Here is a 103,787-nt window from a genome sequence, read left to right as displayed (position 1 = left end):
ACCTGTACCTGTATTCTCTTTATACAAAATAATGAACTTAAGAAGTTACCATTAGATAATTTACTTAGAATAAAGCTTGTGTCGTTTAGCTCAGAAATCATGAGATCAAAGAAATGGTGCATTTTTATCAAATGTAATACTCACAGCCTGTGTTCCAAGAGATCATAGTACAGAAAACTAGCCTACCTTAATTGAACAACACAATGTACATCACAACTAACATAGTATTGATGGGGGTTATCTGTTTTGTCACAAGGTTTATAGTCAGAGAAAAGGCATCGAGAGATTGATGACAAAGCCACTTTGTAAAATTAAAATTGTACTTGTAACAAGTATAATGTGCTATTGTAGTTTGGCCTATACTGTACAGTACTGTAATACTTGCTGACAAGTTTACAGATACTGTTCATTGTAAGTGTTTGCAGTTAGGTAAACATGTGAAGATTCTCTTACTGTCAGAGTGAAGTCTCATGACTTTATAAACCATGTGTGACATAACCATGCTATGATGCTCATGTACATATTATGTTTTGTATATAATGTAATGTGAATATTCCATGTTATAATAAAAGAACTTTCAAACTTTTTTCTTTATTTGCACCTTTCATATATCCTGCACAGTATAATGTACACTCCATAATCCTCAGAAACTTTCACAATTTTCCATTCATGTGTCCTTTGTCTCAAACAAATCTTATATTGTACAGTACCCGTATTCATTCCCAGTCTTCTTTTCCAAACATTTGCACTGCACATTACCGAGTCAAATATCTATAATTTTGCAAAATCAAAATTAAGGACATGTGTAGGTGTATCAGATCTTGAGACTAGAAGATGGTAGTTATCGGTATGTTGACTCAGAACTTGGACTAAGCAGAAGCATTAAATAATACTTTTCGTCAGTGTTTTACAAGATTCAGATAACCAATAGTATCTACTTTTGAGGAAACTATGTGATACTGTACTGAGATATGAGAAAATTATATAGAAATAAATTATGTAAATACAAGGCTCATAAAAGCCCTGGCCTTGAAGTGTGCACCTTGGAGAGTGAAGACGGCAGTGTAAGTTGTGTAACGAGCTCTCAAAATGTTCCCCAATGACTGGAAATTAGCATAAAGCATGTGAGATATACATTAAAAAAAATGGTAATTGCCCCTGCAGAAAAGAAAAAAGAATACATGCCATTGAGTTTAACCTGCATTATGTAAAGGGTTAGATCCAAAATTGGACAAACTACAAAACCACTTAATAAACGAATGCTAACAGGTTTATGCCAGCATAATCCTGCTTGATATATCTACTGAAGATACTGGTTGTATCGTTTTCCCAAAGAAAAATTTTTCAGTTAATATTAACTAAATTAACCACATTCAATGCTGGGTTATTATTAATTTCAGTACATGGGCCTTAAAATGAAGGTTTGAATCCAACAAAACACAATGAAATACACCAGAAAAGCCAGCATTAATGCCCTAGTCCATGTTATGTTCTAAACGAATAATTACCCAAGTGCTGTGCTGTGTAGCCAGTGCACCAGAGGACATACTGTACGGTACCTGTTGCGTCCTTATGAGATAGTGTGACTTATTGATGGAATGCTCTGGTAACCTACTACTTGTATTACCACAACACTGATATCCCACGAGTTGTATTGCCAAGACCTGATATCCCTCTAGTTGTATGTTACCACAAAACACTGATATCCCACTAGTCTTAATACCACTTTCTTTCTTCATGTGTGTCGGGGTGAGTTTTGAGGTGATGTGGAGGTGAATAATTTTATTGTGGTGGTGGTGTGTTGGGGATAATTATCTCAAACTAAATAAGGTAATCCCTACCTCACCGTGACATATATACTGAGAGTATCGACATATTACCCTAATAACTTACAATTTTTTTATCCTTCGTACTGTTTAGTATTGGAATACTTCTCATTTGACATGCAGCAAAAAATTCAGTCTGATCAGCGCAATCTGCTGAAAGTAAAACACATTTAGTGGGACATACTCCAAGGCATCTGCACCAGTGATATGCGGGAGTAGTTCCTTTATATTTCTTGGCGTCAATAATGTCCGATACTGAAGTGCCAAAGATTCTCAAGAGATTCATTAACGGCCTGGAATTTGAAAGGTTCCTTGTTGAGAAATTTCATCTAAGCGATTCAAAAGGTGGATTCATAAATGTTCGCATGAGATAATTTTTCCTTAAGTGTTTAAATTTAAGCCGTATTGTTATAATTAACCATTTGCCTGAGTGACACAGTGAAGGAAGGTAGCGTGACGACTGACTCCTCTGTGGTGAGTAAAATGTTAGTATTTTTAGTAATGTATGAGTACACATCTACCACCAGAAGGAGTTGATCGATTTTGTTCACTTTTTCCACAGATGTTTTCACTATAGCAAGTATTTTAATAGAGGACATTTACTAGGACCTAATCGAACCTGACCTAAGAAACCTACCTAACCTTACCACCCGCCATATTAAACAGAATGTACTTATTTTGATATCTGGTATTAATGAAAGTATGGTGTAATTTAGTTTTGTTTTTGTGGACGTGACTACACAGACCAGACGACACAGTGACTTAGCAGATTTTCGAAGGAGTGTTTACGGTGAATATTTAATTCCTTCATAGAAATGTAATTTTAGTGTCATGATTAGTTTTCCACCGTGTTTTACCCTACAATTTCCCTCGTCCTTCAGGTGATTTATGATCGTAGATAGAGAAAAAAAATACCTATGATTAAAAAAAAAATTGTCGCCTCTTAAAAAACAACATGAAAAAACATCCGTGGAAAATATAAAAGAAATGGAACAACTTCTGGTGGTAGCGGTTCATCATAAATTGCCGTATTTTTATTGTTATATTCAATTATTTTAATGCATGTTGATTAAATTACACCAAGTTATTATGATATTAGAGAGTTGGTCAACCACCGTCAGGGTATTTTGTCTACCCAGCAAGTAGTTATTGAGATATTTATTCCGTCATCAAATGGAAATTTAAGTTACGTTGATGTTGTATGGAAAAATAAATACCTGCAAGGAGATAAACTCCGTCATTTTATACGTTATTATGTTGTCTGTTAAAATTATTTAAATGAATAAAATAATTAATAACTGAATTTTGGGGGTAATGTATGAGAACAGCACTACCCCACATATGTTCTTATCATTATAGTAAGTATTTTAAGAGGCAACATTTACTAAAACCTATAACCTGATCTAACCAAAGACACCTACAGTACGTAACTTTACCTAACATCCTGCCCCCGAGACACCACCATATTAATGAGAAGTACTGATTTTTTTATATCTGGTACCAATGAAACGAACTTCCTTGAGGTCATGGTGAATGGAAGCTCGAATTGAGTAGGTCGGTTGTAAACAGAGCAGACGACAACGGCAGATTTTTCGGAGGAGTATTTATTTACATTATATAATTAATTTCTTGACGTACAAAGTGTGTAGAGACACCATTTTAGTGTCATATAATCAGTTTTTCACCGTGTTTTACCCCTCAATTTCCCTCATCCTTCAAGCCTTGCCCACTACAGCCGATTTATGATCATAGAGAAACTAAAAAATAATAATATATTTTAAAGTTGAAATATAAAGTTGTTTCCTTCTAAACTACTTACAATGACCAAAACAACGAGAAAAACAAAGAATTCTATTAACGTTCCCTGGTGGTGATAATTTCCTCACAAATTACCATTTTTTATATTAGTTATAGTGTAGGACTCTTAATGAACCCGAAAAATTACCTATTCAAAGCAAAATTCACAATAATGGAAGCAGTATGTAACTTAGACTGGAAGAATTTGTATACTCCCTGTACATAATATTTAGGCTGTGGATGTTTATCCGGTTGTCGGTTAGGTATTTTTTTTGTCGGTTCTGGGTAAACATAAGAAATACACTCTGCAACGTTCGTAGAGTGATAAAGTATATATAATCTGGGATTACCCGAAGAATCATCGCCCCAGCTTATTTCACCTAAAGATTAAACCACCCTATAACTATTTTGGGAGGATGAGGTTAGGTTAGGATGTTAGGTTAGATTTAGGTTAGGATAGAATAGGTTTAGGTTAGGTTAAGTTAGCATTAAGGTAGTTAATCTTCAGGTGAAATAAGCTGGGGCGATGATTCTTGAGGTGATCCATAATTTGTAATAAAAGTTTAAAGTCCTGTTGTAATAGTCGAGATACGTTTATTTCTCTAGAAACAGGGCCGCCATTTTCAGTGACGTCACCACCTATCCCGTAGACGACGCTCTTTAACAAACTCGCCCCTGCAGTTGGAGCCTAACAAAGGATGGCCTCTTCAGACCCTAAATGCCACGTTCAGGTAAGTTTTAAGGGTGTTTTTTATGGTTTAAATCATGGACATTTCGTAAGTCAAGAAATGTGCCGTGAAGAGCACAGTTGGATGGATATATGAGCGATAGGGGTTGGGTATAAATGGGACTGCCCAGTGTGGGCCAATAGGCCCGCTGCAGTTTCCTCCATTCTTATGTTCTTATGGACATAAAAAACTCCAATGTTCACACCAACTCAGCTGTCATGTATTCTTACCTGGTAGACTTTCTTTTTTTTTTCTAAGTCCATATAGCACGCGGACTTCTATATACAGTCACGTTCAAGATTCTTCGAACACTGCTGGAGACAGCCGGCAACGCAAGGTAAAAAATACGAATGAATGTAAAAGTGATCGGTTACTTAGTTCCCCGTTGCTTAATTTAATGATTGGGCTTTGTTGTTTCGTATTATATTATACTACGTACCACAGTAAACAAAAGACTTTGAGTTGCCAGCTGTCTCCAGCAGTGTTCAAAGAATCTTGAACGGGACTGTGCAAACAATACCACACAAGTCGGGAATCGAAACCTGGACGCTACCACCGCGCCACAAGGACAACGAGAATCTTTAGGCTTTGTTTTATTTCACACAAAACCTGTTCATTCATCTTTTTTAAGCAACGTGAACCTCCATCGGGGATTGCCTGTACCAACTATGTGGTCAGAGCATTTTACCGAGTCCAGCTAGGAAACAAGAGACTACATATACTGTATATCGCATCAGTCCATATAGCACGACGTGGACTTCCATATAAAAACAAAACCTCACTGTGGGTATGGAGGCGTGAAGGAGGGGCGTGGGTATGGAGGGCGTGGAGGAGGGGTGTGGGTATGGAGGGTGTGGAGGAGGAGGATGGGCGTGGAGAGCGGTGGGTATGGGAGGGCGTGGAGGAGGGGTGTGGGGTATGGAGGGTGAAGGGAGGGGTGGGCATGGATGGCGTGGAGGGAGGTGTGGGTATGGATGGTGGGAGGAGGGGTGGGGTATGGAGGAGGGGGTGGGTGTGGATGAGGGGTGGGGTATGGAGGGCGTGGAGGAGGGGTGGGTATGGATGGCGTGGAGGAGGGGAGGAGGGGTGGGGGTGTGGAGGAGGGGGTGGGAATGGAGGCGTGGAGGAGGGAGGGTATGGAGGCGGGAGGAGGGGTGTGGGTATGGAGGGCGGGGAGAGGTGGTGGGTATGGAGGAGGGGTGAGGGTATGGGGACATGGAGGAGGGGTGGGGTATGGTGGACATGGAGGGGTGGGGTATGGAGACGTGGAGGGGTGTGGGGTATGGGAGGGTGGAGGAGGGGTATGGAGGTGGAGGAGAGGTGGGTATGGATGGCATGGAGGAGGGGTGTGGGTATGGATGGCGGGGAGGTGGGGTATGGATGGCATGGAGGAGGGGTGGGTATGGAGGGCGTGGAGGAGGGGTATGGATGGCATGGAGGAGGGGGTGGGTATGGAGGGCGGGAGGAGGGGTATGGAGGACATGGAGGAGGGGGGTGTGGAGAGGTGGGGTGGGGAGGAGGGCGGGGAGGGTGTGTGGGGTATGGAGGGCGTGAGGAGAGGTGTGGGTATGGAGGGGAGGTGTGGGTATGGAGCGTGAGCAGGGTGTGGGGTATGGAGGGCGGGAGAAGGGGTGTGGGGTATGGGAGGGCGTGGGAGGAGGGGTGGGGTATGGAGGGCGGAGGAGAGGGGGGTATGGAGAGGGTGAAGGTATGGGTGGACATGGGAGGGTGTGGGGTATGGGAGGAGGGGTGTGTGGGTGGAGGGCGGAGGGAGTGGGGTATGGAGGGCGTGGGAGGAGGGGTGGGGTATGGAGGGCGTGGAGGAGAGGTGTGGGTATGGGAGGAGGGGTGGGAAGCGTGGAGTACGGGTGTGGGGTATGGAGGGCGTGGAGAAGGGTGTGGGTATGGAGGGCGTGGAGGAGGGGTGTGGGTATGGAGGGCGTGGAGGAGAGGTGTGGGGTATGGGAGGAGGGATGGGAGGACATGGAGAGGGGTGGGTATGGGAGACGTGGGAGGAGGGGTGTGGGTATGGAGGGGGGAGGAGGAGTGGGGTATGGAGGGCGTGGAGGAGGGGTGTGGGTATGGATGGTCATGGAGGAGGGGTGTGGGTATGGAGGGCGTGGAGGAGGTGTGGGTTTTCAGGGCGTGGAGGAAGGGTGTGGGTTGGAAGGCATGGAGGAGGGGTGTGGGTTTTCAGGGCGTGGAGGAAGGGTGTGGGTATGGAAGGCATGGAGTGGTGTGGGTTCGGAGGGCGTGGCCTATGGGATGTGGTTCCCTGTTTTTCCGGCATTTTTCCATCGTTTTAGGCGACCCACGAATCGCGTAGATCCGTTGAGAAAAGTTGGCGGGTGGGGGGTGTTATGACCATAACGAGAGAAAAGTTTGACAATAAATAACACATTATTGACCCTTCAGGGTCGATGGGTCAGTTTACTGACTGCCGCGTGAGGACGATGTTGTAAGTCGAAAGTTGTGAATTCGTATTCAGAGAAAGTTGTTGGAGCTTCCAATAACTTGATGAGATAAACCTCTGACTCTTCAGGCTTCTACGCCCTTGATTCTTCAGGCTTCTACGCCCTTAACTCGTGAGACATGAAGGCAAACATGAACTTAGCATGCTTCCCTGTTGGGCGCTGTAAACGCCTGCTTCACCTTATACATGAGCCAGTATACTGAGTATAGTGGCCGCACTCTACATGTTCATGCATTTCATCATATTCTCCATTTCTCATTTGCTGAGTATTGTTTGTTTTGCATTGCATTCTTTGATTCTTTAGTATTTCATTGACCAAAGATTACTGACATCATACAATGCCACGATTAGAAGTATTATAGTATGCCCCTCCACCCTCCCCACTGCCACTGGTGGGGGAGGGGCTAAGCATTTTTTCTATATGACTAAGTTTCTATAATTATTTTACAGTTTCTGATCACGATTTATTCTGTAACCTATGTCATATTTCATAGTTGTATAGGCAACTCAGTGTGTGTGTGTCCCCCAGGAGGTCTGGGCTGTAGGGCATGTGTGTGTGTCCCCCAGGTCAGGGCTGTAGGGCATGTGTGTGTGTTCCCCAGGTCAGGGCTGTAGGGCATGTGTGTGTGTTCCCCAGGTCAGGGCTGTAGGGCATGTGTGTGTGTTCCCAGGTCTGGGCTGTAGGGCATGTGTGTGTGTCCCCAGGAGGTCTGGGCTGTAGGGCATGTGTGTGTGTGTTCCCCAGGTCTGGGCTGTAGGGCATGTGTGTGTGTTTCCCAGGTCTGGGCTGTCAGGGCATGTGTGTGTGTTTCCCCCAGGTGGGCTGTAGGGCATGTGTGTGTTTCCCCAGGTCAGGGCTGTAGGGCATGTGTGTGTGTCCCCAGGAGGTCTGGGCTGTAGGGCATGTGTGTGTGTTCCCCAGGTCAGGGCTGTAGGGCATGTGTGTGTGTTCTAGGTCAGGGCTGTAGGGCGTGTGTGTGTGTTCCCCAGGTCAGGCTGTAGGGCATGTGTGTGTGTCCCCAGGTCAGGGCTGTAGGGCATGTGTGTGTGTTCCCCAGGTCAGGGCTGTGGGTGTGTGTGTGTGTTCGGTCAGGCATGTGGGGCATGTGTGTGTTCCCCAGGTCAGGGCTGTAGGGCATGTGTGTGTGTTCCCCAGGTCAGGCTGTAGGGCATGTGTGTGTGTTCCCAGGTCAGGGCTGTGGGGCATGTGTGTGTGTTTCCCCAGGTCAGGGCTGTAGGGCATGTGTGTGTGTTCCCCAGGTCAGGGCCTTGGGGCATGTGTGTGTGTTCCCCAGGTCAGGGCTGTAGGGCATGTGTGTGTGTTCCCCAGGTCAGGGCTGTACGGCATGTGTGTGTGTGTGTCCCCAGGAGGTCTGGGCTGTAGGGCATGTGTGTGTTTACCAGGTCAGGGCTGTGGGGCATGTGTGTGTGCCCCCCAGGTCAGGGCTGTAGGGCATGTGTGTGTCCCCAGGTCAGGGCTGTAGGCCACGTGTGTGTGTCCCCAAGGAGGTCTGGGCTGTAGGGCATGTGTGTGTGTTTACCAGGTCAGGGCTGTAGGGCATGTGTGTGTGTCCCCAGGTCTGGGCTGTGGGCCACTGTGTGTCCCCCAGGTCAGGGCTGTAGGCCACGTGTGTGTGTCCCCCAGGAGGTCTGGGCTGTAGGGCATGTGTGTGTGTTTACCAGGTCAGGGCTGTGGGCATGTGTGTGTGTCCCCCAGTCTGGGCCACGTGTGTGTGTGTCCCCAGGTCAGGGCTGTGGGCCACGTGTGTGTCCCCAGGAGTCTGGGCTGTAGGCCACGTGTGTGTCTCCCCAGGTCAGGGCTGTAGGGCATGTGCCCCAGGTCAGGGCTGTAGGCCACGTGTGTGTGTCCCCCAGAAGGTCTGGCTGTAGGGCATGTGTGTTCCCCAGGTCAGGCTGTGGGCATGTGTGTGTGTTCCCCAGGTCAGGGCTGTAGGGCATGTGTGTGTGTTCCCCAGGTCTGGGCTGTGGGGCATGTGTGTGTGTTCCCAGGTCTGGGCTGTAGGTCATGTGTGTGTGTTCCCAGGTCGGGCTGTAGGGCATATGTGTGTGTGTCCTCCAGGGGTCCAGGCTGTAGATGTCTGTGTGTCCCCCAGGGGGTCAGGGCTGTGGGTATTTGTGTGTGCCCCAGGTCAGGGCTGGGGCATGTGTGTGTGTTTCCCAGGTCAGGGCTGTAGGGCATATGTGTGTGTGTCCTCAGGGGTCAGGGCTGGGGCATGTGTGTGTGTTCCCCAGGTCAGGGCTGTAGGGCATGTGTGTGTGTCCCCAGGAGGTCTGGGCTGTAGGGCATGTGTGTGTGTTTACCAGGTCAGGGCTGTAGGGCATGTGTGTGTGTTCCCCAGGTCAGGGCTGTAGGGCATGTGTGTGTGTTCCCAGGTCAGGGCTGTAGGGCATGTGTGTGTGTCCCCAGGCAGGTCTGTGGGCATGTGTGTGTGTTCCCCAGGTCAGGGCTGTTGGGCATGTGTGTGTTTCCCCAGGAGTCTGGGCTGTGGGACATGTGTGTGTGTTCCCCAGGTCAGGGCTGTGGGGCATGTGTGTGTGTCCCCAGGAGGTCTGGGCTGTAGGGCATGTGTGTGTGTTCCCCAGGTCAGGGCCTGTAGGGCATGTGTGTGTTCCCCAGGTCTGGGCTGTAGGGCATGTGTGTGTGCTCCCAGTCAGGCTGGCTGGGGCATATGTGTGTGTGTCCTCCAGGGGTTAGGGCTGTAGGGCATGTCTGGGTGTACCCCAGGGGTCAGGGCTGTAGGGTATTTGTGTGTGCCCCAGGTCAGGGGCTGTAGGGCATGTCTGTGTGTAGGGGATTGTATCATAGAAAATGGGAAAATATCTACTTTCCGAAAGTTGGTTATCTACTTCCCGAAAAAGTAGATTATCTACTAATAAAGTAGATTATCGACTTTTGGAAGTAGATTATCGACTTTTGGGGAAACATTACCTAACTTTGAAGTAGAAAACGGAAATTTGTATCAGAAAATGGCAAATATTTATTTCCGAAAGTTGGTTATCTATTTCCGAAAGTAGATTATCTACTTTTCAATAAAGTAGATTATTGACTTTCGGGGAAGTAGATCGACTTTTGGGGAAATATTACCTGATTTTCTGAAGTAGATATCATAGAAAACGACATTTGTAATATAGAAAATGGGAATATTCACTTCTGGGAAAGTTGGTTATCTACTTATCATAGAAAACGGAAATTTAGAATATAATGGGAAAAATATCTACTTTCCGGGAAAGTTGGTTATCTACTTTCCCAGTGATATCTACTTTCAGAAAGTAGATTATCGACTTTGGGAAATATCGACTTTGAAATTTTTTTTCAGATTATCATAGAAAAATGGGAAATTTGTATTACAGAAAATGGAAATGTCAACTTTCTGGGAAAGTTGTTATCTATTTTATCATAGAAAATGGGAATATCTACTTTCCGGAAAGGTTATCTACTTTCCGAAAGATTATCTACTTTTCAGGAAAGTAGATTATTGACTGAGGAAGTAGATATTTTCCATTTTCTGATACAAATTTCCCGTTTTCTATGAGAAGTAGATAACCAACTTTCCCAGAAAGTAGATATTTCCCATTTTCTGTGATACAAATTTCCCGTTTCTCTGATAATCTACTTCGAAAAATAGGTAATATTTCAAAGTTGATAACTTCCCGAAAAAGTGAAGTCGATAATCTACTTCCTTTTAAAGTAGATATTCTGCTTTTTCGGGAAAGTAGATATTAACTTGGAAAGTATAGATATTTTCCCGGCCCCTATGACCTAAATTTCGTTTTCTGTGATAAATGAATAACCAACTTTCCCAGAAAGTAGATATTTCCTGTTTTTCTATGATAAGTAGATATAACTTTCCCAGAAAGTTGACATTTCCCATTTTCTGTAATACAAATTTCCCATTTTCTATGATAATCTACTTCAGAAAATTAGGTATTTCCCCAAAGTCGATAACCTACTTCCCCGAAAAGTCGATAATCTACTTTCTGAAAAGTAGATAATGTACTTTCGGGAAAAGTAACCAACTTTCCTGGAAAGTAGATATTTCCCATTTTCTATGATACAAATTTCCGTTTTCTTGTGATAAGTAGATAACCAACTTTCCCCGAAATGGACTTATTTCCCATTTTCTGTAATACAAATTTCCGTTTTCTATGATAATCTACTTCAGAAAATTAGGTAAGATTTCACAAAGTCGATAATCTACTTCCCCGAAATTCGATAATCTACTTTCCCGAAAAGTAGATTATCTACTTTTCAGGAAAGTAGATTATTGACTTCGAGGAAGTAGATATTTTCCCATTTTCTGATACAAATTTCCCGTTTTCTATGAGAAGTAGATAACCAACTTTCCCAGAAAGTAGATATTTCCCATTTTCTGTGATACAAATTTCCCGTTTTCTCTGATAATCTACTTCGGAAAAATAGGTAATATTTCCCCAAAAGTTGATAACTTCCCGAAAAGTCGATAATCTACTTTCCTTTAAAGTAGATATTCTACTTTTCGGGAAAGTAGATAACCAACTTTCCCGGAAAGTAGATATTTCCCATTTTCTATGATACAAATTTCCCGTTTTCTGTGATAAGTAGATAACCAACTTTCCCAGAAAGTAGATATTTCCCATTTTCTGTAATACAAATTTCCCGTTTTCTATGATAATCTACTTCAGAAAATTGGGTAATATTTCCCCAAAAGTCGATAATCTACTTCCCCGAAAAGTCGATAATCTACTTTATTGAAAAGTAGATAATCTACTTTTCGGGAAAGTAGATAACCAACTTTCCCAGAAAGTAGATATTTCCCATTTTCTATGATGCAAATTTCCCGTTTTCTGTGATAAGTAGATAACCAACTTTCCCAGAAAGTAGATATTTCCCATTTACTGTAATACACATTTCCCGTTTTCTATGATAATCTACTTCAGAAAATTGGGTAATATTTCCCCAAAAGTCGATAATCTACTTCCCCGAAAAGTCGATAAAATACTTTATTGAAAAGTAGATAATCTACTTTATGGGAAAGTAGATAACCAACTTTCCCGGAAAGTAGATATTTCCCATTTTCTATGATACAATTTTCCCGTTTTCTATGATAAGTAGGTAACCGACTTTCCCAGAAAGTAGATATTTCCCATTTTCTGTAATACAAATTTCCCGTTTTCTATGATAATCTACTTCAGAAAATTAGGTAATATTTCCCCAAAAGTCGATAGTCTACTTCCCGGAAAAGTCGATAATCTACTTTCCTGAAAAGTAGATAATCTACTTTTCGGGAAAGTAGATAACCAACTTTCCCATTAAGTAGATATTTCCCATTTTCTATGATGCAAATTTCCCGTTTTCTGTGATAAATAGATAACCAACTTTCCCAGAAAGTAGATATTTCCCATTTTCTGTAATACACATTTCCCGTTTTCTATGATAATCTACTTCAGAAAATTGGGTAATATTTCCCCAAAAGTCGATAATCTACTTCCCCGAAAAGTCGATAAAATACTTTATTGAAAAGTAGATAATCTACTTTATGGGAAAGTAGATAACCAACTTTCCCGGAAAGTAGATATTTCCCATTTTCTATGATACAAATTTCCCGTTTTCTGTGATAAGTAGATAACCGACTTTCCCAGAAAGTAGATATTTCCCATTTTCTGTAATACAAATTTCCCGTTTTCTATGATAATCTACTTCAGAAAATTAGGTAATATTTCCCCAAAAGTCGATAATCTACTTTATTGAAAAGTAGATAATCTACTTTTCGGGAAAGTAGATAACCAACTTGACCGGAAAGTAGATATTTCCCATTTTCTATGATACAAATTTCCCGTTTTCTGTGATAAGTAGATAACCAACTTTCCCAGAAAGTAGATATTTCCCATTTTCTGTAATACAAATTTCCCTTTTTCTATGATAATCTACTTCAGAAAATTAGGTAAGATTTCCCCAAAAGTCGATAATCTACTTCCCCGAAAATTCGATAATCTACTTTATTGAAAAGTAGATAATCTACATTTTGGGAAAGTAGATAACCAACTTTCCCAGAAAGTAGATATTTCCCATTTTCTTTGATACAAATTTCCCGTTTTCTGTGATAAGTAGATAACCAACTTTCCCAGAAAGTAGATATTTCCCATTTTCTATAATACAAATTTCCCGTTTTCTATGATAATCTACTTCAGAAAATTAGGTAATATTTCCCCAAAAGTCGATAGTCTACTTCCCGGAAAAGTCGATAATCTACTTTCCTGAAAAGTAGATAATCTACTTTTCGGGAAAGTAGATAACCAACTTTCCCGGAAAGTAGATATTTCCCATTTTCTATGATGCAAATTTCCCGTTTTCTGTGATAAGTAGATAACCAACTTTCCCAGAAAGTAGATATTTCCCATTTTCTGTAATACAAATTTCCCGTTTTCTATGATAATCTACTTCAGAAAATTAGGTAAGATTTCCCCAAAAGTCGATAATCTTTTTCCCCGAAAAGTCGATAATCTACTTTATTGAAAAGTAGATAATCTACATTTTGGGAAAGTAGATAACCAACTTTCCCAGAAAGTAGATATTTCCCATTTTCTTTGATACAAATTTCCCATTTTCTGTGATAAGTAGATAACCAACTTTCCCAGAAAGTAGATATTTCCCATTTTCTGTGATACTAATTTCCCGTTTTCTATGATAATCTTCTTCGGAAAATTAGGTAATATTTCCCCAAAAGTCGATAATCTACTTTTGGGGAAATATTACCTAATTTTTCAAAGTAGATTATCATAGAAAACAGGAAATTTGTATCACAGAAAATGGGAAGTATCTACTTTCTGGGAAAGTTGGTTATCTACTTATCATAGAAAATGGGAAATATCTACTTTCCGGGAAAGTTGGTTATCTACTTTCCCTAAATGTGGATTGTGAAGATTAGTAGGGTCATTACCTATACCTGACCACTGTGGACTTGATCTTACCGTCCTTTGTATATATATATATATATATATATATATATATATATATATATATATATATATATATATATATATATATATATATATATATATATATATATATATATATATATATATATATAAAACTGGTTTGGTATCATAATCTGTATCACCCCTGAAGATGTGAATTACATTTAAAGTTTTGGGAACTCAGTTTTCCTTCAGGTTACTAAAAGATATAATAATATATATATATATATATTGTATATATTATATATATATACTGTATATATTATATATATATACTGTATATATACTGTATATATATATACTGTATATATATATATATATATATATATATATATATATATATAGTTAAAGGATTAAATGAAAATATCATCAAAATAACCAATTTATTCATGGAAGTACAATGCTTTCAAAATATGGAACCTGAAGGTGATAGATGGATTAAACTAAAATATCAATTTAAATAACAAGTGAACTAATGGCAAGAAGCGTTACAGTTGATCTGAAAACTAAACCATGTAAAAATTTAAGAGGTACTAGAGGAGGTGATATTCCACGGCATAAGGCATATGTGATTGTTCTTTTTTGGGTAAAAAAAAAAAGAAAAGAAAAAAGCAATATGTTGGAGGCTCTTGTAATAGATGCAGTAAATTAAAATAAAAATTACCAAGAAAGAAATACAAAGATGAAAAATTATTATGACAGTAATAACAATATAAAAATAATTCATAGCCTTGCAGATCAACAGCTAATGCAAAATTTTTATTTTGAAATGCTTAATACAGTATATATAAATAATAACAAAAATGTTAAAAATGAAGTTCATTATCAACTATATTCATCAGAGTAATGACCAAATGTGTTTATTTATCCTAAGAAGCATTAGCAGAACTGTACCACTAATTAGATAACCAGGCTAGTGTATATGTTTAAAACTCAATTCTTCTGAGTGAAATAGCTGACATAAAGCTCTACATCATCAATCACTAAATACTGAACTGATATATAACAGTATTAATTCTATGACCCACCACCTCCTCCATGTTTCTCAAATGAAATAACTACAGTATTGAAATAATTTCACAAAAATAAATGAAGATGAGTAATTTACTTGATATTACAAATATTTATCTATGGAAACACCTTTATCATAATAAACATAAAAATACTGTACTGAGTGACTGGGATATAAAAGTTTTGACTACAATAATAATCAAGAGAAATGATTTTCTTTAGAATATTAATACAATGAGGTCAAATGGCAAAAAAACAACAATAATATGGTATATGTGGCTTGATGGCTGCAAACTCTGCTTATCATGACAATAGGTGTGAAGATGGAATGAATGGATGAAATAATGCCTTGATTCTCAACACGAGGAAAAACATTTAAATACAGTACTTAACTCCTTCCATGGCACTGATACAAGATGTTTCACACACTACACTACACAGACTTTCATACAAATGCCGACAATGAAAAAGAAAAAATGTAAATAGTTGATGTTATATATAGAAAAAAGAGAAAGCAGGACTGATAAGCCACAGCTGCTCTTTGATAGGAGACTTTTTTTAATTAGTTAAACACTGTATACATCTTACAACAAATAAAAGGTCATCATTGTAAGCTACCGTAATTCCATAAATATATTTGAGTTGTGTGAGTCAGAAGTATTGATTATAAAAAAACGAAAACTAAAGCATCTTCAAAAGTTACACTATTTACATCCTTTCCTATTCACTACCACAATGCACCTTCAAATGATGATACTCTGTTTCTTTAAAAATAATACTCATTTCACATGAGCTACATGAACAATTTAATTAGCATTAATTAAGTTTTCTACATAAAGAATAGCACAAAGCATTGATGACATAGATTTTGTCAGTTATCATGTGCTAACTTCAGAGACAATTTGTTTACACTGCTTGTAAATATATTGCTAGTCTATTAAACATGTCCTTTCTATCAGATTATGGGTATTTTAGGATACCACATTCTGTATCATTATATCTGTATTCCACCTATCAACTCAAATATACACTTGACTCCCTTTAAGATATTACAAATATTTTTGAACAGAAAATCATGTAAATTATTATATCTATATACACGAAACGAAAAAAACATCTTGCACAAGTGAGCTTGCTCTCATACACGCACAAACACACACATTCACACACACTTGTGGCTCTGGTTTGGATATGAGTGGGTATAATTCACACATACTGTACACAACACTTGTGGTTCTGCTCTGGTTCTGGCACACTCTAGAACTGAGGCAAGGACATGTTCCAGGTACAGAAGAAGGGGGTGAGAGCCACCCAGGTCATGTGGAGCAGCCTCTTAGAAACGCGCCAACCTAGAAACTGCAAAGACAAGAATGGCAGATGCATATGGTCAGTGAATAATGCCTCCAGGCAACTGTGGGAGAAAATAATGATTACTTGGAACATTCAAAGTAAAACTGATCTACAATGAGCAATTTTTGGGAATAATATACAGAAGCTTATAAAATTGATCTTGGCACAGTATACTGTACATTTTTAAAATACTATACATATTTGCTTTGTACAATTATATTGGTAAAATGCAGTGGTTACAAACTTCTGCAACTTTAGTGCTGCAGGTTCACCTTTCACATTACAATTAATTTGTACATAAGATAATTTCTTTGTACTATTAGTATCACATATTGGATACGGGCATTTTTTGGCGACATTACAATTTTGTCAATAACCTTCCCAATTTCCTTAATAAATTAGAGCATTAAATATAACTTTGGCATATAAGTGGTTTAATAAGCAAAACTTATCACTTCATGAGCAGACTGAACCCAAAATTTACAGACTTGGGTGGACACATAACATTACATATTTATATTTATATTTAATATACCATTTAAGTTGCACAATACTGTCAATTATGATAATACATCCATCACTGAGATCTTGCAAAACAATATCTAAATGTTCAGAGCAACATGATTGCTGCCCTGCCTTCAATAAACACTGAACATCAATCTTCTCAATCTTTAATAAAAAAAAGTCTTATCAACATTCAGTCAGTTATCTCACCGATTAAGTTAAATTTGTTTCATCATTTGTGAATAGTGTGCTCTACTTCTCACAATTGCATTTTGCAACATCTCTTCTGCTATGGTAGAAATAATTCAAGATTTGAACGACTTCCATGATGATGACTTGGAAATTTCATGGCATATATACAACAGGTTCCTGTAACAAGTTGATGGTGTAGGAGCTTGACGATACAAGTTCTGCACAAGCAACCATCATCGACCCTCTCTAACATACACATGGTGGTATATCATATACCTTAAAAGCAATTACTGTATATGTACAGTCCTTGTCTTTGTAATCTATCCACTATAAATATTCCTCCTATTGCAAAATCTATGAAACTAAAGTGTTAATAAAAAAATATATCCTGTACCTGTATACTGTAGTTGTTAAAATTAATTATCAAACAATACATGGCTGACCCTATTTTTCACAACATGTAACTTACGATGTTTTATGATACTGTACTGTACATATAAACCATTACAACTCTTCTGATATGTTTAACAGGAGTTTAACTACTCCATTGATACATATTTTGACACTTTTTTTTTAGTTGCCAATTGTGAAGCTGGCAAAAAACATGAACATATTCTTGTGTAATACCCATTAATCAACACTTTTCAATTACCTATCAGCAAAAACAGACAATACACTTCCTATTTACAAGAAAATTACATATATATATATATATATATATATATATATATATATATATATATATATATATATATATATATATATATATATATATATATATATATATATATATATATATATATATATATATATATATACAGTACTAAATAGAAAAAAAATCATATTTGGGCAGGGAAACTCGAGGCCTACAATGTAACACAAATTTAATGTCAAAATGAGGGAGTCTTGAGGAGTGAGTAAAAATGTATAGTTGATGAAAATTATATCCAGTACTGCTTATAAGTTCTACATACTTGCACAGTTCTTAAAATTTTCATGTACTGTACAAGTTAGCAAGTACCAAACTATTTTCATAAAGATGTGCAGCTTAAATATGGGCTACCATTTTGTATTTGCTATTAAACTATAGATATTTGAATGAGGGCACTTACACAGTTTAGCATACAAAGTCTTTTTATAATTTTTTTTGCAACAACCCAATTTTCAGTCCTGAATGAAATGCAAAGAGAACATTTGCCAGAGTGGAGGGGTCACCCATAAGGTAATAAATACTGTACTATGCATCAGAGCAGCACCCTTACACTGTAGCAGGAAGAGCCATTCATGGAGAGGAAAGTTTGAGGAATGAGGTATAAAATTCTATTCTATGGCCACCAGAAAGCGGTATATCCTTTGAACAAAGCATCGTCTGCCAGGGTGTGTTATGGAGGGGAACCTCATAGGTGACTTGTCTGACCCATTGGCCATAAAATTTCTTTGTAAATAATGAATATCTGAGATGGTAGTGCTCTTTTGCAGTCCAAAGAACAAATTGTTTGATAAGACTATTTTCATAATGTTCATTATAAATTATTACAGTACTCTAACAATATTAAACATAAACCTATAGATTTGCAGTTATGCATATTAATTATACCCTAAAATATACAGTAGTGTATTACTCATGATAAACTAATCTACTTCTTGGTTCTGCTAACTACCGGTATATCCAATCCCAAAATGAATTTATAAAATGATAGCAGCATTCAAGTTGTGAACTGTTTTGCACAGTAAAATGATTCATTGAACACTTCCAATAGGCATATTCAGTATTAAAATACTGTATAAAAAGCTCCTAAAAGTATTATCAATACTGCACTGTAAAATCTAATATAGATTGATTATTCTTATAAGCTATGTTAAATGTTTTTATATTTATAAATCTAATCAAGTAGATTAATTTGTACCATTTCATTAAAGTATGTAGTGGAAACTTTTTGCTCCTGAGTTTGTATGTTATTATATTTTGTAAATTAGCTACAGTGGATTGTGGGTACTTCTTACACCTTACCAAAGAATTATATTACAGTATACTGTATAACATCTTTAAAATATATGAACAAAACTTGAATTTTATTCCTAGCTGCATGCACTTCCTTGTTCAAAATTAATGAATGTGTATAACTGTGTAAAAAAATTAATACAATAAATGTTTGGGACCACGATACATATAAAAACATATATATATATATATATATATATATATATATATATATATATATATATATATATATATATATATATATATATATATATATATATATATATATATATATATATATATATATATATATATATATATAAATAAGCTCTTGGACCAAGAAAACTAAAATTTTTGCACCAATGAAATGATACAACACCAACTGAGTCAGAGTTTAACAAGATGCTGAAGTCAAGGCCAACCACCCAAGGCCATATGTCGGCAACCTATTCAATGTGCAAAACAACTGTCTAGTAACCATCACATTCTTATCTAACAGTACCCCAGTATCCAGTAAACTGTTCCAACCTTTTTTTGAATTAGGATGGAACATGAAAAACACAGCCACCAGTGCTACTGACAAAAATAAACAAACATACAACTAAATAAATAAAAGATAAATAAATATACAAACAAATATATCACAGAACTTTAGTAAGTGTTCCAATACCCTGTATACTGTACTGTATGGAGGACACTGATGCATACACAAAGACTCGCCTACAGTATTTACAACCCTGACACTTGATTCTCTCCAGGATGTTTAGTTAAAACTATGGCTATGGCACAAAATCTACATGTTGCCATATCTAAGCATGCCTCCCTAGCCTGCTCAACCAGTTCCTTCTCCTCACACCGCTATGAAGAATTTTCTCCGGATACAGAATTGCAATCATTGTGTTCCCATTACAGAACTACAAAAATGTGTTAAATAACAGTAAATATATTCTGCAATGTATCATCATGTACGGCAAAACTACCTGTAGTGGTCATTTACTTCACTCCCTATAACTGTCATTCTCTTAGCTTATCAGGTTTTTGATAACTGCAATGTAACACAAATCAAATGACCGAGTTGAACAAAAAAGAAACAATGGCAAAGAACTACCTATGAAGGTATACAAGAAAAGAAACTGAAGTCTTTTAATAAATTGAGTGAGTCAGCACGATGAATTAAGAAGTAAAGTGTTAGGTAACGTGGAATTCCTAGTTTGCTCTCTCGTTCAACTTGTCAAGGTTAAAAATTAATGTTTACTCAAGTCAGTACAGTATAGGAAGACATAAAATATCAATGAAAAGGAATCTGAGCTTTGTTTTTAATTATACACATGATTCTGTGAGGGAAAATTATCTGTTGTGATGAGGGTGTATGAAGCTAGTTAACCTTGGAATATCGGTGTTGCCCAACTTAAATAACAAGGGAGTGTAGCTAATATACAAATATCACTTTCATTTCATCTTAATGATAATTGTATATAATGTTTTCCCTCTTAATGATACTATAATGGTATATAATACTTTCCTCCTTAATGATAATGGTATATAATTTTTTCCTGAAAGCAACACAATTGGGATAATTAAAAAAAAAATAAGGATAAACATTTAAGGATGAGTAATTACATCAAGAAAGGAGATGCCTTGGCCTAAAGAGAACGACAGAATGAGAGGACAATGAATACAAAAACAAAAGATGAATGAAAGAAAAAAGGAAGTTATGTATAACGAAAGAGAACGTGGAGTAATCCAAAATACTGTATCTAAAATGACTATAGTGTAAAGTCCAATACAGTACTGTATCAAACAATAAAACTTATGAAGCTTAAATTCTTAAAATCTTCCCAAGGGCTCATCAAAGATTACTATCCTTTTTAACAACAAAAGATATCATGTACAGTCAACCCTCGCTTTATGCGGTCCCACATTCCGCGTTTACGCGGTACCCTGCCGAAACAGGAATGTTCACATTCCGAGGTGCGTGTACCCCTTTACGCGGAGAGCGGCTGGCGAGCCGCGCCATTTTTGGATCCAAACCTCCTGCCATGTTGTGTAAGCGGCGCAAGCATGGTGCGCACAAGGTCCCCCAGTCATCAAAACATTACCGAGTTCTTCACCCGCCACCCACCACAGCCGGCCCAAGTCAGTGATAGTGACAATTATAGTGAGGATATGGACTTATATGGACTTTGAGGGGTTTAACAAAGAGGCCCTGCAAGCCTCTGTGGTGGATAGTGATACAAGTGATACAGGTGAGGGCCAACAATCTGCCCTCTGCCTCGGAACCAACCGCCCATCCCCGTATGCCCAGCCATCTTTTCTACTAATGTAAGTGTTAAAAAACCTAATATTATTGATATTTCTCTTAATTATTAATTGTGTGTGCATACCATCATAAAGTTAAGATAATATTTTTACTACAACATAGTTGTGTGTCGTCAAAAAGTGGAGTTTGGGGGTCGGCCCGGTCTCTATTTCAATTAATCCCATATGTTATGTTGTTCACTTTACGCGTTTCTCACTTTCCGCGGTACCCTGTGGGTTGAATTAACCGCGTAAAGTGAGGGTTGACTGTACAGTAATGCACACATGAGTTTTGACACTTCTCCTCTAAGCTTTAAATTTATATACATACTGTATACTGTACTTAGTTAAAAAAGTACCAAGTAGTTCTGTAACTGTAAAGCTATACTGTACAGTGAAATCTTAAAATGAAATAGCCACTACCCCCAAAAAGTATTTGTGACTGTAGTTGTTCTCATAGTTTGAAAAAAGTATTTTCATAACTGATTCCAGTTAATCCTTTTTGGAATTTTTGACACCAGCAAAATCTGTACATGGCTGGAAGTTTGTACAGTACTGTAGTAGGTAATCTGGAGAGTAGTTGCTTTACCCAAAAAAGTAACAACACAAAGCATATTTGCAAAGAGTATGGGTGTCCACTGACAACAAAGAAATATTTTTCATGAATATTCAAAGGGAAAATGAACACCCAATAAAATATTCACACACAAACAACCACTGATGAACACAAGAGAAAGAAACGTGGTAAGTACAAACTGGCAATTTACATTAATCATAACACACTAAATAATTATTTTTGTTTAAAAATAAAGCATTGCGATAACTACTGTACTCACTGGTTAATGCTGTACTGTATATAGTATACTGTACGTATCTACAACAGAATGAAAATAATAAGTCTTTAAGAACAGAATGACCATAATTTGTACAAAACATTACATTAACTACAGTATATTTAGTATTTACTTTACTGAAATCAAATTGCATTAGAATTTCCACTCAGATGTAATACAACAGTACAAGTCAGAGTACAGCCATACTACAACAACTACAAGACATTAGGAATGAAAATATTTTCAGAAACATAAATAATATAACCTGGTTGAAGACAAAGACCTGGCCAAAGAAACAAGTACACTGCAAGTCATAATCAAATTCAGGTACAAGTGATGTGTATATGTACAGTTCAGCAGTACTGTTCCTCTAGTTTGCCAAAATTTGGGGCAGACCATTTGAATTTTCTGCCCTTAGAATATCAGGCACACACTAATTTTATTATTGGACCAAGAGACCACAAACACAAATGATCACATATAAAACACTTAAGATATACACAGTGTACAAATGACCCTAAGAGCCCACATAAGACAAAAACTAGATTAATAGGCTCGTGTTTAAACTACAATACAGCAGTCAACGTATGCTTAATGCATGTTCGATGATACATACAGTATACAGTACCGTACTGCATAATACAGTAGTGCCAATTGTTTTGTTGTCAGTTTTACTTGTACTGGGGTCACAGTTGGTTGAGTTTACAGTGTAACTTATGAGATATTTTGTGTTGTGACTAAATATTTCATCATACCCTACAGTACTGAGCAAAAAGTGAAAGGCAAGTACAAAAGATGCTGCTACATCTGGTGGTATAGCACTTTACATGTATTGAGAAAAGACATGCTATTACTTTTGATGAGAAAGTTAAAATAAACCTCTTCAAAATCCCCCAAGAACTGTCCGTCTACCTCCAAGCAACAAACTTTCTTATCATCTGTAACAACTCCTCAAGTCCAGTGTGCAAGTGGATACTGTACAATAATTTCAGTTAAGAAACAGAAATTAGCTAAATATTTTTATACTGCAGTAGAGCAAGCAAGAATCATTCCAGAGGCAAAATTTGCACATGTTATTGGTAAGAAGGTAAGAAATCAGATAAAATTAGGGAAAATATTGGCCATTTTTAAATATAAGGGATACATAGAACTTATTAGAATCCCAAAGGCAACCCATTTTTTAAAACCAAACATGTGATTAGGTTGGATTACTTTTCAGTAATTGGACTATAGTAAAAAAAAAAACCAGTTTTTACTCCTCTATATTGAAATCACCCATAATTCGTAATGTTTTGTTGTTACGAAATATACATTACAACTGTATTGTAATATATACTGTAAATATATATACTGTATATATATTTTTTTTTAATGGGGGGGGGGGGAGATTGCATAATGCAAAGTGATTGTAAAAGGGCAGTACTGTATTCTAAATTTACAGTATGTACTCTCATCAAAAACTTCTCCAACACCTGGGCACGATGGATGTGAGAATGAGCAGAATGAGGCTTGTCATCTTGGAATGGTTTCAGAGTCTTTGTTCATTTTTCAGATTGCATAGAGCTTACAGCATTCGAGAAGTTTTTGGTGAGTGCACATAAGCAAAAATAGTTCAATAATTTAACTGCTACTTAATTATTTTCACCTTTGAAAAATGTAAACTACAGTCCAGGGTATTTCTGTTTTTAAGTGAACTTCATGCAGATCGATTTGAAATTAAATCGAAGTGAACTCGGCCATTTTGTAAACCGATGACTGGAAAACCAGAAAGGTTCTACTGAATGTTTATGAAAGTGCTTGTCTGTCTGTATGTGAGTACCGGTAAATACACTGTTTCCAGACTGGTGTTTCAAAATACAGTACATTGTATGTGTGTGTACATGTCTACGGTATGTACAAAATACCATTATTTAATAAAACAACAATAATGCTTAATGCTTATACAACTAGTAAGACCAAGTATTCACTATACAGGTATTGGCTTTGAAAACCACATTTCACTTGCCAGTTCAGTACTGTATGCTGCACAGTATTGATGCTGAACTAAAAGTAAAAGGTCATTACACATTGCAATAAACTTACAATTCAAATTCAAAATTATTTGCGGAAAAATGCCACAATATTAAGTATATTATGTCTTAAGTTCATGTGAAGGTAACATATGATGCTATCAATGTCTGGATGTAGCAATGATACACTACAAGAGATGGGGGGAAGCAGACATGACACTGCAATGTTAATTATGTAGCTACAACAAAGTATTCTCTGAAATGTATATGAATACTGACTGGTTTCTCCATTGTTCTGAGAGGGGAAAAGTAAAATGTAGTATACCCATATAACTACAGTATAACAATCTTGACAAATTCACAAAGCCTCATCCCAATTCACCCACTAATATTTGTAACCTCAATTCCCAATCACTCAAAAGAACAATGTCATCTGCTACCAATATCAGGCATCTCCCATTTGCACTCCATTTTCCTTTCAGTTAAACTTGAGTTCCTTCTCCTTATGACATACAGTACACCACCTTGTAGTCCCAATTTCACATCTACTCAAACTTTAACACATAAGACAAAAGTTGTGTCGCGGTTTTGTCCGAAGATTAAACATAATTCATGAAATATTATGAGAGCCCTCTACGACAAGGCTGAGCACCAAAAGTTTACCCCTTCGGCATATGTTTTCACGAAATTTCACGACACGACTTTTGTCTTTCACAGCACATTGTATCATTTCTATTTATAATGACTATTACACCCCTTCCCAGGTGCAGTAAACCTAAGATTTATGAGCTCTCTCTTTTCAAAAATTCTTTTATACAAAAAATTTGTCATAGGTGACCTTCACTCTATATAGAATGAGTTATGATAATAAATTAAAGTAAAAACTTGTTACTAAAGGTTTTGCATTGGTTGGAACTGGACCAAATTTGGTAACCAAACTGTGACCAAAAAGCGAAAACATTGTTAATAATACAGTACAATTATGTTGTACGTACCAGTAATAGTAAAATAAGAAAATCATTATAAGTAGTCACTAGTGACCCATTCGTTAAAATAATAGTGATTGCATTTTAAAGTAATTTAAATACAGTTATATGTAACTAATAATAAAATAATTAAAAGTGGATAAAAACCTTTGGCATCATAAGCCAGTCTGTAAGTCCTAGCTTACCCCAGAGGTGAACAAGGATCTGGGAGGAAATTATCCTCAATCTAACTAAGACTTGGGGATGCACTGAGGGTAAATACCGGTACCATTTAGTACAGTAAATGAATATAGTATGTATTAATTATATAATTCTCCAATAATTTTTCACCATGTAAGATATAAAAACACAGTACAGTAGTAGTAGTGTTTTAAATAATTTCCGATTAGTATGTGGCAAATTCTTGGGGGTACATACTGACATACTAAAAAATTTAATTCTCTAACATACAACTGTAACCAATCCCACCAGAATTCTATATAAAAATACTGTGCATAAATTGTGAAAATAGAAAATATAATTGATTGAAAACCAGAATAATTTATGCAAATTATTTGAAACCAACCAATCATAGTATGCTACCTGACATGAATTTGATACAGCTACACATGAGTTTCAAAAAATGTACCATTTCCACAATCAAGGGCTTATTACTGTTCACTTAAAACACATTCCTTTATACAGGTAATTTAAAGTCTTCAATCTTATCGCCACTCCCCTTAAATAAAACTATACATTTTTCTACCATTCCTAAAACCATGAACAACCTATATTGTACATCCTCCTCCATTCACATTACATCACTTTTTTACCTTCCAACCTGAACAACTCTAGTGCTCCATCCACTCCAATGCATCACTATTATTAAGCCTGTCCAAATCTGGGTGAGTCTATCTCTCAGTACCTCTTAACATTCAACATTTACTCGTCATGTTTTTCCTATCACCCCTACATCTTTTTTCCACCATATTATTCCCTCTTTCATTCGTACTGTCATTTCAATCCATTCATCCCAAAAAAACTTCTTGATCCCTTGTATACCATATGACAACCTTTCTACCTATCTTTCATCTCTTTGTCTTTTGCATTGTCAACATTCTTTTAACCCTCCTTATAATATTCACGTACGTACAGTACTCGTTTTTACATTCTGCTGATACTCGAACCCTTCTTTTTTACCTTTTTTGGGAGCTAATGGTTACAATTACATACAGTAAACCCTCAACATTCGCAGGACATTTGGGTCACGGACCAAAAATTTCCTGACTGTGATTTCAATCCCTTTAATATCCCCTGGGAACCTTCAGGTGATGTTGGGTTATTATTTTATTTATATTACTTTGACCCATGACCCATCTTCAAGTCACCTTCCAATATTAGGTAGCTTAAACCCAAATCATTATAATTGGTGAGGACAGCTTTCGACAGTTCTAAACCAAATTGTACGATTTGAGATGAAAAACGCGTAATAAGATAGAAACTTATAGTAAGACAAAATGTATTTTAACATTGGTTTGATATCCTTATTAACTTCCTTGATAATGCTAATCTTTCCGTTCATGAGTTGTGTGGCAGATGATTTGGCGCTCTTATTTCTCAAGGTGTGTTTACAATTCCGTTTCCATTTCTTGTGTTTTATCTTACCAATTGAGAAAAATCGCTAGAATCATCAGACTTTGTACTTATTCATTATAATTATTATGTAAAGAGTTCTGTAATGGAAAAAAGTGCCACCCAAACAGCAATAAGTTGCTAAGTGGTGAAAATCATTAAAAAACTACATTTTGCCAGTGCATTTTTATGCCCAGTTGAAGGGTCCATTCACAAGGATACCGTATTATTATACGAACATATTTGAGAAATTTTAGACTAAATCATCTCACACCAGCTTAATGATTTAATTTCCCAATTTATTAATATTGTAGTTATATTTTGTACCTATTTTGCAGTTAACACATGAACTAAATAAAATAATTTTTTTTTAAGAGTTTCCTGTCGCTCCTGATAATGAGTCACTCTTGGAACAATCCGCCATTGTTGTGACGATCCTTGCCACGAGCAACGCGAATATACGAATAGAAGGCTTCTTTACTTAGAAGAGGAGCAAATTACCCTTGGTACTGTCGCATACCCACATGGGTACCTATTGACCGTTACTTTAGGTAAGTAACAAAGGAACAGACAAAGACAGAGGAATAAATTCCAAATCAAGCCCACGTGGAAGCTAGCAAGCAAGATGAGGAAGCTGAATCAAGGCATTGTCAAGAACTATAAACTGTATTTGATCCTTGGGCACTGCCCACTGTACAGTATATTACAGTACTGTTGTACTATGTTTTTACACATATTTGATTTATTTAACATGTACAAATATTACTCATAAAAGTATCTCTTCAAGTGTGTGGATCCCCTAACCCCATTTTTCCCTGTCTTAAGTTTAACATATGCGGAGTTGACATTCACAGTGTTTTTGAGGAACCTAACCCCCGCGAAGGTAGAGGTTTACTGTATTTCCTAAAATTCAAAAGTACAGTATACAGAAGAGAATTATACATGTATCTACAATCTTTCCAGGAAAGGGAAAGAGCACTTTAGATGTGTTTACTGTATTTGTCAACTAATTTGTCCAAACCAAGGTCCTGGAAAAACAAAGACCTGGGAGAAATCATGATACTTGTAAATGGGTAAACAGTAAATTCTGCACAAAGGACTGGGGTTAAAAACTACAGTACTGTACCAGTATCAAGGGGGTGTGATAGTCTAGTGGACACAGCACTGAACTCATACCTTATAGGTCATTGGTCTGCAGCTATGGCAACTCTATTCCACTCAGCTGTAATTGGATACCTAATTAAACGGCTTCTGCCTATACTGAAAGCTTAGTATACAGTGTGCTGTATAGTAATCACATTTCCTAAAATTGATCATCAGGCCTACACTTTTGTTACTCAGATAAGTACAGTACTGTACAGTACCATGCCACAAGTATTATTGATTCATACTTATGAATATACTGCTTGTATTTTTTCTTTTTTAAGTTTAGATTAAAGTTCCTGAAATATTTTATAGTGTTACTATGTACAAGTTTTATGAGTTTACTTTTGGGGAAAAAATTGCCCAGTGTTACCGGCCAATTTTCTAGTTTGATTATTGAGAGGTAGTGCAGTGTTAAATTTTATACACTCTAATAAGCATTTCCAATAAATTAATGCACCCTTTGTGAGTGTTAGTGTTTGTATAAAAAATATATTGCAACTGTAGGATAAAATAAATTAGTAAACATGTGAACCCTATTTCAGGTGAAATTTGCAAATATTAAAAAATACCATTAAATGAAAAATATGTACATATCCTCATAACATTTCCCAAATAATTATAAAAAATATTAAATATCAATAATAACAATAAAAAATGTATGACATTAGTAGATGTACAAACATTTATGAGCGTAGCAACTCTTGTGCAAAGTAAAACAGGTGTCTTCTGACTCGGTGGATTTTACCGACTTTTTGCATTGACACCAACTACCAGTATATTATCACGTGCAACTTATTATAATAACAAAACTAATAATACTTCATAAGTAATTTAAAATATGCAACACTTTGATGTATCACATAAGATATTCAGTTGTTGTATGTAATATTAACTGACATGAAATTACTGCAACCACTTGATTACAAAGTAATATTTTCCTTTTAATATGTTTTTCATTCTATTCCCACTACTTTTTCATTAATGCTTTTCAACTTGCTCTCTAATATTTATTCACCTTTTTATATATTTTTACATATAATCATTGCTTGCGAGCTTAAATATTGGTACAATAATGGCGAGAACTTAGCACTTTTCTCAAGGTACCCAAAATCAAACCACACTGTGTATGTGTACTTTACACAATAATGTGGCATAAATTTTCAATGAATAATTAGCCATCACAAATCATGCTGGTGGTGAATTCTTCACACAATTCTGTGCCTTTTCTCTCAAAGCACTGTGGTTATACAGGTAGAGTCACATGAATAATTTTTTAACATTTTCATGCCTCTTCCACTTTTTTCTCGACTCTTCTCACTGACACACTAAATGCACTTCCCTTTTTCATTTCTTAAACACCAACGTAAACTGGTTTTCAAATTCTTAGCAAATCAATTTATCATGATGTAAAGTTGCCTCCACACTCTATGAAATCCATTCCATCACAACGGCATCTTTAGAGGTGAATGTCTGGATAAATCTGCATATATTTCATGATGACTTTAGAAATACTAAGACTTCTCTGAAAATGAAATATTAGGGAATGCCTGCAATGAAAAAATATAAATTTAAACACAGATTCATAAATTGCAACAGTAGACTACAACCATTAATCAAATCTCTTGTCGAAAAAAAAGAGTAGAAGACTACAGTATATCTGAGAGCTGATACCATACCTATGATTATATTCTCTGTATAAACAGAGCATAAATACCCAAAACTGTGGTAGCCCTTAACTCTTTACGGACCCATCATGCTATATAAAATTTTGTATCCCCTTCAGGATGTACTAAACTATCATACTATCACAGCTAAATATCACAGATGTTTATACTATATCAAGATATTAAATAAATAAAAATAAAACATTATGCTGTACTATATCTCTGTAAAACAATATATACAATACACTGTAACATTATTTTGTGTATATTAATGTTCTCACTGAAATATATCCTCCACCCATGGAAGATATAAGAGCTATTCAACTATGACCCTGCCAGTAAATCATCCTAAAATTGTTTGTAGTCATCACAGTAAGCCTGGTATGAGTCTAACACCCCAGACCTTTCCACACCTCAGGTTGAGCCAGTGCAGCAGCAGGAGCAACGAGATGTGTGCGTTACCTGCATCCCAGGCAGACTGAAATGATCATCGCCTCAGCTTCACCCTGTTGCCAGCTCCTCCACCATGTCGACCCTTGGATTTTTCACGTCTCTTGTGTCTACTGCCACCACCACCACCCCCACTACTGCCATGAGAGTTACCAGACTTGTCATCCCAGGAATTTTTGGCGGGCCCAAGGCGAAGGTGAACAGACAAGCGTTGGGAAGCCTTTCCTTCATCACCTACAAGAATAAATTTATAAAATTAAAACACATCCTAGAACTTGAATTAGAATTGAAAACTTCATAATCATTTCCAAACAGTAAGGAACCATTTAACATTTACTTCCTATTCTCACACATTGTATACACTACAGTATTTGTATAGTCAAATCAACTTATTTTCAAGACTCTACTATCTGCATACTTTATGACAGTGGCAGAACAGTGAAATGCTGATGAAACTGCTCTTTATTGGTAACGTTTAACATGCATGTTATATGGTGGTGAGGAGGCTTCAGCATTGGGATTTAAAAAAATAAAGAATGTTTTTTGGAAACATGCCGAGAGCTTTAGCATATCATTACGAGGCGACTTATTCAACCCCAAGTACTGTACTGAAAAACTGTAAAGGGTTCTCCGTGCATCACTGAGCAAAGAAGATGGTTTGATGATGCAGAAATGACTTGATAAATCACTATGGCCAGTCCTTGCAAGAGTGATAAATGGCTATAAGACAATGATGACAATTCTATATTGAGGTACTGTAATGTGCTCAACAAAAATTTCACGCACTGCAGTTAGTTTATAGGCTGAACACTGCATAACTAATTATCATTAAAAAAAATAATTTTTCAGGTTAGTCCCCACTGTACGTGGACAATCGAGTCTTTACCTTTTTTGGGGGGTTCTAATCTTTAATGGGCTAAGTGTAAACTTACTCTGGTTTTCCGGAACATTGCCTGAAGTGACTTGCCGATCTTCACCAGAGCCAACAGTCACCAGGAGAGGCTTCCCTTCTGTAAAATATAGAGAAGAGCAATGCTACATAACAATGACAAAACACTGAGAAGTCTCCTTTATCCATTACTCTACTCACTCTAGGTCTGATCAAATTCAGGGTTTTTTAGGCTAAATTTTGAGATGCATGAATCACTTTTATGGATCATTTAACCTATCATTTGTAACATAATACAGATAAAATTGAAGAAAAATATTTTAGAGTTAAGCCCATAACCAAGTGACTCCCTTTAACGAGCAAGTTATTCTAGGGATCTACAAGAGTAAGCTACCACCATGAAGTTGTGACCCACCACCATGAGGAGTTGTGACCCACCATCCAAGCAGTAAAATGCAACTAAACTGATGGAGTAAACCTACCATGCTGTTTCTTTCTTCTGCTCTCTGCTTGTCTGCTCTTGCCACCAATTACAGTCTTCGATGGTTCTTCTTTATCCTTCCTCCTACGCTTCTCTTCTCTTTCGTCGATGTCCACTTTGCTTCCACTCCTTTCTCCTCCCCCTCCTCTTGGTGGATCCACTTTCCTCTTTAACATATGTCTCAAATCTGTTGAGTCTATGTTGTCCTTTTTGCCTGAAATAATCAAAGCATAATTAACTTGATGGAAGGAAGTTACTGTCTCAATTGATTCATCAAGACATTAAAATAACACTAAACAATGAAGTAATCCTTTTTAATTTCAGTCATTTCTATTTTCATCGAATACAATCTTATGCACTTGGGCTTTTAGCTTACAATCCATTCACACAAAATGGGAACTTTAGTGTCAATGCCCTAATTCAAAGACTCAAATAATGATGATGAACATTATTTGATTATTCAATAGAACAAAACCATAAATAATAATTCCGAACTGTGAATGTTTTTAATGTCAATGATCAATAAATTTCTTAAGATTATCAGAAAATAAATTTCTCTTATTCGCTTCTAAAGTAAAATTCTAATTTTACATCAACTTTACTGCTGTATTGTACATCTATTTCTTAAATTCAATAAAATATCGTGGATAGATAGAGTACTCACTTTCTCTAGTAACTTTGCTTACAGCTGGCTGTTTTTCTTCCTCTTCACTGTCACTATCTGCCTTTTTGTGCTTCTTCTTTTTCTTTTTGGCTTCCTTCTTCTTCTTCTTTTTCTTTTTCTTGCTAGACTTGCTCTTTTCTGATGCATCGTCATCATCGTCATCATCTTTTGCTTTTTTCTTTTTTTTCTTCTTTTTCTTGTCATCATCTTCCTTTATCTTCTCATCTTTCTTCTTCTTGTCCTCCTCTACTTCTTTTGTTGGTTCCGGTGCTTTCAGCAAAACTTTACGAGACTCTTGAGCGGAGATTGGATTATTAGATTCAAACTTCTTTCTGCGTGCTTCCAGTTTGTCTTGTACTTGAACTGATTTGTTTTCCACTTTAGCTGATTGTTGTGTCACCGCTTCTGGAGTTACTTTTTCCTTAACCTTCTTTTCTACTTGTTCTTTTCCTCTACTTACAGCAACATGCTCTGTTGTTTTTGTTTCTCGCTTCACCTTTTTAGCTTGATTTTCATTTACACTGCCTGCTGGAGACAAAGAACGATCACATACACCTTGCCCTTGCTTTTCTGGTGTGACTGGCTCCAACCATGGGCTTCCAGTACGACCTTGTCTTTCTGGTAACTGCTCATTAAAAGATTTTGAATCCAGTTTTTCCCCTTGAGAGTCACTTTTGGGGTTCCTCTTGTCCCAGTTGGCAGCATTAGCATGTTTCTCACGACTTCCTGGACTTCTTAACCGTTGCTGATTAGATGAAGTTTCAGGTCTAGATCCTACTTGCCTTCGATTTCGGCTAGAGGGACTCTGAAGTATACTCCCTCTATTGCCTCGTCCTCTAACTGAAGCAAAACCTACTCTTGCATTGTGCTGTCGACTCGGAGACCTATTACGGAATGGAGATTTCTGTCTATTCTCCATTCTCCGAGGAGATTCTACTTTTTTATCCTTTTTCTCATGCTGAGCTTGTCCACTTGAATCTTCCCTATTTCTGTCTCTAACATCCTCAGGTTGTTTTTCATTTCGTCTTCTATCACCCTGGAAAGGAGAATGAGTTTTTGGTAGCTGTAACCGTTGTTTGTGGGGACCACCATCTTGAACCCTGAGCCCTGCTGGAGGGGGACTGTTTCCATGTAGAGGGCGTCTTTGAGAAGCTTGATTATGGCCACCACGAAGTGAAGGTGGTCTTTCATGTGTTGGTATGTGTGGAGAACCTTGCCTTCGGCTTTGCAATGGTGCCTTATTCTCCTGGTAAGAAGCATGTGGCCCTCGCAATGGCTTCTGTGCATCCCTGGGGCCTGGTCGTGGTGAAACTTTTCTGCCAGCAGGCATAGGAGGAGTTCTTGGACCTCGCCTGTTTGATGGCACAGTGGGAATTCGACCTCGAGGTGACATGGGTCCTCCTCTTCCACCCTGTGGAAATGTTTGTGGTCTACTTGAGAAAGGAGAATTTGAGCGTGATCTCTCTCTAATACGAGCCAATTGCCTGTTCGGTGATAATTGCCTCCTTCTTTCATTAGGTCCTGGAGGTGGTAAATCATGATCAAATCGTCCAGGAGGCTCGTGTCTTGGAAGTGATCTCCCTCGGCGTGCCTGTGGTGATCCATGTCTAGGTCCATGGAAACCCTGTCCTCGGCCATGAGGCATCAACATCCCTGGACCTTGGCGGTTGTGAATAGGGACATTAAAAGGCTGCCCTCTGTTTGGTGGAAAAACATGGTCCGGGTGTGGGAAAACAGGAGGACCTGGACGATCCCTTTGCTGGTAATGACCTTGCCATGGGCCCTCAGGCAATAATCGATGAGGTGAAAACTGATCCCTTCCTTCCCGCCTTCCTACATGTGGCCAGGCAGGTTCATCAGGAGCTCTTGGGCCAGGTTCATTAAATCCAATGAAGTGTTGATGACCCTGGTGACCATTCATTGGCATATGGGGTGGTCTGTTTATAGGATAGTGATCATACCCAGGTGGGAAGTCATGAGGCCTTCCTCCTACTAATACCGAATTCCCTTGAGGAGAAAATCTTTCACCATGAACCACGCCATCAGCAGGTCTCCCAAATCCTTGTCTATGGAATGAGCTTCTAGGAGACCCATTGTCTACTGGGGACCTGTCTATCATTCCTGGGACCATGCCTCCCACCCTATTATGAGGAGATAAGCTTCTGGAATGCCTGCCATATGGACTACCAGTTCTTCCAAATGAACCAGGACTTTGTGATCTTTTTGCTCTATGACCCCAATCTCTTCTCAGTCCAGGACTTGGAGACCTATCGGCCAGAGGACTATGGGACCTAATAGATAAGGCTGGACCTCTTCTAGATCTTGGACTATGTGAACTGTTAAATGGTGGACTGTGTGAGCTTAACTTCCTTTCATTTGCAGGGCTTCTAGAAAACCTCTGTAGTCTATGACCAGGACTATGAGATCTATGCGAGGAGGGAGAAATCCTACGAATCCTTCTGGGCGATGGGCTCCTAGCAACACGATGAGGTGATAATTTTCTTGATCTTCCAGGAGGAAGAGGACTTTTTGAAATACGTCGAGGACCTGGACTCCTTGAGAGCATGCGTCCAGAGGGACTCCTTGAAATCCGGCGTGGTGGTGGACTTCTTGAAGACCTTCGTGGTGGAGGACTTCTTGAAAACCGTCTCAAAGGGGAATTTCTTATAGGTCGACGAGAGGCTGAGCTTCTTGAAAATGGACGTGGTAGAGGGCTTCTTGATAGCCGTCTTGGTTGAGGACTTCTAGAAAAGTGTCTTGGAGGAGGACTTCTTGAAAGTCTTCGATGAAGTGGACTGTGTGAAAGTCGGCGAGGGGGTGGACTTCTTGAGAGTCTTTGTCGAAGCGGACTCTTTGAAATATGTCGGGGTGGAGGGCTTCTGGAAAGTTTCCGTGGGAGGGGGCTTCTTGAAACTCTCCGTGGTGGAGGACTCCGAGTACCAGTAAGTTTCCGAGGTGGGGGACTCCTGGTAAGTTTCCGAGGTGGGGGACTCCTGCTAAGTTTCCGAGGGGGGGGACTCCTAGTAAGTTTCCGAGGGGGGGGACTCCTGGTAAGTTTCCGAGGCGGGGGACTCCTGGAATGTTTCCGAGGTGGAGGGCTTCTAGAAAGTTTGCGTGGTAAAGGACTTCTTGATATATTCCGAAGTGGTGGAGTTCTTGAATGTTTTCGAGACAGAGGACTTCTTGATATTCTCCTAGGAGGTGGACTTCTAGAAGTCCTGTGTGGTGGTGGTGAGCCTCTTGAGCCTCTGCGAGATAGTGGACTCCGTGTGGCACGACGAAGTGCAGGACTTCTTGTTCCCCTATGAGGGAGCGGACTCCTTGTAACTCTGCGAGGTGCCGGACTTCTTGAACCTCTATGAGGAAGTGGACTCCTTGAACTTCGTCTCAGCAATGGGCTTCTTCGAGTTAATGGACTTCTTGACCTTCCTCTTAAACCTGGACTCTTACTTCTCAGTCTCTGTTGTGGACTTTTGCCTCTTCCTGCAAGAGGACTTTTTAACCTTCCTCTAATTGGACTTCTTGATATTATGTGAGGGGAAGAGCCTCTCAAAGGCAATCTTGAGCTTGGACTTCTAGAACTTCTTCTTGGGACTGGACTCCTAGAACTTCTTCTCGGGAATGGGCTTCTAGAGTTTCTCCTCAGAGGAGGACTTCTAGAACTTCTTCTGGGAAGGGGACTCCTTGAGCTACGTCTAAATAGTGGACTCCTAGAATTTCTTCTTGGCAATGGACTCCTACTACTTCTTCTACCAAGTGGACTCCTGGAGCTCCTTCTTGGGTAGGGACTTCTAGAACTTCTTCTGGGGATTGGACTCCTTGAACTTCTTCTTGGAAAAGGACTCCTAGAACGTAACATTGGACTTTGAGAAGTTCGCTGAGGACTTCTTGATTTTGGCCAAGGACGTGGGCTTCTGGATCTTCTTCTGGGAGGTGGAGTTCTTGATCTTGAGCGAGCAGAAAGACCCCTTGAACCACCTTGAGGGCCCGGGCTCCTCAAGCCTGTTCGGGGTGGAGGGCTCCTGGACCCTTGTCGGCGAATTGGGCTGCGTCCCTTTGAGACAGGAGACACCCATGATCTGTTACTAGGAGGACTTGTCGATTCTCTCCTTACTGGTTGCCGTGGTGATGCTTGAGTGTTGACATACTTCTTTGGAGGCGGGCTGACTGATCCTCTCCTTGTTGGAGGAGGAACTTTATGAGTAGGTGGAGGATTATGAGGGGCAGCACTTTGCACAGGTGGGGATTTTGGCATTAAACCTTTACCAGAATGCTGTCTCTGCCGAGAACCACTGATAACTGGTGGAACTGGTTTCTTATCAGTAAGTGGGGCATCCCTTTTGGGGTCTTTGGCAACTTTCCTCTTTTCTACTGAGCTATTTTCACTTTCAGAATCTGAGCCACTAGAGCTACCAGAGCTACTGCCACTGCTGCTGCCAGTGGTGTCACTGCTGCTGTCACTACTATCAGACTCACTATCTTCACTATCACTCTCACTGTCTGATCCTTGCATACGACGCCACCTTGCACTCATTTTTTCTTTGGTTTTATTTGGTTCAGGAGGTGCTTTGTCCACATATCTGTCTTGTGGGAGTACAAGTTGGGGAGTTGGAGGCCTGGTAGAGGTGAAGGGCATTGAAGGCCGGTCATTATAACCTCTCCCACGCCCCCCTCTACCTCGTCCTCTAACAAAACCACGGCCACCTCGCATACGAACTTGAGGATAGAAGTTCCTACCCTGATAAAAGTTTCTGTCAGGTCCCATCGCCTGATACATGGGATTGAAACATCTATTGTAGTTCTGGGATCCTAAAACTGGAATTGTTGTTATATTGCTAGCCTGAAGATTCTTCTCAAAGTCCTGGAAGAAAAAGAAAATCTTACGTTGGTTTGTAATAAGTGACAAAAATCTAATCTACCATGAAATTTTTTTTAGTATTTGTATTCATCGTTAATTTTAATGGTTGTTTAGTTTGTTCATACTCTAAGAGTCTTGAAGAAGGTAACTTTATCATCAAACTGTAAACAAAAAGATATAAGCTTACTGGATGGCTTTTCTGCCTTTCCATTACTGCAGCAGAAAGTAAAACACACGTTACTATACCTTCCCAATGACACCAAGTATCCCGTACACATGTATTCCTGAGTCTTTGTTGCTAATTATATACACCACAAACATTAAGTGACTTAGTACACTTTCTCCCTGGGGCTATTCTAACAAAAACTTAATGATTCAGCTGACACCCCAAGAGCCACCCCAGCAAAAAAGACTAAAATGAGTGAGGAGAGAGACATATGGTACAAGGAGGAGATCTTTTATTAGTATTGTATAGTAAATAAAAAGATAGAGCGAAATATATTTAGATAGTTGTGTTTCTTTTCTAGCTAAATACTGTATTAACGAACCTACTGTACTGATTTTAATAATACTGTACACAGTTAAGTTTTAATGATGCACATTTGCAATGAACAAAGTGTGTAATAATCATCACCATCATCAAAGTTTTACGGCCATTTTCCATGGTTGTGAGAGTTAGCTGTGATTATCTGATGGCAGCTGTTGGGTAAAACTGGAAAGGGAGTTTCACCAACGCAAACCCTGAGAGTCAACCTAAAAAATACAGCAGAGACCAGAGGATGGGGACAGCTCTGGTAATCCAATTGTCATCAAGCATGTTGAAACAAAGTTTACAGCTGGATGCCCTTCCTAACACCAACTCAGAGGGCAGGAAAAGCTGGTAAGCCAGGGTTGCAACTCCCTGAGGTAATCAGAGACTACCCGCCTTTCTACAGGCTAAAATAGCCTATACTTTCTCCTTTAATCTATAAAACTACACATCCTTTTCCTCATAGAAAGAAAACTCTTCCCAAACCAAGATTTCACTTCCTTATTCAATCAACACATTAAAGGTATGGGCATCCTGCCATTCCCACCTTCAATTACAGTATCATAAGACTATGCAGTAATATCTCCATTAACCGGAATCCCTCTTCGCCGGAATTGAAATTTGCTTGGAATTTTTCAAGAAAATTTCTTCAATTCTGGGTCTGGGAACAAATCCCAAGGTTGAAAATCAGGCGCATTTTCTGAAAACTCCCCCCCAAATTCCGGAAACTCTCTCCCAATACGTATTTTTTTCAGGCCTGGATGCAAATTACGAGGATGAAAAATGTGTAATTCTGGAAAATTCCAGAAACTCTCCAATTTCTTTCAGGTCAGGGAGCAAATTCCAAGGATGAAATAATACGCAGTTTTCGGAAAATTCAGAGAAACCGTTCCCAGTACCCGAAAAAATTTCATGGATGGAGGATTTTTTTTCCAGTTTTGAAAGTCATCTCGTTACCCAGAAATCTCTCATTTCCAGAAGTGCTCTGCACCAATTGTTCCAGCTAATGGGGATATCACTGTACGGCACTGCAATAAGCTTGGTTTATGCTATCTACTGCTTAAAAGTCCACCTTTACACGATGCTTTTACCAATTCATGCTAATCCTACAATATCTGATGACTTTCTCACTACTATGCACCAACTAAGTTTTCAAACCCTTTTCTAGTTGTTAATCTTGGTAATATCAACGTAAATGTCAACAAATGACTCGAACAGTTCTTCTCCATATATATGCTAACTCACTCTCACCACCTCCCAACTTGTTCTCACTGTAACCTTTTCAATTTTTTTCTGTATCTTGTTCTAATCCTGTGGTTTTATACAGAATGATAAGTTAAAACGGAGGCTTGTTTTCTAATACTGTACATACTATAATTCGTCCTGTGGAATCTTACCACTGAGGCTCCGAACTGAGTCTAATACATATACAGTACTGTCCTCATTCGAAGCTACTGTATTATTTCCTTCTCTTCTCTATATTCTCAAAATACACATTTAAACTCCACGGCTTAACTTCTTACTAAAATGCCATACAATACAATTCAAACAAGACGGGAGAGAAACAAACCATTGCCCCCCCCCCCATAAGAGGGACTCAAAACAAGCATGACCAGTTTTTCCTGTGTTCATCTTTAAACTTTGTGGCCTTGACTTTGATGTATCATTCTGAGTTTAGTATAAAATACATCATCCTAATAAGGAACAAATTTTCATCAAGTTCGATTGAAAAACTTCCACAGGTTAAAAAGTTCTGGGCAAGACATGAAATATGATAGACAGACAGACAGACAGATGGGCGGAGAAACTGATGACTAGAAAGAATAAACTCCCCTAAAATTTTCAGGAAAAAAGATATAACAGTACAGTACTGTATAAAAACTATCTAAAATCAGAAATATCTTAGAACTGTATGATGTGCATTAACTGTTCTGTATTTGATTCTTTTAGTATAAATTTACTATCCTCCAATATCTTCACTTTCTTCATGCTTAGAAAGGTTGAATCAGCTAACCTGTGCAGGTCTAAATGGCCGAGGCCTCTCAGAAGGGAGGGGTTTGTTCACATTCCGTTGCTTCTCCTGGGGTGGTTCTCGTGCAGGAGAAACCTCTGCTTCATTAACCCTCTTGCTCAGTAGTGCCTGAATACGTAACTCTGCTATTTCATCATCGCTGTCACCACCTTGGCTGTCATCATCACGCTCTTCCTGAAAGTCAGCATCATATAGCTAACTCATTATAATTCATAAACATTGTCTCACTCGTTATTTTAGCAAGAACAACATCATCAGCAAAACTACCTTATACTGTACAGCACTGCAAAATCTTAGTAAAAACAACACCCATGAGCCTCATACAAAGTGTCTACTACAGGTAGGTACTGTGAATACAGTAATAGTGATGATGATGATGATTAAATAACTGAAAGAATACAGTAGCTATATAAATAAGGGATTATAGACTGTGAAAAGTACCTACAGGTACAGTATCCCCTATTTACGATCAACTATCTTTATAACATGGGGTTCAATGGGATACGTTCCCAGCCAGCTGGACACCCACACATATCACCGAACAAAATATTCCTACTCAAATAATATACCTACAACAGAATTAAACAACACTCATATCATTAAGAACAAGACTTTTTGTCATTATATATCCCCTTCGGTGCTTGGGGGACTCTAGAAGGTGGAGTACAGATGTCTCTCTTGACTCCCACACAGCCTTTGGGGAGTCTCAAGTCACTTCACAATGTCAAGCTTCACCTCCAGAGAGACAGTTTCCTGGGTGCCTTGACCTTCCAAGACATTTTCAAAGGTACATTGCTCACTTCAGTCACAAAAACAGACCAAACGATGATAACATTATTGTGGCCAACACTGCTCACATCAATGTTCACAATAAGAGAGGCTAAGCAATTTACAGTCACCTAAAAACATAGCAAAAATCACTTCACTGATAAGTAACAATACTAATATTGACTGCTAATCACTGAGCTACACAATCACGGCCATGTGCAATCTCCATGGAACACAGCTTGGTTGTACTGTAATGCATCGGGTGGCGACACTTGGGTAGACCACAGCTGACAAGTGAGCCAAGAGATACGTCCACATTGGCAGGACGATGACCATCATTCACGCAGATTGTTTTCACCATTAATATGGAGGTGGCCTTAATGCATCACCACTGTTAAAGCAGAATATAGTTGATAGGGAGATTGTAGATTGGGGGGACACCCGCATGCCCTTAAATGTACTGTATATGATAAACGTGTACCAGAGACATGTTATAACTATCATTATTCCTGTGTGTTAAGTCAACCTATGCTGTATAGAGTATTGACTTATATCCCTTCTCTCCTAATCATTATCTCAACCTCTCTGTGTCTCTCTCCACGGACTCTCCCTCACCCCAAAATCACAAGAGGATTCCCCTGCCTGCTGCCCCGTGTAATCATATCTCACCTTACCTTCATTAAGCCTGTCAATATCTTATAAACTAATGCGTCATATTTAGTATAAACTATTTTGGATTCCCTTGTCATTGTGTCTGTCTCTCCAGTCTCCAATTTTGGTGCTAAGTTCTACAACCACCTACCACTGATGATTTATCATAAATAAGACAAATGAACCAACCAAACCTGAACTAACATATAGTACTTATTTTAGGTTAGGTTAGGTTAAGTAGGTTGGTTCAGATATTACTGGTACGGCATTTTGTCGTCATTTTGTATGAAAAGTTCACTGGGAGAGTTGATAATGTTGTACACTGTTATCAATTACAATACAGCATTTCCTGTATTTACACATTTATTGAATGGGTAATACTTGACTAAAACGGTCCAACCTTAGCAGCAATCTGACAAAAAATTTTCATACAAGATAAAGGTTTTCTTACCTCAATAAATGCAAACAAAATGCAGGAGGAATGCATTTTGCCTCATTTCAGTTTTAAGTTATTTCCATTTTTCCATCTGTGGAGAAGCCGCCTCTGCTTACTTTCCCACTGCTACAATTTCTTAACTTTAATAAAATGAAGTTAACTAACCTAGCAAACCTAACCTAAAATATTATTACTTCCTCTTCTAATCTTCTAAAAGCAAATAAAATTCCTTTCTGCAATAAGAACCATTCCCGTAAGATTTCGTTGGGACCAACTACAAAACTCTATCCTGAAAGGTGATGGAAAATGTGAACCCGGGACATTTCTTTGTTGTCACACACCACCAACACGAGGGGACATTACAGTACTAGCGTACAAGCTCACCAAGTTATCATGGAGAATGAATATAAGGAAACTTTTTCACAGAGGGTGGTAGACCTATGAAATCAGCCCAAACAGTGGAATCAAGAACAGTAGTACAGTGTACTGGGCTTCAAAATAGCCCTCGACAAAATTATCAAGAACAATGGAGGGATCTTACATTGGCTACAGGCCTCCTCGGATGGGTGGTCATTAAGTAAATAAGATAAATGCCGGTGGGGTAAAAATAGGAAGATAAAGTAAAACAAGTAAGAATACTTTATAGCATTTCTATCATAAATTTTTAAGTTTTGAATTCCTGAATTTTGACTTTTTTATATTATTTAATAAAGAACAAGTTAGTGGATTACAATTGTTTACTTCTGCTCGTTACTAACACCTACTAATCGGCAGAAGTCATGATGCCACATGATGCTCAGGCTTGTGAAGTTGGCTTGGTTAGTCGCAAGATGGGTTCTCTGAACAAGGGTGTTATTTCTCAGATTGAAAAACCATTCATCCTTTTTTTGTAAATACTAATGGAGTTGCAATTGACATTTTCAAGGCCAATAGTGATATACAAACTTCTGTAAAGAGCCCAAAGTGTGGTGCAGACTGCCATTATCGTGAAAATAAACACACTTGTTTTTTCCGAGAAACAACACAAAAACATCAAGACAAAGGTAAGGTAGGCTGATCAATTTTCACGTGTTTATATATCATAATTTCCTTCTATATTTCAAAGCCCTGCCCACTGTGTGATCTAAATTGTTGGTAGTTTGGTTGAGGGGGAGATTATATCTTCATACCTACTCATTTATAACAGAAATGATGGTCAGATTTGTATGAAACACCAGGAAAACCTATTTTGTTAGTAATTTCTGTGGTTGGTCTCTACCGAATCATTATCACAAATCCTACATTCCAAACATGGCATGGTTGTGCTTGGCCATCTTCCTAAGCTCAATTCACATGTCCAATCTGATAACTCACAAAACACATTCCGCCTGTTTCTCGAGGTAAAAAAGCTTTTATCATCGGTAAAAGAGGAACAGACAGCTAACACAGGAAGGAGTGGTTTGATTTGGTTAATTTTTCCACAGATGTTCTTTGGATGATAGTAATAGAAATAATACGACAATTCACAGAACCTAATAGAACCTGACTTAACTAAAGAAACCTACCTTTCCTTACCTAACTTCCTAGCCAGGGCAAACATAAAACACTTAACTTTGGTGTCCCCAATAGAAGACAATAGAAGCAATAATTAAGGCGCAATAGATATGTGTTGTTACCAAAATCGTGTATGAACTAAAGACTAAGGTTACTCGAACAAAATATATAAAGGCAGTGGATATTTTGCCATGACCGTGGAGCTGTAAACATACCTAACTATATTTCTGTTGTGTATGGAAACTTATCATTATAAATGAGGTGACATTTACTAGAACCTACTAGAACCTGCCAGGAGTGAACTCTTAGCAACGGTTTTAAATTAGACAAATTTAGATTTAGGCGAGAGATAGGTAAACACTGGTTTTGAAATAGAGTACAGGTAGTGGATGGGTGGAACAAGTTAACAAACATCAACATTAACTCGAATACGCTGGATAGCTTCAAACGGATACACCCCATTTCGTCACTAATATCAATCCGTTTTGTCACCATAACAGACAGTTAGTTGCTGGCATTAGAGTGATAAATTGTAAGTTATTATTTTACACGAATAGAAATTACACATGCATACAGACGACTTGAGAATTATTGTTATTATTATACGTGGATATTAATTATTTAATAAATAAAACAACTGAAACAATGGTAAAGAAAATATGGTGAAATTTCAGGCAATTTCTGGACGTGAGATGAAACGGCTGCATTAGCACTATACAGCCCTGGCGGGTTAGTCCTATATATTAACCAACCTACTTAACCTTACCTAAAGTTGGGGGGGGGGGAGGTCATATTACACAGAAAGTACTTAGCCAATCAAAGAGCACTCACGGTAAAATAGCGTTAGTAAGAACTTAGCCAATCACAGCAAAATATCCACTATGATATTTAAACACATTTGGGTGCTAAATTGTTTATTGTCTGCTCCCTTATCATGTTATCTTCTAGGTAAAAATTGTCAGGATGTCATGCCAGTCTCTTCAAGTATTACAACTGAGTGTAAAAAAAGTAATACATATTGTATGGAAGTCGACTTACCATTACAGGGTGGACTGTCTAGTTGGGCCTGTACTGTACCTATTACACAGGGACCAAATGGCTATCCATGCAGAACCAGTATGAACTTGTATGGTGATTATGATCAATAAATATCTATCTGCCTCGCTAACATGAACTGATATTACGTATTAATTTTCTCTTTCTTGGAGATATTATCAATACCGTACAACATAAACGCATCATGATGCTCTATCCTTTTAGAAGTAGCTGGTTTATATATATATATATATATATATATATATATATATATATATATATATATATATAAACATAAAACTCTTTCCATTTTTATGTGAACTAAAGACACTGAACTGTGATGGGACTATTACACAAATACTGTAAAATTCCTGTATTAATTCTGCTTCCAATACTTCACGACCCCACCGTAAACAACTCACAAGGTCCGCTAAACCTCTTCTTAGCCTCTACTGACATAACACAGTTAATGCTTGTCTAAAAAAAAACACTGCCTAGTAAACATGGGAACAAATAGCACAATAAAAGATGAAAATGAGACAATAACAGACGCCTGAGCGTTACTCACCGAGTCAGCCATTTTCTTGGGTCGCACATTCTAAAATGATGAAAAAAAGAACGAGAACCTGTATGTATGTATCTATAAAACATATCTGCAATTATAATTTTATCTATTTATTAGGAAAAATATTTTTTTAATATAATATAATCTCCTATAAAGGTTACCAAACAAATAATTGATTTTGAATGTTATAAATATATTCTTTTCTTACATGTAACGTTAATTTGGATTAATATTTGCAATAAAATTAAAAGATATATTATTTTAAACGAAAAAAAGATTAAATCGACACTACAGATCACAGTTTAATATAGACAATTACTAGCTGTCACTAGGACCCGGACTGAGCTTGGCGTCATAGGCTAACTTCACTTTTTTCTACCTCTATTAATAATTGCCGGACACTTCACCATGTTTTCCCCTAAACGTTACTTTGTGAACAATCTTCCGGAGTATAATGGAAAAGACGTCACGATCGATAAAGCGGAAATAAAGAGAAGAACTTTAGACCGTATACAGACCATCACTCAGAAGTGGACCAAGAATCACCGCGTAAGGAATATTTATTAGTATTAACCTATGAAAAGGATTTATCACACACAATATATATATCATGGGTTTTTGGGTAGGGGAGAAAACGAATCATGAGGTAACACGCTGATAAGTGACGAATATGATACAGAAAACCTAACCTAACCTAACCTAACCTAGCCTAACCTAACCTAACCTAACCTAACCTAACCTAACCTAACCTAACCTCACCTCCACCACGGCCATTGTGAGACTGGTCAGTGAAATTACCCAGGCTGCTTCCTTTGAAAAAAATCAAATGTGATTGGTAAAAAAAAAAATTCGCTTGAAGATATCGATATAATTGGTCACGACTGGATGATGTCAGTCATTATTGCCCATGTGTGATGCCCAGATAACATCTCCTCAAGGTATATAAGACATGGCGACACTTGTGACTGAGCGAATTTAATAATATTGAAAAATTAATATATCAGTTATCCTTAATTTCCAGCTGAAATATCATAGAAGAAAAAGGTCTTGGAATTGTCTAAACATTATGAAATACAGCAAGAGAAAGACCTGTGCATAAATAATAATTCACCATATTACGTACATATCCTTCAATAAATACAGTCTTTACCACAATACTGGGCTAAATCGAGAGCTAAGAGGCACCTGTTCGTTAAAATTTCTTAGCTAGCTTCATAGATTCATTTGTAAAGGAATGGCAGTGGATATTTTGCTGTGAACGGCTAATTTCCTACTAATTCTATTTTACCGTGATTGCGCTCTGATTGGCCAGAACCTTGCCTAACCTAACCTAACCTTGCCTAAACTAACCTCACCTAACTTCCTAACCTATATGCATTGTCGTTTCTATTTTCTTACTATCATCCAAACAATATCTCTAGAAAAAGTGAACGCAGTGGATATTTTACCGGTAATGAACGATTAACCAATTAGAGTGCACTCACGGTAAATTAGTGTTAGTAGGAACTAAGCCGTTCAAGGCAAATAGAGTATTAGGTTTTATATCTAGAAGTGTAAGTAATAAGAGTGCGGAGGTCATATTGCAACTATATCTTTTCAGTTCTAGTGCCCCTATTATAAAATGGATATCAATTCACTGGAGTCGGTGCAGCGAAGAATGACGAAAATGATTCCGGGACTTAGAAACCTTCCATATCAAGATAGATTAAAGAAACTAAACTTGCATTCCCCAGAAAGACGAAGAGTGCGGGGAGATATGATAGAAGTATTTAAGTGGGTGAAAGGAATCAATAAAGGAGATATAGATAAAGTTCTTATAATATCCGAGCAGGATAGGACTAGTAGCAATGGATTTAAGTTGGATAAGTTTAGGTTTAGGAGGGAGGTAGGAAGGAACTGGCTCACAAATAGGGTGTTTAACGAGTGGAACAAGCTTAACAACTTTGTGTAGTAAGTGCTGGAACGCTGGAAAGTTTTAAAAGTAGGCTAGATAGATTCATGGATGATAGAGAGTGGTAGTAACTCTCGACAGGAGCTGCCATTCACAGGCCAACTGGCCTGTTGCAGACTCCTTATTTTCTTATGTTCTTATGCTCACTGTAAAATATCCACTGTGTAAAGGAATTCATTATTTAGAGGCAGGGCGTCAGCCGGTGTCATGCAACAAACCTTCCGATGCATGCATGCATGCATTTTACCAGGAAGATCTGTCACACATTACCATGTTTATTTCATTCCAGTGCGGCTAACCTAATCTAACCCAACCAAGGCGAGAGGAATAGCACAAGAAATCTCACTAATATGCATGAACTTGGTACGCATGATTAAAAGTGAGGTGCTAAAACACGTTATATTTTTGCACATCAAAATGATGTAATATCTACTTTAAATTTTATTTATATAGTCATAATTTAGGGACCATTTGTGTTACTAACTTCATATTCTTGAAGTTGTGTAGTAGAAAAACTGTTGGTAATTGTCCTTAGAAGTATTGTAGGCAATTGAAACTTATTTCTGTATTTGCCATTTAATTTTTTTTTCTACAAATCTTATACAGTACAGTACTATACCTTACCTTACCTTACCTTGCCTTGTCACCACTGATTGGCTGCCTTGCTGCTTGGGCTGCTGGTCATTTCTCTATTACCTGTACACACTGTTGTTCTCCTTGGATCTTTCTTATATACTGCAGTACGGTGTATGGATCTGTACTTACTTCCACTATTTATCTAGCCTTCGTTCTGATTACTCAGGCTTGTTCTTAGCTTACTGAATTCAGTCACTTAGAAACCCAACCTAAGCTAACCATATTTGCTAGTAACCAATTTCAGTAACCTAAGTCATCAGCCTCAACCAAGCAGAATGAATGCTGGACAAACAGTGGAATTAAGTCAAGGTCATCTGACAAGTTGGATTTTGGGCCAACACTTCCAGTGTGTAGATCAGCCTATCTTTTATAACAGTGTTTCTCAACATCCCACATCACATTCCTCCCTTAACGATACCAGGCTCATCCAAATCCTCCTCCTTGAATCAGCATGAAAGAATAAAGTACCGGTATTTGCATCATTGGTTTTACTTTATTTTTACAATAGGAATTACAGTATTGAAATTCAGTTAGTCTACAAAACAAAACAACAATTGTCTAATAATTAATTAAAGGTAATTATTTGACCAAAAAATGAAGGAAGAAATAAGAAACAACTTTTATTTCTACAAAACAAAACACATCATTAACGAATAATTAAATTAAAGGTGATTATTTGAGCAAAAAATTAAATAAAAAAATCTTTGATTTCAGAATTGTAACTATTATAATCAGATTTCCATTAGAATTGTACAACTTTAATGAGAACCTTGAGCCTCGTGCTGAGAAACTAAATGAGAAAATCGAGGAACAAAACAAGTAAATTTTGCTCGAAGATCTTCAAAATATTCGTACCAGCACTGAAGGCACATTCAACCAGGTATGTGGTCGGAAATGGCAGAAGTACTTGGTGGGCTTCCATAGCTGTTATATTTGACACTGACTTGGGGATCCAGCCACATCATTTTTTTTTTTTTTTTAGGCATGGATCGGTTTCACGCTGTCATCGTTTTGTAAGTCCATCAATTCGTCGATATGATCAGAGTCCATAATCAGACACTCATTATTTTTGCAGTTAAAAAGAAATGCCTGAGTAATCCAAGAGAGAATGTTAAATTGTTTGAGATTGGTAAATCTGTCATTCAACTCAACATGCAGGTTGGAAAGATGTTCAGAGATGATTCAGAGGACATCATCCAATGGTTCACATTTGCTGAGATGCGTGAATTGGGACAGATGATTCTTCAAGACCTGGGCCCTCCAAAAGTTCAGTTTGTGTATAAAACCACAGATTTTGGTTTTGCAGTCCATGATTTTTTTTTCACCCTGCAGTTCCTGATTTAAAGCATTCAGTTTACCCAAATATCTGCAAGATATGAAATCAAGGCCTTGGATTCACTGGATTTCAAGAACTGGTAGTCATCACGGTCCCCACCAAAGTCCAACAAAGTGCCGTACAGAGCAATGAACCTTTCCAGACAGTTGCCTTTTGAGAGCCATTGCACGGAGAACTATACATAATCCTCCCCAATTCCTCCCTTGGACTTAAAATTCCTCCCGGACCCCGTTGAAAACCACTGTTTTACAAGGTATCGGTAATTGAGACGAGGGTGTGGTCCCAAGGCTGTTAAGTGGTAATTCTCATTTATATCAGTGAATCAAAGGAAAATGTGTGTCATTTGCTCTTGATTCTGGCCAGCCTGCATTAAGGATACAAAAGTGAGAGAGAGGAAAATGAAAAATCCTGAGGCTTAATATTTTTTAATTAAAAAAAAAAATAATAATAACTAAACGAGGTGTACCTCATGTACAAAATATTAATTCTTGAAGTAGCCACAGAAATCACCAATTAAGTTATAGATTTCAAAATTTTCCCAGTTGATATCTAATGCTCTCTCCTCATGAGGGAGGTAACTCCTGCCACACCCTTCGTTTAGCCTCCGACTTTTGACCTGCAGTGGTGCTTGGAACCTTAATCCTTTTCTTGAACCACCCTTGTTACCTACTCCTTTAGATTTTAAAGACAGAACTTTTGTCTCTTAGAACTGGTTTTATTAGATAAATTAGTGTGCTCTAGATTGAATGTACAGTACAGTATTCAACTCTTCACAGAATTGTGATGGCGGCCTCTATGTGGGAATTCCAGGAGCTATATACACTCTTTATCGCCTTTCAAAAATGCCTGATTTTTCTGAAGAAAGAGGACATCTCCTGGAGCAAGCAGCTGGCTACTTAAAGCCTGCTCTGGAATTTGCTACCCACACAAAAGCAAGTGGCAGTAAAGTTGATGTTGTTGCATTCATATTGGGCAATGCTGGTATATATGCTGTTGCAGCTGTAATTTTTCAAGCATTAGGTAAGTTTGCATAATTTGAGAGAGGATTTTCATTAAAAATTTACTGTCATCAGATTTTTTTTTATTATTAATTTTGTTGAATGAAGTACAGTACAGGTGGAAGAGGAGTGACACATTACAGTAGTGACACACGGACACATAACCGTACTTTATACTGTACAGTACTCCTAAACTTAATTGCATGGTGTGCAACATCTTTTATGAAAGATAAGTACTGTACTGTATAGCTCTTCTGCCCAAACAGTGCATGTAGATTCTTTCTCCTTTTAAAATGCTGTGTGATCTGGAGAGATGAAAGTGCTCTGAAAGACCCAGCACACTATGTACTAACTACAGTGTACTGTACAAGAGGGGACATGGTTTATTCTCATATGTCTCCCCTAGCCTAGCTGCTTTTTGGAACAACTGTTCTATTCAACTCACATGAAATTAGGTATATACTGTATATTACTGAAAATTCATTGTGCCATTTGTTTTCCTTTTCTCATGATCTTGACGTTCTTTCATCCCTGTATCACCATTGGCCTTAATTTGCTTTCTACTGTTTGGGGAACCCCTAACTGCAGCTATTTGTGGTTGGGGTTCACAGTAGCATTTTGTTATCTCCTTTCTTTCTTCCAGGGTCCATATGTGGGTTACAAATGAAGGAATAGTCATGGAAATCCCAGTTTATAAGCCATAAAAAGAAGGTTAAACCCTCCCTCCTCACACTGGATATATCAAGGAGTTCAGCTGGAAATCCATTGTAACTAATGACAGATGAAGGATGGTTAGGTTATGCACACTACTGTATTGTAGTGGACTCATCACCTCTCAGCCTTCAGTGGCAACTCTCACTTGTAATCCTCCATTTAAGGAAGATGATTGTTATATGAGTAAATTGAAGACCATTTGTCCAGTAGTCATTGTTAAAGAGATAGTCTGAGTGGACTTGATAGTAATAAAACACTAAGTCCTCTCATCCTGACATACTGTAGTTTTGAAATGGGATTTCCAGGATCATGCCTTCATTCTTTAAAGCATTGTAGAAATTAATTCAGATTAGCTAAAAATTAATTCATTAACAATATTTCAGGCAATATGAAAGAATCCGAGAAATATGCATCAGAGTTTTCACACCTGGCTGCTCATCTGATTCCAGTGAATTGGTATTCTCATGGAGGTGATGAATTTCTTGTTGGACGTGCAGGTTATCTTGCTGGACTAATTTGGCTTCAATCTGAACTTAAGCGAGATGTAAGTACTGCTGTACAGTACATTCACTATTCTCAGAAGTTTATACGCACATCACATTAAGGTCCACATAAAACTCAAACTACGTATTATGACATTGCTGCTATTAGATGAATGAATACTGTCTAGTAATGTATATATATTATAGTTAGGGGTAAAATAATGATGACATACTGTATCAACAATAAGACTGATCATATCTTGTTGCATTCAGAATTAAAGGTCATTATGTAGTTACCCAAGTTTAAGGGTCATTGTTCAACCATTCCATTTAAACCTGAACCAGTGATGGAAATGCTGTTACTGTACATGAGTCTTTAAAAGTTGAGATGTGGAAATATTCATTCATTGTTTTCTTATGAGTTATTGTTGGTGCTTTTTATAAAGTGGATAAAAAAAATTTAAGCATAGTATTAGAGCAAAACTCAATCAGAAAAGTACCTTTTAGGCCTGATGCCATCAGAAGGGCCACTTCCAAACTCCCCTGAGTTCCATATTAATTAAAATGACTAATCGTGTTATCTCATTATAGTTAATGGTAAAAAAAAAATATTTCGGTAATTTTACATAAATTTTTAACCATGAGTGTCTTGAGATTTAGATAAACCTATCATAGGATTTCAACTTGGTGATCCTGAGGCCCTAATAGCTGGAAACCAACAACCATATTAGGAGTTCACGGCATTGTCTACCCAAGTTTTACTGATTGTAGAAGTGCTATACAGGTACTGCAGTTTACATTGCAATAGGATGATTAATAAGACATTGTGGCCTTCATTTAGGTTATGTCAGACCCCTTGACCAAGAGAGCAAAAGCAGGGGGATGTTCTAGTGGAGGTGTCTCATGTGTCACTGATGACCTGTAGGCCAAAAGAACAGGTGCAGCAATTACAATGTGGTGAAAGTATCATAAAGATGGTGCTTTGAGCCTAAATATGAATAGAAGTGTTTTCCAAAAAACAATTGAACCTTATATTACAGTACCCGGTACTCTCACTTTTATTCCTCACTGTAGTGCTCTTGTTAAGCAAATAACCTAGCAGTAACTGAATCTCAGTCCTCATTACTAAGTTCAACATTATAGTATTCACATACAGAAATATCAGATTGGGAAGCTTTTACTCTGTTGAAATTAATGTTAGATTTAGGGAAGTCTCCATTCGTACTCAGTACAGAACATGTACTTCATAATTTGTTGCATCACAGTCATTCGTGTTGCAGATATTACCAGAGCCTGCAGTCAGTGCCATATTGGATGCCATGATTGAGTCTGGACAGAAGTATGCTCATGACCACAAAAGTCGCATCCCACTTATGTATCAGTATTACAAGACAGAGTATTTAGGAGCAGCTCATGGTTTAGCTGGGATACTGCACATGATGCTCAGGTAGACTTTGATCACTAACTACTCGTACTTTACTACAGTTTTATTAAAATACAGTCAGTTCTGCTATAACGCGATAGTAGTGTTCTTGTAAAACCTCACGTTCTAGAAATTCACGCAATAGAAATAACAGGGCTTATGGAGAAAATAGGGTTAGGTGCAGATTACTCGAAATCGAAAAAAAATTTAGCAGTTAGCCCAACACAAAGGATAGAACAGTCTAAATAAATGTTACATTCATATCTAATAATGAAATCATACAGTAAATGTTACACCTTTACCTTGAAAAAATATGAATATAACTTGATGGGGGAGAAGGTTGATGTTGAGGAGTCATGCAGACAGGATTTGACAGTTGTCATCGTCATCATCAGTATCAGGTGCAGTTTTGGTTGCATGGGAGGGACGAAAAAAACGTCTAATTCCAGAAGTGGGTGGCTGTGGTTCGGTGTCTTCAGACTGTGGTTCAGACTGCTTCTTGGGGGTTAACTTAAAAAAGACATCTAATGTTTGCTGCTTTGCCGTCTTTGTTCTTTCACAAAGAAGCTGTTCATAAGGTGCCAAAAAAGATTTAACACCACAAACTGCAATCCTGCTCCTTTCTGCATTGTAGTCATTGTCTTCCAAGATCTGCAACTGCTTATCAACTGCCCTCAGGATAGAAGACAAAACAGAAGTGGGAAGCTCTCGTGGTTTTGCATCCTTGACTTCATCATCTTCGGCATCTTCTATTTCCCCAGCAGCAACAAGTTGTTAGTAGATCAGCTGTAGAGAGGTCTTCACAGTGGGACTCGAGCAGTTCCTCAACATCAGTACTTTCCACTTCAGCAAAGCCAACTTGCTTTACAAGAGAAACAATTTTCTTTTATTTTTGGGAGCTCCTCTGATGCATCAAAGCCTGTAAAATCATGAATTAAATCTGGGAGAAGCTTCCGCCAAACTCCACTCAAGCAGTCCTCCACAATGATGTCAATTGCATGCTTGATGTTGAAACTTTTCCAAAACTGAAGAACACTGGTCTTATCATTTCCTTCCTCAGTAGCTGCAATAAGTTTCTTAAATGTATGCCTCAAATAATGGGCTTTGAAGGTTGCTATTAATCCTTGGTCCATTGGTTGAAGGAGAGATGTATTTGGAGGTAGAAAGAGCACTTTGATATTGTCAGAAAGCTCAGCAATGGTGGGAGGGTGGCTTGGCGCATTATCTAAAATGAGGAGAATCTTAAAATCTATATTCTTCTTCTTGCAATAATTTTTAAAAACATTTTCAAAAACATCCACAAGAAGGTCAGAAAAAATTTGTCCCATCATCCAACCTTTTTTGCTTGACCTAAAGTGAACACCTAGAGTAGACTTTATGTAACCCTTTAAAGCTTGCAGGATGACAGAGTGATACACCAGCACAAGCTTAAGCTTTAAGTCTCCTCTAGCATTTGCACCCAACAACACTGTCACGCGGTCCTTCACAGCCTTAAAGTCTGGAGCATGTGCTTCATTCTTGGAAATGTAAGGTCTTGTTGGCATGCACTTCCAGTATAAACCTGTTTCATCCAAATTAAAAATTTGGTCTAAGGTGTAGCCTTCTTCCTGAATCAATTTCTTTACAGTGGGAGGAAATGCCCGGGCACTTGCTTCGTCGGCACTTGCTGCTTCACCACATAACTTTACATTATGAAATGCATAGCGGTTCTTAAAACCAGAAAACCATCCACTACTTGCACTAAAGGCAATCACATCATCAGGATTTTCAGCTTTTTTCTTTAGGTCCTCATATATATTGATAAGGCTTTCTCTTTAATGGTGAGGAAGCTGGTCCCAGATTGCTTTTCCGTTTGATCTTCTATCCAAAACTTAGAAGCCATTCCATCTCCTCAAGTTCCTTTGGCCGTGATCTCACACTTTTGCTAGCACTCAAGGTTTTTCCAGCAATACAGCTTGCTTTAATCTTTCCTGCATTGTCTCTAATGGTGCGTAAAGTAGACTCCTTTATTCCCGTTGCATGCACAATATCACATGTTCTTTCCTCATTTTCAAAATGCTTGACAACATCAAGCTTTTCTTCAATGGCTATAGCCTTTCTTTTACCATCACCACCGGAAATGCGATCACCAGAACGCTTCCCGGAGATATTCTTCTTTTCAAGTCACAAAATTGGAGAAACAGTAAGCAAAAATCACTGAGGACGCTTAAAAACTTCCCACGCGTTTCAAACTGATCGTGCGTGTAATGTAAACAGAGAGCGCGGGTGTAAAACACTACGTATTTTGTTTTTCTCTCTTATTTAAAATTTTACAATTTACATATACTGTACAGGTATACTGTATATATAAATATTACATAAATTATTTCTGCAATTCTTCACAAACAAAACACATAAATCAATTGAACATGTGATGTCGAACGTGAACTGTAAACACTGCATAACCCCGCGCCAGTCGACAACAACCGTTGGAGTGGAATCGCGTTACAGCCAACACGCGTTCGCATTTTACAAATATTGTTCTTCTATTCATCAATCGCGTTACAGCCAATTCGCGTTGACAAAACACGCGTTATAGCAGAACTCACTGTACAAATAAAGTTGTTGTCAATCTCTTTTTCAGATATTTAAGTTAACTGTATGATCAGTATTGAGAAAATTTGTTATTTTTCTATATGCAAGTTTTAAAAATAAAAATAAAATATAAAACATAAAACATGAAACAATGAGACTGATGAGAATGTCTACAAGTTTATGGATCCGTTTACTTTACTATATACAGTAGATAGAAATTTCTTGGGCAGGTTAACTTTTCTTATTTCAAGTTACATATAAGTGAAAAGTTTTTGTAATTATTTAAGTAAAATAATGAATGGGGTTGTACTAAGTGGTCATTGACCTTAAATGAGCTCTCTAGAGTGACCAGACATGCTTTGCTGAATAATAATCGTATTTCAGCTTCCCCTCATGGCTCTCCTGTCGACCACATGCTAAAGAACTCATAAAAAAATCACTGGATGCTCTCCTAGTACTTCAGGCACCCAATGGGAACTTTCCAAGTGCAATGGATGAAATTGATGGACAGCGACCACCTGAAGAAGAGCTTGTGCACTGGTGTCATGGTGCTCCAGGTAAGATTAGGTTAGCTAAAGCAAAGTATCTGACACTGATAAATGTACTAACTTTATTACATTCCCAATTAATTGGAGTGAAAAAGTCCACTGTACCAAACAGAAAATTAATTACGTACATCACTTAAAGAAGTATCTGTACTAAAAGTGCTCAAATGTCTTTTGCCAGATGTATATACAATAGTTCAAACAGTTGAAAATAATTGAGAGAGGGCAGGATGAGTACTGTACTGTACAGAACTTTGTACTGTATCAGAAAATTCATACATATTTTTAATACCTGTACCAGTGTACAGTATATAGTGTACTGTATTGTATACAGGCAGTCCCCAGGTTATGTATGAGTTCCATTCCTACAGATGTTCTTAAGTTGAAACACATACCCTATGTGCATACTGTACTTACAGAACAATGTTTAAAATCCCATTATATCATTGCCTAAGTCCTTATATATATTAAAAAATCTCTTAATTTAAGAGAAAAGAAATGGTGACAAAATACAGTAAATGAAAGTAAAAATTAAGTCATCAGGTAAAATTAGTAGGCAGCTATCAAACAGGGAAGTATTACTGCCTGGGAATATATTAGAAGCATAGTGTGTTGTCTAATGTGCCTGGGTGGGCTTATCCCTGTTAAAAAAAAATAAAGTTCAACTTTATGGGACCGACGGGTGTTCATAAGTCGGGGACCCCCTGTACATGAAGAGAATAAATACAAGAACTAAACAAACAAATAAACAAATAATATTAATATGCTATTGTAATATAGTAATACTGTACCTGTAATTGGAAAAAGGTATTTTTAAATAAATGCTTGTGATAATGTGTTTAACAGAATTGTTGCTTGTACAGAAGTACATTTTGTGTTGGATATTTAGCTATACTCTGGGATATAGTATTGTATACAAGATGCAGCTAAAATTCTTTTTTTCTGTTATGATTTATTTGCTATCCTCTTAATATTTAGGTAAATAGAATACAGTAATGTAAATTGCATTATGGTAAATTATTAAGTACTTGTACAGTACAGTACTTGTTTTATAACAAACTTTTTTTTTCTTCAGGTACTGTGTATTTACTTGCCAAAGCATACATGGTATATGAGGACAAAAGGTATTTACAAGCCTGTATAAAGTGTGGTGATGTTACGTGGCACAAAGGACTACTGAAAAAGGGACCAGGTAGGTGATTGTTAGAGTTTGTATAGTATGAATATAAGATATATGTTCATTGCCAGTAAACAACTATAAACCTCTCACACCGATAACTCAGTGAAGGTTGTGGATCATTTTTACATTTTATCAGTGAAGTGAAGATATATAATTAAATTATATTGTTTTTTACTACTACAGTAACTGTATTCAAGTTTTGACATAGGTTGTCTTCTCTGATGAAGCATTTAAAGTACAGTGCATGGCAACACTTCCTATATTTGCTTTCAAGTTCTCAGGTGTGTGTGTATCAACCCTCTTAAACTAACCAGAACCATAGTTACCATTTCTCACAGCACAACTGTTAACTGAAACACTTAAACGTCAACAAAAGCATCTCTGGTTGGCTTTATTAAAATAGCTGTTGTAATCGAAGACATACTGTATCAATACAGTTTCAACAGATCCAAAGGAATTTCTCTACTTTGTAATAGTTTTTATCTTGTAAATGGTGTAATTCTTTCTCCTGTACTTCTTTGTTTTGGTAGATTTGTGGGATTACTATAGTACTGTACAAGAAAATCTAATGTATCAACATGGAGTGTTTTGGTGTCCTAATTAAAGGTGGTCATAAATTAGTGGATGAAAGGGTATGGAGCATAATGTTAATTTCTGTACTCTAAATTTAAGAGGAAAAGGAAGGAATTGGGATAAAAGGAGATTTTGATTCAGTATACTCTGTATATGAGTGGAAGGTGAAGTTTCTAAGTCTTTTGAGAAGACTTTGTGGAAGCCATTTATAACTGTTATAAATAGGGTTATTAGTTTATATTTATTGGATCTAAATATCATACCTGCTCTTCAGATAAGGCACTAAAAAAAAAAATCACAAATATTCTATTCACCAGACAAATGTAAGAGAAGTTTTTAGGATATTTCTGAATGTACATAGAGGTTGGTTTAGTTGTTCCAGTTGCAGTAGTTGTGCTATTTTAGGCTGAGATGCATAGTTTTGACCAGGGGTTTGCGATCCCCCAGGGGTATGCAGGAGGGTTTCCAGGGGGTACATTGAGGGCTGCCAAAAGTCGATACAGAATTTACTAATTTCACCAGATTTAATTCATAAGGTGATATAAATTTAATGTTATATTTACAATACAGAAGGTAGCTTCTCTCCAAGCAGTAAGTATGTTTTAACACTGCCATTCAATATTCAATATTGAAGTGTTAATATTAGTACCATTCTATATTCAGTGGCTCGGTAATGGGGGTATGGGTCAGTGGTGTGATAACTCCTGGCGAGAAAAAGTTGAGACTTGGAAGTTTTCCCCAGTATACCCAGAAAATTCCGAGCATTTCATATTTTTTCCGGGCTTGACAGTCATTTCATGACCTGGAAGAACTCTGCACCAATTATTCCAAGTAACTGGGATATTACTGTACAGTACAGTATTTCCATTTATATTGTACAATGTATTAAATTCCTAATTTTCTTACAGGTATATGTCATGGAGTAGCAGGCAGTGGCTATGTGTTCCTCACTCTTTTCCGCCTGACTGGTGATCCCAATCACCTTCATCGGGCTCTCCAGTTTTGCAATTTTCTCAATACAAGAGAATTTTGTCAGGCACGCACACCAGATTCTCCTTATAGCCTGTATGAGGGCTTGGCTGGCACAGCATGTTTCATTGCAGATTTTTTAAATCCAGAGCAATCATCATTTCCTTTCTTCAACGTGTTTTAACTTTCATGCATTATGGCCCTCTTGCTTGGTTGATGACGCTGTCTAAAATTGGGTTTGGATATATAAATAAACTAGAACTTTATTTCATTCAGGGAAATCGTTAAACTGTTGTACATGATATTTGTGCACAAAATTATTATAAAAATGTTGCAGGGCCAACAAGAATTACTAGTAAACTTAAGGTGAGCGAATGGGAGGGGTCTGGCAAGTGTAAACATGCAAAGTTAGGATTCCAAAATAATGTTAAAAACATGCAAGGTGGTACTTCAAAAAATCAGTACTCATGTTATTTAATGCAACACTCACCAGCCTCCTTATAGGCTGTGTTACGAGGTGCATTTGTTATTATCGGGCCGCGAGACCTGTTTCTCTCGCCTCCAAGCTAAGCATAAGGCTATTTACCTATACAGTACAGGTTGTACCTCTCTAGTCCGGCATTCTGTGGTCCGGAACGATTTTAGTTTGTCCACGAGGTAGATAGGCAGTATTTTTTTTTTTTTTTTTTTTTATCTGAATTATTATTATTATTACAGGAGTATTAAATTTTTGCCCCTCAGGCCCCAATGTGGGTCAGTGACCTATGCCCGGGTGGGCTAATCCCCTTAAAAAAAAAAAAGCCGCGGGAAATTAAGGTTTGTTTACATCCGGCAGTTCGGCTGCTCTCTCTCTCTGCTTGTCTATACAGAGTACAACATTTAACCCTTCAATATATATGAGCAGTAAATAAGTGTTGCTTTCATATTCTTATGTAGAGTAATGACGATATATTTTCACATGTGCGCACTTACATACGAGCAGTCTCACTTTTTTTTTTACCATTAATGGTTAGCTACTTATATTGTTCCATTTATTAACATTAAATAACATTACAGGTACTTCAAGCAACCATATTAATTTTTTACAATAATTTTACTACAGCTAAACTCAGGGTCTTATTTTCTTCAGTTTTATATGTAGAACCAATCAGTCACTGGTTTCGTAAGCTTTAACATAAACAATGCCGGCAGCCGTCTCGTCTCCTCTAATATTCCACGTATTATTAATAAATTGTATTGTTAATTTTGCACACACGTACATTAATTCAATAAAAACAAGTTCAGAAACATTAATTAAAATATATATGAACAGTAAATAAGTGTTGCTTTCATATTCTTATGTAAAGTAATGACGATATGTTTTCACGTGTGTGCATGCGCACTTACATATGCGATCTCTCTTTTTCTTTACCATTATCGTTAGCTACTTCTATTGTTCCATTTATTAACATTAAATAACATTACTTAAAACAACCATACTAATTTTACTACAGCTACAACCAAGGTCTTATTTTCTTCAGTTGTATATGTAGAACCAGTCAGTCACTGGTTTTGTAATCAACGAAAACAATGCTGTGTCATTTCCTCGTGTGTTTTAATATTCTACGTATTATTAATGAATTGTATTGCTCATTTTGCACACATAAACATTAATTCAATAAAAAAGACATTCAGTAATAAACAATAATGAATCTTTTGTACAGAAGAGAAATGACGCTGTTTACACGATTATGCATGTTGGCGGGCCGTTCAAACCCGTCGAAATTCAAGTTTCCGCCGTCAAAATTTTTATTTACCAATAAAATACATTAAGAATTAAAAACTCGCGAAATTTGAGAAGCTACTATACGACATTTAACCCTTCAATATGTCTTCAAAGAGACCATGATGCAGAGAAAGTGGTGCTAGTGCTTCCAGGCATAAGCACAAGTCACTATCTATCCAGGAAAAGGGTGAATTTCCATGGTCCGGCACCGGTCAGGTCCCGAGGTTGCCGGACTAGAGAGGTACAACCTGTACTTGTATGACGAATACAGTACAGTATTGTATACATTCCCAACCTCCCGTATCCGAAGCCTAACATTCGGGCAACATGTGGCAATTTGGTTAATCATCATATGAATATACCTTTTACATTCGGTGTACCGTAAGTGTAGCCCCAAAGATTCACATTACCTCATAGCTTCCATGGTCAGCACTCAAGGCATAACAAAATAAGCAAAAACTTAGATGTGAAAAAGAATACTATGATGTTTGCCATTAATAAGATGAAATACAGTGCACTATTGTATATGTTCTAAGTTATAAAATGAATTTATGTAAATGCAAATTATTATATTCTTACCTAAACACCCTGTATGGAACGGAAATTATACCCAATGCCTCGTCATTGTCAAAGTGTACCTTAAATTAATACTCAGTCTTTGTGTCATTATCTTTTTTTTTTAACTACAGAACAAGACATTGTCTGGTTCTTTGGACAAACATTTGATTAATGGCATAAATCAAACCAAATGGGTTCTCAAAAATTTGGAATACTGTACAGTACAATATTCACATTTTTGTACTGACCTTTCTCCCAGTTAATGTGTGTGATCTGTGCTCATTTAAAAGCCTGTATTTCAAGATCAATTCCTCGTTTATGCCTAAAGCACATCTTAGGTGACTCCAGTTTCCCAGACCCAGCAACCCAATTACAGTAGTAACATTCCAGCCTCACCAAGAACTCCAAACTTGCTGTTTAGACTCCCAAGTGATTGTGTATACAGTACTGTACTGAAAAGGCAGGTCACATTCTTTACTAACAGCACAGTTACACTGCTTTGAATTTCAACACATACAGCATACTGTACTGTACTCATTTGGTAGTACAGTACACCTGTCTACAAAGGGTGTGAACTGTACTTCCTGATGGAGTTTTTGTAACCCACGTCCTTCCTGTTTCTTGCCCGATTCATCTGGTTAATTTTGTAGCAGTTGCAATTGAGGTAGTATTCCGTGTCCAAAGCAAATTTTGGATGTTTAGATGCAGGTCACAAAGTATGTAGTGGATTGTTAAGTACATTATCAATTAGCACCACTTAACTTCATTGCTAAAGTAATTTACTAGCCAACTTTGTTTAGTGATAACAATAAAACACTTTTTTGTTGGAAGGCCAGTGTACAGGCATAGGCCTGGTACATAGTGGCTTGCATTTAAAGTGGCCTGTGATACTGCCACATAGCATTAAACCCAAGTAGTCCTTTGCAAACTTGGAACAAACTCACTCTCCTCCATCAAGATCAAATTAATGTTCTTGATGGAAAGTTTTCAAGAAAACAGTTTCATCCATATTAAACACTTCTTGCAGTGTATCCTCCTGCCTGTGAGAGCCTTAAACATGTTGGGAAATGGCAGCATGGTCAGCATTTGCTGCTTCACCAGTGATCTTTATGGTCACAGCCGTAGTACACCTCGTGGTGTGTCTATCACTGAAAAGTTTTCTTTTTAAAAGCATCCATACTATTTGCAAATTTTGTGTTAAAAATCAAATAGTTCAACTGCAAAATCAGTGTCACAGATGCCAGCATTTGTAAGGGGCAAGTCTACCAGGATCTTTAGCCTACAATAGGCATACACAGTCCTCTGCTGAATGTTCAGTACAGTACACATTACTGTAATCACTTTTTATGTCTTCATACTTGCAATTGAGGTAGGGGATTAGTGGGTCATATTATTGACATGACCTGCTGCATTGTCAGGTCACCCATTGTACATAAACTCATTATTTGTAGTGAGGTGGGGGACAGTGGGTCTCATGACCTGAAGATGTCTTCAATAAAGACCAAAGCTAAGGTGCTCTAGTGTTTCCCCTTTTCCTATACATCTGGTACACCAATTCCCCCATTAATAATGTTGTTAGGTTCCTGAAAACCACGACTTAAGTGAAGCGACTCTTAGTGAAACCGATTTTACCATAGACAATGCTATAAATAGGAGTTATGTTCCTTTGGTACAATTCTGGTCAAAATTTTTAAATCCAGTCACCAAATAAAGACCAAAAACACCACTACTATATTCTAAATATAAATAAATGTGTACTACACATCCAAATAACATTAATAAACAAAAATAAGATTATATTTACTTGATGGCTGATGAGAATCTGGGTCGTTATCACTGAAGGTGTCCATTTCAGATCCCTTAAATGTGTTGTAAAGAATGCATGAGGGGCCTGGTATTGCTTTGCTTCAGAGTGGGGTGATGTGGCAAGTGGTGGTGTTGCTGGATCTTCTTGTTCAGATGGGTGTTTAAAAATCATGTCCAATGTCAGCTGAGGGCATTCTTTTTTTTTCTGCTTGTACAATTACATGCAACAGTTGTAAGCAAAGGTCATATTTCGACAAATATTTTTTTCGATAAGGATCGTGCTGGTAATGCCTGTTCACTTTCAGCTGCTTGTTGTTGTTCCATCTGCAGGAGATCATTATTTGATAATGTTTCACCTTGTGATTCAAGTAACTCCACTACATCTACCTCATTTAACCCAGCTTACTGTGCCAATCCAACAATCTCTTCATGAACTTCGTTTATTGGCTGGTCAAATCTAATGAAATCATTCTGGCCAGATTTTATGCCAAACCCAATTCATATTTTTATTGATTTCTAAATTGCCAATCACTTTCATGATGTGATGTTGGCACATCAAAATTCCCTTACAGTGTGCCTCAAATAATAGGCCTTGAAGGGCAATGTAACCCCCTGGATGTTGTGTTTGGAGGCAGAAAAATGACTTGGACATTATCTGGGCAGAAACATCCAGAAAACCACTCTTCAAAACACTGCTCTAGTGACCAAGCCCTTGGTGTCTCAGCAAGGTAAACAAGCAGTGGCAGAGCTTCAGATCTCCTTCAGCATTACCCCTAAGCAGGAGATCGTTGGCCACCTTGAACCCAGGTGCACATTTCTCTTCTTTTGAATTGTATGTTCTGGCTGGCATTCATTTCCAAAATAGACCCGTTTCATCGACATTGAACACTTCTTGTGGTGTATTTTCATCATTTTCAACTACTTTTTTCAATACTGCTGGATAAGCAGCAGCTGCTTCCTTGTCTGCACATGTAGACTCGCCTGTAATGTTTATGTTGAGCAAGTTTGAACGCTTCTTAAATCGTTCAAACCACCCTTGACTTGCCACAAATGTTTCGCTTTCAGCACTATTATCTTTTTCTCGTTTTAAAGTTTAAATAAACTTATAAGCTTTCGTCTGTATGTAGAGCAATGAACATGGCGAGTTTCGTTGATGCCGATCCTTGATCCAAATGTTCGGCATTCTTTCCATATTTCCACTTCTGTTGCGAGTTACATAGTGGAGTAACACTTTTAGCACAGGATTTGATTTTTTCTGCATTCCCATGAATAGTTCATACAGTTGTAGGCTGCAGACTGGCAGCTCTTTGTTCTTTTCAAATCTCTTTACCACGTCTAATTTAACTTATGAAGTACTTTTCCTCTTCTTTCTGTGACCCCCCAAGCTGTAGTGGTGCATAATGCACATTTAGCACTCATTGTTCTAGGGCTCAAATAAATTCATAATTGGTTTTAAGTGAATGTTGGAAGAGCATATGCCAATCACCTAACAAATACTGCATGGCACCCATGCCGAGACTGACGCCAGTCGCTTACACAGTCAGAGGCTATCACAGCTGACCCAGGCACCAAGTGCCTTCGTACCAAATTTGTAAAGTTGTTGTACATCTATCTTTTTCATAGTTTTTTGTTTTCAATGAAGTTATAATGAAACAACATTGACTGGAATGATGCTAATGGGGGAACTGGTGTACTTTCACACTACCTGAATGTACAGCACACTGTGTACAGTATATGTAACCAATATTATTTTACAGTATTGTACTTCCTAACACTGCTCTAACACTATTCTTGGCAGATTGTACACGAATTGTATGCAAAAACAGCAGCTAGCAAGGGAACAACCTTGTACAATGCCAATAAGAACTAAAGCGATCCAAACATTTAGCCTGGCAAGTGGGAACGTGTTAGAGCCCCAGAACAGAGGTTCGGACCCATCCCTGCATGATAATTTTGACTGGAGGAGTGCTAAGCATGGCCAAGTGGCCACAAGAGGTTGACAGACATGTGTAATCCATCACTGATAAACATTGATTGGCTGGAAGTGATGAGTGGGTGGCTCAGGACAGTGGATTGCGAGTGGTTAAAGCCTAGGGAGCATCAAGCGTTTGAAAAATTGGCACATTCATTTTGATCAGGGACAGTCGTAGTCTGCAACACCCGTCCTCAATTGGGGACAGCAGCATTTAAGAGGGTTAATTTCAGCAATATTTTCTCATAAAATATTACAAGAAGGCTACTCATTACATTTGTCCCCCTCGAGTTATCTGGAATGTTTTTAAAATTACCACCACTTCCCATTGTCGTAAAAAGTGGAAATGCATTTTTTTTTTAAGGATGGGTTTAGTGTCTTCTGGGAAAATTAATTCTGATAAAGCTTCAGCATTCTGTTATTAATTTCAGCCTTTCGAATACCGTATATTATTTTTTTCACTCACCATAATTACTTCAGAAATGGGTAGTAATAGAATAGCTGTATGTTACCATTTATAAATTCACATAACATACATTTAGGGCATCCAGACAAGGCTTGTCCAGAAAGTGTCCAAGACACTCAAAAACACTAAACACTATCAATTCAAATGCTTTGATGACTGAATTATATATATATACAGGCATAACTACAGGGTAGTTGCCAAAGGTTGTCACCTTACAATGATGATGGATATGTAAATTACCAGATTGTCACTAAATATACAAGAATGCAGGCAGGGAATAATCAAGCCCCATGTACAAACACTTAAGACAGCTGTGGGAATAATCATACAGTATAACAAAGCAACTCCAAAGTGAAATCTGGTAGCATGATCCCAACTTCAGCCAAAACATTTCCTACATGCACATATCACAAAAATGGTCCACATAATCAACAAATTAGCAGCAATATGTTTTAGAAATTTTACATCCTTACAGAGTATAATAACTACATCACTAAAGACTGATTGGTCCAACATTTTTAGTCAACCATCTTCTATTACAGTTTTTCATTAAAGCAGCTACAGTCAACTTGCATCAGACTCCATTTCACACTGAATGCTTTTCCAAAAGTTTTTGTTAGAAAGAAGTTTGATTGCCATCAAATTTTGTCACCCAGTATATAATTTCCTTTCCTAAGTTGTTACCAGGCTCCAGTTTGCTTATATCCTGGTCTATCCTCGAAAGTCCCTCTCAGACAAACATATACAGTATGTATATCATAGATGGCTGCAGGCACACTGCCACTTATGAGGCTAAAAAAGTGTCAATCAGGAATTACAAGATGATGATATTTACTTCATCCAGCCCAAGTCAGTTGCTTCAAGTGGTAAACAGGATTCATAGAATTTACCATTTATGGCACCAATTTTTTTAGGCCATATATTTAGATGTGTGTACATGTAGGCACAGTGATCACAATTCTAAAGTTAATAATAAGGACAGGAGTTGAGGAGAGCTACTAATTCCCCCTATTTTGTGGCACTGACTGACTTAACATTTACTGATAATTAATCTTATTTTCTGTTGGGTCACTTGTGACGACTCCCTCTCTAAAAAAAAGTGCAGTACAGTACCAATATATAAAATACCTGTTCGTCATTAAAAAATCGGTGTCACAGAAATGGACCTGAAAACTGTCAAATGTAGTTTTATTAACACAGTAGTGCCTCAAGAACCTTAGTAAAATTACCAAATTTCAATAGAACAAGCAGGAAATTTAGCAATGCACACCATACTTCATTACAATGCTTGCATCTTCACTTTATGTACAGTTAAGGATTTACTTCTACTAGAACCTTAAGTCTTGTACTTATAAAACTTAACCATTACATTATGTATGACATTATTTTTGTGCTTATTGTATTTAGTTATTCATAACTTCAACATCAAGGAGTTAGTTGCATTTTCTTTTGGTCTTCCCTTTTCTAATTTCATTACTTAACATTTGTTTTGGACTGTATTTTACTTACCAAATACCTGACCTCTGCTGAAGTTTGGGTCCTGTAATTCATTACATATATTTTGCAGTGATACAGGGCTGAACTGGTTAACATTACCAACAGGCATTTTAATACTGTCTCCACTTTCAACATAAGATAATATAAACCAGGCTAAGCAACCTTAACATCTTTTAGCTAAATTTAGTACTGCCTAAGTGCCTTCTGTTTGACAGAGAATTTTACTGCCCTTTCCACGTACTTACTCATATAGCACTGTTAAGCATGCAACCAGTCCAACCTTTAACACTATAACCAATTCTTGGTCACCCTTATTAAATTAACTACAATGAGATCCATAAATCAACCAACTGGCTTGCTGCATTAGTAAGAATTTTGTGGAGTGTGTACCTTTCTTGCACTTCTTAATAAGATTCTAACTTTTAATTGAACTCAAATGTAGAACACCCCAGGTTAAAATTCATTTCAAACTGTTCAGATCTTTACAAACAGAAATAAAACTATAAATGATAATGACACGTCTTCATATTTGTGAAACTTTATTGTTGAGAATTCCTTACTCTAGTTTGAAATACCCCTTACCTTCCTATTTAATTTATACCATTAATCACTCAACTAAATGTTACAGATTGTTGAGAAAGGTACAACTGACACACATACAGTACATTCACACAAGCCTGTAGAAACTTTATGATACTACTCAACTAACACAACATTTCACAACTGAAACTTTGCATTATAGAGATTCAATTTTAAGAACAACTAATTATTAATATAAATTACTATTTAGGGCCTGCATGTGACCTATGGAAAAAAAGAGGCAGTTTCACATGTACAGTACATACAATATGTAAAAAAAAAATAATGTATAAAATAAAACCACTATTATGACATTGAAAGTGTAGTTCCTTTATGATGATCAAATTTGTGTTAAAAATTAAACAATCAAGACATAGATCGGATGCACACAACTCACAAAACCAATTACAAACTTAAGTCCCAGGTAATGATGAAACTTCTTTGTTTAAGGGATGACCCCTGCAAAAAAAGAAAAGGGGGTGGGGTGTCAAGAGCATAAATACAATACATAACCCAGCTCCTGTGCTATGTTACCAATGATTCCTTAAACTTCACTCTGAGAACTAAAAAAAGACAGAACACGTCCAGTGAATTGATAAATATTATTTGCATATGGTCAACTAATTTATTCATATATACAGTATGGCTGAACCAATAAATACACACCCTCAAGCAGTCCCATTTTACCTTCATTCCTCATTATAATATCTTGACTTACCTCTATGATCGGGAGCGAGTACGTCTCTTGAAAGCTGGCGACTCACTTCGGCGACGGTAGTCATCATATCTATAAATAAGAAAGTTTATTATATACCAAAATATAAAGCAAAAAATAATAACAATTTTGCAGTGTGACATGGAAAAATAAACAGTGTAAATGGAGGAAGCAATGAGTGTCATTGAGTGGCATGATGAGAAGAAATTCAATCATTATTGCAGAGGGAAAAGTGAGAAAATAGTGTACCTAGAAACAGAAGGAAAGAGGACATTGTCAAAGGAGGCAAAGATGGTTGTAATGGTGATTTGCTGAATAAATAAAATGTGGAGTGAAATATGGATGCACGGATGAAACACAGCAAAGGCTACAGAACTGAAGCTCTTTGTAAGTAACATGTGAGAGAATACTGAAGTAAGGTGCAGAAACAAAAAACAACCATGTCAGAATTAACCAGGGTCTGCTAACAATGGGAAAAGAAAAATCATCAAGAGTATAATTCAGGTGGCCAGTTGGAAGGAGAGGAAAAGATCAAAGAGATATAGAGATAGGGCAAAGGATGCACTAAAAGTGAGGGGATGGACATAACTAAGCAACAGTATATGTGAATAACAGAGAGAGAGCATGGCATCTATTGTAGTGTTTTTGCTGGTGAAAAAGTCCACCTGTGTTACAAATGAATGGAAACATTTAGTGTGTACTATTACAGTAGCAAAAGAGAATGGAAAAAAAAAAGAATCGGTGGTTACTACTGGCTCTGGCCATCCTGCAACACAGCAGAAGAACAAAACTTGGGAAAGGTAAAGGAGTTTGTTTCCAATATTCATCAAAGCAAGCAGAGTTGTGTGAATGACAGATGAGCATGGCACCCTTGGACTACTGTTCGAAAAGGCTCTCATCAGGATGAAAAAGAAAATAATAACCCTTGATCATTACTCTGCTTCTGGCACCATTCTAGCTATCTGTACAATGGGGAGAGGTGCACTCAAGGCAGCCTATCATCCTTAAGATAGGAAGTGCCCCTTGTCTTTACAACAGTATTATCTCGGATAACTGTTACCAAAATATGCAAGGAAATTTATATGTGGATAAAAATTACTATCTACATACTCAATTATGAAATGTCTATGAAGGTGGATTGATAGTGCCTTGTATTGTCAATTTCTTTAACATATACAGCACTATATGTTACTTATTTCTTGTCTATGCCGTATGTTCCCTTTCATGTACAATCAAAGACAAAAGTCATGTCGCGGTTTTGTCCGAAGATTAAATATAACTTGTGAAACATTATGAGAGCCCCCTACCACAAGGCAGAGCGCACCAAAAGTTTAGCCCTTCAGCATACTGTGTGTTTTCACCAAATTTCACGACACGACTTTTGTCTTCAGTGTACCTAGCAGTATCTCAATAGGGAGCCCAGATGTTTGAAAAATTCTAGTGCTTCTGTTGAATTGTAGTTAATCCATTTAAGAAATTTAATAGTGACCAGCCTTATAGATACTTTGCCTGGCTCAACAACTTAATGGCAAGTTTTGTACACCATGAAGCCTCTTGCTGCTCATACACAGTATACTTGATATCTGGAATATTTTTCATAAATGCTAACAGTTTAGAAAGAGGCTTCAGTATTATGATAGGTCACTTAATGAACAGTGAGGACCCCCCACAAAATTTTTACCCCAAATAGCACACAACCTACTTCATGGCAAAATTATTCATCAAATACTCTATTAATCATATATCAATCTCAACTAAATGGGATGGAACAAGTGCAGAGAAGTCATAAAACAGTTTCTAATCAAATATGAGTCATGAGGACCACACTAAATGGAGGACATTATGAACTGGACAAATGAGACCCAACATGACCATTTTGTCAGGACACATCATCATCATCATCATCATCAATTTCCATGCTTTTATTTATTCCTCAACTTGTACTACCAGCCAAACCCTTTCATGTAAGCCCAACACAACATTTATGCCATTCTTCCCTAAATGCATCCCACAATTCATATCATTCTTCCTATATGCATCCTTCAACTCCTAAATGTACCCCAATTATTAATTCCTCTCGCTCACAACATTTGTTATCCAATCATTTATGAACCAACTCTAAATAACAAATGTAAATATATAAACATTCCTCACCTTGGAGATCCACGTCGGGCAGGCCTGAAAAAAAGAAAATTGAAGCCTTACAGTCAAAAGTTTTCCAAAGGTGTGTGTACACTAATATCAGCCCTTACTTCAGAAAATAATAAAAATATTACTGCATTCCTATTTTAATGTACTGGCCACTTTAAAAAAATTAAACATAATAAATTATAAAAAATAAACTAAAAGCCTCATCTCTACATGTGATGGAATCGAGATTATAAATTTTCAAACTAAGCAACAAAACATGAAGAACCAAACCCTCTGGGCTATGCTGGTGATACCTATTTTTTCCTCATCACTAATAGCTGTAACAAAATTCTTTTCCAAGTACTTTGGTTAATTTCTTGAGAGCCAACAGATGATGGTTATCTTATTAACAGGGAGCAATACAGAAACTACAATTGTCAAACTTTATCGTTTATGATCTCATTACTTCATGATACAGTCCAGTCTCCTATGTGTAATGGCAACTACTAAGTTGTGCAAGTGCAACTACTGTGCAGACAGATGCTCCTTGTTTTAGAAAATGGTAGAATGCTTTGAGATCCCAAACCATATGTACACTACGTTATACCCTGATCATAATAGGCAGAGCCAGCAGACCATGTCAAGAGCTTTGTTTGGGTACAAGGCCTCACATGAGCACTTTGTGTGGTAACATTAATTTTTCCCCATTTATATTTGTATTTATTTGTCCTGTTATATTATCATAATTGCCTCTTCGAAGTGAAAAAGTTATAGGATCAGTATGGGACTGAATGCATAATGTACTAGCATGGAAGAGGTGCGGGAATTACTCAACTTCACACACACCACGTTGGTGTGAGAGCAATGAGCAGCTTGGGCTAAGCCACGCTGCCTAACTTACCCAAACACAAAATGAGAAGGCCCATCACTGAACATACACACACCTTATACACAATACCTCATCACCCGGCTCAGTCAGTCAAGGTATATACAAGAGCCCAGCACAGGCACTGCCTCACTCATGATAGCTCCTCTATTTTAGCTTTTCATCGTTTTTAAAATCACTTTTTTGGCGGCCGGGGGTGATTACCGTCTCATTTACTTATAAAAAATATATTGCTTTGAATTGAAATACAGAATTTAGGATAAATTTTCCCCAAATATTTTTTTTTTTGGGTCTTGAGAGATGAATGCAAATTACACAACTTAGAATTCCATCATATTTCCCCCTAAAAATTATTCCCCGAAGGAGCCTTAAACACAAAAGCTTCCACGCCTCAAATCATACCTCTTCTACGTAAACTCCCCCAGTGGGTGGGTACATGCCACCTTTACATACTTTATTCCCAACCAGGATGCAGGTTGCTTTCTTACTACTCTAGCCACTTTTACCCCACATCTGTGATCGGTTTGTCAGCTCTTTCAATAGTTTTTAAAGTTGATAACCACATCCCTTTGCAGGCTATCAAGCAACTAAAGGGTTGTCCTACAACTGGTGAGAGCACACAATGGTTAATCATTTACAGTGTGCACAAGGAAGGAACCCAATCCTCCACTGTCTGGTACTAAACATACAACAATTCACTTGAAGGGACCAATGTTCTGTGTTCTATCAATTAAGCTATAGAAATTACTATAAATGATAAAAGTAAATAAATAGATCAATAAAAAGCTAAAAATTTCTAACAATAACTGGCCAATTCACATACGTATCAGGATAGTACGTATACTAATCGTGTGATGCTAACAGTGATAAAACTTGAATGTTTATTCCAAAATTTTCCTTGTTAAAAACAAAAATGTAGTAATCATTACAATTTCTTTTTCTAAGGCTGTAAGCATTTTAATAACCTATAAACTAATTTGCAATACCATGATCATTTGCCCTTGGTATTTTTTGTTGCTCACTAAGGCTTCACATGTATCTTAGTCATCCCATAATTACCTCCTTTACTCAACACGTGGTTCTTAAACTTTCTCATGCGACAAGACTCCTTTAGGAGTATATTTTTCCCCATGGTCCCCTTTAAATAAATGCTTATATGCTAAAATATACCCAAATATATGTATCCGAATTATTAATTAACAGTTTTATATTACAAATTTCACTGCGCTCAACCCTCCCTCTCCCATCTACAGTATATCCCGTTGAGATGAATAGTAGTACTGGCTTTGCTTACACACGAGCCTATAGATTTCTGGTTCCAAACTGCTGACAGAATATTGACTCTCTTCATCCCTCACAGCAAACAATATATATTTATCATTTTTCCTGGCACTTTATGGCTAAATGATCTATTTGAAAATTAAAACAATTCGACTGCACCTGGGGCATTTTTTCAGAAATATTTTAAGAGATCCAAAATAGCTTGCGAACCCCTTGGAACATTCCCCGGCGAGAACCACACTTTAAGAACAACTGTTCTACACTGATTATCCCTCACCATCCAACCTTACAATACACAGGCAACATTATTCATTTCATCAACCTAAACTATTAAAAGTCATCTACTTCACTCCATGTCCACATTTATTTTGTGCTCTCTCTCTCTCTCTCTTTATATCCATAATAATGCCAATTTCACTTTCACAATTCCTTCTTTCCAGCTAGATTTGCAAGCCTTCCTTCACTATGGTGCAGAGCGGTCTCACTTACACCACATTTCCATTTTCTGTGGTGGTAATTCCCTCCACTCCTGGCACCTTTACCATTCACAAGCCTACTAGTTACAGCCTGATGCTTTCCATTCCTCCACATGATAACTCTTCCCCTTCTCACATTCACTTCACCCCCTTCCCCCCCACACAGTACTGTACCTCCTCCCATCTTCCCATTCTTGACTGCCACATCCACTGGTTCCGTTTAGTTCACTTCAACCATTTCATTTACCTTTATAACAGCTGCTTCTGCTCTTTAAAACCTGTAATATCCCTTGTTCATGCTTTCTTCTACAGGTTTCCCTCGGTTTACTATCGTTCACCAAGCAATTTTTCAATTTAAAACTTATTATACCCTTTCTCATTTAACGACTGTCCATTTTCGGTTTAGCGATCTTCGACTCACTGGGAAAAAATTCAGGACGAATGTCGGAAAAACTGGGGATTCTGTGCTCCAAGTGCTCATCATAACAATACTGTAATGTGGCATAGAAATAAAAAAATTACTGTTCTGTACTACACCATAAAACAATAAAATAAGAAAAATACAGAGCATGGGTGTGTATGTGTGGTAAGTAAACACATGTGTGGTATTCAGGCATTGAACTGTAACTGACCAGCTGCACTCTCCTTCCCCCTTATGTGATGTCACAGCATACAGGCAGCAGCCACACACATCTCTCGAGCCAGCTTGGTGACTGATGAACTGTGCCACATATATACTGTACCAGTAAATGCGAGTAATAAATAAAAAAATACTGCGTTGACATTTGGCAATCTTTTCACAGGACATGAGACGGAGCACAATTTCTTACTCAAATTTTGGTCTAAACCCAACTGATCACACTGATTTACACTGAAAAAAGACCCAACAGAAAGAACCATGATGAAACAAGAGTAAACATCCATAAAAGTGTCCCCCCGTAGGAAAATAATCAGATCCGATTTCTGAAAGCACCCCAGTGGACTAGATGTTTATAATGAGATACATTCCCCTCAAAATCACTACAATAATTGTTGGAGTTGAAGAACAACTTGTGTGCGAGCACAAAGTTACTATCCACTGTACTATGATACTGTAGTTACAAGGTATGGATGACTGCACAGCAGCCTGAGGAGTCTACAGTGAAGTACCAATATTACCACTCCATCTTTACCAAGGAGGTTAACATAGCATTCCAGCCACTCAGGACATACCTGAATACCTCCATCAATGATGTCACATACAACACCAAGCAACAGCTCGAAAACAAGCTGCAAAAGCACAAGGACTTGGCATTGCAGGGTCAGCAGTTGATGAAGGTTAAAAGAGAACAACGATGATGATATCACAGTGATCTTGTGTGGATCTCCAGTTGACAGTATCCATCCTGAAGTTGTCCATCAGTATTGCCAATTACCAGCATAAGTTGTGATGTACAACTTATGCATCCACAACCTAAAGACCAACAAATCCACACTGTGTGTGTGGGATGAGGTGAGAGGTGGGCGTGGCTGTGCAAAAAATCGTCAGCTTCATCAAGTAATTGATTAGCAAGAGGTACAGTCACCAGGACTTTGGACAGCTCTACAGCAACAACTGTGGTGGGCAAAACATATATATCCTCAACTACCTCCACAAGGTGCACTATGGATGACTGCAGAGCAGTCAGCATGTGTATCCTATCTCGTCACTCATACACGGAGTGTGATCGTGCTTTTGGCATCACTGAGGAGGATGATTATCTACCTTGGTGATCTTTAACTTCTCATACTGAAACATTAAGATTGCCATCACCGCTACCTACCCTGTGGTGAGGACGAGGCAGTAGGATTTCTTTGACTCCGATCAGCTTAAGAGTTTGTTGTCCAACAAAAGGCACAGGATCCTTCAGTCACCTTCAAAGGAGTTCGAATGTTTGTTTTTGGTCTAAACTACAGGGCGGGGTACTTTATCAAGATGGCCTACGATGATGATGCGTCCTTGTCACCAGTGAGATCGATGCCTGGGAAGAACTTCAGCTGCAAGTTATTCAACCTCAGTGATGTGCCCCTCCCACCCAAGTACACTAGACCTATACCCCTGAACCTGGCGATGGTTGCAGACATCAGGGGCCTGCTGCCGTACATTGGTTCTGTCTACCTGCCTTAGTACACAGACATGATGTATGGGAAAGCTCGACTGGCTCAGGGTCAGACTGCAGACATTGTCAGCACAGGACAAAGGGACAGAAAAGGACTGACTTCCTGGAGTATGAAGATTGACGTGTAGGTTATTTCCGATTACCTTCCATTACTTTCCTTAATTCTGTTTACCTGTTCTTGATGGGTAACTGTTAATCATGCTCGGCACCAACTTTATATATATATATTTTTTTTTCCATTTTCTTTTAAATATATTCATCAAACATTGATTAATGGTAAACAGGTGGTCTTGTGTAGAAATTTGTAACAGGCTGGTAGGGTTTTAGGCATTCTGTTTGCAGTATGGGTCTTTTATGCCTTTTTTTTTAATAGTTTACCTTGTGTTACCGTCTTTCCTTCTCTTTAGCCATTTTTGTTCAGTATTATTGTAAGATAATCTTGCTCAGGATTCACCAAGAGTTGGTTATGGTCAACAGGTGGTCTTGCATCTTTGCATTATAAGGCTAGTGAGTCAGCCCAGGATCAGCAGGACTAGTTTTTTTTTTCATTAATAACAGGCTGGCTGGGGTGTAGGCGTCATGTGTGGGGATGTGGTACGGGTGCGGGGGTGTGGTACGGGTGTCGGGTGTGGCTTCAGCGTCATGTGTGTGTGGCTTGTGTGGGGGTGTGGCTTGTGTGTGGGGGTGTGGCTTAGGCGTCTTGTGTGGGGGTGTGGCTTAGGCGTCTTGTGGGGGTGTGGCTTAGGCGTCTTGTGTGGGGGTGTTTATATGTCAATAAAACAGTTTATAGTTTAGCTTCTGTTTATTCTTTCCTTTTTTGGTAATAGAGAGCTACTCTGATTCTACATCATTATTACAATCTTTAATAAACTGCCAACACACAGGGATTCTATACATGGTAAACAGGCTGTGTTGTGTTTGCTTGTTTGCATAAAAGCCTTGTGGGTGGGTCATGGATGATTATTACAGTACTTCAGATAACACTGATCTTATTCTCCATTTTCTATTTAGGGCGCTTGCCTTACTTCTGTTCGGTTAGTAAAGCAAACGACAGGAAAATGCAGTATTGTTTGCTTTAATTCAAAATAAACATGACTTTGGACCACTTTTTTTTGGGTGGGTGGGATGGGGGGGGCATCATCATACATTGTTATGTAAAAAAGAATGTTATTCACTGCCCCTAAATTATTAATTTAGTAAATACGGTCTTCACTTATGTTGTTTACTGCAAACAATACATATGAAGTCTTTCACTAGTATCAATTAAATCTGCACTCACACTGATACAACCAGCCACTTGAATCACTAAAAAAATTTCACATGTTTCAAAGTTATGGTAATTTGAAGGTTTGCAAACTTTAACTGCGTTTTTCTGTTTTTCATTTACGGCACATCTCCTACTTCAGTTCTGTGGTAAAGGGAAAGAATAAGAAAAGAAGGATAGTTTACAACCACAGTATGATAAAATCACATATCTCAACCTTGAGTTGGAATAGTCATACATTTCAGGGTCCCAATGTCCAGTTCATCATCAACCGTTTTCTGTACTGTATTGGTAAACCTTTAGCAAAACAAGGCCTCATTCTCAACCCCAAGAATTTGTCAAAATCCCACTTTAAAATTTTGTTTAATATTTTAATAGGTTATAAGAATTAATATGTTAGCAGGCAATGAGAACGGTACTGATTCACTTGGAGAATGCCTGTCCTGAGAATAGACCAATTCTTAATTTTCCCCTCCAAAGTGGTAAATTTCATAAAAGGGCCCTGTGCTATATAGATCTGCAGGTATGTATGTACGTATTTATTTATTTTTAGCTATGATGTATGTATGTATGTACAGTTTATTTTTTCATAGGTTTTATAATGGGAGTATGAGAAACTGTCCTTCGATTTATGAAATACCGATTCACAAAAATGGTTTTCTGAAACCGAGAACTTACGTAAATCAGGATATGCCTATACTTACGTACACAACTAGTTTAGCTATGCCAAACCAGATATTTGCAAGACTATCCTGAGAGCAATCAAAACATTACTGCTCTACAATGATAACTTCCCATCAAATGAAATAAAATACCCACTGAAGCACACAACATTAGCAAATATGTGCAAGCTCATTACAGCCCTGAGAAGAATTCCACTCAGCCCCCAACTAACATCTTTAAGAGAACTTCCTAAACACACTATATACAGGTTCAAACTGAAGTGTCACACTCATGGCCCAGATGCCCAACTGGTTACCAATATGAGTCCAGAAGCTACCCTTGGTCACTAGTATACAGGCAAGGTTGGCACCACTAAACAATGCCGGTTGAACAAAGCAGTTTGGGTCACTATAAAGAGAACAACGCTTATAGTCTGAAATAAAGGCTGGCATTCAGCTATCCAGGGAATGACTACTTCAAGCAGGGATAAAGTTAGACAGAAACTTGTTAATGAAGAGTCCAGGTGGCAGATAACACCAAGGAATAATGTACACACAAGTTGCTGTAGCCCCAAGACCTGCTCACCTTTAAGCCCTTCAGGAGAGATGTACTGATTGTATTCTAGTATCTGCTCTAAATATTAAGGAATAAGCCTGGTTTGAAACCATTTACGGATACCAAAAATGGGTTTCCTTTGGACCAATACCAGACTTGTATGCACAAGGAACAAAAATCACTTTCATCGTTAAGTTCTGTTGGTGTCCACTCCTCCAAACTCATTCACTTCCACAGCTTTTATTCACCTTTATCTAAATCATCCACAAGAGCAGAGTCATTTGCAAACAACAGCTGATCCACCTCTCACCTGCATCATTACAAGTATCCCTCACTATACATTGTTGATCTGTTTAGGAACATGACTAGCCCACATCCTGGTACACTCGCTCAATCTCCCTTTCCTACCAACACGCTCTAATTTCATCACATTTCGCTACCAATCCCAGGTAAGGTGTCGCTCCATTCACCTGTGATGCATGTTACTGAAGTATTTATCTGTATATCACTGCACATTTATTCATGATGGAGATTTGGGGATGAATTTCTTCTTTGTCCAGAACCTATCATTTATATCATGGTTGTCTATGGGAAATATTGATTCACTTTATACAGACTAGCACACCTCCCCACTGCTCTTCCTCTTCACCTCTTATTACCCCACTCATGAAAAAAATTGAACCATGGCAATATTACGCATTCATGTAGTCCAGCTTTCACTGGAATATATCTTGCTCTACCTAATAAAATTCTACACTTGCTTCATTCCCCTTATAAAACTCTAAAGCAACAGCTAATAATTTTTTTTTATATACTGCAGTTTCTATTTACTCATTTATATCCTTTCTCCAGGAATTAACGACAAAGACAGACAGCCATCTTTCCTCTTTCCAGAACCCCTTGATTCATGTACTTCACTGCAAAAACTTGATCTACAGATTCTCATCCTCTTCAGATTTGCCAAACTTTTAACCTCAGTACCCACATAATTCTCACAATAATAACTAAAGTACCTTAAAACACCGTCCTTGGTTTAATCTACACACTTAACGTCCCCATTTTGTTTTCACTCTACCTCTGCCTTTGTAAAGGTGAAACTACAGTACACATGTTTCTTGCATTCTTTGATACTCCTCATTTCCCCAAAAATCTCCTCCATTTTGCAACCACCAACTCACATTTAAATATCTTATCACAATCCATGTCTCACAATGCAACCACTCACTCTGGTCTTTCCAATATATACAGAATTTCTTTACTCCTCACTCCTTGGTGCACTCGGTCAAATAACCAACCTCTTAACACACTGTTTTAAACAGGATAGATAAAATTCTGGGACTGACCCCTGCACGACCGCCACACTTCCTTTTCAAGTCCACGACTAGTCTTGGTTGCCATCGGGTTATCATTCTCTATTAAAGCCAGTCTTTGCCTAAGGTGCTACTTAATAACTTGTAAAAATATAAAACATACAAACTAATGATACATGCATGAAGACAAATAGCAGACATTAACCACATGCTTTTATTCTTAATTGTAATACCTTAGCATTAATCAAGTAATACCTTAGCATTAATCAAGTAATACCTTAGCATTAACCAAGTAATACCTTAGCATTAATCACTATGAATGAATGATCAGAGTCAGAGCCCAAAACAAATAAAGTAACATGCATAAATCATAAGAATTTACAATGAGGAAGAATGTACACAATTAAACTGTTGTGAATAGTGTATGAAACATTTAATTGTTTAAACCAATTAAGACAGTGAGCACAAATCCCAAGTGTGTGTGTGTGTGTGTGTGGATGGACGTGGCATGAATGTAACCCAAAGTATTTTTGGTGGAGTTGATGAGTCTGTACAGCATATTTAAAATCTGTTGGTACACTGCCATTTTTACCTAATCATTATGAAAACGTTAACTATTTAACCTGTTAATTTTGTATTCGTGTTAAATATTTGTACTGTAGAGCATTTATGTTCTAAATTCGTTATAAATGGCATGATTTGAAATGTATGCTGAAAATCTGGTAAATAACCCATATCTGATTTATATAATACAAAAGAACATAAAATATCCATAAACCCTGGGACCAAGCAATGTGTCGATTTAAAAAACACAGGACACAGACTATGGCACCCCTTCACTGTGGTGTTACTTAAACCACTTATGCACAAGATTATTAAGGTCAGCAGATCTAGCTTGGTACAATGACCTAACACCCACTTCTTGCTGTTAACCATTTTCAAGTTATTGAGGGGAACGTGTCTCTTCAACAGTAGACTAAATTAATTACTTTAATCATGTTACTAGTAAGGCAGCTAGGACAATATTCACTATCTACAGCAGCAAATTTAACATCTTCTCTTGGGATACATAAGGAACATTAAGTGTGTGGTATAAAAGGGTGCAGTTATACTATGACCTACCTATATGGTATCCCCCAAGGTTCAAACAAGAAAAGAAGAATAAGAAATGGACAGTAATATGTATGTAAAATCATTTTCCATGAAATAAATGAACAGTTTAAAAGAACAGTCATCAAACCCTAACTTGTAGATACTGGAAGATCAATTTGTGGATCCGTACTTTTATGACTGATAGCACTCAACTAGCCCACCTTAAACACTGCCACTTCCTACCATTCACTACAAACTCAATTCAAGGGAGCAAAACTGACAAGATAAATAATCTACTGTAAGTATTCCAACATGGAGTAATCTATCCTTGTCAGTTACCAGGTTTTAAGTATGGTACAGAAAAGTCTCAATGTTTCCCCATAATGTGATCCCAGTTGGTGTCAAACCTGTACCCATATGTCAAGCTGCCACAACACCTCAAGCCCCTACCGTATATTTGTTTGAAGATAATTTACATGTACGTTAAACTCCAGCAGCTTCATAAGACTTTGTTTCGCCTTATTGTGTGACCAAACGGAACATACAAACACTTCTTTGAAATAAACTGTATATTATCATTGTTTTAAGGTGTAAGTCAGAAATAATAATGTTGACAGACAGATGAGAGGATGCACAAAGTCATTCCACAAGAAAATTGCACAAGAGGGCTGCTCAAAGAAGACCAAGTACAGTACCTTCATCTAACTTCACTCTCCTTCCTTTGCACATACAAATTATAAGCAATAAAATACTGTACAGTATTCCCCTCGCATACTTTCATAAATCTAAAATCTGCTACAGGTTGACAATCCCTTATCCGAAATCCTTGGGGCCAGAGGCATTTCAGATTTCGGAATTTTTCGGTTTTCAGAATGGTTAGTTTTTTGTTTTTTTTTTCATTAGCCCACCCGGGCACAAGTCACTGACCCACATTGGGGCCGGGGGGGGGGGGATATAATAATTATAATAATAAAAATAATTCATAGGTCTAGGTCGTGTTTCTCACTTTTTATCTTTTTTCATTCTTGTATTTCTTCATTATTATCATTAATATTTTATTAATACAGTATTATTGTTATTATTATTATTATAAATTTTATTATTATTATTATCATTATTATTTTACTTTGGTGTAATTTTTAATTAAAAATTTTATTTACTATGAATAATTATTATTAGTATTACTGTTACATTTTCGCCTCCCAGGCCCCAATGTGGGTCAGTGATCTATGTCTGGGTGGGCTAATCCCTGTTTAAAAAATAAAAATAAAAAAAATGCTCCACAAAAAAAAAAATCGTTTTCAGAGCTTTTCCGATAAAGGGTTGCCAACCTGTATAATAATCTATGTAAAATACTTTCCTACCATTGCAAAAGTTAGAATAGAACTAATGTCTTCTCTCTTACACCATAAAATTTCTAGATCTCTAATAATTCCTTCATATCACATCTATGTATTTCTTTCTCAACTTAAATACACTCTGTACACCTTACTCCATTTTTCTATCACAATCTTGCACTGAAACAGTGGTATATGCTACATCAACCTTTCCTAAAACTGCTTTACTCCTTAGTTACCACTCTTCTATACAACTGCCCAAGTATGCTCAACAGGTTAATTTGGCTTATCCAGTCACCTGGCATGTAAACCACTTTCTAACACAAATTTTGAGTATTCGGCTACAGCACCACCTTTAAATATTCCTACTGCTATTTCCTATAATCCAAGACCTTTCTCTGTTTTTAGTTCAATTAAATTTGCTCTAATCTTCTACCTGGAGAATTTTGTGTTGGAATAATTTCCCCATCACAGCCTTCGTCTCCTAATTTGATGCTTATTAGCCCTACAAAATTCTCCTTCCACCCATCACAACACTGCTGTATCTTCTTTGGGTAAAGGAATTGTTCAATCACCTTATTTCTAGTCTTACAACCCCATCCCTTTTCCCCTCTGCTTTTTGTTCAAACTTATCTCCAATTTCTATATATTTTCATCTTTCATTCTAAAATTCTCTTTATCTTTACTTCTTCTAACCTTATAGCTGTGAAAAGCCAGTAGTGAGGTCAACAATTGAGGCTCAAATAAACCAGCAGGTTGCAAAGTTTTGGGAATCATTTTTCAAATATGTGCCATGTGATGAACTTATAGATGGTCCCATTGGCCTCAAAATCCCTCCACATCACTCCCACACTCCTAAACCTAACCACACCTCTGTACACACACAGTCGGCATGGAGGAAGTATGTTCGTTTCCATCTCCTAGGACCCAGTGCCATCCACTTCATGTAGTACAGGAGCTAAACCAAACTAGATAAAGGATTTCTTGTTTCACTCCCCATTAGCCTCCCCGCATGCATATATTTCTTGCTAGAAGATATAAATATTTTTTCTGTTGCTTTTTTTTTTCCTTTTTGGGCTGGTGAAAACTGCACATAGTGTATGGTGCAAGCAAAATGTACAACTAGCTACAGACAAAGGGTTAATCACCTATCTTTTTTATATCAATTCTTCTCCTGCTTCCACCATATAGGCATCGCACAATTACAAACTTATTGTTCTACACCGGTGCAGTATTTCACCACAATGCTTGCTCTTCCTCCTCTTCCCTTTCACGAAAAACCACCACATGCCTTTGTGATCAATTTACATTCATCGAGCATTTCAGTTTCATTTTATAATTGTGAACTAGGCTCCTATAAATCTTGTTTTTGCAATATTTATGATGACCGAATTGGTAACCATATTTCTTTAGTAAAATAATATCAACACACTCCAAGAGGCCAACTATGATAAACATTAGCAACTTGTAACTTATGGTCAATAACCAACCAGAGGACTTTAACCACAATATTAATAGTTTGTTGTCATTTACTAATTACTCCCTGTGCAACAAGAAAGTTAAGAACATTTGCCTGTCTGTCCATCTCAAAATATCACTCGGATGTCTTAAAATCTCTGCTGGCCCTGCTAGTACCGAGAGGCAGTGACTAACGTGAAGATAAACTGACAAAAAAAACAAGTAAAGCCAGTAATAAAGATTAGACATGATATAAATCCCTTTTCCATTTCTTCCCTCTCATATGCCACCTGTATTTAATGCTACTATTCTTAATTGTTCATTCCTGTTCCTCTCGCCACCTATCTACTACTACTGGTTTTCTTGAACAACACTCATTAGTGACCATTTTCAAAGGGCATAACCCTAGGGGACACCAAGGTAAATTTAAACAATGTTGAACTAATACTGAAGTGGGTATCAAAACATAAAAATTGAAAATTATGACAAGAAAACAAAATGCAGTACATACAAATAAGAGAAAACCTTAAAAAGAATATCCAAAAGACATCTAACTCAAAATTTCTTTATAAAGCCAAATCCAAAGAACTCAATCACATTCCATTCAAACTATACTGAGTGGAACAGGTGCATGAAACCTCCGTATACAATTGGCTGGTAAACAATAATTTTTCTGTTTAATGCAAGATGACCAAAAAACAAGATCAAATACATACATACAACACACAGTTACATGTTCATATACACCTCCCCCTTTTGTCTCTATTCACAATCATTCATTCATCCTTACTGATGTCGTAAGTGCATGCTACTGTGGTACTTCCAATCCAAACTAACTCCCTAAGTCATGTTTATCAGTTGCATCACTGAAGCCAGCATTACCCCACCTGCTGTCATTTTTCTTATACAGTACATCCACTCCATCTCAACCTCTCTAGTCACTCATTAATACTGTTGCTACTTGGATGTCTTACAGTTCCTTCTCCATCTTTTCTATCTTCCCTGTCCGTCCGTCCTTCCTTCCACCCCAAGATTCTCGCACTAATCATGCCAATCGTTCAATTCCCCCATCCTCTCAATACATTTATACACCCCCCCAAGCAGACCCTGATATCCTCCCTGCCCAACACTGTTTTTAGTTTTATATCTTATTCCTGTACAGTATTTCTTATTCTCTTAAAATCATATATATTTACCCCACATATTGCTCAGAAAAGGTATTATTTCTGTTGCCTTTGTTTTGTTCTTTCCCCTTGCATCTAGAGTCAATGTTTTACACCCCCCCCCCAAAAAAATGACAATGCCAACTCAACAATTAGCTACCCTGTACATCCTCCATCTTTGTCCCTCCTCTCTCTCTCTCTCTCCATACATTTTCAATCAACCTACAGCCCTTTTCTTTTGCACTGCTCTATGGAGTAATTCTTTACTCATCATTCATTCTGTCATATCCACTCCTAGATATCAACCATTCCACTTCCTCCAGTCTATTTCTGTCTAAGTTATCATTTATTTCTCTCTTTTCTCCTTTATTTCATCACTTAACATTTCTTCTTCATGTTCACTATACAGTATACACTTTCACTTTCCTTATACACACATTTCCAAATCCGTTCACAGACACCAAGTAACCTTTCTTTTGAGCTGCCCACCACTCGCTTACATTTCACATCATTTACCAAACTTGTGCCACTCTCCATCACTCTCTTACTACCTCACCCATGAAAATATTAAACAATGATCGTGACATTACGCATCCATGATATTTGCCAACTTTTACTGGGGGCCAATTTCCTCTCTTTTAAATTCTTAGCACATGTTCATGATCTCTATAAAATATCAGAACAGATTTCACAGACTTCACATTTAAGTTTTAACTCGCATATCCAAAACACTCCCATCAATCTACTCTGTGCTTATCAAAATCTGTAAATGCCACAATCAAATCCTTTCCCTCCAGTAGAAACTTGATACACACCTCCACTTCCATTTCTGAACCCACACCAATCTCCCCTAAATACTCTTAGTCTTTGCCATAAACATCTCCTTAAAACAAATCTAACAAGCTTATCTCTACACCTGTAATGGTCATATTCAATCTCATCACTTTTCCTCTCCCCTTCGGCACACTTCCTGCTGTCGCACACAACACACCCTTTCAAGCTACTACCCTGACACACTTCACTGAAAAATATAAATGGGCCTATCTAATAAAATGTTCTCCTGGAAAATGTTTAGTTATAACAAATGTGGAAGAATGTCAAGATCCCAGCAAAACTGAATCTATCCTATGGCATATTGTCTCGAGAGCTTCTTCTGGGAGTATAGACGGCAACACGATATCGTAAGACATCAGCAAAGTTTCCGACTCACTATCTTTGAGGCACGAAGTATCTTCCTCCGTCAAGTTCATTGTGCGGCATAACTAGCGAACAATATATGATGTCCATATTCGTTAATACACAGGATATATGTAACATACAAGATTAAAGTGGAAAAGGTACGTACTAAAGGCATGGCAGAGAGTATGTATAGTTACCTGTATAATGGGAGAAGTAATAACAATGAAAAATTACTATAGGAATAAGTATGTTCAGTATATGAATAATATGCATGACAGTTATCCTTGGGGGGAACTGTAGCAAACACATGAGTGTATTTCAACATATGCTGTGTGTGATTTTGTTAAGAATTTCTACCCAACTGCTGTGAACCACTAATCTGAATGATTACGAGATCAACTTACTAAGAGTACCTATGACATTTTTTCTTCAATTTATTCAATAAAATAAACATAACCCTTACTTTAATTCTATTTCCTACTCATCATTTTATCCAACAAAAACACGACTGCCATGGCTAGTTGACAGTTAGTGCGGCAACTATATTTTATCACAAAAACAGACTTCGGTGAGCATTAAAAATCATGTGGTTAAGGGACATTCCAATGCCAAAAGTAAATTAAGAATCTAAAGGTTTGAACTGTACCACCATTGTACTGTGAATCATCTTCAGTTGATGAGTAATGTATGCAGCAGTCTAAAACCCAGTACTGAACCAAATCCCTTGGTGATGTGACACAGAATGAGTTGTCTGTGAAAACCTGATGGCAAATCTCCTTGATGCACGGTCTCTTGCACCCTTGTCAGTTTTTTTTTCTCTCCCCATGCCATTCTAGGCCTACCCATAGCTCCCTCTCCCCTTCACATTCAAAATCCTACATCACTAGTCCCAGCTGGTCTCTTCCATTCTCTTCACATGCCCACACCATCTTGGCCAACCTATCCACAAAATCTTGCCAATACTCTCAAATACCCAACTGTCCTTTTAGCTCTGAAGTTTCCTTTTCTTCTGGGTCACATTAAAGATCCATCCCACCATCCTCATTTCAGCTCCAAGCTTTGAATGTCATTCTCTCTAACTGCCCATGTTTCACTACCTACCATATATCATACTTCCTATGTCAGCTGCACACACCTATCTTTTCACACAAAGAAAAGGTCCTCTTTCTTCAAGCCATTTTTTATTCTTAAAACTGGGGTAGCCTCACAATACCCAGTACTGATCTTGTCACCCAAGTCACCCAAGTAACGGGTCACATCAGGTCATGAATAAATAATATGGTATAGGATTTATCATGATACTGAACTTTTTTCTCAAATTACTTCATATGCAGTACTTCCTAATAAGAGCTTGTAACATGTAGTGATTGTATGATGTTACTTTAACTTAACCCAACACACAATTTTGCTCAATTATGTTTTACAGTCAATATAAACAATGATATGTAGTGATTAAAAAATTGAGTGTGTTTTAACAAGAACTAAGCTAAATAAAAACATTATCATTCCTTTCAGCCTAAAGCTAGAGATCTCCCACCAGGTGAATGTCAACTGAGAAGATGCAGAGGAATTTAAAGAAACAGAAGCCATGTGGAATAGAAAGAAAAATAAGACTACACTTAAGGCACATAACTTGTGTGCTGAAATTTCAGTACCCTGGAAGGGATTGGGTTACTCATTGACAGAGAAAATGCATCCCTGCCTCCCCCCTCTCCCAGGTGCATCCCTAAAGGTCTGCTTATGTGGTATACTGTAAGCATCCTGGGAGAATTGGGAGTTAAAGATCAATAAAAACGAGTCCCTACAAGTCAGAGATGGACGGTTCGTGGAAGACGACCATGGCCAAAATGGTTATACGTACAAGGATAGCAGAATGGACACCCACAAAGATGCAATGTGTATGAATGAGAGGATAGCAGGATGCAGCCAATTGTTATGCCAAATTGTGTGAAGTAAAGAGAATAAATTAGACTTGGAGACTATGGAAAGGGGGAATAAGCCACTGGCAACAAATTAAAATAAATATGAACGAGTATTTAAACAGGAAAAGGCTTGGTAGGAAAGATGAAGAAAAATAGGAAGATCTAAGTAAGCATGAAACACCTTATATTACAGTATATAGGAAGCACTTAAATTATATTGTTTTATTTGTTCATGTGTCTTTTCCATGTTGTAACACACACACACACAGGGCCATCTAATACTTACCTAAAAGTGTATTCCAACACATATTCATAAACAACGATTAAAAAATATAACGCTAAACAAATTTCCAAGACTAAAGATCACATACTACACATTTTTTGTCAATTTCTCATCATTTCACCAATCACCACTTTCATTCCTTAACACCATCCTCCACTTTTCATACATCTCACCCATACACCATCCTCATATTCTCATTCTCAATTTCATCATCCTCTACTTTTCATCCCCAACACCATCCTCCACTTTAATCACTTCTTTCAAAACACAAGGAAAAAAAATTGGGTCTTAATTTGTAAAGTTCATTTTATCTGTGAGGTATGACAAACCTGTTCCATTCAATTTAGTTGGGAAAAGATCCCAAGTGTTAGATATAAAGATAAAATAATCAAGAACACACAAATACCTTGCTTCATTGCTACGGTCACTGGGAACAGAAAAAGAAACTATTAAAATACTTCAGAGTGACCAGTCATGGTGGTCTTCTAATTATATTAATATATAACAATAACATCTAGAAATATTCAGAATTACCCAAGAAAATGCAACATTTTCCAAGTTAATCCCAGCAAATTAATTTTTTTTGTGCATTTGGCCCATTTCTAATGAATTTTTATCTCTTTGTAAACTTTAACTCTTGTTCCCAACTAAATGGGAAGGAACAAGTGCTACAGTCTCAAAACAAATTCATTTGCAATCTATTTCTGAATATATTAAATTGACAATGTTAATCATGACATGCGTGTTTCACTAATATTTTCATCTGACATACACACCTGGGTGAGCGGGAACGTGAACGCCTTGGGGAGCGTGAACGGGAGCGACCTCGACCACCACCAAAGCGCCGTGGAGAGCGAGACCTGAAATAACCAAAGACTTATCACTGTTCTATTTCAAATTATGATTTTCATCTATATGCTCTTGGACGTAACCACTTCTTGAGACAGGAACACTGCTTTAGCAAAAGAAATTATATTTTCTTTTTTAGAAGGATCAAAGGAAACTCATTATACTATAATATCCAAAATCCTGTGCCATGGAAAGTGAACAGCTGCAAAAATTATAATGCTGTCCAGCCCTCTCCCACAAACCACCTGGGTAACAACCATGAGTACCCTGCTAGAGATTCAAATGTTCAAGGCAAGTATAAAACAAATGAACCTTCTACAGGTAAACAATCACTCCTCAAGGTATCATCATCCTTAATGACAGGATGCATACCTACGCTTGATTGATTATCACAAACTGGTAGTTTGTGACAACTGATCAAATGGTCAAATACTGAGTGGTGTACCGTCACAGCAGGATGGTCGTTATGATGAGCCGAGGCGCGATGTATGTAAGAAAGTGGAGCGAGCGTTGAAGGGTCAGAGACCCAAGATGGTGGGTGGGGGGGCAGGCCTGACGGTGCGCAGGCAGCGGGCGGGCGATGGGCGGAGGGTAGACGCAGATGGGCGGGGAGAAGAGGACACGTGAAGCGCTTAAGGGCTGCCCGGGTGCCATGAGGTGCCGCGCCGTAGGAGGGTCATCAGGCAACGTGATGCACACCACCACCTCTGCCAGGTTCGGCTGACTAGGGTCCACCACCTTACCCAGAACTGGTACACAATACAACCCTCTGATTGTGAAGGTGCATTGTTCACCCTTCAGTAACCAAAGAAATTATTTGATTCACCATGAGATGCATCAAGTTGTGTCACCAGTGTGAGGTCAGGTGATGAGTGGAAGGAAGTCCCAACAGGAGCTCCAACCTCCCCTACAACCCAAGACTGGAAGCCCACTGTACAAGCGGGCTGACGCTGCTGCTAGCAGTGGTGGTGGTGGTGGTGGAAGTACTTGTGGTGGTGGTGGTGGTGGTGGAGTTCGTGGTGGTGGTGGTGGTGGTGGTGTGGTAGCAACAGTAGGAGGAGTAGATGGTGGTGGTGGAACAAGAAGTAATTTGGGCGAGATAGTCCTGTAAATGGGCCACACACCACAATTAACATATATCTTTCATAAACAAGTTTTCTTGTGCTCAAAATGTATGAGCTGTTATTTTGATGACAATATAATCATTTAAGAAAGTCTGGAAAATATCTCAGCAAACTGCATGCTTAAGAGCTTATAACTAAACACAAAGACAAATAAATAAAATTCAAATCATAGAAGACAGAGCCCCCCTCCACCCCACCCATGAACCTTAAGTCAATACCTTTCAAAAGATGGGGGAAAATCCTATAGACCCACATGTCCACCAGTGTGGCCTGTAGTGCGTGTATTATCAATGTAAAGTGAGCTTCCACCCTTGAGAGCTTTCCCAAACAAGAGATTATCACCAACCTGTTACCACAACTTAGCTTCCTCCACACAAGAGTTTAACAAGCTTCCACCAACTCTCCAAAATTCAGGTTATGGATATTATGGGAAGGAAAGTTTCATATTTTTAACTTCCATTAATATTTTTAGATCATATTATTAATGAAAGATAATATGACAGAAGTTGTGTTCCTAAAGTGAACAGCCGAATGACTAATATTATGGGCAAAGGCTAACCTGGAGCAGAATGACCTACAACATACAGTTCCTGGATATACTGGCACTCTAAGGTATAAAATTGAACAAGAGATAGTCTTACCTTGACCTTCTCCCACCGCCACCACCACGCCGAGGAGGAGAGTGGAAGCGGTCGCGGCGAGAACGTCCCGTTGACATCTCTACCTTCACTCGTACACCACACAAACGTCTGCAATGACAAAAAGAAAATTGTTTGAAATATTATAGTACATATTAAAATATACAAGGAACATAAAAAATAGGAAACGAACATTAAAATCTGCAATGTTAGGGAAGTCTGGTAGCATTTATTGGTACTGTACTATACCTTTATAGGATTAACATTTATAATTTGAAGTAGGCATATCATTCACACTCAACCCAGCAACTGCTTGTTAATGCCCTCCAGTAGTGCCTGCCATACAAACCACACTACAGTACAGTAGGTCTACCCGTCAAGAATTTTTTCTTCGATATTTTCATCTTGCTCCCCACAGACTCATCTGGTCAAAACACTGCCTATTGATGAAGCATTCACTCCTGTGCTATTACAGTACAGTACTACAGTAGCTACTTGGTATGACAGCATCAATCACCACCTGACAAGCCATGGCGCATAGTTATGTATATAAAGCTTCACAAGCACTGCTGGCAAATACTGTATTCCAAACAATTATTGTGCAAATTGTCACCAGATGAAACAACCAAAGAATCTGTATTATACCACAAACCTATGACTACTAAAAGGTGATACAGTACTACAGAAACAATGAACGAGTTGATAATTCAGTACATACTACACAGCACAGGTGTCAAGTGACACTACACCAGGACATGTGCCACTTTGAAATCTATATATACAGTGTGGGCAGCTTCAATTTTAACTTGCAAAGACAATACAAAAACACAAGCTTCAAGCATCTAGCCAACTGTTGACCGTCTGCCGAGTGTAAATATAGATTGCTCGTGTAGTTGATGGCTGATCCCTCTGCAAACAAGGATGACTTGACCTCCATTACCATGTTCTACAAATTTAGAATGTACTGCACCAGTACATCAAGAAAAAAAAGTACACAAGTTCAAATAAATCACTGTAGTACTGCACTTATGCAATGAATTTATTGATGGAATGGAAAATACTGAACACAAAACCCCATGCCGTACATAACGAATATACCTGTAATTTCGCCACATTATTTGCACAATGAATATGTATAATGGTTCCATAATCACAATTTGGAATGAAAAGGTTTAACCCTGATATTCCAATTTACAGTAGAGCCGTTGAGGGTAACTCGTGTGTAAGACTCCAACAATGTAATTACTGGGTAGTTTGGATCCATGGAACCCTCATCTTGCCAGTTGAAGTTCAACCTTAAGATTAGACATCTCCCTCACAGCAGTCATTGCCTTAAAAAGAGGTCTAAGAAATCAGATACCAGAGGTTTGGAAATTTACAAAATGTGAAACAGAGCAATTTGCACAATTTGTTCCAGCCAATTACTGAAGATACTCCCCCTCCCCTCACATCACACCAGGACCCACATCATTTATAACCCAACATCAATTTTAAATGATTTGTTCGTTATAAACAAATTATGAAGGGGGATGAAGCGGAATGAAAATTCTTAGTGCTACATTACATGCACCCCTTCAACAGATTAAAGAAACAACAATTGACTTTCATAACCCATAGGCCACAAGGTTCTCCTGCAGCATCCTGGACCTCATGAGAACCATTATCCATTCACTCTCAGATAGTAGGCCTCTTGAAAAGGGATTAAATAAAGTTTGGATAGTGACCAGAAATATTAGAACAAGGTGGCAATTGACAGAAGACATAATCAACTACAGATTCCAGGAGTAGTTCCATGCCCAAAACAAGAACTTATTCTAACCTAGGCAACACGTGTTTAGAAAAACCACAGATTTAACTTGAAAAGTGAGGACATAGGAACAAGATCATTTCTTCCGCTTTCTGATACTTTACAAAGTTGGAGATGGCAAGTGAATAACATTTGCCATAGACAAAGCTGAATCAAGAGAGGAACTAGATTCTACTGTACTAAAATGGAACCTCTAGCATAGTTACTGCTCAGAAAAGTTTTGAGGCTACTTACAGCAGTCTTGAGAGATGAGGTAATACAGATCTGATCCTGTTGTTCCTTTCCATTGAAAATACAACTACAGTACAGTAATCCCTCGGTTAACGAATGGTTCGATTAACAAAATTTCGGTTAACGAATTACCTCCCAAAAGGATCAATTCGGTTAACGAACAAAACTTCGATTAACGAAATCCTTACAACAAGCACGTTTTGTTGTGAGTATCAGCTGATCAGTCGATGGGCTAGTCTGCCAATTCAGTAATCTGTTCTATGTTTACATTCGTTTCCAGTGGAGTAAATATCAAGAAAGTTGTGCTCTTTAATATTTTTGCATTTTTTATATTAAAATTATTAGTCATTTTAAAATTTAGTTAACATATTGATAATATATGCAGTACAGGGAACTAGTTTTTTGTGCGCCCATCAGCCGCTTGACTCACCCACCAGGCGTCAGTTTGGCTTTGTTTACAGTGGCGTGAACATCGATTTTGTTGGTGTCTTGAATATTTTTTGCATTTTTACATTAAAATTATTGGTCATTCTGAAATTTAGTTAACATATTGATAGTATATAGCGCAGTGTAGTGTTGATTTAAACAAAATATCTCGAGTTACACCTAGTGAACTTTAAATTTTATTGGTGAAATTACTGCATCAAGCATGAGTCCCCTGAAAGGTGATTTCTCCTCCATCCCCACTTCTAATTCCCATCATCATCATCAACCAGGAACCTTCTACAAACACACCTCAAAGTAAGTGTACTTTACTGCATTTTTTTTACTTTGTACTGTATGTACCTTTCTGTGAGCTGGAGCCAATTACCCAATATCCCATTGAAACAATGGATTCGGTTATCGAACGACTCTGTGGAACGAATTGTGTTCGTTAACTGAGGGACCACTGTATTACTGTACTCAAGCCATCCTAAAGTATCATGATAAAAAAATTAAGCAATGGTGAATAACTAACAATGAATAACTCCGATAAAATACAATTGTCACCCATAAAATAAAAATATCTTTTCCCTAGAGTGCATCCTGTGAGCCTAAGAAAGAGTGGAACTATCAACCAACATGATTACATGCAAGCCCTTTTGAGTTGAAGATAAATCTCCCTTATCCTTGTATCCATTCAAGGAAAAGCAACCACATCCTGGCTGAGAAGAACCTGTCCAGACTAACAAACTGCTCTTGGAATGCATCCAATGTCCAGATATTTTTTTTTTTTTCAAGCAGTAAATGCACCTTTAAACCTGTTGCTGACAGATTTAAAGTCTCGGCACAAGTAAAAGTAGCAATAAAATAACTTAATTTTATTATAGTTTTAAAAACTAGCTTGTTATAACCAGACATATACAGTACTGATATATTGTATACCGATCCACTAAAGGAACATGGCAAGATGTCATCTCAATGACTCCTATTCACCAGAGATTTTTAATCATGACCAGGAGGAATCAATTGCATCACCTATAATTTTCCATAGAAAATGACCCACTTGGCATTTACAGTACTATAGTTATGTAGAAAGGATGGACAGCCATATACTTTTGCTCTCTGTCCCTTTATAGATCAAGGAAGAGCACAACTAGCAGTAGCTCTCAAACTTATGGGACCAGAAACTACCGGTACTGATGGAACAGTGTGACATACAAGACCACCCAGAACTCTTGTTTGGGGAAGAGTACCACCTGTCAAGGCTTTTGGACCATGAAGACTGGATTAAAAAAACCCAAGCTAAACTACTTAACGTACTGTAATGTGTTCTGTGATCAGGAGACACCCCCAATGACAGTAAGTCTTTAAACAAATAAGATACCAAACAGCCCAACTGGAAGGTTAGTTACCGAGGTCAATTCCACTAGTGTACCATCTTCCAAACTTTCACCCTTTAAACCAGAAAGAAAGGTCACCTTGTCTCCTGCAATGACATTTCCTCAAACCTCAACATTGCTCTTATGTGAAAGCAACATATGGAGGGAGCAGATATTCAAAATGGTATATTCCCATAATTTGTTTTTATACTGAAACAACCTGACTGATTAAACTGAATGGAGACAAGGGAGAAACATTTGCAGTCTGTATCATTTTTCTTAAGATATTAGGACTCCCCTTCAACAATAGATCATGTCACAGATTACAGAGGGAATCTCAACACGATGTAAATCCAATGGTCCTTGGATAAACTAAATGAAAATATGTTCTAGCCAAGAAATAATTCCATATACAGTAAGTATCAACAAAATCTGATAGGGTTACAGTATATAAATTACTGCCAAAATATCGAGTTTCCTAAATGAATAGAGGAAGCAGGTATGCAAAGGCCTACACCCCTGAGCTATGTGACCTAAACAACATTCCACAAGCCATGCATCTCCCTCAACACTTAAGAGGGAAAACAACTAAGAAAACAACCCAAAAGCATAATTCTGAGCTATTAAACAGGATTAGCTGAAGTAGAGTTCTCTTTTAATTATAAAATACCCACTCTCTCAAAACAAACACTGATCATAGGCCAAAAACAATCACATAAAATTTCCAATGAATCACGTGGGGTGCTTCTCAAGTGTCAATGAAAGCTTTCGTAGAATAAGCATTAGAGCTACCACTGCATCCTCAAATCTTGATACAAGCAGTGAAAGTGGCAGTCCAAATTCAGGGAAAACTGGGATGCTTCACAATTACTGTACTTGAACTTGAGGACTACACTCTCACCGAAATAACATAACCTGAAGCACTTGGTTACCTGGCTTCATGAAGGATTTTTTGTGGTTGCCAATAGAAACATGGTAACGAAAATAACGCCCGAATCCACAATATTACACCCAGGTGCGATTCATCCTGAATAGAACGAATGTGTGAACCCAAAACCGTTCCAGATTAGCATTTTCCTGTAATACTCTCCCAGAAACTCCAGTTTGTTCAGTAAACTGCAGCCACACTAGTGGTGAACACAGGAAGCTACAGATATTGTACAATGACTTCTTATACCACCTCACTAACTGCCCCCAGTCAGCTTGAATAACTTGCAAAAGATTTAAAATATAAGAATAAATCTTTATTGACAACAAGACCTCCATATGTAAGCATTGGCAACCACAGTCCTGCACTCTTTAAAAGTTCTCTGGCTGTTTTTACCAATTCTCTCAGGTTTGTATCTCTCTGGGGACACAGATTTAATTTAATTTCATTTATCCATCTCAGTCTCTGCCTTCCCCTCGTCCTCCTACCCTAAACTTTGCCCATCAATATTTCTGTCACCATCTCCCCATAGCCTGGTCCAAAACTCCAAGTGCCCAAAATATGGACCAGACACTTACTTTCTTTACAGTATACTGTTCAACGGTCACCAGCAGACAACCATACCTCGTCTAAATGAAGGTTATGGCTGGAGATGATGACGGCACTACAAGCCTACCTTAAGACTGCATCCATCAAACAAGAAACAACTTATGCAAAATGCTGGCTGGCTTCAAGACATATTATAGCCTAAACCTATAGGGTATCCCTGCCTTCACAGTCCTTGTTTTAACCTTTGGATGTTGCAATCGATTCAACAATTCCCCCAAAATCTTGCATTTTGAAAAAAAAAAAGTACTGGTATACATACTGTATAAGCAAAATACAATGCAAGACAAAAAAGAAGTGAAAGGCATGATAGACAAAAGGGATCACTGTTGGCCCAGGTCATGATAACATACCAAAATAATAGAATGTATAAGATTGGTAAAGTGTGTATAATTCAGCGAGAGTATACTGTACAAGGGAGAAGAGAAGACCAAATATGAAATGAAGGATGCACTAGAAAGGAGGGAGGTGGATACCCAGGAAACAGTGACACGAGTGATTGGCTAGAGAAATGCATTTTTTAATGCTGTTAATGGGTGATGCTAGATTGCATGATACTACAGGAGTAAATCAATTTAACTGCCAATTAACCACCAAGTTGTTAAGCAACTGCAAATGCTCCTGCAACACCTGAAATGACAACCAGTTGAGCTAAAGGTCAGCTGAGCAAGAGGCCTTTGTCATATCCTGCCTGGGTGGCAAGACATGCACAATGGTGCAATGGTTTAGACTCAGCCTTCTGCCAGCTGGTTCATCAGAGCAATTGATATAAAGTCTTAGTTTTACTGGATTCCTGGGGTTAAACCCAGAAGGTTACTGATAAAAGTACACTAGTCACTCAATCCACTGCATCAATTACAAAATTTAGCTCTTAGAATAAGGCCAATGCTGTAATTAAGTGCCATATACCATAAAAGCTCAATTTCAGGACACTAAATAACCAAGGTATCTCATGGATGAGGCCAATCTTGAAATAATATACTAATGTAATCATTTCCATTAAATATTAACCAATAGATGTGCACACCTCACTAATTAAGAATGGGGACAAGTTCTTCAGTTCTAAACACCACAAAAGTCTCACTAATCAGGACACCAGTGGATGGCTTGTATGAGAGTGCAGGCCTGTTGCCAAGAAGGCAGTACATTAAAGTCAAGACCTGAATATCACTGACTGACATAGAATAAGTCCACAGTAGTGCGTGGGAGAAGGACATCTGCAGTTAACAATGGAAATACCAATTGGCATTTGGATGCCAAGTCAGATAACACCATGCATACTACAGCAATAAGATGTCTTTAATTCAATTAGACTAAAAGTGTGGAGAGTACAGCCTTGGCTGCTATAAATGTATGTATACAAAACAATTTTGACCAGGTTCTTACTCTCTTTCATCTAACCTTCAATGAAGAGGATACCTGCTACAGGTACAGTGGCTTCATTCCTGACATACCACTGTAATTTCTGAGGTAGTGAGAAAAGACAACAAACTGCAAGTCGACTCTTATTTCCATGCCAAACTATTTTATCAAATAACCGAGTAAGTTTCAGCAACAACTGATTTTCAAAATTCGTTGCCCACCGAGACTGAACATCCATCAACCCAACAAAGCCTGATTACTTCACCATGGCAACCAGGTAAGCCTGTAAACATCACCATGACAAACAGGGAAGCCTGAGTACATCAAGGCAACCAGGTTCCTATAGCCAGCAGCACACCATTTAGAAAAATTATGAAATCTAAACAAATGTACTGTACTTTAATAAAAGTTATAACACCTAAAATTATACTGTAGTAATAAAGTAAATGGAGAAAGTACGATACCAACAAAACACCGTACTGTTCGTGTGTAAGAACACAAAACGTCCACTTTGAAGAATATGAAGAAACCTGATGCTGTAGTTAACACCACTAAGTATGAAGGAGACAGCAATTGAACCAAGCAACACTAGAACCATAAAACCACTGAACTCGTTCCACAATCTCATTAACCTGTCAAGCCTCATTAATAAAAAACCAGCTCAAAGCCACATTAATCTGACCACCAAATTCCCTCTTGTTTCAAAGTGGAGTTGCCAAATAATGATAAGGAAAAAAATATTCAAGTTCACAAAGTGTCAAAGACCTTAATAAAACCCCAGAGACCAAAAGACAAGAAACAATTATTTCTCCCCATGGCTGCCTCAGCACCAAACAGAGCCCGACAACCCAATTTTACAAGAAAACACAAAATACTCGTACATTTAAACATGAGAGGAGCAACAATTTCAGAGGAACATTCTCACTGTCTACATGAAGAGGGTAGTAGGGAATATATGGTTCGACGTGAAAAGAAAACTACACAGAGGAATGGAGGATTATTTGCCTAGAAAGTAGGAGTGGATAGATGAATGAACTGTAGACTGCGTGATGTCCATGTATACTACAAAGGTAGTCACATGGAGTGCCTAAATATTACTTGGTAGAAGCAGCAGTAATAGTGAAAGGAAAGTTCAGGGTGAGAGATTCAGAGTGCTATAGATGTCAACAGAGCGGAACATTACTAAGGTGGACACAAGTAAACGGGGTGGCAAAGGCATGGAGGTTGAAGAAGAATGGGTAATATTTAATAGTTCAATCTGAGATAAGAAAGCTCTGGATATAAGAAAACTAAAAGGAAAGGCAAGAGGGAAATAGCAAGAGAAGAGATTGGCTACGGTCAGTCAGGAGAAGATATGGGTCTTTAAGTACCAACTGTCAAAGAGAAATGTGTGACAGAAGAAGATAAAATCAAGAAAAATGTAAAGGCAGAGCAAACAGATGAAAGATGGGGGGGGGGGGGATGTCTTGAAATTTTAAAGAACACAGAACAAGCGGCTGCTTTGGAGGAAATACTAAATAAAGTAAACAAACAAAAAGATAATCAATATGGCCATTAAAACAAAAGACAAAACATCATGCAGGAAAGAAAAAGGAAGTAGAAAGAGTTGGAGAATATTATAAACAGAAGCTACAAGTAACAAGAAAGGGGAGAATTATCCTGCTAAGAACATGATGGCCTGGCAAATCGAAGCAAATGAGAGAGAGAGAGAGAGAGAGAGAGAGAGAGATAAGACGGTACTATTAAATATTAAGGATAGGTGGTGATACAGGAAGGAAAAAATGGACGACAAGAATACTGTACAAGAATCTCCCCCGCCCCCCCACTTCAGCAGGGAATATTTAGGGAAAAAACTCGTGTATTTTCCTCCTGTAGCCATAGTTCTTATATTTTATTCCAGAGACTGAGGAATAAATAAAAATACAAAAAAAAAAATACTGTACAGGTATTCCTATTTGGCTGCTGGAGAACGAAATTTGTCAATAATCATTTCCCTAGACATGGGACACAGCCCAGAACAGCCGAGACCTTCCCTAACACATGAAGACAGTTTATTCCCTTTTATGTTTTTACCTAATTTTTATACTTTTTTGCATATTCAGTATGCAAGATTTTAGTAGGAGTAAATAATTTTTTTTAAAAGAGTTGAAAATTAACCGACATGGCTCACAGCTTGGCCTGGAGTGGTAGGGAGAAAGGGCTAGGAGGATGGGATTACTGTACAGTATAATGAAGAGTGGTGTTACTATTACAAATACCCTGCACAAAAATATACAATCCAGAAAAACAAGCCAAAAAAAAAACAAGAGGTAAAGTAACAGCCTAGTAGCCTACACAATCATTCAAATGACTGAAACAAACTTTCAACTCCCAATACCTATTTTTCAGCCTTCATAAACCATACCACCTACCTTTATGGTTCCTTAACAATTGTGATACATTTCAAACATTTGTATACAATATAAATGGAAAAAAAATGCAGATGAAACAATTATGGAAAAAGTAAATGAAAGTTTAAACACAACCACCATTTGCATAGACCTTGTGTGCTTGGCCATTAGCAGTGCAGTCCGACTGTCCCTAACAACACCCCCATACATACTCCACTTCCTCCTCCCTCACTGAGCCCACTAATGCAGAAAATAAATGCTTGTTCCCTTTATAAGTGTGACCTTACAACTATTTCTTTACTTTACTTTGTACTTTCTGTATGTAGTATTGTGTGCATATGTAACCGAGTAAAAAATAAAATAAAAAATAGAATGAAGAAAGTTACGTACATTTATCCGGAATTAAGGGTTGAAGAATAATCATAAGACTCCCCCTTTATCCTGCAAACTCTGGCTGGTGCACAAAGGTATGTTTATTCCTCTTAAGTTTCTGACTGTGATAATTAATTATTTTTTGCACATCCTGTATGTAAGATGGTGAGATGGTGTGCATTTAATAGTTCATGCCTGGTAGCTACAGTGATGAGTCTAACTTGGCAACAATGCAACCAGCAATATTAACAGAAGCAAATGTGAGAAGAAAATTACTGTACAGGTCCCTGTAAATCTTCATTTGTATAGGGTATTTATAAATTTAAAGATGGTAAAGCTTGCAAGAGTTGAGAAACTGTTACTGCTTAGCTCTGAAGTGTTGGGTGCCTGCTGCACGGATGCTAATTATCTTGGGATATCATGATCAGTTATAAATCCAGCTTTTATATTTACAATAAATCATTTTTTAATAAATTAATAGTAATGTATTTAATAAGCAATAACGTATTTCTAATTCAGCGGTTGGGCTAGGTAGAATTTAGCCTACTGTAGACAGCAAGTGAGGATTTTATTAGCCTTTGGGAGACCGCAACTTCATTTATAGGGCGCAGGCTGATTAATTATGCTTAAAACCATTTTTCAGACAAAAGTGTCTTATGTGCCATAAAATACAGTAGTTCCCCTGTACAGTTATACAGGTATAGGAGTTAATACCAAATCTAAAGATCACCAACGAGTATAAACAAGGAGTTGTAAGGTAGAGTAAATACTGTAAAGTGTAAGGAAGAGTAAATACTGTAAAGTGTAAGGTAGAGTAAATACTGTAAAGTGTAAGGTAGAGTAAATACTGTAAAGTGTAAGGAAGAGTAAATACTGTAAAGTGTAAGGAAGAGTAAATACTGTAAAGTGTAAGGAAGAGTAAATACTGTAAAGTGTAAGGTAGAGTAAATACTGTAAAGTGTAAGGAAGAGTAAATACTGTAAAGTGTAAGGTAGAGTAAATACTGTAAAGTGTGAGGTAGAGTAAATACTGTAAAGTGTGAGGTAGAGTAAATACTGTAAAGTGTGAGGAAGAGTAAATACTGTAAAGTGTAAGGTAGAGTAAATACAGTACTGTAAAGTGTAAGGAAGAGTAAATACTGTAAAGTGTAAGGTAGAGTAAATACTGTAAAGTGTAAGGTAGAGTAAATACTGTAAAGTGTAAGGAAGAGTAAATACTGTAAAGTGTAAGGTAGAGTAAATACAGTACTGTAAAGTGTAAGGAAGAGTAAATACTGTAAAGTGTAAGGTAGAGTAAATACTGTAAAAACTGTAAAGTGTGAGGTAGAGTAAATACTGTAAAGTGTGTGTAAGGTAGAGTAAATACTGTAAAGTGTAAGGTAGAGTAAATACTGTAAAGTGTGAGGTAGAGTAAATACTGTAAAGTGTGAGGTAGAGTAAATACTGTAAAGTGTGAGGTAGAGTAAATACTGTAAAGTGTGAGGTAGAGTAAATACTGTAAAGTGTGAGGTAGAGTAAATACTGTAAAGTGTGAGGTAGAGTAAATACTGTAAAGTGTGAAGTAGAGTAAATACTGTAAAGTGAGTAGAGTAAATACTGTAAAGTGTGAGGTAGAGTAAATACTGTAGTGTGAGGAGGTTATTACTGTAAAGTGTGAGTAGAGTATTACTGTAAAGTGCAAGGTAGAGTTATTACTGTTAAGTGTGAGGCAGAGTATTACTGTAAAGTGCAAGGTAGATATTACTGTAAAGTGTAGGTAGAGTTATTACTGTAAAGTGTGAGGTAGAGTTATGACTGTAAAGTGCAAGGTAGAGTTATTACTGTAAAGTGCAAGGTAGAGTTATTACTGTAAAGTGCAAGGTAGAGTTATTACTGTAAAGTGCAAGGTAGAGTTATGACTGTAAAGTAAGGCAGAGTTATGACTGTAAAGTAAGGCAGAGCTATTACTGTAAAGTGTAAGGTAGAGTTATGACTGTAAAGTGCAAGGCAGAGTTTACACAAAGTGCAAGGTAGAGTTATTACTGTTAAGTGTGAGGTAGAGCTTACATTATGAAGTGCAAGGTAGAGTTATTACTGTAAAGTGTGAGGTAGAGTTATTACTGTAAAGTGTGAGGTAGAGGTATTACTGTATGCAAGGTAGAGTTATTACTGTAAAGTGTAAGGTAGAGTTATTACTGTAAAGTGTGAGGTAGAGTATTACTGTAAAGTGTGAGGTAGAGTATTACTGTAAAGTGTGAGGTAGAGTTATTACTGTAAAGTGTGTGAGGTAGAGGTGACTGTAAAGTGTGTGAGGTAGAGGTATTACTGTAAAGTGAGGTAGAGGTATTACTGTAAAGTGTGAGGTAGAGGTATTACTGTAAAGTGTGAGGTAGAGTTATTACTGTAAAGTGTGAGGTAGAGTTACTGTAAAGTGTGAGGTAGAGGTATTATAAAGTGTGAGGTAGAGTTATTACTGTAAAGTGTGAGGTAGAGTTATTACTGTAAAGGTAAGGTAGAGTTATTACTGTAAAGTGTGAGGTAGAGGTATTACTGTAAAGTGTGAGGTAGAGGTATTACTGTAAAGTGTGAGGTAGAGGTATTACTGTAAAGTGTGAGGTAGAGTTATTACTGTAAAGTGTGAGGTAGAGTTATTACTGTAAAGTGCAAGGTAGAGTTATTACTGTAAAGTGTAAGGTAGAGCATTACTGTAAAGTGTAAGGTAGAGCTATTACTGTAAAGTGTAAGGTAGAGCTATTACTGTAAAGTGTGAGGTAGAGTTATACTGTAAAGTGTAAGGTAGAGTTATTACTGTAAAGTGTGAGGTAGAGTTATTACTGTAAAGTGTAAGGTAGAGTTATTACTGTAAAGTGTGAGGTAGAGTTATTACTGTAAAGTGAGGTAGAGTTATTACTAAAGTGCAAGGTAGAGTTATTACTGTAAAGTGTAAGGTAGAGTTATTACTGTAAAGTGTGAGGTAGAGTTATTACTGTAAAGTGTGAGGTAGAGTTATTACTGTAAAGTGTGAGGTAGAGTTATCGTAAAGTGTAAGGTAGAGCTATTACTGTAAAGTGAGGTAGAGGTATTTCTGTAAAGTGTGAGGTAGAGGTATTATCAAAGTGCAAGGTAGAGTTATTACTGTAAAGTGCAAGGTAGAGTTATTACTGTAAAGTAGGTAGAGTTATGACTGTAAAGTGCAAGGCAGAGTTATTACTGTAAAGTGTGAGGTAGAGGTACTACTGTAAAGTGCAAGGTAGAGTTATTACTGTAAAGTGCAAGGTAGAGTTATTACTGTAAAGTGCAAGGCAGAGCTATTACTGTAAAGTGTAAGGTAGAGTTATTACTGTAAAGTGTAAGGTAGAGCTATTACTGTAAAGTGTGAGGTAGAGGTACTACTGTAAAGTGCAAGGTAGAGTTATTACTGTAAAGTGTGAGGTAGAGTTATTACTGTAAAGTGTGAGGTAGAGTTATTACTGTAAAGGAGGTAGAGTTATTACTGTAAAGTGTGAGGTAGAGTTATTACTGTAAAGTGCAAGGTAGAGTTATTACTGTAAAGTGTGAGGTAGAGTTATTACTGTAAAGTGCAAGGTAGAGTTATTACTGTTATGTGAGGTAGAGTTATTACTGTAAAGTGCAAGGTAGACTTATTACTGTAAAGTGTGAGGTAGAGGTATTACTGTAAAGTGCAAGGTAGAGTTATTACTGTTACGTGGAGGTAGAGGTATTACTGTAAAGTGTGAGGTAGAGTTATTACTGTAAAGGTGAGGTAGAGTTATTACTGTAAAGTGTAAGGTAGAGTTATTACTGTAAAGTGTAAGGTAGAGTTATTACTGTAAAGTGTGAGGTAGAGTTATTACTGTAAAGTGAGGTAGAGTTATTACTGTAAAGTGTAAGGTAGAGTTATTACTGTAAAGTGAAGTAGAGGTATTACTGTAAAGTGTGAGGTAGAGGTATTACTGTAAAGTGCAAGGTAGAGTTATTACTGTAAAGTGTAAGGTAGAGTTATTACTGTAAAGTGCAAGGTAGAGTTATTACTAAAGTGTGAGGTAGAGTTATTACTGTAAAGTGCAAGGTAGAGTTATTACTGTAAAGTGTGAGGTAGAGGTATTACTGTAAAGTGCAAGGTAGAGTTATTACTGTAAAGTGTGAGGTAGAGGTATTATCAAAGTGTAAGGTAGAGTTATTACTGTAAAGTAAGGAGAGTTATTACTGTAAAGTGTGAGGTAGAGTTATTACTGTAAAGTGCAAGGTAGAGTTATTACTGTAAGTGTGAGGTAGAGTTATTACTGTAAAGTGCAAGGTAGAGTTATTACTGTAAAGTGAGGTGTAGAGTTTTACTGTAAAGTGTGAGGGAAAGTTATTACTGTAAAAGGTGAGGTAGAGTTATTACTGTAAAGTGTGAGGTAGAGTTATTACTGTAAGTGTGAGGTGAGTTATTACTGTAAAGTGTGAGGTAGAGTTATTACTGTAAAGTGTGAGGGTAGAGTTATTACTGTAAAGTGTGAGGTAGAGTTATTACTGTAAAGTGTGAGGTAGAGTTATTACTGTAAAGTGTGAGGTAGAGTTATTACTGTAAAGTGTGAGGTAGAGTTATTACTGTAAAGTGTGAGGTAGAGTTATTACTGTAAAGGTGAGGTGAGTTATTACTGTAAAGTGTGTGAGGTAGAGTTATTACTGTAAAGTGTGAGGTAGAGTTATTACTGTAAAGTGTGAGGTAGAGGTATTACTGTAAAGTGTGAGGTAGAGGTATTACTGTAAAGTGTGAGGTAGAGGTATTACTGTAAAGTGTGAGGTAGAGGTATTACTGTAAAGTGTGAGGTAGAGGTATTACTGTAAAGTGTGAGGTAGAGGTATTACTGACATACTGGTAATAGAACCAGAATAGGTATTAGGAGCTGAGCAGTGTGTGCTCAGGAAAGAGGTGGTGTGGATTAAGTCCTTTCCACCCAAGACCACAAGCGTATAGTTTCTAAAAAAGTGTGTGTGTGTGTGTGTGTGTGTGTGTGTGTGTTTTAATGACAAAAATTCATGCAAGAGAACATACAAAAGGAAACTGGGAAGAAGTCTAAATGTATGAGATAAATGGATACAGTACTTGTTGAGAGTTCCCCAGAGGCATTCGAGGGAGTGAAACACATGCAGAGAAAAATATATATTGATAGTAGTACTACATCAAGGGTAAGCAAAATTTTTTAATATCTTAGAGATGGGGTAGCAAGAGATGAAGTGCCATGGAATGAGGCACAGGTTTGGTGAATAATACAGTATTATGCAAATGACATTTATATACAGTATACTGTATTGTCTGTTGAATGAATGTGCTTGTAAGCGTGTGTGCAAAGGAAATTTGAATGTGTGAACAAAATTAGTAATAAATATAGAAGAAAGTTGACAATGTATGTAAACAAAACATAATGGAATGAATTGCTTTTTGTTGCAGCTCTTCCTACACAAATATATGATGGTGATGGAACCCCTGTCACTGCCTGGGAATTGTTATGGATGCTATGCTGAATGTGTTGAAAGACTGTGTTGGGTTAATGTTCAACAAG

General features: G+C 37.7%; 3 protein-coding genes across 9 annotated transcripts; 1 reads left to right on the top strand and 2 right to left on the bottom strand.

Moving 5' to 3' along the window:
- Positions 1–14,168: 14,168 nt before the first annotated feature.
- Positions 14,169–44,299, bottom strand: LOC121859577 (serine/arginine repetitive matrix protein 2-like). Of its 6 annotated transcripts, none has more exons than XR_006087676.1 (7): positions 44,279–44,299; positions 39,270–39,461; positions 31,869–36,729; positions 31,206–31,418; positions 30,767–30,844; positions 29,798–30,068; positions 14,169–16,166 (listed from the first exon to the last, which is right to left on the bottom strand). XR_006087676.1 is itself a non-coding variant. In XM_042356517.1 (7 exons), exons 1-6 carry the CDS (start codon positions 44,288–44,290, stop codon positions 29,872–29,874), a joined length of 5,553 nt encoding a protein of 1,850 aa, XP_042212451.1. In that variant the 5' UTR covers positions 44,291–44,299; the 3' UTR covers positions 14,169–16,166; positions 29,847–29,871. The 6 variants fall into 6 exon arrangements, 4 of the variants coding, with proteins under 4 accessions (XP_042212451.1, XP_042212464.1, XP_042212472.1 ...); XM_042356517.1 differs by having other exon boundaries at positions 29,847–30,068; XM_042356530.1 differs by lacking the exon at positions 44,279–44,299 and adding an exon at positions 43,714–43,838 and having other exon boundaries at positions 29,847–30,068.
- Positions 44,300–44,584: 285 nt separating this feature from the next.
- On the top strand, positions 44,585–57,927 carry LOC121859565 (lanC-like protein 3 homolog). Of its 2 annotated transcripts, XM_042356508.1 has the most exons (8): positions 44,686–44,824; positions 47,577–47,742; positions 48,975–49,218; positions 50,294–50,454; positions 51,673–51,839; positions 54,774–54,946; positions 56,010–56,126; positions 57,596–57,927. In XM_042356508.1, the coding sequence occupies exons 3-8, from the start codon at positions 49,041–49,043 to the stop codon at positions 57,838–57,840; spliced, it is 1,041 nt and encodes a 346-aa protein (XP_042212442.1). In that variant the 5' UTR covers positions 44,686–44,824; positions 47,577–47,742; positions 48,975–49,040; the 3' UTR covers positions 57,841–57,927. The 2 variants fall into 2 exon arrangements, with proteins under 2 accessions (XP_042212433.1, XP_042212442.1); XM_042356499.1 differs by lacking the exon at positions 47,577–47,742 and having other exon boundaries at positions 44,585–44,824.
- An 8,319-nt stretch (positions 57,928–66,246) lies between these two features.
- Positions 66,247–88,896, bottom strand: LOC121859555 (probable splicing factor, arginine/serine-rich 4). The gene is made up of 6 exons (XM_042356471.1): positions 88,766–88,896; positions 86,928–87,011; positions 86,558–86,578; positions 69,169–69,192; positions 67,018–67,086; positions 66,247–66,758 (listed from the first exon to the last, which is right to left on the bottom strand). Exons 1-5 carry the CDS (start codon positions 88,840–88,842, stop codon positions 67,020–67,022), a joined length of 273 nt encoding a protein of 90 aa, XP_042212405.1. The 5' UTR covers positions 88,843–88,896; the 3' UTR covers positions 66,247–66,758; positions 67,018–67,019.
- Positions 88,897–103,787: the final 14,891 nt, after the last annotated feature.

This window comes from Homarus americanus, unplaced genomic scaffold (genome assembly GCF_018991925.1).
Source record: "Homarus americanus isolate GMGI-L3 unplaced genomic scaffold, GMGI_Hamer_2.0 scaffold2224, whole genome shotgun sequence".
Lineage (NCBI taxonomy): Eukaryota > Metazoa > Arthropoda > Malacostraca > Decapoda > Nephropidae > Homarus > Homarus americanus.
The sequence above is the reverse complement of the archived record's forward strand: the minus strand, read 5'-3'. Positions and strand labels throughout refer to the sequence as shown.

Bases quoted from the DNA above. Each gene is read 5' to 3' on its own strand.
- LOC121859577 (XM_042356517.1), bottom strand. The intron at 36,730-39,269 runs GTTAGCTGATTC...TTTTTCTTCCAG, and splicing joins GGCCATTTAGACCTGCACAG to GACTTTGAGAAGAATCTTCA. The intron at 30,069-30,766 runs GTAAGTTTACAC...TTATTCTTGTAG, and splicing joins CAATGTTCCGGAAAACCAGA to GTGATGAAGGAAAGGCTTCC.
- LOC121859565 (XM_042356499.1), top strand. From the start codon at position 44,684: ATGTTTTCCCCTAAACGTTACTTTGTGAACAATCTTCCGGAGTATAAT. The intron at 51,840-54,773 runs GTAGACTTTGAT...ATCGTATTTCAG, and splicing joins ATACTGCACATGATGCTCAG to CTTCCCCTCATGGCTCTCCT. The intron at 54,947-56,009 runs GTAAGATTAGGT...TTTTTTCTTCAG, and splicing joins CTGGTGTCATGGTGCTCCAG to GTACTGTGTATTTACTTGCC.
- LOC121859555 (XM_042356471.1), bottom strand. From the start codon at position 88,842: ATGTCAACGGGACGTTCTCGCCGCGACCGCTTCCACTCTCCTCCTCGG. The intron at 86,579-86,927 runs GTGTGTATGTCA...TTCTGTTCCCAG, and splicing joins TCACGTTCCCGCTCACCCAG to TGACCGTAGCAATGAAGCAA. The intron at 69,193-86,557 runs GTATTTGTGTGT...TCTTTTTTTCAG, and splicing joins GACCGTAGCAATGAAGCAAG to GCCTGCCCGACGTGGATCTC.